Source organism: Cavia porcellus, unplaced genomic scaffold, assembly GCF_034190915.1.
Source record: "Cavia porcellus strain 051 isolate PalLab524CR breed Dunkin Hartley unplaced genomic scaffold, mCavPor4.1 scaffold_1, whole genome shotgun sequence".
Lineage (NCBI taxonomy): Eukaryota > Metazoa > Chordata > Mammalia > Rodentia > Caviidae > Cavia > Cavia porcellus.
The window spans coordinates 137180886-137302900 of NW_026947484.1; the positions used below are offsets into that span (position 1 = coordinate 137180886).

The window sequence follows — 122015 nt, forward strand, 5'->3', positions numbered from 1 at the left end:
GAACAGGAACACTCTTGGCAGAGCCTTTTGCAATTTATACCCCAAGTTCAAATTTGAGCCAAGGCATGATTCCAGGGAAGAACAACACAGCACTTTATCTGGATGCTGCACTTTCCACTTGGTAATTTCAAAGCAGTTTTGTAAACAACTGTCATCATTGTACAGGAGAGAAAAATGGAAGGAAACTAGTAATATTCAGGTAACCAATAATGAAGTCTTTGAGTTGATATTATATGGAAGTGATTAAGTAATTATGTGGAATCAAAAAAAGCAGGCTACAACTGCATCAAGTTAAAAAATATAATTTGGAAGAAATAAAATAAGTTCCCACATTAAAACACTGAAGTCACTTCTGGGATAGCAGGAGCTAGGAAGTAAAAATAGATTTATACCAAACTAGGTAAGAAAAAATTTTAAATAGTTGTAGGAATATTAAAAATGGATTAACTTTTAAAATAGCTTGGAAGAGGTGAGTCATTTTCCAGAGCTTCAGGACTTCGGTGCCTGCTGGGCACTTCTTCCTAAACCAACCTGGCAAATGGTCATCTAATAAGGAATTTGCAGGCAAGCACCTTGGCCAAAGCTCAGAGAAGTAAATAAACTTAGGTTTCTGATGTTTCAGTGCCTCAGAGCAAAAAAAGGATGGGCGCTCATTTCCCCTAGTGATACTGATGGTGATATATAATACAGCAGAACACAAATTCCTTGAGCTTCAGTTCTTTTCTAACTGCTATATCATACGGATAAGGTGACCTTGGTTTACTTCATTTTCTGGCTTTTCTAAGTACTATTTGTCCACAGCCCCCAAGATACTTGTTCATTTTAGGGAAATTGAGTTAACGCAGAAGTGCAACTTCTCAAGCATTCATTTAAGATTAGACTTGGCAGAGTGAGGTTAAACTATGCCAAGCCCCCCCACAAATCGATTAAATATTTATTTATTTTCATGTAAGCCTGATGAGCAGTTCACAGATTGTAAAATAATCCACAATGGCAAGGACTCAGTTTCTTTTTTTCTTGTTTTTATGCCTTATCTGCATAATTTTCATTTCATCAGTCATCTCATGGTCCAAAATGAGTGCTTTAGTTCCAATCAGCCCTTACAGTCCCCTTCTATTACAAATAAAGAAGAAAAAAGTAAGAAAATAGCTTCTCTCTTTAAGAAAACTTGCTAGAAGTTGCTTACACTACTTATAGCAAAATGACCAAAACTTGCATGAATTTATCTAACTGAGAAAGAGTCAGGAAGACCAGAAAGTTGTCTTTCTAGCAACGTGTGCCTTGATGAGCATTAAGAATTCTAATACTATAGAATGGTAAAAACAAATGTTTTGCAACAAATTAAACAGTCTTTGCCATAGTTTACTGCTTTGACCACCCCAAAATATCTGTGCGTTTATTTTCCTCATGTAGGACACATTGCTTCTCCAAAGAGACCAAAAGCCTTACCAAGGACTGCCCACAGCTCCAAGTCAAGATTTCTAAGTGGCATATAGTTTCCATCTTTGAGTTCAGAGGTGATGTTATACCATCCTGCAAACTGACTTAGCTCAAGCTGCTGTAACAAGATACCTTAGACCAGGTAATTGATCAGTAATATAAATATATTGCTCACAGTTCTGGAGGCTTGAAAGATCAGGATCAAAATGTCAGCAGATTTGGGGTCTGATGACTGCTTCAGAGATGGTACATCTTCACAAGAAAGGCAAAAAAAGACAAATCAGAGTCCCTGAAGTCCTTTTATAAAGATATTCATCTCATTTGTGAGAGTAGAGCTCATAACCTAATCATCTCCTTTGGGCCCTCCATTGACACTACTGGATTAAAGATTCAATTTCAAGGTGCATTTTGCAAAGGAAACATTCAAACCGTAACACAAGCCATAAACTAAAAGACTAGTAATCAGGACACCTCCCCTCCCACAGTATATGTGTGCTATGATGGAGTAAGAACAAGAAAAACACAAAACTTCCCCTCAGAAAATGTAAAGCCCCCAGAGGTCATACCCTATAGTAATGATCAGATCCTCCTGAACAATAATATAGAGAACTCTTGCCCCCCCCCATGGGATCAAGTGACTATTCTGGTGAGGTGCTTTTGTGTCCACCATCCTCTGTGCCTGTGTGAGACAGAAAGGGCAAGTGTAGCCTATGTAGGTCACGTGACTTTGAAATTCAGCGCTCCTTTCTTGCTGATAGAAATCCATAGGCACAAGAGCTGCTTTAGGTTTGAATCATTATAGGCTTTGTCAAGATAAGCTTATGGATTTTGGACAATGCAATTCTCTCAAAACTCTGGAGTTATCTCTTCCACTTGCCCTCTGTGGGTTCTATCCCTAGTACTAACAGTCAATGAACTCATCTAAAAAGTTTTTAACTGTCAAGACTCAAGTCTTTTATCTATAGACCTTTGTCTTTTGCCCTCCCCTTCCCTTAATTTAATGGCAGCTGAAGGAGACTATCTGAAACAATAAGTTTTGGAAGGAAAATAACAGCTTTAATTAGATAGTAACAACTAAACAACACCCACAGTCTAATAGAACTTTTCGCAGCATTTGGGTGGAATTCCTAGCTTTGGTTCCATTGCCTAGGAAGGTGTTTTTCCAGACTCAAAATGTTAAGTCTTTTTCACCTTTTGTTCCCCAGATCACTGAACTGCTAGTCAATTTACATGGCAGGCCAAAGGCAGAGATTTTATCCTGGGTCACTTCCTTAATATCTTTCATTTGTTTGGTCTGGGGAATTGAACTCACAAACTCACCCTTGCCAGGTAAGCACTGGCCCACTGAACTACGTCCCTGGCTCTTCCTTAATATCTTAAGGACTGGTTGGGCTTCGCTTTTGTTTCTTATTCTCAGGTTGTTCATTGATTTTAGGATTTTCTAATAATACCTGACTACCTCACTCCCACTACCAATTTGTGTTTTGGTTAGCATCAGTGATGATGATACCAATGGTAAACCTAGTCACTCTAAGACAACAGAAAACATGTAACTGTCCATAATTGTACCAGAGATCCAGGGATCCAGATTATCAGAATCAACAGTTTTTATAAGCAAAACACCCATGTTGGTGAGTTATCTGACCAAGGCCTCCATGCCTAAACTTATGTCTCTTATAGGTGTGGACCTATGATCTACACGACAGAGAAATATATTTTCTAGGTAGTCAAAACCTAGAGTTTGAAGTGGATAGAGCTTTTTGTATGTAACAATATGGCATTTGTATTAGAGAATGCCCATGCATGATTTCTCTCAATCCCCTAATCTAAACCACGGCCTGTGACACTACTATTAGCTTCACAAAGTCCTGGATTCAAGTTTCCTTCACTTCATTGCTTTCTACTTATGACTACTTATAGCTTTGGGTAAATTTCTCAGTCTTTAAATCTGTGTAGTACAGATTGCAAAATAAACTTATTGTGCATATTTAATACAATACATGTCAAATAATATAATATATATCAAATAGATCTATAGTGTTTGGTATTTATTGAGTGCTTGACAAATGGTAGTTACATTCATTTAAGAAGCACTTGGTTAGTACATTAGAACCTGGGTTTGTACTTTTACAGACCTATGTTTGGATCTCATTCTGCTGCGTGCTAGTTGTATGGTCACAGATACACTCTCTACTTGTCAGCTTCCTCCTCTACTAAATGGGGGATCATAACTCCTATCTCAGAGTACGGCTGTGAAATCACCCATGAAAGATTTTGTTGCATAGCACTGTATTCCATATGAGGTCTTCATTCTTGTTTTTATTTTTATTACTTTCTTTTCTGATTAAGAAGGCAATGTATGCTCAGTTAAGTTTGGAAAGCATAAAGTTTTGGGGAAAATAAAAATGTAAACATCCACTACTCGGGTGATACCGACAGTATTAATATCTTGATGATTTCATTCCATGCTTCTTTTTCAATGAGGCTATTATTTTTAAAGCTGAGGACTGCAGGATACCCTTGGGTTGTACTCACTGGGTGTTCCTTACTCTGCATCATCAAAAGAGAAGCTAGCAGTTCTCTGCCATTATGGAAATAACAGCCAAGAGACTCCAGCTAACAGGCATTGAGCTTCAAATGAGAGACTAGCCATTTCTCACCCAGTGTGGCAGCACACATCTGTAATCCCAATTACTTGTAAAGCTGAGGCAAGAAGATCACAACATCAAGGTTAGTCTGGAAGTTTAGACAGACCCTATTTCAAAAATAATAATAATAATAATAACAATAATAATAACAATTTTAAATGGTTTGAGAGCCACATCAGTGGAACAGTGCTTGTTTAACACGCATGGGGTCTTGGGTTTAATCTGTAATACTGAAATAAGTAGGTAAATAAATATATAAGATTATCCTTTTCTTATTTAGCCTAAATTTGTTATTATCTTGGAAAGAACAACTGGTCCTTGTGGGACAGGAGGCGCTGGGGAAATCCGGGGTGTGTGTGTTACTCTGGGGCTTCCAAAGCTAGACACTTGGCCAATTTACAGACTTGCCTTGGGCTAGTTCTGTCAGGGGAACATCTAGAGCTCATTCCAGTCAATGGGGTATTCTAGTCACAGAGGACTGAGATTTGACAAAGATCACACAGCAAGAAATGCAGACAGAAACACTCAAAAATTGCAATTTGAGATGGGACATGAATAAAACCCGCAATTCTAATCCCCATATTCTGACAAAGAACAAAAATTTAAATTGCATAGCTACCAGCCAGGATTTATTTCTTTTCCAATGAGATGTACAGTATTGGTGCTCAAGGAATTTTTTTTCATAATAATCAGTGATAATCTGATAACAGAAATAACAGATGAGTTTGTCGTTTTTAATTTCTCTACCTCCCCTTGCTATTATCAGGGTCTCGACATTTTGCATTAGTCTTTAAAATGTAAATTTACCTACAGCTATTCATTCTGCCTATTCTAATGCCTGTCAAACCAAGATGAAAGAAAGCTGCACCAAAGCAAGTCTGAGATCTTCATCTCAATCAGTAAAATCTTCGGTGGAACCTTCCATTACTCAAGCAAGACAGATCTGAGCTCTTGATACAGTTAGAAGATGTGACCTACTTTAAAACCCAGCAGTATGCGTGTGTGTGATGAAATGAAAGTGAATTGTTTTGCTGAAATCTGACACTAAAAATAGGGCACTATTTTTCCTTCCCCTGTTCCCCTGCGAGAGAGGAGAGAGAGAGAGAGAGAGAGAGAGAGAGAGAGAGAGAGAGAGAGACAGAGACACAGAGAGAGAGAAAGAGAGAGAGAGAGAGAAAGAGAGAGAGAGAGAGAGAGAGAGAGAGAGAGAGATTAAAATGTGTGTGTCTGTATGTCTGGGAATATGTCTCCATAGCAACCATTGTCCCACCTCCCCTATCAACAGCATTACCCCTCTCTGCAGAAAGAGGGCACATGAACGCCTTTCCCAGCACCCCTCCCAATCCCTTACTCCATGAAATCTAATTAAAGAGTGAAATGAATTTTAGTGATGGTTCTAGAGGATGGGAGAAGTCCAAGGTTGTTGGGGGTGGTAAGAAGAGCACTGGGGAGGGAGAAGGGAACCTGCCCTTCCTCGCTGGAGCAGCAGCATGCAACTCTATTCTCATTTTTAAAAAGAGCCATGGCTCCCACACTGAGGAACTGCTAGGGAGTGATAAACCTGCCACGCAATGATGTTATTACTTTAATGGATACAGGACTGGTGGAGCACTTTATTTCCACCAGGGCTTTTTACTTTACATCTTCTTCCCTTTGTACAACATCCAGCTTTTCTCAGACCCCCACCCTCCTTTATTAATGAACACTGTCCCCATTTCTCATCCTTCAGGGATGGGGGGAAAGAAGCATCATTTGAAATAATAGGTCTGTCTCTGGGGTGAGGTGAGTAACTCCATCACATTTATGAACTGCCCCAGTGCCTGACCTCAAATACTCTTTTATGTATAAACTAGAAGCCAGAAAAAAATGGGTAGGCATGAAGTACAGTGGTAGACACTCTGGGGAGGAAGAAGCTGCTTTGGGAAAACAAATTTTAGAGTTTCTTTTGTTTGTGTGTGTGTGTGCTGTTTTGTTTTGTCTTTTGCATTTGCTGGGGACCGTCCCTCTATTTTGCCAGCAGCCGCTCCCCTCCTCCCTCTTTTCTTACCTTCAATGTCCAGTCAGCAACAGCTTCTGGCATCTGCTATCCCTCCACTCTGGCCCTCCCTGCCCATGGCTGTCTGGGCATCTGCTCCCCATTCCTACATCAAAATGCTCCCTCCAGGTTGGCTGTCACGCTGGCTGTGTGCTGCATGGGGTCCCAGTGGAGCAGAATTGCCCTCACACAAGCATTCTGTCAGGTCTGGGCTTGTCCCTCTGACAAGCCTACCCAGTAGCAGGAAGCCTGTGGAGTCTCCCAGGGAAGAGGAGAGATTTAGTTATGCACAGTCTCCAAATGGGCATGTTTCAGTGGCAGAGAGGAGGGACAGTGTGAAGAGCAACTCAATGTCTCAGTGAAATGAGTGTGGTGAGCTGCATGCATACAAAAAGTCAAAGATGCTTTCTCACCCAAGATACAGTGGCAGGACCCAGAGTGGATTGGCACTGGCAGCTGGCATGTAACTTTGGGCATTCATAAGAGACTGGGCCAGCTGTGGCATCTGCAGTAGCGGCCACCTCGGCTGCCAGCCCTACAGCTGCAACAGCAGGCGCCTCTGTGTCCTTGGAAGGGATAACTATCCTCCCCGCTGTGACCAGTGGGCCTTGAGTGGGCCAGCAGAGCCTCACTTTTTGTCAGCCAGCAAAGGCAGTGAAAGTCTCTTGCTTGCCAGATAACCTTCAAGCCTCTTGGATAAAGTTACTGAAGACCCTTAAAAATGAGGTCACAGAGAGTCCTGTGACTTCAATGTTTTTGCCCAAGCTGATGTAGCTTAGGGCAGATGGCTGATCCACAACATAATCACAAGAACTAATATTTACTGAGTGTTCACTCTAGGCCAGAAGGTTTTCTAAGTACTCCAGGCATACTAACTAACTCAGACTTGCAAGAGCATAGGAAATAGATGTTACTCTTTTATTTTTGTTTTTTAGTGTGGAGAATTGACCGCATGGCTTCATGCATGCTCTACCACTGAGCTATACCCCACCGCTTGATACCACTCTTCTCTCCATTTGATCAATGGAGAAAGAATATTTGCAAGATCAAACACCTAGAAAGTGACAAGAGCAAGGTCTCAACTGAGACGGTTTAAACCTACAGCCCATATGGCAGCAGAGTGGGAGCTGACCATTCACTGGACAACAAATATCCAATCTTTATCAGAACATTTTTATAGGTGCTTAGGATTTTTTTAAATATCAAAAAAATTCATTGTATAATCATTATGTAAATAACATCGTTAAGAGTGTGTTTAAATGAAAAGTCACTGCTAAGTTCACCACCCTAAAGCAACTAACTTTTTATAGGAATGCTTTTTCTGTCTGTGGACTCACATGCTTCACATAGTAAAATATGAATTCCATATTCTAGTTTTATAACATATTACAAACACATTTTCATCAGGTTTTTTCCTTACTTATTGTAATTATTGCTGAGCATTCCTTTAAGTTGAGGTACCATAAATGACTTAGCCTTGTTTTAGACCTTTAGATTGCTTCCAGATTTTTACCATTTAAAAAATCTGAAAACAAACTCATCACTTCCATTTTTATTTCTTTATGAACTGTTGCAGACAAAGGAGAGCCATTTAATCTGTCCATTCGAGCTATTTTGATAACCTTTGGTCTACAGTCAAAGTTTACTCAAAGGTTAGAAGAATGCGAGCTGGAAGGGTTTCATTAGGTGCTGCTCATTGCTGAAGGACTTGGCAGGAGTGAAAGGGTGAATGGAATTACACTCAGAATAATGCTGCCAGTAAGTTAGAAATGGTGAATGTACCAGGCTCACAGAGGAAGCTGAGGCACTGATTCCAAGATGTGTTCAACTAGGTAACAGATGGTCCATGGCCAGAGCTCCAAGGGTTGAGGCTCCTTCAACAGAACACTGGCAAATTATTCAAATGCCCACCATGGCCAGAGGACCTGACACCGTGGTGATGTGTGAATACACAAAAGAAGTGACTTATTCCTCCGCTCCTAACCTCTGCTCTAGAGTCTTCCTAGCCTCCGACAGAGTTTAAAGCTTTGAGTTACCAACTTCATCCTCCCCCATCTGAGCTCAGCCTCTCTAGCCTAATTCGAAAACCTCAGACTTTGATATATGCTGAGATTAGATGTGATTCGGTGTGAACCCTGGTCAAAAGAACCCATCTCCTCATATCTTGGAAGCTCATCTGTGGGTACTAAGTCAGTCTGGAGGAACAAAAGGGTTCAGGCAAAGCCAGGACCAGAAAAGAAAAATAAGGTGTCTAGCAGGCAAAATTTAAGGAGGTCTCACTGCCAGGTGCTGGCACTACCCATATTCAGGTGACCCTAAGTGACAGCCTCCTTACATTTTGTCCTAGGACCTTGCCTCACCCTATTCCTGGACCTGCCTAAAGTCACAGCAAGCCATTTCCTTGATTACTGACAGCATTATCAAGTCACTGCCCCAGACCTCTGAATAGTTAGTTAAACCTGGGTTCCTGATATTAGCAGGTGAAAAAAATGCTCACATATGCTAAAAGATAGCCGTAGAGCAAGCAGATAAGCTGAGCGTCTTCCCTTGGCCAGTTGAAAATGGATGCCGACATGCCAACCCTCGCTTATTGACAAAAGGCTAAGACAACACAAACAGACTTCAGTAGGACTGGCACTTGTGTTCATAAGCCTGCTGGGCGAATTAACATTCAACAGCTGTGCGTATTCACACTGCTAAATGCATATTACACAATATTATCAGACATTCTCCTACGCAGAGCAGGAGTATTGGCCCATCCGGTGATTCATGAGACTCCAACACAAGCCGCCAGAGAAAAGGAGCTATCAAGATTTGGGTAAAGAGAGAATTATAGCACATGGTAAAAGAGGAAGACAGACCGGATATCTTTTCAGGCTGGATCAAGAAAAAGCTTTGACAGAATAAGACATGATTTTCCTTTATTTGAAGTGCTGCAGGTCTACAGATCTGCAATTTGTTCTGTGGATGGAACAATGCGATGAGTACTCCAACCCTCAACAGCTGGAAAACGAGACAGATGTGAAAAATGAGGAGGGAGCCAGGTAAATTCAAGTTTGATAATAGACCCTCTGGGTAACAAAACCACAGGCAAAAGTAAGTCCTGCCTGCATGTAGTCTCAGTCAGCTTAGATTTCCTTATATGCCACTGTGAATTCAGCCAACTCAAGAACAAGACCCTTCAAAGCTATCTTGTTGCCTGAGCCAGTGACCTCCTGTATGGGACATGTGCACATGAATCTTCTCGGGTACAATATAAAATTAAATTATCTTTAATATTTGTTCATCCTTATCTGCCTGAATTTCTGTTCTTGAATAAATTTAGTATAGTGGTAAAGAATACTCATTTTGACAGGGAATGTTCAAAAACTTGATACTGATGATCAACAATGTCAGGAAGCCAGAGGTCTAAGGAAGAAGATAAAGCCTTTAATGTGATGTTCAAAATCCTCTACAGTTTACCTGTTCAACCTCCCTCCTCTCTGACTGTTTTACTTGTTGGACTGCCTACTGCAATAAAATGGATTTGCGCTCTCAGCAATCTTCCTCCTCCACTGTCTCCTCCTCCCCCGCTTCCTCCTCCTTCTCGTCCACAGTTTCTAACTCCTTATCTTGACTAATGGAACAGTAGCAAATGAGCCCAAATTTACTGGAATTCACTGAGAAACTTGTAGAAATTCCAGTTCTGTCCAGCATAGCCATTCCTAGATAAATTCTCCAGAAGTAGCTATCATGTCTATAATTCTCAGTAAGACAAAGCCTATTGCTATCTCCTAGAGAGAAGTGGTGACTTAGATGTAACCAACTGCGAAGACAAACTTTACACCCACCCACCGCTGCCACCCCCACAGCTATCTCTCCGACTGGTAGACTAGAAAGTATAAACCTCAGTGAATTAATACTAACTGTGCATCAAGCCACACCAGCATTGTTACTAAGATATTTGTGAAGTGAATTATTCTAGAAAGTAAAGTATGGGCACCCGGAAAACACTTTGTAATGTGCGCATTCGAGGGTTTTCCCAAAGCAAAGCTCCTGGGGCGTGGCTGCTGCATATTCCTGAGGTTTGTGCACTGTCAGTGCTACTGCGGCAGACACAGCATCAAGCCCTCAATCCATTCACCTTTCCACGTGGTCACCTGAAGCAAACCATTTTCCAAAGACGGCAGTGAGAATATTTCCCATCCCTCAAGCTCTTTTGACAATGTGACACTGACATTCCTCCCATGAAATGATGAGATCAGTGTCTCCTCTTTCAACGTCAGTGGATTTGTACCATCTTCCTCGCTAAAACTTGGCAAAAATGATTTTTTTCGGTTTTTGTTTTTTACCTCTGAGGCTGTGTCGTAGGAATGCCATGAACTGAGGGATGGTGGACAGGCTGCCTAAGTTTGTGGACCCTTAGATTTCCTCATCCATAAGCTGGGGGTAGTATTAATCCTTACGTCACAAGGATTAAATAATGTAACCTAGGCAAGCATGTTTTATAATACCTAGCATACAGTAACGACTCAATGTTTGCTATTATTATTACTACCTAGAATTTGGTAGTTAGCCAATTAGTATCTGTTCATCGATTAATCAAACTGCACTATGCACAGGTTGAAAAGAAGATGGAGATCCAATCTGTATGTAACAGCCTAGCAGGCTTTTCAGGTCAAGGCTCTGTTAATGTCTCCAGCCTCAAGCCCTGTGTGTCCCAGCTGCTCTGCACAAGCCACAAGGACATGTTTTACCCTGTACCCACCCTAGGCTTTTCTGCATTTCCCTTCAAACTCCACATTGCCTCTTGACGTTTGCTTTTGCTGTTCTCTCTTGTCAGAGGATTTCCTTCAATTCTTCCTCCACCTTTCAACTAGTTTTCACTGGGAGAGACCAATTTGGAAGGCCTTTCCAGACATAACAAGTAGATATAATCCCTCTCTCCCTCTCTTCCTTCCTCTCCCCTCCCTTCCTCCCTCTCTCATTCTCTCCCTCCCTCCCTTTCTCTCTCTCTCTGTTTACCCTTTCATGGTAGTGGCTCTTACCAGGCCATAGAACAATGGCCTGCTAATATTTCTGTCTCCTCCACCATCTGGAAGCTTCTAGAGGGCAGGGTTTATGTACTTTTCAGTACTGTATTCCTAATAGGTAGAAGTCTCAAACCAACAATAATCACTCAATAAATATTATTGAACAAATTGTTCCAAACAAACATTTGTTTTAAGCCATTAAAGAAAGATAACAATGATCAGTACCATCACTTTAAAAAGAGAGAGAGCTGTGTAATACATTTTATGATTTCCATCAAAACAGATTCAAATATAGTCTTGGCGCTTAATGGAGTAAGCTTCAGCTTCCTGGAAAAATAATTCTCTTGCAGTGCTTTAGCAGGAGATGTTAAATGAATGAGAATGTTTTTCTCAAAGTTTCTCACTGGCCTCTCATATCTGCTTTTAGGAGGGCAAAGGATGGAAAGAAGAAACCATGTCTCTTCCACAGTGCTGAGGTTTGTGCCTTGAATTCTTAACCGCTTGATGACAGACTCATAAATTTAGAGCTGAAAGGAACTGTGATGACTGACTGAAGATTGACTTACAACTGAACCATTCAGACCCCGGGAAATGGACACAACGCAGCTGTCACCAGCCAGCAGAAGCGGGCATACCTTTTGCTACTCTAAGGATTTGGCCCCAGGTGTGTATACTGAAGGCTTTCCAGGACCCAAAAGTCTCTGCCAAGACTGCATTTTCTGGTTTAAATGCTAAAGTTTTCTGTATGGAACAAGAAAATATCTGCAATTCTTTTTGTCCAAATGTATGTAGCACAGTATTCTCTAATATTCTTTTCCAAGGAAAGTATATCACACATTTTTTGGAAAAACATCCCAAATTTGCACTGTGATAGGATCCACCAGAGTGAGGCTAACAGCAATTCCTAACATAACCACGGCACTTTAATTTCCCTTAGAATGGATTCTGATACCTAAGCCTCTACTTTGGTTTGTGTGTCCAGAACCTGTTGGAGTACCTCATGTTATAACCTGTTTTTCTCTGTGTGTCACTTGTTCTATAATTGAAAATCCCAAGCGTATGACATAATAGCAATAACCAGCACAGCGAAGAGTGGGTTTTCTCCCTGCCTGGCAAAGCCCTCTTCCAGACAGGACAGGACATGTGGCTTTGGAAGACAGCTTAGGTTAAATGTTCTCTGCCACACCCAGGTAATATGGAACTAGGTGTGGCCCCTCACAGACTATGCCCAACTTTTCTAAGCCTTCCTAACTTTTTTCCCAACAATAAATACAGGACTTCTAATGACTGTCTCATCCAATTTAGTGCAGGTGATTCAAGCATATAATCAAAGTTTAGCACAATACAGAGAGATACGAGGTCATGGAGGACTGAGTTTTTCACAACTTAGGGCACTGTTTTCTCATGGTTATTGTACAAATGATCTCAAGTTGTCTGTCTCTTGTTGTTTCTTAGTTATCTTGGCACAATGTAAAATCTCGAATGTCAGGTTCCCAAACATCTTTCTAATTTTAGTCTACAGCCCTTCTCTAGGCTGTGGCCTTGGGAACTGACACTTCTTTTGGCTAAAATAAAATTTCTTTACCTTCACTAATAGCAAAGCATTTTCAAGCACTTCGTATCAAATAAAACTCAGTAACCTTGTGAGGGGTAGACAGTTACTACTGCCTTGTTTCCAAAATGGGGGAACTGAGGCTGAGAGAGGGTATGGGTTTAACATGACCCACATTCGCTCAACTGGACAAGAGCAGAGGGCTTGTGCTGTTTATTCCATGAAAACAAATGAACTTCAGAATATAAACAGAATGACCATAAAGTGCTATTAATGGCTCTCCATTCAACCTTAGCCTCCCCCATTCATCTTCAAGTCCCTAGGAAGACCATTGTGCTCTCCTGAGTGACAATTTTTAGCTGCCATGTGACATCCTCCATTGTCCTCCCTCCTTTTCTGGTCCCCAGCGTTTCCTGATGTGCTTCTCCACTCCATTGTTCTAGGGCAGGAAGGGTATTCCTAGGGAACTGTTAATACTGAGACAAGTTTATGTGTCTGACTTTTTCTTTAGATTATTCCTTCTCTAAAAGTCTCTTTTACAACTTTCCTTGGCCCTTGATGTAAATAGTGTTTGGTGGCTTGCATCTTTAATCCTCCAAATATGCCTGGATGAATCTGAATTTCAGAGCTGGATTGAGAGACCCAGATATATAATAGCTCAGAATACCAGCACGCTAGTCATTGACACAATACCTATGATAGCTCAACTTAAAGGGAAAAAAGTTTATTTTGGCCCCTGATTTCAGAGGATGCAGCTCTTGGTTGGCCTTGTCTCTTGAGGGCCTAGGGTAAGACAGATTACCACTGCAAAAGGACTTGTGGCAGCTGTCTTTGCCTTCCCTCCTGACAGCCAAACATAGAAAGTGATTGGAAGGGGCCAGGGACACAATATACTTTTCAAGGGACCTAGAAAATATACCTTTAGTGATCTTCTTATTCCAGAAGGTCCTGTCTCCTAAATTTCTACCACCTCTTATTGGCCCATTAAGTTATGAATCCATAAATGGATCCATATGTTCATGAATTCAGAGCCTTTATGATTCAATCACCTCCCAAAAGTTCTATCTCAGAACGCAGCTACATTGGGGATCAAACTTTCAACACAAGAACTTTTGGGGGATATTTTGGTCCACATCATATAACCACTGATGTAAATTTACATTACACAGCTTTTCATTGCTGTGACAAAATATCTGATGTAAATCAACTTTTTAAGAGGAAGGTTTCTTCTGGCTCATGTGTCAGACATTTCAGTTCCTGATCAGCTAATTCCATAGCTTTTAAACCTGTGGTGAGGAGGCGACATCATAGCAGAGGGCACAGCAGGGTAAAGTTGCTGACCTCATGATAAATGGGAAGCAGAGAGAAAGAAAGAACCAGCGAGAAAGGAAGGAGCTGGGGATAAGATCTCCTTGCAAGGCACAGCCTCAACTACCTGCCACCTCCAACTGGCTCCCATCTCATAAGAGTCCAGTCACAAGGGGCCAGGGAGAAAGCCCAGCAGCACAGCACTTTCCTGGCAAGCGCAAGGTCAAGAGTTTGATTCCTGGTGCTCCCTCCCCTGACAAAACAGGGTCCATTTAGCTATGAACTCATCAGTGGAGTAAGCTGCTGGTCGTACACTCATGATAGTCACCTCTCTAAGTTCTGTGTCCCAACAGTAGTGCATTGAGAATCAAACTCAATATAAGAGCATAATTATACCGGAATAATTCCCATTTAATTCAGGTTTCCTTCCATTTATGTGACTATCAGTTTCTTTCTCACAGTATCCTCTAGTGGTAAAATTTGAAAGGACTCTTCACCAGGCTTGATTTATCTCTGTGGTCACATGCAGATGTGCCTCATACATTGCAAATTACTTAATGCAAAACTACACCTGAAGGTGGCGCTATGACTTATATCTAGATGTCCTCTCAAAGCCTCGCACAAGAGAAGCCATGCTGGGTCTGGGGGAGCACATCAAGAAGCCAGTTTGCCTTTCTGGTAAGCCACACGAGCCATGAGGGCCCAAGGACAGAAGCCAGATTGCCCTCCCTGTGAGCCAGCCAGTGCACAAGCTGAGAATTAAGGACTCCTAATGCCCCCACCCTTCAGCCGCAGGCAACTGGCTGGTTCCAAGGACAGGATGAGTTGATGGCAACTGAGATACAAAGACAACTAAATGCTTAGATTATTTCAGTGACTTTGCAGGCCTGGGGCTGGTTGTTTGAGCATCTAGTAGAAGGATAACAGTATGCAGTGTAGAAAATATGGGGGATTTCCTTCTGTTTTGTTTTTGAAATACAATATTGTTTGCACTGCTTTGTTTTGTTCCGATTTATTGTTTTGTTTTATTCAATGTTCTGCTTTAATAGGTTTTATTTCGTTTTGTTTTATTTGATTTTACTATGTCTGATAGAATGGACTACTATTATAAAGATAAGATGCATTATGGTAGCCATTGTTGATTTCCTATTATCCTGCTTTGAAGTTCTGTACCACTTTCAGTGATTTGTTTGGATTGGCTTTACCCATTTTGTTTTGTTGAGATTTATTCTCTTTAAAATAAAAATTTAGGGCCAGGGATTTAGCCTAGTGGCATAAATGCCTGCCTTGCAAGCACAGGGTCATGAGTTTGATCCCCAGTACCAATAAATAAATTAAGCAATTAAAAAATAAAAATTTTAAAAATGGCAAAAAAATGCCTCACACAGTCCTAGGTGGGGCTTTTTCTGAGGTGGATGAATCTAGAGTGTATGAATGATTTGTGGAGCAATGCTAGGGGTAAGGATGTCAGGATTAAGGGTGGGTGATTTTTAAATCAGTCACTGATTGGTTTGGCATCACCCTAGTTCCAATAGCCTGGATACAATGTAAGGGACAGAAAGAGGCTTGTCTTGTCTCTTGTTGCTTGCTGCCTTCTACCTGCCATGAACTCTTTCCCCTGTGATGTCACCCTGTCTTGGAGCTAGCTGGTTATGGACTGAAGCCTCTATAAACTGTGATCTAAATAAACCTTTACTCTTTTAACTTTCGGTGACAGATACTTTGTCTCAGCAATGAGAAAAGTAACTAAGATAGGTGGATATCACAATTAGAGACATTTCGAACTTGAATAGGGGCAACATAGTGCTACATACCTACTGAGATCAAGTAATCCAATTCTTTTTCTTTGTATCTAATCCCTTTCATATTCAAATCATGATGGCCCCACTTAGACAATCATGAAAGAAAATTGAATTAAGAACAATATCAGCAAAGAGGAAAGCATTTTGCCAAGTTTTATCAGTACCCAGACTCTGTTTGAGCCAGAGGAACTAAATACAATATCTTTCTAAATAGAATTTTTACTCATAGAAAATTAATTTATTCCTGGAGTCACTAAGTAGATGTTAAACAAACATTTCTAAAATATATCAGAATGAAGAAGTATCAACCTGTTAACATGCAGTATGCTCACAATTTTGGCCCATTCCTGGCCTTAGAAAACAAATCAGAGCAGGATCCCAGAACTCACTGAGCCTTTATTCACTCGAAACAAAGGAATTAAGGTGAACGGGTAAGAAATGTTTGTTGACTGAGTACTTTTAAACACTGAATATGAAACACTGAAATTCTTCTTGAAAGAAGTAGTCAGTCAGCTGGAATTTAGAAATCTTTTACTGCAAGGATTTTTGCCATGACGATGCTTCCATGGTAAAGAAGATTTGATCCGAGGAAGAAGCAAGCATTTCATTACCCTTCAAAGACTGGCATCTCTTTTCATTCCAGTTCATTTTTTTTCCACTTTTTCCATAAGCCCAGTTCAGCTACCACTGGTAACTACCATTCAAGGCCTCCTCCTGGGGGCAGTCAGACCCTCTAAAAAGTGTATGCGAGCACACACACTCAAACACACACTCACAATCCTCATGAATTAGCCTTCAACCCAGGGCTTCTCCTATCTCAATAGATGGGATCCAGTTAAAATGAAGATTTTGAGTAGATATGGCTGGGTTGGGGCCTAAGAATCTGCACTGCAAATAAAGCGATGCTGGCTATTTCTGCCGGCCTGAAATCACACTGAGCAGCAAAGCCTTATGCCATGTCCTCCATACGATACAGGAACACAGAATCCATAGTCAGATAAGGATTGGGTGAATCAGAAAGGTCAGAGTCTAGAAGAGGATATAAACTCATATGCCAGTGATTATATTACAATGCTTTAAGTGTTCATAAACAATATTGATAGAACTGTGGAGGGGAGGAAGAGGGGAAGGACCGGCGGCAGCTGAAAAGATAAGAAGTATGAAATATAAATAAGCTTTATTTTAGGATTGCGGGGAGAGACACCCCCGACTCCCTGGGGCATGGCATCTCTACCCCGGGGCCGGTGATCTCTCCGTGGAACACATGGAGTGAGGCAGATAAGTAGCCTCGGCCTGGGGTGGAGCCTAAGGGGGCATTAGGGATGCACAGGTAGTCTATTGGTCTTAATTTGGCACCAGAGGTAATTCCTAAGGGTGGGGGGAGATAGGAGCTCCTTGGCTTTACTGGCTACAGTATCCGGCCTGGGCCAAAACCCTTTCAAATATAAATGTTTACAAATCTGGGGGGAAAGGATTGAGTAGAGGAGAGCATGGTTTAAAAAAAAAAAAAGAAAAGAAATTTGGGAGAACTCAGTGGTGTCCATCTTTGGAAGAGTTTTTTGTTTTGTTTTGTTTTTGAGCTATTGCAGATTAAACCAATAGCCTTCACACTGAGCTACATCCCTACCCTCTCCCCCTTTCCTGACACAGGATCTCCCTAAATTGCGAAGTTGCCCAAACTGACCTTAAACTTGCAATCCTCTTGCCTCCTGCTCCCAGAGTACTAGGGTTTTAGGCATCCATAGCATCTAGAAAGGAAAAGAAGATTCTTGGACAAGCCTGTATTTATCATTGTAGTTACTGTGCTACTTTGCAGTTACTACTACAAAATATCTGAGCTAACCAGCCTACAGAAATAAACGTTCTGTCTTTAGCTGACAATTTGGGAGGTGACAACCCACGGTTAACTGGCTTCCCTGACTCTGGAGGCATGTGCAAAGGCAGTGTATCACAGTGGGAGGACACATACACCAAAATTGCTCACTTCATTATGAACAGCAAGCAAAGAGTGAGGAAGGGCTGGCATCTCTCTCTCCCTCCAAGAGCAGACCTCCCAATAGTTATAGGCATCTAAATTAGACAGAATATTACAGGCAGTCAGACAGGACTGGGCCCTTCAAGGAGCCAATGCAGAAGACCAGATACCTTGCAACTTGCAAACAAGCACCTCCAGCTGTGGGCTGATCTCAAGACAAAAGACAAAACAAATTCAGCCACACCCTAAGGATAAACATCAGGGACTGATGTTCTAAAAAGGTATCCACCTTGAAGGGGGCAAAAGTAACCACTAATCCCAAACCCCTACAGGCAAAGGCTGTATTCAAGCCCCCTTGCTTAGTGACCTGCTTCCCCTTTTACTCCCAATTTAGTCAATCTCACTGAACAATTACACTTGTAATCTTATTGGCTTGACCATAGTTCTGTCCCATCTCATGCCCGCCTGCCTTGCTTGAGTTCCCATTTTTCCCTACCTTGGACCCACTCACCTCGGTTTTTTACTCTATAAAAGTCCCTAGAAGATGGTCGTTGCTTCTTGTAATCCACAAATGAGCCCTCAAACTTGAGTTCAAAAAAATGGGACAAAAACATATTTTAAAAAAGCAGCGCTGATTTATTTTATCCTGGGCCCAGAGACACAGTGCAGCTGGAGATTGCAAAAGCTGTGTGTCACTCTTGCAGACTTGCAGCCTTTATGTACATATCACAGTTTACAAAGTAAGGGGTTATGGGCATGGATCAGGAAATCTGCTAATGAGGAAGATCTTTGTTTTCCTTAGCAGAGAACAGAGAAGTCTAGCAGTAATTAACAATCCTTTGTCAGCTTATTCTAGCACCATATCTGTTATTTGTAGAGGGCAACAATGGTTAACATATCAATTAGGTCACCCAGAGTGGGGAAAAACACATACAGAACAGTAGGCTGCCATTACAGGTACTTTGGCATAATACAAACATAATGAAGTTCTTTTTGCTAGGGTACAGCATTGGCTTTGGCTTTTTTTTGGACAGAGGCTTTGACTTTTTTTTGGACAGAGGCTTTCTTTCTCTCAATAAACATATTCTGCTGTTAACCTTCATGTTCCTAAAGTTCATTCTTTGAATGGATACTTATATCTAGGAGTTTCTCCTATACCACAATGACCTAAAAACTTTCCCTTGGGCCCCAACTCTTAAGTGTTTTACCACCTCCTGATAATACCACCCAGGCAATCCTTGTGGGTCTTTGGAGGACATTCAAGATCCAAACTATAGCAGATGGCAACTCCCTGTGAGCAGTACTCACTTCTGTATTCTCTGCCTAATACAGTGCTGGCATACACATCCTCCATGAATACTTGTTGATTGGATGAATGAACCAATTTCTTATTATATTTCATTTAATTCTTTATTGCAGCAAAATACACACAAATTTATCATGTGACATGAGTACTTTCGCATTGTGTAACCAACACCACTGTGTAACCAACATTGTGTATCCATCCCCAGAACTTTTTCATCACCCCTGTACCTGTACCTGTTTAACATAGTTCCATTTTTCCCCTCCCCCAGCCTCTGGTTATTATTTTATTTTTTGTCTTATGAATCTGATTATCTTTGGTACACTATATAAGTTGAATCATACAATATTTTTCCTTTTATATTTGGCACATTTCGCTTGGTATGTCTTCAAGTTTTCATCCATGATGTAGCCGCTATCAGAATTTTGTTGCCTTTTAAGACTGAATAATATTCCATTGTATGCCTGTACCACAGTTTGTTAGTTCATTTGTGTATCAGTGTGTAGATAGGTTGCTCTCTCCTTTTGACTATTGTGAATAATGCTGCTATAAACATGGGTGTACAAGTATTTATACAAAGCAGGAGTCCCTTCTTTGAAATCTTTCTATTATAGTCCTGGAAGCAGAATTACTGAATCACAAGGTAATCCTACCCTGAATTTTTAAAAGACCCTCCTTCCATTTTGCTGAATTTTAAATTTTAAACAGTTACTTAGTTAAATAGTACAGGAAGTAAGAATCTCAGCATGTAGATTCTCCCTGCTCAGAAGGCAGGGGAATGACCTTCAGATCTGGTAATTTATAACATGGATTATCCTTGCTGTACCTTTCCTCTTAGATAGAAGATAGAAGATAGAATTACCCAGAGAGAATTCAGACTTCAAAACACAGTATGTCTTTTTTAAAAAGCTATTTATTGAATTAACAGACTTTTTAAAAAGGTATATACAATATATAGAAGATAATTAGATAGAAATAACTTAGAGAGGGACTGGGCTCCCAAGGAAGTCATAAGAAAAACAGACCTCAGAATTGTGGCTGTAAGCACATCTGAAAAGACCGAGCTCCAAGATAAAGATGCAAAGGCCAGGTCTACATGCTTCTTAAGGGATAAACAATTACTTGAGTCTCTATTGTACTTAGCATCACCTGGTCCAGTAAATCCAGACAGGTATCCCTTCAGATAGGTAACAGTGGCCCAGGTTAGTGATCAGAGCATCTGGACCCATCCGTTCCCCCGAAATGCCTTTGTTCTTGGCACTATGGGATCAGTATTAGCTGAGCAGCTATACCTGCAACCCTACAAGTTAATGGCATTTTGATCCATGTGGTACTCACACTGTGACCTTGCTATATAGCTTAAGCCTACCAAAGAGCCTCAGTGGCCCTCTTGAAAATTCAGGAGCTATTCTTCTCTCCTTCCAATAAACTGTCCTAAATTCTTCCTTTGGTTCACAGCATCATTCCTTGATCTTGTGCGACCATGAACTCAGCATGTTTGACATCTAGTAGGTCAGAAATTACATTTCTCCTATATCACCATGAAATGCAAAGCCGGAAGGAGGCTATAGATCACATCACATCCTTTCACCCACAGTGAATGGACCAATGGATGGGACCAAAAGCCTTCATATTTTTAGGTGGGCTAGGCCAGGCCTGATAGCAATCTCTGCTGCTCTGGCAGCTGCAGAGGACCCTGCACCCCTGCAACCTAACCAGTGCTATGTTTCTCCCCATACAACACCAGTACAGCCAGCAAGGCTCCTGCTGCCAAAGGTGTGACATTTTCTGCAAATGGTGACACTGGCAGTAACATTTTCTTGCAGACCAATCTAAGTCAGAGGAAGCCAAACCTGGGGAAGCACAGGCTGTCCAAAGCATAGCACACTGAGGGTGAGGCTAAGGGAAGGGCTGGTCCACAGCTGGAGGTCATTAAAATGTGGCAAAGGCCCCCTTCTTTGTTCTCAGGATCATTTTAAAGTGCTACCAGGCCTGAGGGCAGGGAGTGAGATTCCAAGAACCCGGAGATTCAGGATTACCCAGACAGAATACAGACTTTAAAACACAGGATGTCTTTTTTTAAAAGCTATTTATTGAATTAACAGACTTTTTACAAAGGCATATACAAACTTCCCCTCTAGCAAATTCGCTGTTTTTATTTTCCTGGGCTCTTGTTCTTAGCTAATGCCATTTTAATTTCTGTTTTCTTTTTTCTTCTCCTTGTTTTGGCAATGCTGGTGATGCACTCCAGGGCCTTGAGCATGCTAGGCAAGCACTCTGCCCTTAAGCTACACCCATGGTCTCTATTTCTCTTTTTAGTCCCTCAGTCATGCCTAGATTTCTTGTGTCTCCTTCTTATTTCTGAAGGAGGTTCTGCCTGAATTTCCATCATTTTTTGGTTCCTGCAACTGGAGGCAAGAAGGGCTAGTTTGCTTTTTATTCTGTCTTTTGGTGCACCATCCCTTTAGATACACACACACACACACACACACACACACACACACACATGCACACCCTCTACATACTCTTGTTTTGGTTGGAAATGTGTTTTTACTCACTCCATTTTATTGTCCAACTGCTTTTGGAAAGGTAGGAGTCCAAGACGCCTTTCCTTATGTCTATGCTGGTGCTGAGTCTGACTGGAGTTGACCATTACAAAAGAAGGCATCGGTGCTGTTTACCAGGAGGAGTCCAGCACTGGGCATTTTGCTCTTCTTTTCCCGTCTCTGAGTGCTGTCTTTCCCTTTTTCTCCACTGATGACAACTTTCAGAAACATCACCTAGAGGAGTGAATAAGGGAAGATTTTACTAGATTTGTAGCATTTGTACACTATTGTAATGTTTCATTTTTCACATCTCTCAAAGTCTTAAAACTATGCCATTCTTAGTAAAAGACAGATTAAGATTTAGGGACTGTGGGTAACTTCAGGCACCTCTAGGCTTACGTCATTCAGATTTTTATCCATAGCAGGACCATAACATGGGTTTTGGGACTTTTCCCCACCAACTTTTATTTTCTGTCTCTTCCGTCACTGATTTTTATCTGAAAACCTCTTTCAGTTCAAGTGGGCCTGGTGATTCTGCCTGGCTGCTTATTTCAGGCAGATCTCCTGCTTCTGAGGACCTGACTCCCATTCCCAGTTGCTTCCTGGATTGGGTTTTCTGTTCAGGTGTGCTTCATGATTAGGCTAGCAATCTTGATTTAGCACAATGTGCATAAACATTTTCCCTGAGAAATGGGTAGGTCAGGATGCAAGTTTAGGACTCTCTGTCTTCCCCGAACTCTGGGAAAAACATTCCATTGTCCTTTATCCTCTTTCATAAGATATTTTTTTATTGATTGATTTTTTTAATGTGAAAAGAACTATGGCTTAATAAGCTCTGGGACTTGGAAAACAATATCAGGAAGACTAAATAACTTGGAATAGTGTAACTTCGAAGGTAGAGTGGCCTGGGACTAGATCTTGACAGTGCTGAGATTTAAGTTTTATAAGCTTGAAAAATGTACTGTTATCTCAGTCTCAAATCTGGCATCTATAAGAGGGTGCTGATACTTTTTTTCATCCCAGACTTACTGTGACATTAGGTAAGATAGTGTATATTAAATTCTTGTGATACTATGTGTCTAGCACACAGTGTTCTATAACTATTTTCTAAAAATTATTGAGTATTTACTATTTTTGTTTGTTCTGTTTTGTTTTTTATTGGTACTGAGAATCGAACTGAGGACCTTGCACTTGCCAGGCAGGCACTTATGCTGCTGAGCTATCTCCCCGGGCCACTTACTACTGTTATTGTGCTAATATGCTGGTTTACAGGTAGGCAGTAGGCTTCTGAGCTATAACCCTGGCAACACTGATTTACATTAATCAGGATGATTTTGACTGCAAATAACAAGAATACACCCCCTCACTGGCTTAAAAATGAAGAATTACTTTTCTCACACAGCAAAAATTTCCCAAGGTAGTATGCCTCCAAGATTAGTGCTTAAGATGCTTAAGGACCTAGGTAATTTCCATCCTATTTCCTGCCATATTTGTCAAACCAGTGTCCTCAGGCCAGCTGCCTTCATGACTATAAGGTAGTTTTCATATAACCAGGACCACAACCAGGCACAAAAGCATTGAAGCAAGAGACTGTGACTATACACATCTTTTTAAGAAAAAAGTGATTCACTCATTTCTGGCCGAAAGATAAGCACGTATCAAATTTGCCTTCCTGCCAAAAGCAACTAGAAAACAAGACAAAATTTATGAAATGACTGTTTTCCAACATTATACATAGGCCAAACAGGGTAATCCCTCACTGAAAAAGTACACACTACCTACCCCTGCGATTACCTGATGTGGTGTCTGTAAGTACTTTCTGATCCACAGAGCAGAGAGGAGACCTAAGCAGATCCCAGCAGTCTCTCTGTGTTTGGGACAGAGATCAGAATTTGGGAAGGTGGACATTGGGATCTGTGGGGCAAGGTAGTGGACAGAAGAAAGCTACACAGAGGAAAACCCTAAAAGTGAGTGAATACTAAGCTGCAGACTTAGATTAAAACTGTGCAATATCAGATTCATAGATCCAAAGATCTGTGAACTGAGCAGGTCCCAGTGTCAGCACTGGAATGGGAATTGTTTGTATTTCATTCAACCAGAGAGGAAAATTTCCATTCAACACCTGAGCTTTCAGTGGAGTGTCAGGAGGGTCAGCCCTTAAGATTAAGTTAAATTTAGATAAAGGCTGTCTGCCTCAACAAAACTTAAAACACAACCCTAGAGAAGAATCATGATCCTCTCTGAATGATTTAGCTGTTTATCCATACAAAGCTCTTCAGTTTTTAAAGGAAGACAGCAAATTCATTAATTCAATCAAGTAACAGTTACTAGCATCTGATAGTTACCCAAATGCAAAGAAACAACAACAAAAAGAAATGTGACCCATACCAGGAGAAAATCAAACAGTAACACACTTAAAAGTAAGAGCCATGCTGGAATTTTCCAAAAAGGAACTTAAATATTTATTATCAATATGTTCAAGAAGTCAAAATAAAACATAAGGATAAAGAAGACATAAATGGAACTAAAAGAATAACATGATTGAACCTCTAGCTCTGAAAATAAACATAAATATTTTTAAACAAATTCGCTTGATGGGTTTAACAGCATAAACAACATTGCAGAAAAGTGAATGAATGAACTTAAAGATGCAGCAATATAAACTACCCACACTGAAGCGCAAACAAAATACAGTCTGAAAACAATGAACAGAGCAGAGCCATAGTGACCTAGAGGATAATCTCAGCTGACTAACACACATGTAATTGTAGTCCACGGAAGAATAAAAGGCAAGGGGGGCAATAAAAATTGAAGAAAGAATTGCAAAGACTTTTCAAAAGTTGATAAGAATGATAAACCACAGATCCTAAAATATTTGTAAGCCCCATACAACATAAACCCAAAATCAATGCAAAATTTGTCAGAAACAAATACTAAAAATAAGTTATAAGGAGGAAATCTTAAAAGTACCCAGAAAATATTTTGAGATACGAATGACAGCTGATGTCTTGTCAAAAGCACTGCCAACTAGAAGACACGGAAGTAATAAAGTGGAGGAAAAAAAGAAGAAACTTTGCCAAAGGAATGAAGAAGAGAAAGAAGGAAGGAAGGTAAGAAAAAAAGGAGAAAAGGAAAAGGAAAGGAAGGAAAGAAAAAGAGAGGAGGAGAGAGGAGAGGAGAGGACAGGACAGGACAGGAAAAGAAACCCTGCAAACTAGAACCCTATGTATAGGGGAAATATTATCCCTCAAAATGAAGTCAAAATAAACACATTTTCAGGCAAATAAAGGTAGAGAATTTATTGCCAGCAAACATAACTACAAGAAATGATGAGAAGTTCTTCCAGAAGGAAACATACCACATGGAATTTGAGAACCATACAAAGAAATATACAGGTCTGGAAATGTAAACTTTAATTAACTTAAAAGGCTTCTTCTTATTTTAACCTCTGGTTTTTTAAAAGATTATCAAGTGTTTAAAGCAAAAATAATCTAGAATGAAATTTTTAAAAAGTCTGGTTCCATCCCTAATCCCTGCAGGTGTCCCTGATGGCTCTATCTGTGAGCATGCCAATTCTAAACTCATTCGCACAAATTTCATTCCTCCTCAGGGATTATCTTAAGGGAGTGTAAATAAGGAACTTCTGACCAATGAGATTTGAGAAGTTTTTGGGGTAATGATTCTTACAAAGGTCTTCTGTGTCTTATAGGATATGCCTGTTTCAGCTTTCTTTTTCCCTTTTTCTTTTTTCTTTTGGTACAGGGATCAAACTCACAACCTTGTGTTTGCTAGGCATAAATTGATGAATTTTATTATATGTAAATTATACCTTAATAAAACTTAAAAAATGAAAAAGCAAAAGAAAGCAAAAACAATACCCTGAATAAAAACAAGAGTGTGAAAGGGCAGGAGAAATGGCAGTGTTGTGAGCCTCTCATATCCTTCAGGGGTCTCCAGCCCCGACACCCATCATGGCTGGTTAGCAGCAAGGCTGCCCGCCAGGGTGTGAGCCGGCAAAGCCTCCTCTGTTTCAGCCTTTCTCCATTATGTGCACTACTGAGCTCAGATCCGCAGTGGTGTTGGAGACTCATAGGAATGCAAATGGAATTCTACTCTGGACTTTGTATGCGAAAGATCCAGGTTACATACATGCTCGTTTGAATTATCCCTAAACTATCTCCCTCTCATCCTTTTGGGGGAAAAACTTGTCTTGCACAAAACCAGTCCCTGATGCCAAAAATGTTGGGGACTTCTATACATGACCTGGTATGATGTGACATGGTGCTAGACCATGACAAGACTGCAAATACAGAAACCACTTTTTAAAGACAGGGATTCACTATACAATTCAGGCTGTCCCTGAACTCACTTGGTAGCCCAGGCTGGCCTCAAATTTGCCGTGATCCTTCTGCCTCTCAAGTGCTGGATTACAGGCCATATACCATCACAACTGGCTCAGAAACTACTTTTTAAAAGAGTAGCAAAGAGGTATAACTGACAACAAAAAGAAGAAAGAAAATGGATTACTAAGAATAAAAACAAAACTCAGGAGCTAGGGGTATAGCTCTGTGGCACAGCGCCTGACTGGCAAGAGTGAGGTCATGAATTTAATCCCTAGTACCAAACCAAAGCAAACCAAACAAAACCAAACTCAATCCGAGTAAAGGCAGAAAAAGAAGAATGTGATAAATAAGACAAATAAGAAACAAAAGTACAAATACAATCATAAATCTAAATAGTCAACCATACTGAAATTATGTGAAATGTAAATGTTTTGATCACCTTAATAATAAAGCAGAGATTGTCAGCATGGAAAAGAAAACAAAACCCAACTCTGTATTATCTACTAAAAATACATTTTAAATATAAAGTCATATGTAAAGATGAAAAAAGATATCCAATAAAGTGCAAGAAAAATATCTGCAAAATATGTATTTGATAAAGTTTTTTGTTTATTTGTTTGTTTGTTGAACTAAGAATCAAATCCAGGGCCTCACCCTGCTAAGCAGATGCTCTCTACCCCTGAGCTAGCTCTCTTATCCCCTAATAAATTGTTTGGATTCAAACTATAACATGAACTTTTGTAATTCATCAGTGAGGGCAACCCAATTAAAATGAAAAAAAAATATTGTAATAGGTATTTCACTGAAGAATATATAGAAATCACAAATAAGTGCATGAAAAAATGATATAAAAATACTCCATATGATTTATTAATAGGAAATTGCACATCAAAATCACAATGAGGTATCATATACCCACTAGAAAAGCTTAAACTAAAAATGTCTGATAAGGGCAGGGTAACCCAAAACTTTCATATATTTTATATATGATATTGTTAATTTGGAAAAGGGTTAAGCAATATCTTATAGATGTAGACATAAATGTACTGCATGGTCCAACAATTTCACTCTCAGGATATTCTTTAAGGAAGGAGACATGTCCACATAAAAACTTGTTTTTGAATATTCATAATACACTTACTTATAATATAGCTTAAGACTAGAAGAATTCCAAATATGCATCAACTAGTGAATGGACAAATAAATAAAAAATAGAAATATGAACAATGCAATACTGCTTCACACTAAGAAAGAATGATTTGTTCCCATATGCAGCAACATACACCAATCTCAAGAGCATTATAGTATGCAAAAGAAGCCATATATCCATATGAGCCAACTTATGTGAAGTAGCTGAGAAGGTAAGATGATAAGGAGAGAAATCATACCAGTGATTGCCAGAGCTTAGGTGTGGAGGGAAGGGGCTGAGTTTACACAGGCACAGGAGACTTACAGAGAAAATGGAAATATTCTCTAACACAATGTGAAAGGGGTCTAGATTTTTCAACACATCAAATTATACACATAAATTGATGAATTTTATATGTAAATTATACCTTAATAAAACTTAAAAAATGAAAAAGCAAAAGAAAGCAAAAACAGTAACCTTCAAATAAAAACAAAGCAAAACAGTAATCATAAGAAAGCTGAAACAGGCCAGGGATTTAGCTCAGCGGCATAAGCACCTGCCTAGCAAACACAAGGTTGTGAGTTTGATCCCTGTACCAAAAGAAAAAAGAAAAAGGGAAAAAGAAAGCTGAAACAGGCATATCCTATAAGACACAGAAGACCTTTGTAAGAATCATTACCCCAAAAACTTCTCAAATCTCATTGGTCTTCTTAGAAGTTCCTTATTTACACTCCCTTAAGATAATCCCTGAGGAGGAATGAAATTTGTGCGAATGAGTTTAGAATTGGCATGCTCACAGATAGAGCCATCAGGGACACCTGCAGGGACTAGGGATGGAGCCAGACTCCTTTGAAGCTTGCAGTCAGTAGAAGGGAGTAGAAACGCAGTACTGACGCTCAGTTAGAAAAAAGGGGAACTGTAGCAGTCATAACAAGTAAGACCCAAATTTGGGTTGCTCGACACCACGGAAACTCACACATCAGTAAGGCAGCAGAACAGTGCAGGCATGCCTGGTTGGAAGCAGCTTTCCTCCATGCAGATCAGGAACCCTTACTTTCTCTCTTTTTTATGGATCTGTCATTTCAGGCCCCTGCTTCCACATAACACAGGGGAAAAGAGCAGCAAGCAGCTTCACAATGACGCCTGAGCCTGACCCTCCTGGAAGTTATACATGCAGTTTCTGCTCAAACTAGCTAGCCCCTGCCAGGAGAGTGATCACCAGTGGAAACTGCACATTGAGGAAAGGGATACTCACCTCGGTGGCAGCTGGTTGTTATGGTTTATAGCTAGATGTCCCCCCTAAATCCTCATGCACTTGTAGGTGGGGCTTGGGAGGTGATTGGATCATGGGACTGTGGCCTGGAAGCATACATTTTCCTCCCAGTACCCTCATCTGTCTCTCTCTCTCCACCCCGGCTGCCGTGCCACGTGGCATTTTCCCGCCATGCACAACTGCCATGTGCCACCTTGCCTTGCAGCCAGCCAACTATGGACTGAAGCCTCTATGAACTGTGAGCTAAAATAACCAACTCCTCCTTTAAATTGCCTGTGTCAGATATTTTATTAGAAAAGTTACTAAGAAGCTGATTGTCTGTTACATCAGGTGTCAATCTGGGCACATTAAGTGCTGACTGACCAACCAACAGCTCCCGTCAGATTTGTAGCAATTTTTTCTATTTATCTCCCAAATAGTTCTTTGCTATATATGTTATTATTGCCTTTATTTCATGGATCTGGGACCTGAGGTACAGAAAAGCTAAGTAAGTTACCCAGGGTCAGATAGCCTTTGTTAAGCAGCAGAGTTCCCCCCATGCTGCATGATTCCATGTGTAACTCTCTCAACCTCTAGTCCATCGCATGATGGAAAACATCATCGTATCTTGTCATGTTTGACTTCATCATTAGGCTCAAGTGAGCATCAAAAAGGAAACTTTAGAGAACGGCTCACACAGATGAGGAACAGGTGTCGGTTTCATGCTCGCCCAGTGCTTCTTCGTCCCAGTATCGTGTGCATTGTGGAAACACTACACCAGCCTCTTTTCTAGAGTAATGTTGACCTACGTCTGGGCAAATAAGAAAAGTTTAGTATGAGTACGCCTGTTCAAATAAACCCCATATTCTCATTTGGCAAGAATGACTGGTTCCCATGACTCCTATGACAGGACACCTCTGTAGCCTAGCCCCTAAGTATCAAGTGTTTCCCTGTCTTTTTTTTTAATTAACATGCAGTGAGATGTGTTAAGTTTTTGTTTTTCATCATAGTCTTTGTTCCTGCCATTCTATATTCCATACACATGCCAAAGAATATAGCAGAAAGATGTGTAAGTGTGGGAAGGAGCCAGGAAAGGGGATGGCTGGCAAAGAGCTTTAACAACTTATTGGGATAGGGATGCAGTCTAAACTTTTCCCCCAGGGCTGAAGAACCCAAGACCTCTCATGTGCTAGGCAGGCGATAATCCCCCTCCAGATCTCATTTTTTATTAAAACAAAACACTACTGTTCCTATAGCTGTCATTGTTACCTGAGCAGGTTGAAGGAAAAGAATACTCAATCAGTTCATTCTGATAGAAACTCCTTCATGTATTAACTGAAATGTGTTCATAGTGAACGAATTTTTTTCCCCTGGAAGAGACAGCTTCACTAGAAACATCAACCTCTTTAATCGGAGATCAGAAATTTTCCAGGTTAATTTATTTTAAGCAATTTCCTGTTGGAAATCTAGCACAAAGGTGGTCATACCCTCCATTTGAAGTGTTAATAATTCACATTATAACTCCAGTCAGTTCCCTTGCTTGCAGTTGAAGTACTTTGTAGAATACTTTTACTATTCCATAATCACTTAAATATGCTGTGTAATCTTGGACTACGTCCTCAAGTTCTCTGAGCCTCATCTCTGAGCCTTATCTGTAAAATGAGGAGTGGGGCTAGATCAGTGGTTTTAGATTATTTTTTCCCCAAATAATATTTGACATACAGAAGTGACAAAAGCAGAATTACCTTTGATTGGAACTGAAACAATTGAGCTGACCTGCTGTGGATTCAGCAGTGTTCTGGATGCCTGATGTACAAAGCTGAGAGAAATAGCCTCTTCTCTCATTCTAGTGGAGAAGATGGTCTTGTCAGCTTTAGGCACCTGGGCTCAGGCAGGTGCAGACCAGAGGGTGGAAGAGGTTAATGCTCACGGGGCCAACTTCTGCTGTACAGGAGGAGAATCAGGGAGTAAATGTCTGAGCTTCTGTCCCCTGCAGAGAAAACACTAAGCTCATTATACACAGCTTGAACACAGCAGTGATCACCTCAATAACACACTTTATTGATTTCTTCTTGCTCTCTGACTTGCTCTGTTACCTCATCGCTGCTCTCTGAGACATTCTTAAAACTGTGTCTCAAACTTTGCTTTCTGGGAAACCTTACCTAACAGAGTAGCCACGAGAAGTATGAAAGGTATTTCTAAGGGGGAGACAACAGAGTACATGGGAGGGATGAGCAGCTCAAGGTTGGCTGGGCCAGTTCTGCTCTCTGCAGACAGCAGCACAGCATGGGGATGGAGCACTGTTCAGCTCTCCCTGGACATGCTTAGACTACTCCAGCCCCTCAACTGCTGTGCGCTCAGAAAGAGCAAACCACTCTCATATTTGCTCACCCAGTGCAGATGGATGAAGAGTGCACATTCCTAGGGTGAGGAGAGGAGCATCTACTGTCTGCTGCTCCTGGAAACAAGGTCCCTTGTCAGGACCTCGGGCCTCTGTGCATTGCAGCACCCTCCCTCATTTCACATTGCAACCTTGTACCGGGAGCAGAGCTCATTGTGATTATTACCTCATTGTATTTAATCTGCAAATGAGGAGTTAGAATTGAAAATGTCTTTTGAAGGGCAGGAGGTGTGGACTAGAATTTTACAGTAAGGAGAGTAGGAAACCAGTCTCTCTGTTGTCAAACCACATGAACACAGTAAAGGAAATGGAAATGAGAAAAAAAAAAACTAAATAAAGGAAAGGAAAAATAATGGCTGCAACATAAGGAGGGGGTGAATGGGAGGTTATGCAAAATTCATGCTGTGAGCCCTATTCGTGTGCTGGAGGGAAGCCACAGCTTCGGCTATAAGATTTCTAATCACTGTGTACCATGAAAAAGAACACATTTCCAGTTACAATATTTACAGAGTCCATAAGGTGAAAGGAAACCAGTCACTAAGGAAAAGCACAACTATTTGTGAAACTGAGACCAGAATAAAATCTTTCCATCGTTTTAAGCAGAGAGGCGACTGCCTGATGTAATGAAGAGCATCTATAAACCTGTCCTTACGGGAAACACAATGACAAAGCACGCAGGGCTGTTTCTTAGGACACCCTCAGTACAGGCTGATGGCATCATGACAAAGTGCAATTCAGTAAAAGCAACTTTATGGGGTGCTGATGAGATATATCCAGGTATTAAGCTCACTGATGTTCCACTTAATTCATAACTCCAGTCAGATCTTAGGGTTTCTGGAAAGATGTACAAGCTGCAGTTTTTCTAGTAATCTTCCATAAATATTGTTTTGCTCAGCAAAGCTTTTAAAAACACTGAAAGACAGTAAGTTTGAAATCATTATCTAGATGATAGCTGTTCTTGCGGGTGGTTAAGCACAAAACCACCTGCTCTGCCCATCAGTCAGCCTTGCTGGGGCGGACTTGACGTGCCCTTGAGAAGACACTGGGGCCCTCCAGGACAGCCAGCCCTCGCTCCAGCAGAACTCCTGTGTTTTCTGGGGCAGAGGACCTAGGATTCTCCTCAGAAAGTAACCTTGCACTCTAAGGTGGAGGTCAGTGGGTGGCATAGTAATTTTAGACTCACAAGAATACTGAGGCTGGTGCGGCAACATCACTTCTGCTGTGGGGATGAAAATCCATTTAGTAAAATACCAATGAAGTGACGATGCAAAATGCCACTCTTTCTACACCCTCCGAGACAGACAGAATTGCAAAAATGTATTCTATAGCTAAGTCACTAGCTGAAGGGAATTTTGAGCTACAAAGGGGATAAAAATGGGAAGAAATCCACTGACAGTGATGCTTGATTTAGAATAGCAATTGATCTGCAAGGTCCTTCAAGTAGGAAACAGGTAGGGAGCAAGGGAGTAATCCTAATTGCTCACAGTGTAACAGTGGCATCTACATAGAGGACCTTCACTGTCCTCTAACACTGCAGGGCAAACATCCAGCCCAGGCTTAAGTTAGGGGAAAAGGAAGACAGTAGAGACAAACACTGTTCCGGGGGAGAGTGACTAGAAAGAGTCCAGTTTGCCGTACTTGGATGAATCATGATCTTGAGGTTATAAAGATAACCTTTACTCTCTATCTGCTTGATTGTGGCCCCACCTCACATAGTGACCCTTGGCTGGCTCCTTTTATAGGTAGGCTTTTAACCTCTGGCTGGTGTTTGTTAGGAAGGAGGGCACATCCCTATGTAATGCAGCTCTCATCAGCATTAAGCCAACTCTGGTTATTACAAACTAGGCCAATTCTTTCTCAGCAAATTTTACCCAGCGACTCATTGGAATATCCCAAAGCAAAGTTGCTTCTCTTTTAAAACACAAAACTTCAAAACAACCTGAGGTAAGCTTACTCAGACTTCTCCAGTCTTCTAAAAGAAACTGTTTCCATATAAGGCATGGATGAGAGCTACCAGATTAAGCAAATAAAATTAAAGATGAGTATCAGTTGAATTTGAGTTTCAGATAAACAAAGAATACTCTTTTAGTATAAATGTGCTCCATGTAATGTTTGGGACATACTTAATACTAAAAATGTGTTTCTTATTTATCTGAAAGTTAAATTTTACCGGGCTTCCTGTTTCTTTGGTTTCTTTTTAAAACAGGGTCTTGCTCTGCTCACTTTGTAGCCCAGGCTGGTCTCAGACTTGCAAGGATCCTCCTTCCTCAGCCTCCCAAGTGCTGTGATTACACCACCACACCCGGCTGGCTTCAGGTTTTTAGCTGGCAGCTCTACTCTGGTTGCACTGTAGCTGATAAATACTGTTCTCAAAATGTAGTGTCTAAAACTTAGTTTTTAGTACAACCCAGAAAAACAACTCAAGTGGAGTGGGAAGGTTTTTGTGTAAAGGCTGATAAAGACCTTTCTGAGAGGAGATAAAGACCCTTTCCTCACATTCTAGTTGGGTGTCAGGGAAAGACAAGCACCTTTGAGCACCACAATATTTGGCAGCCATGGCCTTGGGTAAAGAGTCTGTTCCAACACTGAGAAGTCCTCATCAGTTATTTCTAGCCTCTGTAAATGTTGGCACTGTCTTTTTACCCTTGATTCTGCTGCCTCTATTCATTTTAGGAGATACCTTCACCCTGAAGGTACCATATTTGTGCTACTCTACATAATGGTTTATGCTTCTCTTCTCTTGATTACTTTTGTTCCATTTCCTTTGCTCTCCTGGTATCAGTCGTCCCCCATCCTCTGCAGAGTTCCAGGACTTCTGACAGAAGAAATAAGATGGCCTTTCTACGGCCAGCACCCCGGACTATTAATGCGGCCTTGTTCTCATAGAGGACCTCTGCTGCAAAAGCCTCCTCCTATTCTATTTCATTTTCTCCTCATGTTCTTCCACCCTGATGTCCCTGAAAGAGTAATGTTGTGTGGGTGGGTGTTCGCCATGGGGGCGGTGTTTGGGAGACATTTTTGACTTGGCGAAGGTGGGTGGTTCTGTGTCACCTAAGAACATTTTCTCCATCACCTCCCACTTTAGTCTTTTAGGGCTGAAGAAAGGATGAGGAGGACTAAAGCGGGGAGGTCACAGTGCAGGAGCATCCCTTAGGTACACTGTACTTAGCACGCTCCCTTGTTGACATCAGGCTCCTCCCACATTCCACAGTTTCCCCCGTAGCTCCACCAGAATGGAATGACTCACTCATCAGAAAATGCAGGCTTTCTCTACCCACTCCTTTATAATTCTAATTCTATTCTCTACAGGTTCTATGATTGAATATCAAATTTATTTTTGATTACATATCCCATGTTTAATTCACTGGGGAAATGTACACCTGGACACAGAACAAGGAATCTTTTGAATGCAAATGATTTTGGAAATGAAGTATTGTCATGGAACACACTTCTTCCTCTGAAACCCTGCTGAAGTTGAGGCCAGGTCATTTGGAGACCATGTGGATAGGCTGGTGGCTGTGGTAGGGTTCACAGAGCAATCTTGGCAAATCTTAGAAGAAACAGAAAATTCATTCATTGAGAACCTTTTAACATTTTCACCCTCCAAGTTAAATGATATTGTGTTTTCGTCTGATCTCAACAGGAAAGCCTGTTTGGTGGGGATAGAGTGTGAGGTCCCCTATAGTAATTTAAGAGAGCTAATGCCTGCTGTTACGTATGTGTAACCAAGAGATAATTAGGCTGGTATAGGCAGCACCCTGCAGCTCATTGTGATGGGGCAAAGGAAACCTAAGCTAGGATTCATTCTCCTCCTTTGAACGAGAGTGAGTTAGAATTACTGGAGAGAAAGTCTTCCTGCCCCAGGCAAGCCTATACACTACTCAAAGCGAGAACAATTAGTTAAGCAAAAGGTTACCTGTATAGGAGGTTACTCACTCGGCAAATAAGTGCCTGTCATGAGAAAAGCATCATCAGATTCCAGAGTCATGAACTAACATATTGTGCTGGTGCCCCACAGTGCTGGGTTTCTTTAGTTAGAAACATAGTTTATCTGTTGGTAGTCGAGGCCATGCAAAGGGTGTGGTGGCTATGACCAACTGAATGGAGCATTAATTTGCACTTAACTTTCTATTACAAAAATGGCCCTTTAGTTGATTCTCATGACACAGATGACTTCCCACCACCAACAGGCAACTACTGGAATCCCCATTCTACTTGCCTTACCTGGAAAGTTTTATTTATTCTTACCATTTCCATGGCTCACCACTATTATTTGCATTACTATAAGATGCACCATTAATTAATAACACCTGGTGGTGGGATGTGAGGATATGTGTCCCTGTTGCATATAATACATATTTATTATAAGTTCGTTCCCATCTGTACCTCATAGCTAACACCTACTGATCTTTCAAGACTCCTTGCAGAGTCAGGGCTACTGTGAAGCTAATTCTGTAAATATTCCCCAGCTCTACCCACTCCCTGATCGTGTCATGACTGGACCTTGAACATATTGCCACACCTACTGCTACAACTATTAAGTCACCATATGTGGACTGTGAGTACCTCAATGACAGGAACAGTCTGACTCACCCCTGTTGTCCAAGGATCTAGTCCAGTGTTGGCAATAATTCACTCTATAAATGTATGATGAGGACCTACTATGTACCAGGGGCACTACTAGGCTTGTATTTGTCTGTTAAACAAGAAGTTTGGGGATTTTTATTTTAAGCAAAAATCGACTCTGCAGTAACATGGAAGATGTGAGATTTATGCCAGACTCTCAAATCCTTGCATTATTAGGGAGAGATGGAAGCAGTATGTTGCGCTAAACCAGCTATGATCAAGTGCCACAATGTGCAGTCCAGACAGTAAGCATTCTGTGTGGTGAAGACAGGGAAAGACTGATGAGCCCACATCTGAGCTTTAGGGGGAGATAGGTCTTTCTCTATAACTCCAGCATCTTTCAACCTTTAACATCAGGATTATATCCAAGGTTGACGGAATGAAATAAAAGAAAACTGCAGAAATTCTAGGAAGGATTGGGAGAGGCAGGGAAAAGGAATCACTGGGTAGGTGAACAGCTCCGGGAAAGGCTTGACAGCAGGAATGGAATCAATGTTTTTTTTTAATTAACATAGGTGTAACAGTTACCAAGTTAACCATATTAAATGTGCCATTCAGTGCATGCATTAAGTACATTCATTACTAGAGTAAATTTTTTTGGGGGGGGGTACCGGGGATCAACCCACAATCCTGCACTTGCCAGGCTGGCACCCATGCCATCGAGCTAAACCCCCGGCCCTACCAGAATAAATTTTTAAAAATTATTTTATTTGTACATGTTCAGTTTGTGTAGCTCACCGTTGTCTTGGAGAATGATTACATCTGCATATTGCAGTATGTTTCTTTCTTTTCTTTTTTTTTTTTTGAAACCTCCTTCCCCTTCCCTTCTGCTCCTTCCCTCTGCCTTCAGTTCCCCTATCCTATTTTTCATTCTCTCTGACATTATTTGTCTTAGCTCGTTATGGCATATAATATTTATATTAATTTGGGCTACTATGCTCTTCTATATGGAATATCTTTATTATTATTTCCCCTTCATCTCTTCCACTCTGCTTACCTGTGTTTCCCTATTGCAAGAGATCCATCCCTTCGTCCTTTTCTGTCTATCCATTATCATTTTCTTTATTTGTACTTTGCATCACTCATCTGAGAAATACTACACAGTTCTGAAGCTTGTGTGCCTGGTTTATTTCACTCCACATTACATTTCCCCTGGTGCATTCCTTTTCTTACAAAAATCTCATGTATCATTCTTTATGGCCGAGTAGTATTCCAGTCAATATAGATACTACTATTTCTTTATCCAATCATCTGTTGATGGGTATACAGGCTGCTTCCAGGATTTATTTCTCTTGCAGCACAATCTTCCAATTGTGCTGCAAGAGAAATAAATTTTTTAAGTTTTTTTTTTCTAAAGGGTTTGTTTATACCTGGCTAAAAACACATTGGTTCATGGAAATAAGAAACACTTGGTGGAAATAAAAATGCACCGAACAAAAAGCAGGATTTTCCCTCAGTTTGGGCAGTTTCCCCGTGAACATCTGTGATTTGTTTTGCACATACAGTATTAAAGGCGCGGGGGGGGGGGCGCGGGGCGGGCAGTGTTCCTTGTGTGTCTGAATCATCCTTGGGAAGTTTCAAATGAGGAACTCCACATTTTTTACCCCAATACTGAGGAGACTTTTGTATTCAAATCAAAAGCACAAAACTATGGAGAGGTGGGTTTTCCACTTAAAGCAAAAAATATAGTCGTAAAGACTACATTCCATATGAAGCACCACAGCTATTAATAGTTTGAATTGTTCAGAAGGGGTGTCAGTGGGAAGCTGTTCTAATTGCTGCCACAGGCACCCTGGGGAGGAGGGCGGCGTGTGGGTAGGAAGAGGGCCCAGCTACAGGGTGCGAAGGGCGGCCGGGCAGATTCCCCTTCTCCGAGTCCTTGAGCAAACACCCAGGCCTGTGCCATAGACGGGTTTGGCCCGCGGCCCTCCAAGCCTTCCCAGCTTTTTCAGTCCTTTCTGAACAATTGCTAGCGAGGGCCCCACGGCTGCCAGTTGGGGTGCTGAGCTCGGCAGCAGGGCAGACGTGCGTGAGGGTTCCTGGGTGGGGCACAGCAGGCACGCGAGGGGGGCTGCAAAGTGCAGGCACGCGCGGCGTCCCAGGACAGGGCCAGAGCGGTGCGATTTCCAGACGTGGTCTCCAGGCCGCCTCTGGAGGCCGGAGCAAAGTTTCCAGCGGGCCCGGCCCGGAGGGGAAGGGCGGTGGGCTGGGGCGCCCCCTCCCCTTTAAGCGGGTGGCGCGGCACCTCCTCCGTTACCTGGCGGGGAGGGGCTTGGGAAAGTTTGTGTTTGTTGTTGGCGAAGCGCCGGATGGGAGGCGCGGGCGGGCGGGCGGGCGCTGCGCGTCTTCCCTTTTGCTTTCGGGAAGCGGTCGGGGCCGCACGTTGGGATCGGCGGGGCCGGCTCCGGGGCCAGCCGGCTGGCGGAGGAGGGCGGGGAGGAGCGGGCGGGCGCGAGCGGAGCCCGGGGCGCACGTACGCCCCGGCGCTGGGATTTCTCTGCTCGCGAGGAGCGCGGAGCAGGCGCGCGGCCCAGTGGAGGAGCGCGGACTCTGGAGCAGCCGGAGCTGGAGGAGGAGGAGGAGGAGAGGCGGCGGGGAAGGAGGAGGAGGAGGGGGGCAGCCGCTCCCGCCGGCGAGCATGGGGCGCCTGGCGCCGAGGCCGCTGCTCCTGGCGCTCCTGTGGCTTGGTAAGTGCACGCGCCTCGGCGGGGCGCGGGGAGCCTCGGGGTGGGGGTGCCCGGCGGGGCGCGGCCGCAGCTACAGCGCGCGGCCTGGGGCGCCAGGGGTGCCTGGCGGCTCCCGAGAGACCCGGCCCCGGGGCTCGGGCGCCCTGCGGGGAACGGCTGCGGGGCGGCCCCGAGCCCGGCGCTCATCCGCCGGGCCCCGCGCGGGGCGCGTGGAGTCACCTCGCGGGGCCGAACCTCGCCCCTCCATGTGCCGGGGGAGTGGCCCGTGGCGGCTTCCCCGCAGCCCTCCCTACCTGTTGGCCGGCCTGAGCTCGGCTCACCTTGAACTCCCGGCCCGGAAGGTGCCTGCGGTTCCTGGCCAGCGTCCCCAGCTCCAGAGCGGAAATCGGAGCCTTTGATCTGCCCTGCCGACGCCGCGACCCCCCGGATCGCTCTGCACACACGCCAGCCCACGCTGAGATACCTTGCGGGGAAGCGGGAGAATCCACCAACTTCCTTCTAGGAAGGTCATGGGTAGCCCAGAGCGTTACAATGACAATAGGCGTGCGATATTTTCAGTCATTGTAGTGGTGGCTAAATGTGCCTCAGCCTTGTCTTTCAGCTTTTCTTCAAGCAGCTGAGACATTTGTACACAAAAGACCAAGGAGCCCAGTTCTCCAACTTTTCTACCTGTTACTTTTCCACCCTTACCGTGTCCGCAGTCTTTACCCTCTAGAAACCCGTGGTGTCTCTTGATTATTTGGCCCAGAGCCCTACCCCCACCCAAAGAATCATTTATCTTTTTTTCCTCTCCATTTTCCATTCACACCACACATCCTTACCCAGATACATGCGGTGATCTTATCCAGCCACAAAAATAATGTTGACTGGGTGCCCACCATGGTACAAGAGGGCTGACCCCTAAATATTTTGATTTTCCTTGATGCCTGTGGTCAGTATCAACCCAGACATGCCCAATCCTGAGACCACAAGTTCTTTCCTAGACACCTAGAGAAGATAGATCTGAATCTTGCAGAGCATGTGATGTGATGCATGTTGTATGTCCCAGCCAGTCCCCAGCTGCACACAGGGTAAATGATTGCTGTGCTCTTAGGGCGGCAGGTCCCAGTAGAGGACTTCCACAGCCACTCCCCTCCTGCTGGCACCAGGGTTACAAAGGTCCCAGCCCCCACGACTCCTACTGCGAGTGAACCAGCCTTTCTAGCTGCTTCTGTGTTCCTTCACTACTGAGGGATTTTCTCAAACTCACTACATCAGAGAGTTCATCTAGGCACAGTGCATTAGCTACCACCCAGTGCAGAAAGCTTCTGCATCTTTTCTCAGCTTTATAGTCTCTCCTCTGTGTCCTGTGCGTCTAGGGCTTTTAATATTTCCCTCGCACTCTGGGAATCTTGTGAGCTCTGTTGTTTGTACATTGCTGATGACAGTCTGCATTGTTTGATTGGCTTATGTGTCCAAGTCAAGCAGGGCCATGGTCTCTGACTGCACAGATAGTACACTGGACAATTCTGTGGAGCTGCTGTTCACTTCACAGTTAATATGAATGACTTCCCTAGAATTTTCAGTTTACAACCCTTGCACCAGTTACCATGGTAGGGTAGAAGTTTGGGAAAAATGTCCTTCAGTATCTGATATAATAGAAAAGGGAGAGAGAGCAAAAAGACAGCAGCAAAGGAAATAAATAGTGGGAATGGTATAGCTTGGGGAAATCTTGGCTTTATACTAGTGTGTCCTGCCCTGGCTAGTTGTCACATGTTAACTATACAAGAAATTCGTGGTATCACCTGCCAATGCCTTTATACCTTCCCGTTCTGGAAACCACTCAGTTCATGTTCTACCTGACATCTTTGACCTCAGACTCTTACCTGATACAGCTTCTGTCTGACCTCTTGGAAGCCCCCCCCCCCCCTCTGGTAACTGTACTGATTCCTGAAACCTAGTATGTTGATAAGCAGATTGTATTTCCTCTGGTATTGCAGCCAGCATAGAATCTTGGTGTCATTGCTCTCTGTGACCTGTGTGTTCATACTATCTCTCTATTCTGTGGGTTTACTATTGCAAAGGTTGGAGCTTTTTCCTCTCTTTCTGGTTTCTACAGCTACTACTTAGGCTGAGGTCCTGAAGGTTCCTCCCACAGATAAATTCTCATATCTTCCCTGTTGAGCTTTTCCTCCTGCCTCCTCCAAACTGATTATTTTCCCAAAGTATCATTTGGGGCTCCCATCAGTCCCTTACGTTTTTTCTTCCAAGGAGATGATGCCTCTTGTGTCCCTTCCTTTCCAGTCTTCATTTTGGTTTAGACATTTCATTCTAAGGAAGCTGTTTGTTCTTCTCACAGAATATATTGAATCTTCCTTCTTTTTCCCTTAGAACCCACGTCCTCTGTGAAGCTTTCCTAAGTAGACCTACCTATTAGGATGACAGTAGAACCACTTAGCTTCTAAGGCAGATTTTTCACTGTTCGTCCATATGTCGGACCTTCCTTTTCCATCCATTCATTAAGATTTTTCTTGTATATGGACTGTGTCTGTAACAGTGTTTAGTCTTGGGTGTCCCGGACAAATGACCGAGACATAGTGTGTGAGTGGGATTGGTTGGTGGGGTTGAAGGGCAGGTGATAAAACAGGTAAGATGAAATACTGGGATGGATACCAAATGCTGGTAGGAAGCAAGGAAGAGGATGATTAATTTTGACATAGGGGCTGGAGTTGCTCTTGCTGAAGTGGTGACATTTGAGCTGAGCCTTGAGGATAATTAGAATTTTCAAAGAAAGGATAGAAGAGCATCTGGGCTCTGGGGAAAAGCATAAAGTGTAGATGAATGAGAGAGTGTGGCTCACTCAGAAATGGCACCTGAGTGAGCTGGGAGGAGGTAGAGTCTGGAGCTTTGTGTGTGTACTGTGCTGAGCCGTCTGAAGGTGAGCGGTGGATCCTTTGGCTTCTGCAGGCTGCCAGGTAGCCTGTGTTTTCTCATCATGGCATCCGTTTGTCTTACTAGATGTGACATACTTTGTCTAAATCTCTACCCTGTCTGTGTGCCCTGGGGGTTACATTGGTCTCGCTAACTATTCTATGCTGTTACAAATAGGATATGTAATAGCGGATATTCCATAGATAAATGTTACCTAACTAGAGGTATAGAAATGGGTATGTCTTATCTAGGAAATGTGCGCCATTGAAAATGTGCAGAGTGTGTTAGCACAACAGGGTGACGTGGTCGAGGATGATAAATCCTCAACAGTATGCAGCGTGAATTGGGGAGTGGAAGGCCTGGAGATTGTGGGGAGAATTAATGTATTTTCTTTATGTCTGTTTTTTAATTTTTGCAAATCTGTTCAAATAGTTTTAAATGACAAGGGCATTCTGTCTATATTTTAATGTTATAAAATAATATTAATTGGTAGGATAAATGGCTGTAGCAAGTAGATTGAGAGCATAGTGGTTCAAACAATACAGGTGTGTTTTGTAACAGCCCAGGCATGTTCCTTAGGGAAACACGGGTGGGACCCTGTTCTAGTTGTTCATTCTGGTGGCAGTCATTTGGCTCCCAGGCGAGTGTCAGTCCTACTAGCTTCTGCTGGTGTTTTATTTCTGCGATCACTAGTTGTCATCATCACCACTTCAGCCCTACAAAGGAGGAAACAGTATAGCATAGACTAAATGGAGACTTCCTGTGCTAAACTTGGATTGGCACCTCCAAATCTGCACATTTGTCTTTGGAGAGAATTTAGTTTCATGTCATACTAGCTGCAAGGGAAGCTGGGAAATGTAGAGAGCCCTTCAACCATATGCCAGCCACCGTGAAGGAAAGAAAGGGACTGGGGTAACAGTTTATAGTCTGTGTCCGTTATGGAGAATGTAAGATAAAAAGAAAGATGTGTCTGCCCTCCTGCTCAGCATAGTTACTCCTACATAATGCATGTGTGGACAATGAATTTTTTTTTTTTTTTTGGCATTGCCAAGGCCTTGAGCATGCTAGGCAAGCGCTCTTAAACTGAGCCACATCCCAAGTCCTGTTCTTTTCTTATAGCTTCTGTGCAGGGTTCTGCACCTAACAGGCACAGAGTAATAATAGCTATAGCTTATAGCATCAGGCTCTCACATCTGTCATTTATTCCTCCTGCCATTATTATAGATGAGCAAAGCAATGCCCAGAAAAGTTAAATAATTTGCCCAGTCATACATCTATACTCTGTGGTGCAGCCAGGATTTGATCCCAGAACTCCATTTTGCCTCTGCCTAGGTAAGAAGCTGATAAATGTTCACTATCACCTTGGGCTGTATATTGTTTGTGATTAATTTAGGCAGAAAAAGGATGATAGTGGTTTGAAAGCAAAAGTGCAGTTAAAAATAGGAGGATCTGGGGTGAGGTTGGCTCAAGCACAATTCCTGAAGGGACTGGCTGTGCCAGCATGCACCTCTCAGATGCCGCAACCACAGTCTCTTAACTGGATCCCACAACTGCCCCGAGGAAAGAGAGCCCTGAAGGAGGAGGAAGGTCCAGCATGAGAACCCTAGTGAATCCATCCAGCTTTAACAGCCTTTGAAGTGCTGTGGCCTTCAGAGATTCCTTGGCACTCATTTTCGCCTTGTTAACAGAATTCCTGTATATGCCAAGCTGATTAATGCCAACCCTGGCTATAATTATTCTTATTAGCCTGCTGAATAGGAACTGTAGTTGTCAGTGATCATTCCTTACAAGGCAGTCGGGCTAGTCGGCATTTCTATGGCTATTTTGTTTTAGTGATGAGCTGCTGAGCTGATTTTCCCCCCATAGATTGAATGAACATTTTCATATTGCTGCTGTGTCTGGCAGTTAAATAAGGTGTGGGCTGTCTGTCAGTGTGTGTCTGCGTCTCACTTTATCAAATGAAGTTGGGGGAAGCTGTCAGGGGCAGTTCAGAGCTATTTACTTTAATTGCATTGGTTTCTTAAAGGCAGGGTAGCAAGGCCATTTGACTCTGCTTTGGGAAAATAACTTGCACTGGCAAAAATTCTTCATAATTTATCTTCTGGAAAAGGCAAAGTGCTGTAGTTGGCACAGTCAGTGGTTTTTCAGATCTTGGAATATTTCTCCCCACACCAACTGTAGTCTTTGGGAAGCAACAGAAATAGACCCAGTGGTTAATGATGTTGCCTACCGGCAGTGTGATTCCAGCAGGTTAGAGATAATGCACTGTGTATATGTTTGAGTTCTTCGAAGGGTGATTTCTCTATTATGGTTCTCAAAAAAGTGTTTGTGCTGGATTATAGAGTTGCTAAGTGGCATGATTCAAGTTTAAGTATGATATTCTGGGACTTTCACTGCATCCTGTTTCACACCTTTCTAAGCAGTTGAGACGTGAAAGCATTTACATCACTTGGATATTTTAGGGGATGGAGGACTAAGTGGTTAGGACTGCTCTGTCTGGATGGGTTTGGCTTAGAATGGTGAGGAGCTGAATTGTGCTTAAGGGTTCAGGGCACATTTCAAAATATGTGTTACCTTTGAATCCTAATGAGTCAGAGGCAGTTTGCAGGCAGATCAGTGACTTCTTAAACCTTCAAAGTGACATCAAGCCAAGAATATCCTGGAAATGGCTTTTCCATGCTTTTATTTCAACCTACAGTAGGCCAGTGCTTCCCGTTTATGGGTGATGGCAAGGGATCCCTATAAGTTTCAAGGGGGTTATAGGTGTGTCGTGGTATGGTACTGTTAGCCCCTGGAGCCCAGGGATCAGAGGCTACCCCTAAACCTGAAGATGTGTTACCAAGTAGACTATACAGGTAATTTCCCATGTGTACTGTGATTGCTGATGGATGACAGTTACATCTTTCACTCGATTAGCTACAGTTCTTTCACCCCCAACTTGGACTGAGCTATTTGAAGATGGATGCTGACAAGCTTGGGTGTGTGGCCAGCAGCTGGTTTACCTGTTCAGCAGCTAGGGGACAGGACTCAAAGAGGAAGCCATATAAGGAGTAACCAGAGGGGTAGAAAAGAAGCAGGAGAGCCAAGCAGAGATGAGTGGGAATAGATTTGTTAAAGACCAGTCAGATGCTGCCGAGAAACCAGAAAGATAAAGGTAAAGAAAAGCTGTTGAATTTGGGCACTGTGGGATCTGATCAAACATTCGAAAAGAGAAAGGGAAGTCACACAAGTTGCGGAGTTAGTGAGGTGCGTGAGGAACTGTTGAGTGAGAGACTGATGCCACCGTCTTGAGTGGTGCAGGTGGAAGACCTCTGGAAAGGTGGTAGCTTGGGGCATGGCAGGACCACACACACGAGAACAGGATCCAGAAGAGTCTGGCATTCTCCAGGGTCATACAGGAGACTTAATAGAGGAGTAGGCTGGAGACAAGAGGCAAGTGTTCCTACATATGTGCGTGGACTCCTGCAAAGGAAAGGCTCAAATAGAGGCCTGGCCTTGGAGCGTTGAGGAAGGAAGAGAAAAGTAGAGAAGAACATAAGGGAGCAGTGTGTCACGACTGCATTCTCTAGTGCTTCAGCTTCGGTAGCCCTAGAGTGGTCCATAGACATGTAATGTTGAGGTTATCTCTTTGCTTGGCACAGAGGTGAAGTTTCCCTCGTATCTCTTTGTACATCTTCTGTGTGGGTTGGTGGAATTAACTTCTTCCTTGATAGTTGCTTTCAGGTGTCTAGTTGTTGGCTAGCATCCCCAGTGCCAGGACTCCGACACTTTACAATCGCTTTTTCTCCCATGCACTTCAACAAGGGCGGGGGGGGGGGTGCATGCCTGTAATGCTAGCAGTCTGGGGAGGCTGAGACAGAAAGATTCCAAATCTGAACCCAGGCTGTGCAGCTTAGTGAGAACCTGTGTGTGTGTGTGTGTCTATATACGGATGTATATGTGATTAAAAAAGGCCTAGGGAAGTAGCTTAATATAAAGATCCTGTGTTCAGTCTCCATTATCACAAAAAAAAGAAAGAAAGAAAGAAAATCATATTATCTTTCTTACTCCCACTATATCTCCTAAATGAAAATCACTTATATTAAAAACAAAATAAGGAAAAAAATCAGGGTTCAGGTCAAGGTCTTCAACTTGAACCTTGTCTCTCAGCAGTGTGAAAGTTACACAAGTTTCTTCCCTCTTTGAACAGCACTCTGTATCTCTGAAATGGTTTTATTTATCTTTTTGAGTCAGGGTCTCACTTTGTAGTGCTGTAGGCTGGCTTTGAGCTCGTTGCGTGGCCTAGGCTGGCCTCAAACTTGCAGCGATCCTTCTGCCTCAGACTCCCAAGTGGGAGATTACAGGCGTGGGCCACAGCACCCAGCTTGAATCTGTGAAATGGGAAGAACATATCCCACTTGCAGGATCTTTGTGAAGATTACAAATAATATATGTAGAAAAATGCAAACATTAAACTTAATGTATATAAGTTTCTAGTGCAATCTGAGGACCAGAAGGATGCTCAGTATCAGTCCGACCTGCTGCGTCAGAATCTACAAGATCCCCAGGGGGTTCAAATGTGTGCTGAAGTTGAGAAGCCTTAGTCTGTGACAGTGCTTGGCACACAGAATATTTGGTGAGCACCAAGACAAAGGTCATAGTCAGAGGCAGAGCTAGATGGCAGTGTCCTGGGGCTGGGCTCCTTGGGAGGCTGTCAGCCAGCAGAACAGAAAAGGGGCTGTGTGGGTCTGCAGTGGAGGCCATGGGCCTGGTTCTGTGGCTTAATTCACAGAGTCTAGAACCTACGAGGGATAACATGGTGTCTTGCCATGAAATGATGGTAGAAGGGTGAAGGATGACGGGACTGAGAAAGCTGATGAGAACATTTCGGAAAATGGTCAAGGAGCCCACAGGCAGGTTTGTGAGGCTTCTAGGGTTCATGGATTTGTGAAGTTAGGGCATCGGAAGACCTGATGAGGACCCAGAAGCAGCTTCAGAGGTGCAAGACAGTGGGTGGTCTAGAAAGATAGGTGGTGAGGGTCAAAAGACAACTTACTAATTTAGGCTGTTGGAAGTAATGTCCAAGATGTGATAGGTGGGGCAGCATAGTTCTGAATACGCACTTACTTGGAGCCTTTGCTCCTTTTCTGGTCAATTTGAGTCTAATACCAGACTGGAATGGGCCCAGGTGGATTAGGAGACAGCAGTGTTCCTTTTCAGAAGCATTAGTCCCAGGTATTGTAGGGAAAAGCCAATAATCTGTGACTAAGACGAATTGGGGGGCTGAAGCAGGTGTGTTGGAAGGAACCAGTACCCAAATGATTACTTCACCAAGAATTTTTTCCTGTGTTTTATATACTGTTTATTTTTGTGCCAGGCAATGCACTTTCCATATATGAGTAGGCTTTACAACTCTATGAGGTAGTTGCATTCATTAGTCTTACTCTATAGACTGAGGCACAGTAAAATAACTTGCTCAAGGTCACACTTCAAATGTTCGAACTGCTTGGATTCAAATGTAGGTAGCCTCGCTCCAGTGCTTTGTCCGTTAGTCAGTCAAAATGTACTTTTGAAAATGTGAAATTGGAAAGTTGGTGCAATTAAACGTGTGCGAGTATGTGAATAATTGGAAATGGAACCCAGTATCTCTCTATCATCATCGCCCACCCTGATTGACTGATTGATTGATTGACTGATTGACTGACACAATCTTAAGTTACCCAGGCTGGCCTCAAAATCACGGTCGTCCTGCCTCATTCTCCCCAGTAGCTGCACTCACAGTTGTGGACCATCATACCTGGCTTGTTTCTGTGTCTTAAAAGACACAAAAATTGGTTGGATTCTGGCCCTAGTTCTCATACTTACTAGTTTTGTGCCCTTGAACAAGTGGCTGATAGCTCTTAGCGCCTATAAATAGGGATTAGATCCCGAAGGTCTCCCCTCCTCTCTCTGGGAGTCTTTGTTCCATGCTGACCCCTTCTGCAGGCTGTAGGGCCTCTTGGTTGATTCTGGCTGCCTGGCTCCTTGCCCATTTTCCGCTGCCCTCCTCACCCTCCTCACGCCTGCAGCATGTGGTGTCTCTCACCTACCTGACCCCTGCCCACCACAGGGTTGGCTGGGGCCTCTGCTGGCTCTGTTATTCTGTCCTTGTGTCTGCAGCAGCTTCCTCATTCCAGCCCATGTCCTGTGCTAGGAAGTTGGGGGTCTTCCCCCAAGTTCCCTAAGGTATGAGGTAACCCCATCCCCAGGCTAACTGGCCTTTCAGATAAACTTTTGGGGAGAAATTAAAGAAACAGAAAGCAGTAAAGCATTTCTGGATAACAGCATATTTTTTTAAGTTCAGATTGAGGCCATCAGCCACAAGTCAAGTGAGGCTGAATAGTCACGTTTCAGTCCTCAGAGCTGTGACTTGTGTTTTCCTCTACCTTTATTTAGTCTTTGAGTCCAGGAGAGGGCCTGATTGATGGCCCTATTCCACATTTTCCTTTCCCTAGCATACCCCAGACCATAGTGACAAGAGACATAGACACCTTTTGATGTGTCTAAATATTGACACTACTTCAGAGTTTACACCATGCAGAATTGCTCTTCAGGAGAATTGATATCCTGACATCTCTAATCAGTGTTCTTAATTGCTTGAGAAATATGACCTAGTGTTTCGAGGACCTTCTTCCTTTTCTCTTGGCCTGAGAGGGGGAAAATTCAAAATGATGCTGGATGTAATTCTGTCTGAAAGGATGCATTCTAGAAAACCTGCATGTTGTTGGCAGGAATTCGTGTCTCTGACCTCAGTCCTTGCTGTGTCCTGGGTGCTATCCAGCCCTCCCTGGCTACTTTAAGGTGCTACTGTTGGTACTGCTAAGCTCAGTACATGCAGATATTTTTATCTTGCATGCAGGTGTTTTTGAGGCTTACCAAGTACCCTCTAGGAGTGCAGTCTGGGCTCTGTGTTAAGTACAGTAGCTTGTTATTTTGTGTTATTGCGGTGGTGATGGGGTGGGTAGTGCTTTATTGCCCCGTAGGATGCAGCACCAACAGCATATTAGTCGACTTGGTGTCTCTCCAGGGAGCTGCCAGTTTGGTTATATTGCAGAGAGGAATTAAAGAGGAGAAAAAAGAAAGAAAACACTTTGGCACAGCTATTCATTTTTCCATTTTCTAAAAGCTGGCACATCCAAATGTTTTCTTATTTATTAGAAGACATTAGAGTCCATCATCTTTGGTTGAGAAATCCATACAGTACATTCCAAATTAAGACCTTAATGCTTAACCCAGAGGCTGGTGCATGGTGGAGACTTAGTTATATTAGTCAAAATAGACATGGTTGCGACCCTTGAGGGAGCAAATAATTTATGCCTATTACTCTATAACACAAGACATTCTTGCTTTTCTTTGTAGTCTTATATTTTAGTACTTCAGCAGCATTCGGGAGAATATTTATTACATTTCTGATACCATGGGAGATTACTAAAGAATTAGGAAACGGAGTCCAAAGTAGGAATGGAATCAGTCATAACTCAGTAGAAGAAAGGATCATTCATAGGTACTTTTCAAGAGTGAATGAATTACTAGATTGCTATGCCGATAGGGCTGTCAGAATTACAGGGATAAAACTGAGGCCAGGGGCTGTTATTATGGAAAAGCTCCACGGAGCAGGTGGGTTAGAGAGTAGAGAGCCAGCAGCAGAAAGGCATTTGAGGTATGAAAATGACCAGTGCAATTTCCAAAAGGCGGAAATAGATGAATGTTCTGGTCCATGCTGCATTTGGGGATTAGCTTGATTTAAGCTAGAAAAGTAAGAGACACCTCAAGGGATGTGGGTATTACATTTAGGGAGGGGAGCAGGTGGAAGGGAAGAACAGGAGCAAAGTCACCCTGAAAGGCGTTGGCAGCATTGTCGGTGCCCACAGAGCAGCTCAGAGCCGCACACACGTGGCTGGTGAGGTCTGTTGAGGCTTACAGGAAGCTAGCCTGCTAAATTAAGGTGATAAGTCAAGCCATAATCCTATTTTTCTTACAAGGAATACAGCTCACAAAACAATTACTGATGTTCCCCTTAGGTGGTTTATCAGAGCATTTCTTCAAAGCACTATCATCTGATAAGAGAGATATATTTTAGAGGAAGGATGGGGAATTTTAGTTGGTTTCTCCCGGAAACGAGGCTTATACAATTGTGTGGATTATTCATTGGAGTCCCACTATAATAACCATTTATTCCACAAATAAGTTTCATCCTCAATATCAGTATAAGTCCCAGAAAGCTTAGTACAGTACCTGGCACATAGTAACTGGGGAAGAGACTACTGTTAGCACTTTTCTGGAATGTCACAAAAGCAGTGAGGTGGTTTATACTGCTCAGTGGACCCCCAGTACACCAGCCTTACGTTAATTTACACCTCAGGTGTAATGGTAGTTAGCATTTGGATCAGACATGAGTCAGGTCCTAAGACACAACACTGGTAAGGCTAGCTCTGTGTTTGATCCAGTGTGTTCCTTTGAGACATTGGACCTTAAAACAAGTATGAAAACTAAGCATATAATAAAGTTTTAGTGACTTCTCTGGATGTTTTCTCAAGCACTATTTGCCTTTAAAAATGACTGTTAAATATATGCACATACTGCCTTTCATTAATTAGCTTATGTACTGGTTCCGCAGTTGTTTCTGGTTGTTTGATTCTTTGAGTTTCGACTGAAGCCTCTGTTCTCTAGAGAAATGAGGACATATTTGGACCCAGGAGTGCTGCTGCCTACAGCACAGGCCACCCTGGGTCAGATCTTTGTCAAGATTTCTCAGTGGGCCACGCATCTTCTGAGATCAATCACTGGTTTGTGATGACCTGTTTAATTGCATGAGTATCTTTCTCACCCCACATGACTGTAGGGACTCGGTCTGTCTTCACGTATCTTGGTATAAAGGAAATTGAATCTTTGAAAGACTGGATTAATTTGTGTTTAGGAAACATCTGTGAGAAAGATAAATATTCATAGAAGATCACTTATATACACACAGTACATACATGAAATACATATGTGAAATTGTGGAAGGACCCTAACTCTACACCTGGGGAGGAAGTCATGGGTGGGTCCTTACTATTTTTTGTATTTATGCTTATTATGTTTTTTGGTTACCAAAATCTTTTACGAAGACTTGCTTATGACATCATTTCCAAGGCAAGAGTTTATATTATAGAGTTGGAAAAAATAGAATCCACACATGAAATAGAAGGGTTGAGATCTCTAGCACCAGGAAAAAAATAAAAAGGTTTGCAGTCTTGTTGTGCCTTTTTTCAGTTTTTCCTTTGGCAGCTTGTGTGTAAGTCAGGCGACTCAGGGGTTCTCATTATTGTCTCTTTCCTCCCTCCACCCCTTCCTCCCTTTGTGGCATCTGCTGCCTTTCTGGGCTTTATCCTGACATGAGACTCATATTCCCCATGTAGAGACTCAGACTTCTTTAGCCCCAGGGCTCGCTTCAAGTGCCTTGTGGCTGGGTTGGTCCAGACCACAGACCTTCTGCTTGTCATCACTGTTGTGAAGCAGCCAGCTCTGAGCCACATCCCAGGGCAGGGCCATGGTGCTGCTCCCTGTACCGTGGGCCTCTTCCCTCTCTCTGTCTAGTTCTTAACCAGTGTTTATCCTTTGCCCTGTACCAGGCTGAATGGGACACATAAAGCCCTAGATGTAGCCCCTCAGTTCTACAGCTGCCAGCCTCAGATATGGTGGGCAAAAAGAGAGGTGGCAAAAAAAAAAAAAAAAAAAAAAAAAAAAAGCCAAGAGTTAAGGGGAGCAGTCTGAGGTACTTAAATGAGGTGCTTTTGCAGAAAGGTCATAAATTGAGAGTTTCCCTTGCACCTGTTTGTGCCCCACCCTTGTCTGCTCTTAAAGTGTGCATGCATTTTCAAAAGCCTTAGTTCCATATCCATATTGAAAAGCTTTTGTAAGATCTAGGGGACATAGTTGGCTTGTACAAGTCCCCCAAAAAAACTGTTAATAAAATTAGTGTGGTTAAATTTGGAATTTTGAGATTGTGTCATTTCCTTAGGTGCTAGGAACTGGTCGTCTAATTGTGATGTGTGTCATAAATGCTCCGAACATACATACTTCCCTTCCTGTGATGAGCTTGGCAAAGAGCTTTTTTGAAAATGTATTAATAGCAAACTGTTTCCGAAATTAATGAGATAAGTATCTCCAGTTAACCCACCTGGATGATAACCCAAAGGTCAATTCTGCTTTTAAGGTTTGAGAAGCTGATTGAGATAGGAGTGTCATCAGATTTGCAGCTGGGCTGGGGCTGTAGTGATGAGCAGGAAGAGGTCCGTGTCTCCCAAGTGCTCAGGGTCCATCCAGGGAGGAAGACACAGTCGTGGGTGAGCAGCACTCTGCAGACACCTTCTGACCTCAACCTGGGCTGGAGGCTGAGGCTGGACAAAGGCCAGAATGGCTTCATCAGTGTGAGCACATTGTCCTGAAGATCAGTAGGCTTTTGTCTGGCAGAGAAGGGGTAGGTGATTTATTTTAAGCTGAGGGCAGAGCACAGGAAAAGAGATATACCGAATTATAAGCTCATGTTAGGTTTTATTGAATGTAGAAAACTTTTTACAGCAGGAATGGAAGGTGAAGCAGTCAGGTCTTTAGGGGAAAAAGGTTGAGCTTGAGAATATTCTGTATGAGTGTAAAGAGGCTCATGTATTACTGAAGAAATTGAACCTGATTTTATAGTTGACATTACTTGTTTTTACCTGGTTATGCCTTCCTTCCCTAAAGTGCTCCAAATTCCTCATTTTCTTATGTACTGGATATTTTAAAGAATTTTCATCTTGTTGGGTGACTTTCCCACCTCTGCTAGGAGGCTGCCACTGCTCTGGGGTCATTGACACTGACACTTGGCTGAGAGTTGGCTCATCAACTTCATGTGATGATGAGTTTCTGCATACAATAGGCCTGCAGTAAAGAATTCTCTGAGGGGAGCCATTTTTGTCCCTCCAGGTTGATGTTCAGTCTTAAAGGACACAGGAACCCAGGGTCTTTTCTTGTTCAATTCCCTGCAAGCCATACTCACTCTGTTGTTTACTGAGCCTCACTGGGAAAGCTGGGCATAGTCACTGCCTCCCACAATCTGTCAGGGTCTGTCATTGTCAAGGGTAGGCTGCAGGTATTATTGAACAGAGGGACAGACAAGCAAAAGGAAGGGTAGAAAGTGGGTATAGGAATCAGCAGCAAAATAGTGGAGAGTACAAAGCAGCCCAAGGTAGAGAGGGAGAGAATTTCAGCAGCATGTATCTCAGGTGCCTTTCATGTCCATACGCATGTTTAACCTCAGTGTGAATCCCCTATTCTCGTGAAACCAGAGGCTCAAAGGAGGACCAGGTGTTCACACGGATCTTGGCAGGCGTCATTGGCTGATTTGAACATCACGAGGATTAAAAATGGCTAAGTAGTGAGGGATGTTGGGCAGTGCTTAGGCCTCCAGCAGCTGTTGATTTTATAGAATGCTCTGAAATAATCCTTGTGGATAGAGTATGGCTCATCTTTTTTGTGTCTGTGGTTTTGGACAAAGAATTGTTTAAATCATTTCGTGTTTATTGAGTTATTTTGGTTACTCATCAGTACCGTTTGCCTCGAAATGGTTTTTGCATTAGTTTTCTATTATCATTTGGTCACATAACTTCTTTGAACCTGTTTCCTTATTTAATCGTGTTAAGGTTGAGTATTAAATCATGTGAGCAGGATTTTCTTTTTTTTTTTTTTTTTTGTCTTTTTCCTTTTTATTGGTACCGGGGATTGAACTCACGACTGCCTGCTTGCAAGGCAGGTGCTTATGCCGCTGAGCTAAATCCCCAGCCCCCATGAGCAGGATTTTCAAACTGTAAAGCAGTGCTATAAATGTAAGGTGTTTTTTTTTTAATCAATTACTGAATCCTTAAAGGCATACTACTTAATACTTACTTTACTATATTAGTTAGGGTTCCATCAGGAAGCAGAGCCATTATAAATATTGTGGAATTAGACTTACATATTGATGGAAGAAACTGGAAAAAGTGAGGGCCTGGAAAGGAGAGTTGATAGATCAGGGAAAAGTCACCGGGTGGCCCTCCTGAAGTGAGGGTAAGTGACAAATTCATAGAAGAATCTGGGAACCAAGTAGAGTGGGACATCAAAGGTAGGACTGGTGTAGGGGTCTGGAGAAAGGTAATGGCCTTGTTGCATACTTCTGCATTTACAAGGAGGCATTCGATGGTCTTTGGAGGCATTTTGAGTCACAAGAATAGCATCTAGCAAGAAACAGGAGCAGAAAGAGCAAGGGCAAATTGGTGCTACCGGCCTCTGCCTCTCTGCCTCTGTCTGTTGCCGCGCTCAGTAGGAGGACACCAAAGCTGCTGCTTTACTTCCACCTCCCAAATCTCATGTGAAGCTCTATTTTATCCAACTCTAACTTGGACTTGCAAAGACAAAATGACTTTTAGAAGTGTAGCTTCAGCCAAATTGACACAGTAGAAAATTGTAGTGTAGTAGAAGTAGCTTTAGCCAAACGACTTAGTACAAAACCCTACAAGTTCATAATGTAGAATTACAGATTTAACAAGACACTGGCCTCCCAGGATCTTTCAGCGACTACAGAACCGGCAGTGGTGTATTATATGATCTGGTGCTTTACTAGGGAGAAGGTCATTTGGTTAATGATCCAGTCAGTGTGTGTGTGGTACTGGGGGTTGCATGTAGTTAGCTAGACGGATACTGTATCCTTGAGCTGCATCCCTTGCCCTTTTTGTTATGAGACAGCATCTTGCTAAGTTGCCCAGGCTGGCCTTGAATTTGGAATCTTTCTGCCTCAGTCTGTCAAGCAGTTGGGATTATAGGTGTGCACCCCAAGGCAAACCTGTGGTCTAGTCTTTAAGAAGTGACTTGCAGTTTTGCTCCACAGTTGCTCGTAGCACTGCGCCTCTGCCTTGCCACCCTTGTCTGAGATGCAGATGGGTTATCTTGGCAGCAGAAGCTAAGTGAGGTTGCATTGACTGCAAAGAGTTCACCAGTTTTGAGGGAGTGTAAAGTATCCTTCCTGTCACCTCCTTTCTCCCGTGATTTTTTGATATAAATGACTACAGTAGAGCCAGGAACTGTCATGTAAATGTTAAGAAAGAACAAGGTGTAATTCTCTAGGCCACCTGTCTTCAGCCAGACAGCTTGTCAGTCGCAGCCTGTCGGTCACACTGCCCATTTTGATATCCAGGCCCAGGCTAGGAGCGACAGAGAGTGCCTTCTGTGGTAATCGAAGCCCCAGAGAAAAAGGGCAGACTGCGAGGTGTGGTGGCCACACCGGGCCCTAGGCGTCATTCTCAGGTCTTTCACCTGTTTGATTGTCAGTTGCAGTATTTTCCTCTATGACCACAACTCCTTCAGATTCCCTTGCATTTGTCAAATCTGCTCTTTATCTTCAGGGTGACTGCTCTCTGATCCTGAACGCTCATTTTCTTTCAAGGCCATCCTTAACCTTGCCTGGCTCCTTCCTACCCCTAGCTAGACTCTGATGGTCACCATTCACTAGTGAGCTTGTGAACATCCTAGGACCCTCTGCCATGTGTCCTGCCAGTTCTCACACTGTATCTGAGTAATCACACTGCCTGTGGTCTGTAACTGTGAGTTTTACAGTACTGGTGGGGAAAATCTCAAAGCCCGCCCTCCTGAATTTCCGACACTCATGGTATCTTTTTGTTGCACGATTGTGTTCCAGTCTTCCTTTGTGTTCATTTTGTGATGGTTTCCTAACAGCTTTCCTCTGACCTTTATTCTACACCTGTTCCATGATTTTCAGCATCTACCTCTCCACTGTTACTTTGAGAGACCAATTAAGAACTCTTTGATTATATAGGTTTAGTATGAGCTGTAATATCAATTGGCTTCTTAGGCTTTATTGTATGAGCCCATCACATAGATGTGGACACAGCATACTTCACATCCACTACAGTAATCATTGCAGCCTCACTGGAGTGCAGGTCTTTAGCTGACGGGCAACATTACATGGAGGATATATTAAATGATCCCCAGCAACATTTTGAGCCTTAGGACTTAATTTCTTCTTCACTATAGGTGGACTAACAGGCATCATATTAGCTCATTCTTCACCAGATACTGTCTTACACCATATGTATTATGGAGTCGCACATTTCCACTATGTATTGTCTATCACTGACTGAGGCTGGGTGTCCATCATCATTTGCTTGGTTACCATCTTCCACACACAGCAACCAGGCTGAACTTTTTACACATACAGTAGGCTGTCTTACTTCTTCCTTTTTGTTGTTTGTTTGTTTGTTTTTTGAGACTGAATCTTGCTCTGTGGTGCAGGCTGGCCTTGAACTCACTACGTGAGTTGTAGGCTGGCTTTCAATTCACGGTGATAATCTATCTCAGCTTCCCCAGTGCTGGATTTATTTCCTGATTTGTATAATACCATTTCAAATGGAATCCAAAGCCCCTACTCAGTCATTTTAATCCTTTCTCCCTCCATACACTGAAGTCATCAAGTTTGCTTTTGATCATAGTGTTTATGAAGTATGGTGAAAAATATGGCGACTGTTTAAGTTTTCGAAAATTTATTATAGTAAAAGACATAGTGCCACCAATCTCCCTCAGAATACTCAGAATACACATTCTCACTTTGAACCCATTTATCTCATCATTCTTGTCACCCTCCTCTCCTGTTTGTTTTCCTTGAGACAGGTTTTCACTACGCAGCTCAGGCTGAACTTGAACTCACTTTGTAGCCCAAGCTGGCATTGAACATGCAGCAATCCTACCCCGTCAGCAAGCTGAGTGCTGGAATTACAGACGTGCCCCACCATGCCTGGCTCTTGCCACTTTCTGAAGCATGAATATTTTTAGTTCTGATGTTGTGGGTGCCTCAGTGTCCAGAATCAATGGCAATCGTTTGGGGGAAGTCGCACCTCCCAGTTCTGGTGAAAAGGTGGGTGAAGACACACTGTAACATTTGTACAGCCCTTTCTGTTGGACAGCACTTGGCAGCAGCATTCACCCTAGTTTCAGTCAAGCCTAATAAAGACCTTTAAAAACAAAAGGACTTCTGAACTGCTTCAGAAAGCGGCAAGAACGCGGGGTAAATGTGTTTAGGAGTAAGAGGAGTATTTTGAGGGGATTAATGGCAGTGTATCTTTTAGTGTAATTTGTTTTTCCTTATACATTCACTGTAGAGTTTGATCACCTCTTTGTATATTTGCTGATCTCTCTGGACCAATCTTGCCCTCAAGCTTCAACCACTGTGTGACTAGAACTCAAACTTTATTGAGCACATTTCTCGAACCCCGGTCACTCCCGTGCTTTCATGTTTTAAATTGATAGAATTTGCCCTTGGATTTCTCTCTCTCCATATTCAAATGCAAGCTTTCAGTAAGCAAGGACTCTTGGTTCTGTGTCCCTTGGCCTAGAAGGTGCACAGATGGACCAGTTGACTTTCCCGGGTGAACCTCTCTCCTACTTGGGTCTGCCCTCTCCCCTTTTCTGTGGTGGGGCCCTTTCTTCCCTACATTTATTTAATCTTTTTTAAAATTTTTTTGTGCGGGGATCAAACTCACGGCCTCATACTTGCTGGGCAGGCACTGTGCTGCTGAGCTATATCTCTGGCCCTTCTTACCTCCATCTTTATACTTTCTTTCCTGACTATAATCACTTATCTTTCAGCACCCTTCCACCTTGCCTTTTCCGCGTGTGATATAACTGTTCATTTTTTTCAAACAGAAGCATATAAAAGGTGTTTGCTCTTGTCTTGATATTGTGCGGGATGCAGATGAGAGTAGGACCCAGCATTGGCCTTGGTGGAGCTCACAGTCCCTAGGAGCAGGTAGATGGGCGTGTCCAGGGTAAAACTGGGTGTCACTCGCTCCCTTTCTCCTCCAAGTGCTCACATCCCTTGGTTGCTAGGATACAAGCCTTTTCTGGTTTTCTTCTTAACTGGCTGCTATCCCTTCCCTTTTTTCTTTGCTAACTCTTTTTCTTCTGTTTGTATCTTAAATATCAGAGTTTGCTCTAGCTTTGTCCCTTTCCTTCTCTGTACTTTGTATCTTCGTAACACATCATTGCTCCCACATCTTCACCTGGGGAGCATCTCTTTGAACTACCCCTCCCTTCCGTTCGCATAACTCCACATGCCTGTTAGGCTTAGATGTCTTTTGATGGCTTCCATTCCAGCTGTCTCCTGGACATTTCAGCTTGTCCTAATCTCACTGACTGTTTTTCTCCGTTGTCTTTCCCTTAGAGAACAGTTTTTCCCAGCCCTTAGCTCCCCTTTACTTCTCTCTGACCTCACAGGTCCGCCTGCTAACCCTTGGGGTGTGATTCCCAAGAGTTGCTGCCTTTCTGTCCTGATGTGGCACTAGTTTTGATCCAGGTACCTCTCCCCGTCATCTGGTAGAAGAGAGGGCTCCCAGCGGATCAGGTGCCTGTTATGCTGCATTGTTTTAGCTTCACTGCACCTCATCAGGCTTCACATGTTGCCGCCAGTCTCCATCTAAGTCTTTCCTTCGTTACTCCATTTATCTCTGCTCACCTTCCTCCTCTGTGTCCCCTGTTCATCCTCCCCTTCGTCCATCCAGTTTCAAAGGTCCAGTTCAGATAGTGACACTGCAAGAGCCCTTCACTAATCCCTCGGCACGGGACTGCCTGCACTTTCCTTTGAACTCCGGCACTTTTAGCATCTTTCTTTAGTTTCTTCTGTCCTTGTATCACAGTGTCCGTGTACATCCTGTCACTGAGGGCATCCAGTGTGCCTTCCGAGAAGGCTGTGGGGCCGGCCTGTCTTCCTTCTCACATGTCCCCCAGCACAGGGGTTTTGCTCAGTACTTGTTTACTGGATGAGTGTTACTATCTTGTGTCTGTCTGGTATATCTCAGCAAGATCTTAGCTAAGTTTTTAAAAATAAATACAAAGGCCCCTCTAGTAGAACCTTACTTGCTTTTGGATAGGATTTGAATTATGCATTCTCTGCTTGCTGTGACTTGTTTAAGGTATACGTTGTTCATTTTCATCACTTAGGTAGGGACTACCTAGATGAAATTTAATATGATCCCTTCCTGCCAGAGCTCTTGGTGGATTTTTGCAGAGACAAAGATTTTTCATTTGTTGAGTCAGGTACTCTGGTAAAGGACCCAGAACAGGTTTGTAAATTTGACTTTGTCTGTGTTCATTTCCTCACGTGGAAACTGGGAACTCCATGTGGAAATCCATAACCACCAGACACAGTCCTTGTAAGGACTCAGGAAGAGGGATTTAAATGTCCTTTTACAAAACTAACTGAAATACCATAAACTCTTTGGTTTCAGTATATCAGCCCTGCCGGTACACTGTATTCAATAATCACTGATATTTATCTCACAAATGGTTCAGACTGGGAAGTCAGATTGTTTGCTTCTTGGCAGTCCAGTGAGATGATACAATTTGAGCCATAATAGAAACAATTGCAACACTGCTTTGCAAATATACTCTGCAGGTCTTGATTTAGAATAATGTTGATGATAACCTGAGAATTAAAATTATTTCCCATGGGTTCAGGAAGAAGTGGAAGGAGTCAGATAAAAAATAAAGTTGAGTCTTTATTGGCTTGTTTCTCTTAATGATTTCCTCGTGAGGTTGATGTGTGAGTAATTGTTTACCTTGAAAAACTTGCCTGATTTTTTCTTGCCTAACCTCATCCATTTTACATGACAGAAGAAAAGTGAAGGCATTTAACTCCTTTCTTGAATATTCTAAAGGTAGAGAGGTGGTAAGCTAGAACCAGTGAACTCTTGGTTGTTAACTGTCTTCTGCTGAGAAGTTAGAGCAGTTGGGCTTCTAAAAATTATTTCTGCAGGGCTTTGGGATACATATCGCTTCACTTTTTTTTTTTAAAGTATGAACATGTGTGAAATGTCACCTCTAATAAAGATGGTAGGTACATCCGAAGAGAGTTGAACACCTGGAAATTATTTTAATCCCTTTCTCCATTTTTCTCAGCCTTCTACTTCATATTGAGAATATGTAGGATTTCTTTTCCTAGTCACTCATTGGTTACTTTGCTGCCTACCTTGTTCACATTGCGGCTGGGGAACGTGAAATATTTTATAGGGAATTTCAAGCTGTTTTTTTTCTTCCTGTTCAGAGAAAAGACAGTTAATTTTAATTGATAGAAACAGTTGATGGCAAACCAACTCAGCAACTCATGTTGCTTGATGGCAAGCAACTCATGTTGCTTGATGGTATAGTGTAGAGGACAGATAAACCTGGGTTTCAGTTCTTTGCTTAGTAGCTGTTAGGGCTCTCTGCATTTAATTTCCTTCAGTCTCTGTTTCCTCATATGCATGATACTATGGTAATACTGAAGGACTGTGTTCTTTGAATTAAGGGTGCCTGATTTGGTGCATGGCATGTAAGAGACACGTTGTATTCCTCCTTTTACTCAGTACCAGCGAAAGATTTGAAGATTTGATAATTAATCAAACTGAATACACTACTAAATAAATACCTGAAAAATATTTATATGATTTTAGCTGAAATTTTGGTTCTTTTATTAGTCAAGTACTTATACTGTTCTTCCATCTCTCATTGTTACCTGTTCTTTTGTTTTTGTGGTTGCCATAGAGACCAGAATACATATCACTGACTTACTGGTGTCTACTAATGGACCTTTTTATCACTTTCAGGGTAAGGAAAGATTATCCACATTTAAGCTCCAATTTATTCACCTTCCCCTGTTGATATATTTTAATTATGTGTATATTTTGAATCCCAAAAGACATTATATTATATAGACAATATTCATTAGAGTTACCCACATAGTTATCCTTTCTGTTACTCCTTTAGCCTTCTTACCTTTTCATGATTTCAAGTTTGGGCCATTTTCTTTCTGTTTGAAGAACTCCATTTAGTATTTCTTTTTGGTGTTATTCTTTCCCTTACTGAGAATTGGTTTAATGTGTATATATTCCTTTCAAAGAATATTTTTCTATATATAGAACTCTGGCTGGCAGTTATTTCTTTTATTTAAAAATGACAACGCATGATTTTATGAACGTTGTCTTTGTGTCAAAAGTCAGCTATCAGTTGTATTGTTGTTCTCTGCTTTTTGGGAGTTTTACTATGATGTACCTAGGGAAGGGTTTCCTTGTGCCGTATAACACATCTTGCTTCTATGGCGTGCTATCTTCTAATAAAAACCTTAGCTATTATTTACCAAGAATTAATTCCACCTAATTCTATTTTATTTCTTCTCGCTGTTTCCCATTAGGATACTATTCTTTCTCTATTTCCTACTAGGATACTATTACACATATTTTTAACCTTTTTACTGTGTCTCATTTATTTCATAGACTTTTTTGTGTTTTTTATCTTTTTTTTCATACTCTGGATTTTATTTTGGATTACTTATACTATTTTCTTTTTTGCCCCATCTAATCTGCCATCAGGTTCATTTAGTGAACTCTTAATATTATATGTGGTGGGATTTTTTTGTTCTATAATTTCAATTTGAGTATTTTTATTTATTTATTTATTTATTTATTTATATTTTGAAGGTAGTAAAATACAACAGAATAAGACACAACAAAGCCAGTTGAGACAGTGTAGTGCAATCGTACAGAACTTCACAGCAGGTTACCCAGATAACAGCAATAGGTATCACAGTATATCTCATTATTATCACAATAGTTGTTCTTTCAATACGTATAGCAAAATAAAATGAAGTACAGAACATTATAGAACTTATCAAAACAGAATATTGAATAGAGCAGTACCATTAATCAGAATAAAGCAAAACAGTAGTAAAAATATTTACCTTCAAAAAGATGGTAGAAGGAAATCTCCTTATTTTCTATGGTCAGCCTCCCAAGAGATGCTCAGATCTCTGGTTCCCATTTGCTAAAGGGGAGCAGGGGAAGTGGGATGTTTGACTCTAGGCCATGCAGCAGTAGGCTCACTATTGCTTAACAGGGAGGCAGGCTGCTTGCTTAGTTTCCCAGTGTCCTAAGTTCCAACATGGTGCGGATCTCAGGAGACACTCTCAATTTGAGTATTTTCATAGATTCCAATTTAGAAAATAAAATCCTAATTTTCTATTTCTTTAGTAAATCATAGTTAATTTTCATCTGGAGTCCGTTAACTCTATTTCTATTTTCTGCTCTTTCTCCTTGGTTTCAGTCTTCTGGTTTTGTCATCTTGAATGTCTGGCAAGTTGTGGTTGACCACTGAAAAAAGTGAGGAGGTTCTTTAGGATATTATATTCTTCCTTAGGAAGCCAGTAATGTAGAGAGCCTCGTCTTAGTCCAGTGAGGAACTGTGACGCTTTTCGAGTGGATTTGTCTTACCAAGAGATAGTTGTTTTTTTCAGCTTTGCTTTTACTGCCAAGGTCATTACCTATACAGGGTTATAACTGAAAGTCTTGATTTTTAGTACAGTCCATTAGTATTTATTTTCTGTGTAGTCTTTTAGCTGTCTCCCAGTCTTCAACACATATACTCCTCAATGCATTTTTCTTTTTCTTTTTTTTGGTACTGGGGATCCAACTCATGACCTTGCACTTACCGTGCAAGTGCTTGAGGCAGTGAGCTAAATCCCCGGCCCTCAGTGCGTTTTTCATGATACCAGCTTTTGGCTAACTTTTCTTGTGTTTTCTTGTAGGATCTTGACTTCGCAAACTCCTACTTCCTTAATGTCCCTGAACTTCATGGTTGTCTTCTTGGTTGACCCTTGAGGTGCTGGAAGCAATGAGTTAATTTCTACTTGATCGGTAGCCTGCACTGCTAAAATATTTCTCAAGAGTAAAAGCACTAGATTTTGTTGGGTCTTTCTCACTGTGTTTTGGTGATCTTGGTCCTTTCAACTTGACAACAGTAAAACCTTGTGAGTGCAATTTATTCTAGAAACGTGCTTGTAATCCAAAGCATTTGTATATCAAAGCAAATTTTGCCATAACAAATAATGGGCATTCAGATGATTTGTTCCACGCCACAAAAGCATTCATATAAAAATGATTACAATACTATTATAATACAAAATATAAAGAAAAATAAATTAACCTGTACTCACCTTTGAAAACCTTCCAGAATGCAGTGAGTGGGACAAGCGCGACTTTTACCATCACTAATGGAATCACTGTGCTTGCCTAGTGGACTATTTTTCTTTTCATGGAAGTTTAGCAAGGAACCTATTCAATGGTACTTGCTTTTGCCTCCTTTTGAGGATTTTATGAAACGTAGCATTTCATTGTTAAACAGTTTCATCCCTCATGGTGCTACCTGTTCAGGTAGTGCTTTTCTACAAAATTTTGTACTATTTCCTACATTTTACACAAACCCCTAATCACATGGGAAATGAGGGATTCCTCTGCCTTGTTTTCTTCCTTCTGTGCAGACAAGAACACCTCTTTAACCTCTTGGCATTGGGAGACACTCATCCATAATCCTGCAGAGCACGACAGAGAGAGAGAGAGAGAGAGAGAGAGAGAGAGAGAGATTGTCGCCTCATTTGTGATCATGTAATTGTCCATTCCAAGACATCACTCATTTATCAAGTTATAATGTATCAGAATTATTTGCTTGTCTTACAGAACACTCACTGAACAAATTACTCGCAATTCAAGGTTTTACCGACTGTATCTCAATTTTTCACCAATGCATCCAGTTAGCTCTTTTCTATATTTTATCTGTTTCTATAGTTGTTCTCCATGGGGGAGTTGGTTTGATACAAGCTCCTTTTATCATGGCGAAAAGCAAAAGTGTGCAAGAAGAAATCTCAGTAACTGATCTTTTAAAATTTATCCCTACTTACTCTCTTCTGGAGGCAAGATACAGTGAAATACACATGCAATGAAAACCTTAAGGTAAAAAATCCAAAGTACAAGGGCAGCAAGGCAAGGGAGAAGAAAGTATGAGAGGAAGATAATTATTGGAAATTTAAGCTCTGAATGATTTTCATCATCGAACATCATATTTAGTATTGATTTTTCTTCAAGCCAAGGCAAGAGAAACATGAATGTTATATTTATTGACAGTAGAGAGGCTTGGAAGGTGGAATGGAGTAAAAAGAGAGGGAGTTAGCAGTGAGAAGTATGTTAGACACGTGCTTTCATTTGGTTTTTGTAGGCTTAGGCAAAAAAAATTCCAGGGAATTAAAAGGGAATAGGATTTAGCTATTACGAATCATGCTGCTATAAACATGGGTGTGCCTATATTGCTGTGGTATGACGTTTTAATTCTTTTGGGAAGATATCCAGGGGGGGAATAGCTGCGTTGAATGGGACCTGCACTCCTAGTTTTTTGAGGAATCTTCACACTGATTTCCACAGTAGCTGCACCAGTTACACTCCCACTACTGATGGAGAAGGGTTCCTTTTTCACCACAGCCCCTCCAGCATTTATTAGTTGTTTCTTGATAGTAGTCATTCTTTCTGGAGTGAGATGGAATCAGCGTTGTTTTAACTTGCATTTCTCTAATGACTGATGATGCTGAACATTTTTTTCATATATTTATTTTCATTTGTACTTTTTCTGAGAAGTGTCTGTTCATCTCAGATGCCTGTTTTTGGATTAGGTCTTTGAATGGGGGGTCTGATATTTTTCATTTCTTCATGTGTTCTAGATAGTAATACTGTGACTGAAGAACAGCTGGCATACATTTTTTTCCCACACTGTGAGTTGTCTCTTCACTGTTGGTGGTTTCTTTTGCTCTGCGAAAGCTTTTTAATGAGGTGAGATCCCAGTTGTTGATTCTTTGTGAAAGTTTTTGTACAATAGGGATTTTGTTTATAAAGTCTTTGTCCTCCAGAATTCGACCTGTTCTATCTGCCAGCAGATATAGTGTTTTTGTTTTAATATTTAGGTCTTTCATTCATTTTGATTTTAGTTTAGTGCATGATGATAGATATGGGTCTAGTTTTAGTCTTTTGACATGTGGAAAACCAGTGTTTCCAATACCATTTATTAAAGAGGTTATCCTTCTTCCAGTGAAGGTTTTTGGCCCCTTTGTCAAAGATAAGGTGGCTGAGTGTATTTGGATTTGTTTCTGCATCTCTATTCTGTTCCACTGATCCTCAGGTCTGGTTTTTTTTTTTTTAATCTTATTTATTTATTTATTGCCAGTAATAGCTGAATCTTGGAAGCAACCAAAATGCCCATCAACCAATGGATACAAAAGATGTAGTTTTTTAATATAATGAAGTATTACTCAGCCACAAAGAAAAATAAAATTGAGATATTTATAGCTAATTGAATGGACCTTGAGACCATAATCGTAAGTGAAATAAGTTATACACATGTTATCTGTCAGATGTGAGAAACTGAAAGTGTAAATAAGAACAAAAATGTATAATAGATGTTGTGAAATAGGAAGAAACTGTTCAAAAAGAAAAGAGAATGGGAGGGGAGAGAGAATGGGAGGAAGAGTAATTTAAAAATGAGAAAAGAAAGATAAAATGAAAACCAAGCTTTGTGAATGGGGAGGGGAACGGGGTTTGAAAAGAGGGGACGGGAATGGTTGGGGGGAATCAGGATATACTCTGTACAGATGCAAATTCCCTATAATGAATGTGGTCATTGTATATACCTAAATTGTACCAATAAACTTCAGTTAATTAATTTTGTACCAGCAATCAAACTCGGGAACTTGCACTTGCCTATGCCACTGAACTACATCTCCAGCTAATAAACTTAAAATTTAAAAAAATTAGAAGGTAATAGGAATGGATGTTGGAAGGTTCTGAGACATGTGTAAGAGAGTCCAGTCTGATTGAGCCACTACAGCTTGAGATCAGGCCACTTAGTAATTGAGATTACTACTGATTTGACTTCTTAGTGGTGAGAGATACTCTTAAGTGTTTCTTGTTTTATGGGGTAAAGAATTGACAGTTGTTTATCAACAGGTATTTGTTTTTTAGGCAGTAAATTTTAGTGAAATTTTATGAGATAGGTTCAGTAGTACTTTTAAATCTGATAAGGAAAAAGTTTTTATATTAAGGTTTTTATGTTGACCCTTGACAAGAAATGAAGCCAGAATTTTAAATTTTAATGAAGACTTTTTTAAAAAAACTAGTATTAGGTACTAAATAGGGTACTTTGATTACAAGTATACATCATTATACCTAGATTAAAAACATTTTTATTAGGAGCCACACAGTTCAGATTCAGAAGTGTTTGGAGCTCTTAATCTAAAACACTGCTAGACCTTTTGAAAACTAAATTTTTCCTTTCTCTTTTCCTTAGTTATCAGCTGTTACAAAAGATTTTGACAAAATTGGCAGTATGTAGATCTTCTTTTTGATTTGAGAAGAGCCATATGCTTTATTTTTTACAAGTTATATTTATTTTTAAGTGTCATTTGCTGTTATTTAACAATATTAAAAGAAATTTGTACTAAATACCAGATTGCTGATGGCAAGTTGAATTTGTTACAAAATGTAAAATCCCAATTTGCATGACTGCGGGGGTATCCCAGCTCTTCATGTAAGATACTGCTCAGGTTTATGTCTTTTTCAGATTAGAATTTGATCTTTTGAGCAACTGTTCATATCTGCTTTATTTTTCTCAGGACACTTTAATGTAGCCATTGTCAAAGGCACTTTGGCAGGTTGAGTTGGAACATGAATGGAGGAAAGAGTACCTGAGTGATCTCAGGGACCTGGGGAAGGCTTCCTTGAGGAGCTGGTGTTCTTGCTAAAGGATTATTGGGAAAGCATTCCAGATGAAGGAGACAGGGAAGCAGAGACCATGATATATCAGAGAGTATGGCATTTCTAGAAAGTAAAGGTGATTTGTTATTCATCCATTCATTTAGCAAATAGTTTTTGAAAAATTACTGTGTATCAGGTCGTTCAATACTTTTAGCATTTAGTGAGGCAGGAGGATTGCTGAATTTGAGGCCAGCCTGAACTACTTAGTGAATTCAAGAATAGCTTGAATGACACAGCAAGACCCTGCCTCTAAAAAAGAAAAAAAAAAGAAATACCAACATTGAACAGTGAACAAAACACAGACTTTTAAAAGATCACTGTTCATATGGAACTTACATTTATTGGGACATGACAGATACTACTACACAATAGTAAGAAAGTGCACATAGAGTGTATTAGTGATGAGGAAATTTAAGCAAGAACAATAATGGAGTAGACAAGTGCCATTCTGGGTGGTCAGAAAATCTCCACTCTTAGACAACATCAGAATAGAGATCCGAAGGCGGGAAAGGAGCCAGCAGATATCTGAGTGCTTGGGGCTGAAGAAATGCACAAAGATCCCGTCTTAGTTAGTTTTCTCTAGTTGCTGAGGCAAAACATCTGACACCCAAAGTTAAAGGAGGAAACGTTTAATTAGCTCACATTTGTAGAGGTTTCAGTCCATAATCAGCTGGCTCCAAAAGCAGGGTGGCATTGCAGAGGAGAAACAGGTCATGGCAGGTGGAACATAGCAAAACAACAAGGGATGAGACAAGCCTCTTTCTGTCCCTTGCATTGTATTCAGTCCACTGGGATTAGGACGGTGCCATTTGAACCAGTGGACTGATGAGCAATCGCCTACCCTTAATTCCAGCATTGCAATGAATCAGTCACACATTTTAGATTCAGCCATCTCTGAAAAAGGTCCATCTAAATCTACATGAGGCTTTGAGAGGACATACAGACACAAACCATAACAGGCCCTAAGGTTCATGTATATCTGACTTATTCAAGAGAATCTTGGACGGAAAGCATAGCTACGTATAGTAAAAGGAGAGGAACAGATGTGGAGTTGGAGAAACAGAGCCAGGACTCTTGAGGCCTTGTCTTGGTTACTTTTCTCTTGTTGCAGGGACAAAGTACCCAACACCCTAAATCAAGGGAGGAAAGGTTTATTTAGCACACAGTTTGTAGAGATTTCAGTCTCAGTAGTCAGATGGCCCCAAGGCATGGTAGGATGACTGAAGGTTAACCATTCATGGTGACTGAAGTACCAAAGTACTTCAAAGTACCTTTTTGCTAAAAATGCAAAAAGGAAAAAGCATGTCTCCTTCCTTTGCTTATATTATATATGGGCTATCTACCCCTGGACAGATGCAGCATTCACACCACCAATCCCAGTGCTCGACAAGAAGCCAATCACAAACACTAGACTCAGCTGTCTTTGAAAAGCACCCCCCACCATGACCTCATGAGGCTTTGGGGGAACATCCAAACACAAACCATAACATTCCATCCTTGACCCCGCAAAGACTCATGTACATCCTTTATGCAAAAGATATTTAGTACATCTCTGAGAGTTGCCCATAAGAGGATAAAAAGGAATGGGACCAAAGGAAGTCCAGAATCCAGCAGGGCAAACATTAAGTCCTAGAGTTCCCTGCCCAGCATCTGAAGCAGTCTGGTTGTGAGCTCCAAAAGGCTTGAGTGACTCCACCCCGCGGCTTGGCTCTTGGGCTGGCTTTGCTCCCTCCTTGCAGAATTTCTTAGTCCACAATCCTGGCATTTAAATCTTCTGTGTGCTCCACTGCATCTTTGGCTTTACCCTCACAGCTTCACACACTGTCCTGTCAGAGGCACATTGTGTGGCTTCCCAGGCCTCCTGAAATCAGGGTGGAAGACTTTTAACCTCAGAACTCCTGCATTCTGTATGCACCTAAAACCAGCACCATTGGATAATGCTGAGGCCTGCGGCAGCTGCAACAATAACCAGGCTTTCATCTCTCTTGGCTGTAGGGGTCAAGTGCCTGGATTGCTGGGCACTCTGAATCTAATTCTGAGGAACAAATGTTCTATGCTGTTGCCATTCTGGAACCTGGTATGGATGGCTGCCGCCATTTTGAAACCTCATGTGGCCTCTCCTGTCATTCTGGAACATGGTGCTCTGTAGCTTCCTTCTCAAAGCAAAGTTTTTTACTTGTGTAGTTGTGAGGCAGCAAAGGTTCAAGACATGGTTTTTTTGTTTTGTTTTTGTGATGCCTTCAGTTCATCTTTTGTATTTTCCTGTTCTTTTTTAAAAATCAAGATTATTCTGAGCTCTGTCTTTGCAGTCACAGCTTTACTGGAACTTTCTTTCTAGCCATCCTCACAGTGCCTTAAATCATCCTGCTGGCTCTTTGCTCTTGATTTTGCAACATAAATCTGGCTAAAAGCCCCCAACAATAGCCATGCCACTGCCTCAACATTTGACTGCTGTGAAATTTCTTTTGCCAGATTAATTTGTCCACTGCCCTTAATCTCAGTCTCAGGCAAAATGTCTGGACATGAGCAAAATGCAGACAAACTTTCTGCCAAACCATAATACACATCATTTGGAGTCCAATAGCCAGTATAGTCATTTCCAGCAGAAATTTCCTGAGCCTGGTCTTTACCAGTAGAATTTCCATCAGCCTTGTGGTCTTCTGAGCTCTGAACAGAATCTCTCATACAGAACAGCCTAAGGCGTTCCAGCTTTACCCTTTCAGGTGACATCTCCCAACCTTTCCAAACTCTTCCCCACAAGCCATTTAGAAAGGCTGTTGAACCAGAGAGTCAGGTATAGTCATAGCAATGACCCCACTCCACCCCAAATTTTGTCTTGGATACTTTTTCCTCATGCTGGGACAAAATACCCAACAAGGAAAGCTCACAATTTGTAGAGGTTTCAGTCAGTAATCAGATGGCCCCAAGGAATGTTGGCATGACTGAGGTTAACCATTCATGGTGACTGCATTATAAGCAAAAAGGAAAGAGCATGCCTCCTTCCCTCCTTCCTTCTTTCCCTTATATTGTATGTGGGTTCCTCACCCCAGAGCATTTGCAACATTTACACCACCAGTTCTAGTGCTAGACAATGAATCAATCATAGACATTAGACTCAGTGGGCCTTTGAAAGGCCTGCCTCTCCCCATGACCTCATGAGGCTTTGGGGGACATCAAAACACAAATCATAACAGCCTTGTAAAGATTTTAGCATTTGTCTGTATAAAATTGGGGAATGATTGGAGCATTTAGGGCAAAGTAAAATATGAGTAAGTTTTTAAGATCACTTTGCTTTGAGTAGAGAGCCAGCAGACAGGGACTGCTGCAGTAATGCAAGTGAGAGGGGTGAGGATTTGGGTGAGTTTTGTCCTGTAGGTGATAAGCAGTCGTTGAAGTTAATTTGAACAGCAGAGTGACATAGAATTGCTATGTTAAAAAAGATGATTTGGGCAACCATGTAGAAGGGTAGAGAATTGAGACAAGGAGCTGAATTTGTTTCCAGAGTTCCAATCACCAGGAACACGATAGAAATCTCACAAGAGAAACAGGCTCATCCCTGAATGCCCTGCGAGCCAACTGTAACTGATAAAAATACAAAAGGTTACACATTTGGAAATTCCCCTATAAGCCTCGCCGGGGAAACAAGGTGAAAGATTAGTGCAAAGTTTATGCTAGAGGTGGCCACTTAGCAGATGATCATAAATTCTTACCACACACTGGGTCCTTTCACCATGTTGCAAATGTATTGACTGATTTAACCCTTCCCACAATTCACAAACATGATCTCCATTTTATAGATGAGGAAACCTGGGTACAATGCTGAGATGCTTCTGAGGGCAGCATGCCATGCTTTCTTTTGAAAGGACTCATTAAGAGATTCTGATTTTCTTATGATCTTTAAAATTGAATGTAAAAACACAAGCACTCATTTTCTTTGTGAGCTGTGGTGATGAGTTGGCCACTGCAGGGTGGAAATATGTATTTCAATGATCTTTGAGTTGCCACAACAGAAATCAGTTTATGAAACATAAGTAAAGGTGAGTAGAATTACAAGGAGCTGAGACGTCCAGAGAAAGGAAGACGTGTAGGCTTGAGTGCAGGGGAGATGGCCTAGAAGGCATGGTAGGATCTAGCATCTTGGCTGCTGCTCTCAGGTCACTGGAGTGTGTTCCCTTCGCCTCTGTGGTCCCATGTTGATCTGGGTCTCTTCAGATGGCTTCTTCACGTGGTCAGTAGTGCTGCCCATGTGCAGCTTCTGAGCAAACAGAATTGTGACTCACCTGGTCTTATCCCCAGAGCCTATCCCCCAGGACTAGAGGTGCAGAGTGAGCCCCTCTGAGGACAGTTAAGGAATCGTGGACCCTTGTTTTGGGTCTTCTGTGATGAAGTGGGGAGTCATGGTGGCACCCTGAAGTTACTGAGTTGTTTGCTATGATGAGATCAAACTCAAGTAAGGCATGACCATTATGACTGGTTCTGCTTAACACCAGAGCTTTTCTCCCTGGGTACCTAGAAAGTAGCATGTTCCATATTACTCCTCAACAGTATTTTGGGTTGGTTCTTCCATTCTTTGCCAGAGGATGTGTTACCCATTCTGAGTTACCAACTGTAATTTTTTTTTTTTTTAAAGAGATAGCGTCTCACCATTTTGCTCAGGCTGACTTTGAATTCCTGGGCTCAAGTGATCTTCCTGACTAAGCTTTCTGAGTAGCTGGCACTATAGGCTTGCAACACCATGCACAATAATACTTAATATAATTAATTTTTTGCAGTGATGGAGATAGAACCTAGGGCCTTGTACATGCTGGACAAACATTGTACCACTGAGTTACATCTCTAGCTGTGCCACATCTTTTAAGGAGAGTGATGTAATTTGGAGTTTAGCAGCTTCTCTTAGAACAGTTCAGTCTGAACCCACCACAGCTGAGGGGAAAACAGTTGCACCCTACTCAGAATCCGTGCTGTCCCACGTCACTATTTATCTTATATAATTACTTCCTTTTTCCCTTGTCAAAGGAAATTGTGATGGATGGGGAAAACAAGAGATAGCTTTAAAAAAGTTTCATCAATTTTTCTTTTTAACGTTGGCCCAAATTTAGATACTGTGTTTTCATCATAATGTAGTATCCATATGACTTTGTTTACTTAACAAAATACTGTGTAATAAAACAATATTTACTCCTTACTAAATGTACTATACTCTAATCATTTGTGTTCATTTAAAATTCCATTTAAAAAAAGCATAGCCACTAGAAGCTCATTTCACAACTCACTAATGGGTTCAGACTTGTGAAAAGCAGCAGTGGTGTAATCTTCGCTAGAACTGCCACAATAAAGTACATGAACCTTGTGGCTTAAGTCACAGAATTCCTCTCACAGCTAGGAAAGTTACAGTCCAAGATCAAGAAATTGGCAGAGTGGGTTCCTTCCAAGGCCCATGACGGAGAGTCTGGCACGTGTCTCTTCCTGGCATCTAGTGCCTTGCTAGCAATTGTTGCTATTGCATGGCTTGTGGATGTATCGCCCTGATCTCTGCTTTTGTTGTCACATGGTATTCTTTCAGGGTGTGTGTTTGTGTCTAGATTTATCCCTTTTTAAGGGTGTACCAGTCAACTGGGTTGGAGCCCACCCTCCTCCAGAGTGACCTCATCACAATGTCACTAATCATACCTACAATGACCCTATTCCCAGATAAGATCACATTCTGTGGTGTTAGAAGCTAGGACTTCAACACACAAATTTTGGGTGGGAGATACAATTCAACCCATAACTAACAATAAAACACAACATGGATGGTAAATAATTGAAGCTCTCAATTTATTGAGCCCTTATTATGTGGCAAAGTCAGCTGAGCATTTTGTTTCATGACCTTAATGACACCATCTTGCCCTGTTTTGTAACAGGAAGCCAGAGCTAAAAGAGTTGCAGACCTGTTCTCTTTGATTTCAGAGCCATGCTTTCCCCCTGGGTGCCATATTGTGATGCCTGTCACAGAATATCAAGGAACCACACATGGTTACTTAGCCTGCATTGCAATGTTCAACACAGGTAGTAAATGTCCTATAAAACTGGGCTGAAGTCCATGGTAAGGCAACCTTCTGAAAGGACCTGCAGGTGCCAGGTCTGCACGCATTACCTACGCCAGGAAGGGAACACCATGTAACTCAGCTTTGCCCTGGCTCTATCCCAGCAGCACACCATTCTCAGCAATGCCAGCAACCAGCCAGTCTCCCTCCCTTTGCACTTTCCATCCTCATTCTGAATTTAGATCAGGGTGAAGAGTAGAGAGAAGGAAATGAGCCAGAAAATAGAAAATTAATACTTGGTAGAATCATCATATTTTAAAATTAATTTATAGGCAATGTCAAGATAACAGGAGTTAAATCATTTTATCAGCAGGCCACTCTAGTATTTAAAAATTTGCATCCATCATTGTAAATCAGGTCTCAGGAGCCCCAAGGAATGGTCTCTAGGGATGAGGGTTGATATAGAGTGGGCAAAAATGTAAATACTTCATTAGCTATGTCCTTTTTCTTTTTTTTCACACAGAACCTAAAATATTTCTACATCACACTGAGGGATAGTGGTCTGTTAAGTAGTAATGAAATGGTCAGAGCTATTCAGGGTTGTAGTTAGCCTACTTTTAAAACTTGATCTTCCTCCCTGTCACTCTCAGGGAACTGGTTGTATGAGAGGTGTTTGTGCCAGGATAATATTCCATGCTTATTATTCTAGGGATTTCTTAGCCTGTTTCTGCAGAGGCACATTTTCTCCAGCATTCTGGAAGTCATATTTTTGCCCTGGCCCATGACCATGAGCACCCCTGGAATTGCCAGAGTTATACTGGGAGCATCCTTTGTGATTAAAGACCGGCCTTTTATCTCCTGTCGTTGCAGCTCTTTGTCGGGGACGTGTGGTAAGAGTCCCTGCAGGAACTCTTGTCCGAGTGGTAGGTACCGAGCTGGTCATCCCCTGCAATGTCAGCGACTACGATGGCCCCAGTGAACAAAACTTCGACTGGAGCTTCTCATCTTCAGGGAGCAGCTTCGTGGAGCTTGCAAGTACCTGGGAGGCGAGCTTCCCAACTCAGCTGTACCAGGAGCGGCTACAGAGAGGCGAGATCCTGTTAAGGCGAACTGCCAACGATGCTGTGGAGTTGCACATAAAGAATGTGCAACCCTCAGACCAGGGCCATTATAAGTGTTCAACCCCCAGCACAGATGCCACTGTCCAGGGCAACTATGAAGATACGGTGCAGGTTAAAGGTACTGTCCTCATATGAAGTCACTGTGCTTGGCCAGACCTTACTCTGCCATTCAGTTATGTGTCTCTTTGTCAGGAATCGTAACCCCCTTGTCTAGCGGAATAATAGTATCTTACCTGATTAAAAGAGTGGCCCAGTCTCTTCTGTGTGCCTTTTCTCTTCTCTCCATTATGCTTCTGAAGCATTCTGTGACCAGGAAGTTAGAAGCAGTACAGAGTAGTGGTAGAGAACTTCACTCTGGAGCCAAGCTTTCTGTGCCTAGTCCATTTACTATCTCTGCCGCTTGTCAGCTATTTGGCCATGAGCATGGTACATGCTTGTCTTCCTCCTCTTCCAGAGTACCTACTTTAAAGGGTAAAAGGCTGGGTGAGTTACCATGAGCTGAGACTTAGCACAGTGCTATACCAAGCTTTCAGTGGGCTATGGCCGGAAGGTGATGTTCATTATCATGATGATCAGGTTTATGGGAATGGCAGGTACTATAAAGTTCATCTGTCTTTGTGACCTTCATGATTCACGTACCTGTTTGTACCAGAAGTAACGTGTTCTATGTAGGGAAAGAATGGCATGGCCCCTGCTAGTTTATTGACCAGGTTATGTAAATAATCACATCTTACATATCTGAAATGTCTTAGACTTTTTGTTGTCGTGTGTGTGTGTGTGTGTGTGTGTGTGTGTGTGTGTGTGTGTGTGTGTTACTGGGGCTTGAGTTCAAGGCCCTTGTGCTGAGCTGCATCTCCAGCCTTTTTAAGTTTTTGTGTTTTAAAACAGGTTGTCCCTGAGTTCTTTAGACTTGGTTTGAACTTAAGATTCCTGCCTCCGTCTCGGAGAGTATTGTTTTCCCCATTGTCCTTTTAGACTAACACATATGACTGTGAACCCAGTAAAAAAGATAAGGCAGACTATTTCCCTAATTTACACATGTGGAAATGGAAGAGCATAGGTTAATTACTTGCTCAGAATCACACAGCTAATTAGTAATTGAGCAAGAATGAACCAATTTGAAGCTAACAAAATAGAAACATTATTATTGTTATTATTATTGTCCTTACTAAATTATCCATTTATTTGTGCTCTGCCTTGTTCCCAAAATGATTTATATCTGGGTAGGAATGTAATTATTAGGAAAGTAGAAAATACACAGAAAGCTATAAAAAGAGTGTTGATCCAGACATTCATTGCTGCTGCAATGTTTGGTAGAACCTACCTTATCTCAGATACTGTCCCTCACTAGCGATTCATAAGGGATAAAACATCTTTCCACCAGGTAGGTATTAAAGCATTAATGCATTACATTTACGTCTTTCATACTCCTACAAGAAATCTTGGTGTTTTTTTAAAAAAAATCCAAACAGTTATTTTTCCTATGGTTAAATTATGCAAAATAGCACACGCCGTTAATGGTCAGATGCACTGTCTGTGTAATTCTCATCTCAAAGGCTGAAAGGGAGGCTGGAGGAGAAAGGGGTTTCCTTAGCTCAAGAAAGCAGGTAGATGACATGACAGAGCTGGGCTGGCTGGTCACCTAGGGTGACCTCTGGCAGATGCTATTGTTGGTCCAGGGTTTGTCTAGTCTCAGCTTCATGGGCCTTGAAACTATTCTTCAGTGCCTTCAGAGATGAACTGACCTTGAGAAACCAAGTCATGATAGCCAGACCTACGAATGGAATCAAGTTGTCACATTCATTCCAATGAATCACAAAGGATGAATCTTTGGAGTGTAGGAGTTTGAAGATAATCCCTTCTCAAGGACACTGAATTAGTTTCTAAATGAGGAACTGCAAAAACTCCGGAGATGATGAATAGTTCTGCTGGAGAATCCTTTTTATTCCCAGCTCATAGATAAACCTGAGGGTTCATTCCCTGCCCATTGGTAGAGGCCCCTCCCTGTCTGGTTACAAGGCTACCAGAACCTATTGCTTATCATGGCTCTTCCTAAATAGCACTTGCCGACATTTCCTTGATCTCTAGTGCCCTTTTCTAGACTCTGTGAAAATGCTTCTTCCAGTAGCACCAGCAGAGTCCATAGCTAAGCTATCACCTTCTGGTGGCCAGGTCCCACCTCACGGATGCCCTCCCCTCACGCTGCTTGCTCTCAGGCAGTGCCCAGGTCAGGAGTCACAGGCAGCTCATGCCATCCTCCAGCCCTGTAAAATGGCATGCTTTGAACTCTTAGAAGGCTGCCTCAGCTGCAGGCTGGAGGCTCTGTGCTAACCCTGTGTCCCGACCAGACGCACGTTTGACAGTCATTTTCCCATAGTGTGCCTAAACTTGTTGAACTCTTACACATTGACTCCATGAGGAAGGTCAGTTGTTGTCCCCTTTTTGGGGAACTGAGGCATAGAGAGGTGAAGTAACTTGCCCTAGGGTGACAAGACACATCCTCAAAGCTCAATTCCTGCGGGGAGTTTTCATCATTCCCTACACCTTATTTTAGCAGGGAGTTTTCTTAATGCCTTTCCTCCTCCTTCTCTCCCTCCTCTTCCACACCTCTTCCGCCTCCTCCTCCTGTCTTCTCTTTTAGTTCTTTCATTCATTTATTCTTTCCTTTTCAAGTTGGAAAAACCATTTGAGATTATAGATGAGTCAAAATGGGAAGATATGCCTACAGGCAACGGAGGGAGAGAATTGTTTTAGGACATAGTTGTGGGCCCGGGTCTGGCAAGTGGCCTGCCCTGGTCACATGGGGTCCTCTGAGGGAGGCTGCAGACTGACTGTGCTCTCTGTCCCCCACAGTGCTGGCCGATGCCCTGCACGTGGGCCCCAGCGCCCGGCCGCCCCCCAGCCTGACCCTGCGCGAGGGAGAGCCCTTCGAGGTGCGCTGCGCTGCCTCCAGCAACTCGCCGCTGCACACACACCTGGCGCTCCTGTGGGAGCTGCACCGCGGGCCCTCTCGCAGGGCCGTCATCACCCTTAACCACGAGGGCAGGTTCCGCCCAGGCCCCGGCTACGAGCAGCGCTACCACAGCGGAGACGTGCGCCTGGACACGGCGGGCAGCGATGCCTACCGCCTCTCTGTGGCCCACGCACTGTCCGCCGACCAGGGCTCCTACCGGTGTGTGGTCAGTGAGTGGATCGCAGAGCAGGGTTACTGGCAAGAGATTCAAGAAAAGGCCGTGGAAGTTGCTACGGTGGTGATCCAGCCCACAGGTGAGCTTCTGGGATCGGAGTCTTACAGGTGCAGTCTTATCTGTGACCAGTGATGGTGTAAAGATCTAGGCGAGGGGGCTCCAAGTGTTCTGACAAGATTAATTTCTTTCAGAATTATGATTGTAATCTGCTCATCCCGGAGACCCCCTTGGGCTGAAAGGCAGTGGTGAGAGTTTGGGGAGGGCTACATCTGTTTGGGCTGTGTGTGTATAGTTTTACATGGCTTCTGCATTTATCTGAACTCGGATCCACGTTGCCATGCACACGTTATAGAAGGCAGTTATGTCTCCTGGAGATAGAAACAGCGGGCCTTGTCAGACTGATGTCCTGCCTAGTGCTCCAGGGGTGTTTTGGGCAGATCTGCCAACACCTGCTGCCTTAACTGTATGTATGTATGTATTTATTTTGTGGTGCTTGAGATTGAACACAGGGCCTTCATACTGAGCTACATCCCTAGTTAGTCGTTTTTATTTTTATTTTGAGACAAAGGTCTCAGTAAGGTGGGCTCAAACTTGGGATCCTCCTGCCTCTACCTCTCAGAGTGCTGGGATTATGTCATAGGTACATATCATTGTGCCTGGTTCTTTATCTTGTTGGTGTTTCCTGAGTTTCTGGATCTGACTTTGCCCAAACCTGTGGTCTAACTTACATCTTCTAGGCCTGCCTTGGACTGGGTCCCCAGGTGCACCATCTCCTCAGGAGGGGCTCTGAAGGACTGAGCCTTCTATAGCTTTTTATGGCATATATACCTGAGGAAGATGCAGCCCTGGCTCTGTACAAGAAGTCTTTTATCGTCTGTTAGTCTGCCTTTTTTTTTTTTTAACCCTTCCCTCCAACTACAAAAGTAGTTAAGAATATAAAAAACACATATTAGAAAGCACAAAAATTAGTTGCAAAACAAATGTGAAAAATTGTGACTCACTGTTCAACAAGCCTCAGTGGAGAACTCACTGGCCTGAGGGCTCTGGGGCTGGGATACTTACGGCTCCTCAGACCCTACAGCTTACAGCTTTGGCAGAAATCGAGTAGAGAGACCATTGGAGGGTAATGTCATTGCTGGGGATGGACAGATGTGCTGCTGGGTTTTCTGAGAGTAACATCTTCCCAGAGTACTTTGTTGTCGTAACTGCTGCCTCCTGTTTTCTAAATGGGGAAGACCTTGGCTGGACTCATTTCCTGAGCAGGAATATGAGTGTGTGACCACTTTGTTCCTCAGATGGAAATCAAAGCAGAAAACAGTGAGCACTAGGAAGACTTTGTCCCCACAAGCTGTATTGTCACAATTATTTACCTCTGCATTTACACCCTCACATCCGAGCTAGATTTGGTAGAAGTAAGTGTGAAAAGCAGGTCTGAGCTTTGTGAGGGACTTTGTGGAGAAGAGGAGCTGTCTGTCATGCTCAGTGTTGGCTCCACTGGCTATAAAAGTCACTTTTCAGATGCACACAAGTCACCTCCCTTAGCAGAAGAGGTCTGTCTCGAATACATATACCTGATGAACCCTCCAGGTGGTCAGCCTGCTGATCAGCAGTTTTAAAGAAGCAGGAGGCTTACGAGTTCCAATTTCGCAGCAGATTAACAATTCTATGCAGAAATTTCAATTGTGAAGGTTTTTTTTTTTTACATTTCAAACACACCACAAAACCCGTAGTAATATCTACTTATAGACTGGAACACTCTAGGCCTATTAGGCAGGTAATAGTGTCTACCTCTTGCCTGAGACTGAGGATTCAATCTTTTTTGCGCTATTGGTCTCTTTGATGTTCTTTTGAAGCCCATAGGTCTTTTTCTCAGAATTAATGTTTCAGTTCATAAAGTACAATACATGAGATGACAAAAGGAAACAATTATATCAAAGTAATTAGCAACATGTTTTAAGACAAATTTGTTTCGTTTCACAGTAACATTATACTTCTTTATTAACACATTAATAATAAGATATAATGGCAGGCCTAACAACTACTTTAATTGCTGGGTAGTAATGAACCTAAATAGTATTTTAGGGTTAAACCCCAGGAATAGGTAATACTGTGCTTTCACAATGAAAGGAGATGCTGTATTTTGGAAAGGGTCAATACAAATAAAGATGGAATATTTTTTCCCATCTGTGTTCACAGGGTCCTTAAGTTCTTTTTGGTGACTGCAGGTTAGGAACCACCGCACTCCAGTTCTGATCATTGTTTTCTTATCTACACCTGCACGCTCCATATCTGCTTATCTACTTTGGTTGCCCTGTTGTCATAAATGATAGAGAACTACTGAGATAACAAAGCAGTGTTACCTGTGGCAGTATGCCACTCTCATTCTTTACAGGAGTGTTGATACATATCTTGGTCTATTTTATGGATTCAGGTGTATAATATGGGAGAAAGTCTGCATCACCACAGGCTTTGTCTGGGTCTCTTTCTTGCATTGACAACCCTAATGCTGGTACTGTTTTTCCCCTCACACTGCTCCATTCTGTCTTCCAGTTTCAAGCTCTCCAATCCAGAATGTTTGAGGCTTGTGGTTAGTGAAGCAACAAGATACTCAGTCACTTGTACAAAGAAAATTACATAATGAGCTACACAGATGAATAGACATTCCTGCCAGAACCTAAGCTTTTTGGCTTTTGTCTAGATGTCCCTCCAAAGCCCCCTGTGATTAATCATAGGTAGGGCTTTTTCAGAGGTGGTTGGATCTAGAGTGGGCAACCCTGGAATTGATTCATGGTGCGATGTTATGCTCAAGGGCACTAGGATTTAAGAGTGTGATTGCTACCCACTCTGACTAGTGTGGGTAGTATAAAGACAGATGCCATTAAGATCCCCTGTTTCTTTGTGGTCTTCTCTCTGCCATGAACTCTGCTATATGCAACCCTGCCTTGGAACCAGCCCATTATGGACTGAAACCTCTACAAACTGTGAGCTAAATAAACCTTTCCCCCTTTAATTTTTGAATGTGAGATATTTTGTCTCAGCAACAAGAAAAGAACTAAGATACTAAGAATCCATTTTCACTATGTATGCAGTCCACAGCTGCACCTTGGATGTTTTCTCACAGACCCAGCATCCTCCTAAGCCACCTTTTGTCTCTAGTAGCTGTTGGTCTGACAGGCACAGCTGCAGCAGATTTCAGGGTCTGTGACCACAGCATTGAGGCAACATGATTCAGCCTTTAGGAGTAGGCTCGGGGTGACACAGTATCCATGAGTCCTCAAAAAATACTGTCAGATTACTTTTGGACCCTTTAAAGAGGTAGCGAGGAGAAAGCATTGGGAAGGTGGCTAGAGGGTGAAATTTGACTTTTAAATTCCTTTTTCTAATTTCAGTTTTTCTCATCTGTCAAGTTAGATATTGAACTTGGCTTAAAATACTTGATTGAAATATTGTCAGTTTATATGGAAATGACATACAGCAAAGGACATAGGCTTTGGGGTTGGATCTCAGCTTCCTGGAGATAGGAATTGATGCCGATGATTGTTGCTAGACAGGGACTGTGTCTCTTAAATCTCCAAGATTCTGGCTATTTATTATCTAAGTAATTGTTCCCAGAGCACTATCACAAGTTGTATGTTTTTGTACTCAGATTACCGATGTTCAGCTTCACTTTTAAGTAGAGTAAAATGTTTCCACATAAAAAACTTTGACAGATGATGGTGAAACTAGATTTGCCTTTAGTCTGTAACACCAACACTTCAGTGCTTTGTCTAAAAAACAAAAATCTTCTTTTTACTTATCTGCACTAATGAGAGGGAGTAGTACACAGATAACCCAAAAGTCACTGCGTTTTGGTTTTAGGATATTGTTTCATGATTGAGTTTACATAGGCATATCTAATGATAATAAATCATACTCTAAGTATACCATAATAGTTTATTTTTTATTATTTTTGTCTTTTTTTTTTTTGAGACAGGATCTCACTATGCAGTTCAGGCTGGCCTTGAGCTCACTTTGTAACCCACGCTGGCCTCGAACTCACAATGATCCTCCTACCTCAGGCTCCCGAGTGCTGGGAATATAGGTGTGCACCACCATGCCCGGCTTCTCTAAGTAGGTTATATTTTGAAGAATTGACTTACAAGGAAAATTATCTGGTTCCACTTTCCTGGCTTTCCTGTCAGCTTAGGATTGTGCATGAGTTTTTGTTTGTTTGTTTTGTTTCCATTTTTTTCTTTCTTTTTGTTTGTTGTTATGCTAGGTTTTAACCCAGGGACTCTCACACTCTAAGCAAGCAGTCTGCCACTGAGTTACATCCCAAGCCAAGAAATTTTTGCTTTTGTTCAGAAGATAATTTTATTGTTACCTCCTGCCTTTCATTCCCCAGCCCCAAAATGACATTATGTACCTGTCAGAACTAAGCTCTTTTTTTTGGATAAAATCACCATAGTTTTATCAAGCCCTTGCAAAAAGTATGTTAGGTTTGTTTATTTGTTTTAGTACTGGAAATGAAACTCAGACTTTGCACTTGCCAGGCAGGTATTGTGCTGCTGAGCTATATCCCCAGCCAGCATGTTAGTTTTGTGATATTCAGTAGACTTCTTATCAAACTATAGTGTAACAGTTACAACAGAATTCCTAGAGGCAGACAGTCTAGGTTTGTATCCTAGCTGTGTGACCTGGGTAGGTTACTTAACTTCTCTTTGCTCCAGTTTCCTCATCAGTAATACAAGAATTAATAACATTATCTTCCTAATAGAATTTTGTGTGTGTTGTTTGAGACAGGGTCTCGATATGCAGTTCAGGCCTTGAGCTCACTTTGTAACCCAGGCTAGTCTCGAACTTACAACGATCCTCCTGCCTCAGCCTCCCGAGTGCTGGGATTACAGCTAATAGAATTATATTGAGGACTAACATTTGTAAAGCACTCAGAATACTGCCTGGCACACAGAGTAAGTGTGTGTCAGTGTTTGCTACCACATTTTTTGAAATCAAAAGAAAAGCAATGTGTTTTATAAATTCATTAAAATATTTCTCAGACACCTACAAAGATATACAAGGTTTTCTCATTTTTAATACCAGAAATGAGAATTTAAAAGGAGATGATCTAATGGGAGACGGGGTTGCAGATGGAGGTGTGGAAGGGACAAACTGATCCAATGTACTTAGATGTATTTGTTTTCTGTTTTCAAGTTCTGCGAATAGCTGTGACTACAAACGTGTCTGTGGCTGAAGGAAAGGAGCTCGACCTGTCCTGCAACATCACCACAGACCGTGTGGATGACATCCGGCCCGAGCTGACGTGGTACTTCAGCAGGATGCCTGACAGCACCTTGCCTGCCCGCCATGTATTGGCACGACTGGACCGTGACTCCCTGGTACACAGCTCACCTCACATTGCTCTGAGTCATGTGGATGCACGCTCGTACCACTTACTGGTTCGAGATGTTAGCAAGGAAAATGCTGGCTACTATTTCTGCCATGTGGCACTCTGGACACCAGGATACAACCGGAGCTGGCACAAAGTGGCTGAGGCCATGTCTTCCCCAGCCAGTGTGGGTGTGACGTGGCTAGGTGAGTGGTTTGCAAAGTGGCTGTCAGCCTTCCCACTTAATCCCTCCTGGAGCTATCTGCAGCAGTCTGGGTGTTTTGTGTTCTGCATTGTTTAGACATTCTTTGTATCAGGACAAGTGTGCTTTAGCTCAGGTAGATCCCAAGCTGGAGGTGAGATGCTAAACTAGAATTTTTTAAAAAAATTTTATTTTGAAAGTAATAAAAAGCAACAGCACAAGACAGAACAAAGCCAATCGAGACAGTGCAGTGAAATTGGTACAGAATTTCACAGTAGGATACTGGGATGGTAGTAATAGGTACTATGGTATATCTTGTTAACTTCACAATAGTTGTCCAGTCAATTAGGTATAGTGAAATCGAACCAAAAACAGAACATTATAAAACCAGTTGACAGTACTGAATAGAGCAAAAGAAACATAACAAAGCAAAACAGTGAAAACAACCTTTGCCTTCAAACAGAAGATAGAAGGAAATCTCCCATATTTGCTATATTGCGTGTGGTTGTCCTCCCAAGAGATGCAGAGACATCTATCCCCAGTAGCTATGGGGTGAGGGGTGGGGGGAAGGGGGCCCAGTGGGAGCGGGGAAGGGAGTTTGATTTTCAGCCTGCATGCAGGTAGGCTCACAGGATTCTCCTCTAGGCCCACGCCAGGGCCTCTTACCAAGAGGGCGGAAGAATAAGCTGACTGAGTCCCACCATGGCCGGTCTCGGGAGCGCTGGTTCTCCTACTGGCCCTCGCCGGGGGCACTTACTAAGATAAGCTAGACTCTTGTAGGCAAAGGTAATATTTAGACAACGTAGCCTCAGGTGTCTTCATAGCCACATGTGAGAGGCTATAAGTTTCCTTTTTTTGTGGACAGTTGCAGGGTCCAATCCCTGCTTAATGGCTTTTTGAAATGATCCTTTGTTAGAGAACACTGTCCTTTTCAGTCTCCTTTCCCTAGACTCCTAGGTGCTTCCTCGCAGGAGCTGGTGCTTTTCAAAGCCCAAGGCAGAAAGAGAATTCCTTCAGCCTCGTAAGGCGGATTTTTTTTTAAACCTAATGCCGTAAAATCCCAAAAGGATTTTACTTGCAGTTGCCAGTTATATGTAGAGGCCTTCTTGTTTCCCTGATCTCTTCCTGGGCACTGTCCCAACCAGGCACAACACCAGCAGTGAGAAGCAGGCTCACTCATTTCAGAGCAGCTCTGCATCTATATGAAGCTCATTGGTAGGACCTCCTGTCACATATGTAAAGGCCATTGGCAGGAGCTCTTGTTTTCTTTATCTATTTTTTTTTCTATATGTTTGCCTACTAGGAAAAATGTACACTAGGTTTTCCAATTTTTGGTTAGTGGCTTGTAAACATAAGTAAATCTAAGAAGGCAGTGGGGGATGTAGTGTAGTGGGGTATGAGAGCCTCACTTCTTACTATGTTACCATAAAGGTGCAATTGGCTATTTAGGCTTTTCCTTGTCTTGAGCACCAACTCCCTACTAGTCCATGAGTGCTTAGGGCCCTCATAAAGCGTTTGGTGTTGTTTTGATGATTAGGTGGCAAAACAGATCAGTAAAGGCCAGGAAATGATTTCTTTCTTTGATGCTATGCTTCTTCCTGTCATGACATGCAGCTTCTGCTTAGCTCTTCCTTGTTCCTGCATGAAAACATTCTGTCTGGTTACTGGTATAGTCACTGTCTGTTTGTCCCTAATAAACCTTTATTTGGCGTAGATGGGGATTTGGCAAGTGGGGACAGAGAGGACAGGGAGAAGAGTAATAAAGAGAGTGAGCCACAAAAGCAGAAGGGACAGTCCAATTGCGGTTGAGACTAGGTGGGGTGTTGGTCGTCCCTGTTAGCAAAGTGATCTTTTGATATCTGCAAAGTAAAAGCAGCAAGGTTTGTCTGGTGAGCTTTTATTCCCGCTGTCTGAACCTTGTGCAAGAGACTCACTATGAAGTACTGAACTGGAACAATGTTGGCCCAGCTAGAACTCTCCTTAGCAACCTTCAAAATAAAACAGATGTTGTCAGCACCGAAAGATTTTTCATCTCTGGAGCTGAATTTGTCTCACAGCTCTGATCCTCAGTGCATTGTGTGGCACTGTCAAATCCCAACGCTGGCTCTCCCTGCTCCTCCCTCCTCCTCTAACTTCTGAATCCCAGCTCGAGGATTTTTTATTTTTTAGTTTTGAAAGTGCTGCTTGCACTCCAATTTGAAGACTTCTTTGAAGTAGTCATGTATTGATCCCGGCATGCCTCGGGGGAGGTTCAGGGACTGTCAGACATCAGGAGGGGAGCTCTGGGAGGGAGTGGGTTCTTTTAACTGGAAGGGATTTGTTGGTGGCTGTGTTCTCCAGAGAATGAGAAGAAATAAAGAGACTAAGTTGTGGAAAAGGCTCTGTTATTATAGTTAGGATCTTGTCATTCTTTTCTTGTGGAGTGCCAACACCACTGTCATCAAAGTCATCAGTGTGCTTTTCCCTGACTGGAGAAAGCAATGTACACACAACCTCCCAAAGCATTGCATAGACTAGGTACTCGATAAATATTGGTTGAGTGGGTAAGTATACCAGGACCATGATATTGTCAAAATATTTGCATAGGAAGACCAGGATTGCAAACATTAATGTTCAAGTTGTAGAATATTCAGAGAAACTTGCGCATGAGCAAACTACCAGGCAAGTGTTATGAAAACAACTGCATTCTTCCTCTTTCAGCCCTTCAAATCTGCTCCCTCTCCCCTGTGCCAGTGACTCACACCCTACAGCTGCTTGGACAGTTGTCAGGAGACAGATTAGGCATAAGTTCAGCAGCGGACACTTAGTCAGGACCTCCACACTGTGGTCTCTACTCAGAGGCTGAGGTGCCTGTCCTGACCATAAACAGTTGTCTCTAGAAGCGGAACATGCACCAGTGAGCATATGTAATGCCTCAACTGAGGTCTTCATGAGGTACCAGAAGTGACTAGAAAGAAAACAAGATGAAGCATAGATACAGGAAGCTTTTTTTTTTTTTTAAATTTTATTTAAAAGGAAAAAGAGAAAAAACAAAACAGTGTAAGAGTACAAGTAATACAGAACTACAAAAAAAAAAGTAAGAAATTACTAGCTAATAGATTATACATTATCATCTTAGAGATAGTTGCTCAAGTCACAGGATCAAAGCATACAAAGTGGACATTCAAACAATGAGACTGCAAACAGTTGTGTTCAATGATCCAACCAAAAACATTAATATAGTCATCTATCTTAACACACCTAAACATACTTGCAGTTGTATCCTTTAGAGTACTTTTTTTCCCTCTTTTTTACCACAAAATTTACGTATTTTGGGTTTAGGAAGCTTGCCAAGTATAAGCTCATCTTGGGTTTTATGATTCCAAAATGTCACAGGAGCATTCTTTTTTTAGGGGGGAGGTACTGGAAATTGAACTCGGGACCCTGTGCTTGCCCATAGGCGCTGTGCCACTGAGTTGTATCCCTGGCCCACAGAAGCATTCTTAAGAAAGCTGGATCCCTATATAACACAAAATTTAGTTTTGTCGTATGTCAGATCATTTATATTATAAATAATTATAATTTATTGAGAGCTTACTGAGTGCCAGGCACTGGGCTGAGCTTTATGTGTTCCAAATAGTTAATCCAGTCAGGTGCTATCTCCTAACCCTACCTGAAAACTACTATTTTGTATTTTGCTTGTAATTTTAAGGATGAGAGATTGAAGAAGGACTCAGTTGGGTTCATCTCTAATGCACATAGTGACAGCTGGAACATCTATGACTAGGGATCCCCTTCTAGATGCCTTTCTTTTAGACATCTGCATTTGAGCTTCTTTCCGAGCAGTGTTTCAGGATTGTCTCATTCTTATATGGTGGCTGCCTTCCAAGAGGCAGGAAGTAGAAGTTGCTGGACCAGTTAAAAGCAATAACCAGTACTTTGTCCTTTCTACTCTCTTCTACTAATCAGAGCCACTTGAGACCACTCCAGTTCTAAAGGATGGAAGAGACCCCCTTGCTTGTGGTGTAGCCAAAGACCCCCTTAATGGCAGCACTTGGGATAGAGAGGCATGGGGGATGGGAAATGCTGCAGCCATCCTTAGAAAATGGATTCACCCATAATGCTTAATACTTTATTTCAAAAGAAATCTTTAGAATGATTTGGAGAGAAGTATGGTCCTGTTCTCAGCATTTTTCTCTATGTGGAAACATTAGGCCTTGAGAATCAGCTTGCCTCCTCAGATGCTAAAGCAGAGTCTAAGGAACAGGACAGGCGTTTTCTTCCTTGGCTTGACCTCAGTGTGGTGAGGTGCATAGATGGCTGACGACACATGGAGTCTACTTGTGTTAACTGGGAAGACGTAAGGGCAGGATTGTGAGCAGGCCTGCAAATCAAGGAGTGATTGTAGCAAGGGGAAGATCATGATCATTCTTTTCAAAGGTGAAAAAAAAGGCTTTTTTACTTAGAATGTATGTCCTACTTTGAGAGGGAAAAAGGTTTAAGTTTGCTTGCAAAATGAAACACAAAGCAGGAGACGTAAAAATAAAATCAAGATCAAAAGGGGTAAAAAAAATTCTAAGATAGGTATTGCAAGGTGGTTGGGATAAATTAGGTACTGAATTTGCCTCTGAAGTTTTGAAGAGTTGAGACAAAAAGAGATGTGATTATACCATTCTCTGAAGAAAGAAGACATGAACTCTTTGAGAAAGACAGGCTTTATTGTTACCGGATTTATCATGTGCTTTTTCATTTCAGGGACATTGGATAACACGCATAATGGGCAGTGCTTTTGACTATTCTTTTACGAAGGCCCTAAGTGATTGTTTAAATGGGTGTTTCTTATATCCGCTCTCTGTAAAAGCCAAGGGCATAAATCTTGAGTGTGTGAAGGAGTTCCGTAAGAAGCTGAATTACTATGGGGGACAAATGTTGCATTGTGTTGATCTAATTTAGTATATGGCTAAAACTTAGCCTCATGGAATGGCTAGTTAATCTGCACATTAAGCCATTGCTCTCTGCTATCAGATGTCTTTAATGAGCCTTTGGCAAGAGTTAAATACTAATCAGCTCATGGTTGAGCTCTCTGCCCAAACTACCAGACTTCTGCGGTGTTAATTGGAGAGGGTTCCACGGGCTTCAGATGTGAGACCGGAGAGGCAGAGCTGACTTCTGCTGTTCAATCCTAAGAACTTCATTTGCATTCTTCCCCCCTGAAGGACTGTCCCCTCTTCCAGCAGTGTTCCAGCAAGGAAGGTAATTATTTCTCTTTAAAAGTAGCTGTTAATCTGCTAAGTAGTAGAAACCTCAGAGTTTTGTGCCATCCATAAGTTATAATAATAATTTAGATCTAGTATTTTTAGGGCGCTAGTAGCTGTCTGTCTGTGATTATTCCTGAAGGCAGAATAGCATGTGTCCAAGCATTAGAACTGGGGAGAGCTGTGTTGAGTCCTACTCTACCATGTTCCATGTGTGTTGTCCTGGGTGTGTTGCTTAACATTTCTAAGCTTTGGCTTTCTTGGTACGTTAGGATAGTGCATGTGAAATACTTAGCCAGCATCTAACACATCAGTGCTCAGTACATTGTTCTGGTGATTTATTAGTGTTTGGAAGCCTTTGCTACTAAATTGTTAATCAGGTAGGACATAGGACTGTGTCTTAGGACGTGGAGGTTCTAGGAATGTGTGTGTCCTGGAAGCAGCTACTCCCGAGAGAGCTAAGGAAGGAGGCTGAACTGAGCACACCCATCCTTTCACACCTTACCAGCCTATCTGGAATTTATTGTTCCTGCTGTGGAAAACTAGATGAGGATGAAGAGAGAATAACTGTGTACTTTGGGCGCAGGACATAGAGGTTCCGTTTGAGTGACAGTATTGGGCTGCTCTGAAATGGCTAGTGCTGAGGACATCCTCCTGATAACCCCTCTGCTGTGATGGGAGTCAGTGCTCCCAACAACTGTCCCTTCCTTATAGCCATCTCTGTTGGAGAATTTAATTGTTATAAAATGATTGTGGCAACTGAAGGACAATGGATCCATATATTCAGCTGCATCTAACATATCTGTCCAGTTCAAAATAATAAAACCATGTCATTGCCAGAGACAGGGCTTTCTTTCACCTACTTGCTCTAACTCATGGTGAATCTGGCTGACCTAATTAGCTGTACCAAAGTAACTGAGTTTCTGAGGGGTTGTTACATAGCCCCACAGGACGCAGTTAGAGCTGCCATAGCATCACTCCTGTCTTCTGAGAAGTCACAGACTTTGACAAAGTATTGATAACTGGGATAGGAAATGAGCGTGTACTGTGTGGTGATAGCTTGGCCTTGAGCCAAGCTTTAACTCTTTTATTTTTCACACATACTGTAGAAGTTCTTGGTATTCCAACTTGGCTCCTTCAGGCTTTATTCTAGTTTTTCTTTTTCTGTCTCTCTGTTTTTCATTTAGAAATGTATCTGAAAATAGTTCCAGTCTCATAAGGTTGTAACAAAAATTAAGCAAAAATGCAAGAAGCATATAGCATGATACCTGGCATGTAGAAAGCCCTTGATAAGCAGAGGTTATTTTCACTATTTACTGTAAAATTGCGATAATGATACATACACCCTTAGAGAATTGTAAGAGTAAAGGTAAGAAGTCTCTGTGAAAACCGCTGTGTGAGGTACTTGCACTCAGTAGGCAGAAATACTGGATTTTACAAGTAGTCAATGATTCTGAAAGTTTTTCAGAGCTTTAAAAGTTGTAACAAAGAACTTTGATGACTTTTTTTTTTTTTTTTTTAGAAGATTGTCTTCTTGGAGTCCATAGTTTTGGAGAGGGTGTATACATACCTGAGCAGATACCATCCTGGGTCCACGTCCACTCTGAATGTTGGTGACATAATAGCTTGACTGACCTCAAGAAGAAACTAAGGGCTAAAGAAATAGCCCTTTCTATGAAAGGCCTTATAGTTTGGGTTGTTGTTTATTTTCAGTCTTTAGAAACAAATTTGTAAATGTTCACAGAACAAATAACTACCAGCTTCAACAACTATCAATATTTTGCTGATTTTATTTCATCTCTCTAGCCTTCCCTGGTCATACAAATGTGTGTGTATACACACATACACATACACTTTCTTAATCCATAAGAGCGCGAAAGATATCACAAACATACCGTTTTACTGTTAAATACTTCAGTATGCATCTTAACTGATAAGCATTTTTTAAACATAACCACCAATTGCATTCTTAGCAGATTTCTTGATGAAATCAAGCAGAATGTAGCTGTAATCAGTGGTGAAATGCTTGTGACAAAAACGAGCATTTTTATGCAAAACATTAAATTTAGTTCAATTCAGCAAGTATGTTAATATTTTTGATGTACATAGCACATACAGATGAATAAGGTAGGTGGGTAGTCCCTGAGTGTATGATGAGTCCTGTAGAGGGTCCGTGAGACATACATACAAACAACTCAAATTCAAGGCAGTGTTCAAGTAAAATCAGAGAGCAGGGAGCCTGGAAGGTGGTAGGATCTCTGTGAACACTTGCTGAATAAGAAGCAGAGTTACTGGGTGACTTCAAAGCAGGTGTCCTGTTTTGGAGAGCGGCTGCACAGAGGAGCCTTGCACTGAGGGACCTTGAGAAAGGCATGATCTCAGCAAAGCATTTCTAAAATTGCAAAACAACATGGAAAGACAGTTTCTTCACATGCACTAAAATCTTAAAAAGGGCTAAGAATTGAGCAGTGGGAAGCATCCTGTTTTCTTTAGAGGTGGTAATCTAAAGGTAACCTGCGAGAAGAGTTCAAACAAGCTTGCACTTTGTGAGTTCGCGAACCAAGAATCCACCCTTTTCTGTCTTTGCATTCAAGCCAAGTCTGTTTGGGGGACCCAAGGGTTAGTTTTAGTGGAGAACGAGGAGACTAACAATAGAAGACAATGATGAGCTTTTTCAGTGCTGCCAAGCTGAAATTCCTGTCACCAGATGCACACTTTCCTCAGTTCTTGTTTTGTTCTGCTTAGATTTGTAGCTTGTGAATAGATGGAATTCAGAATAGAGGCTAGAGTAGGATGGGAGAATTTGTTCATGTCTTCAACAACTGATACAGCATGTGTCTCAGGTCCTGAGACACAGGGAGGCGCAGGGAGGCAGGGGGAGAGATGAGGGCCACCGAAGTGGTGACAGGAGCTGTCTGAAGTGAGTGGAGAGGCTAGCTGAGAGGCTCGTGGAAACTCCTTAGGCAAGAGGAAGAGCCACAGGAGGGTTAGCAACAGGTGATAGTGGCCCGGAGGTGGTGCTGGGAGCCTGTTAGAATCTTGGCTGGAGGCAGGCAGGACTGCAGTGAGGGTGTGGCACACCAGCCTTTCTTTGTTATTCACAAACGTCTAGAAAGAGTCTACCTCCATGGCAGGTGTGAGAATAGGAGAAATGGAAGGGAACCTGTGAGACGGTACAGAGTCAGAAAGGAAGAGGGGAGGTCGTGAGGAGCATGTGTTTCAAGCCGAGACAACCAAGAGATGTATTAAGAGTAGTCACTGGAGAGCTGGGAGAAGGAGCTGGTGGTGGTGTTTGCGGGGCAGGGCTTTGGCTGTGTGTGATGTGTTGACAGAGGAGGATGTGGCAGGAGAAGGACTGGACTATCAGTGTGCCTCATTTGAGATGCCACAGGGATACCCCTAGTCGAGTGCTTGGGTCTGGAGCCCAAGGAAGAGTAGGGCAGAGGAGAGGACCCCTGAGTTCTCATATCCCAGAAGGTAAACTTTGGTGTGTGTCCAGAGAAATGCTCAGGGAAGGGACGAGAACTGCTCAGGTGAGACCTTCCAGAGTTCTGTGGTCTGACCATTAATTGATCAGTCACTGCTTTGCTACCATTTTTTTAATTGACAAATTAAATATATTTATGGTACTCATGATATTTTGATACATGTATACATTGTAAAAGGGCTAAATTCAGCTAATTAAATTTATTACCCAATACTCGTATCCTTTTTTTTTTTTTTGTAGTAAGAACATTTATGATGTATTATGATAGCAATTTTCAAGTTCCTTTGTCACCCCACTGTGTGATAATCTCCTGGACCTAATCCTCCTGTCTGGCAGAAATTATGTTATTTAACCAATGTCTACTCCTCCCCTGCCCCAACCTCTAGTAACCACTATTTTACTCTGCTTCTATGAGTTTGACTTCTTTTCATCTCACACACAAAGTCATACAGTATTTGTCTCTATTTGTCTAGCTTATTTTATTTGACATGTCTTCTAGCTTCATTCATGTTATTGCGAATGTCATGATTTTCCTTCTTTTTCAAAGCTGAGTAATTTCCACTCCCTCTCCTCTTGCCCGCTTTGATACTGTGTATTAAACCCCAGGCCCTACACATAATAAAACACTGTGGTACCACTGAGCTACACCTCCAGCCCTTTTTACTATATTTTGAGGCAGTCTTGCTAAGTTCCTCATTTCTCCTGCTTCAGCCTCCTCACAGCTGGGCTTACAAGTATGCACCACCATGCCTCGCTGGCTGAATAGTATTCCCATGTGTGTAACGGTGCCACATTTTCTTTATCCATTGAGGGACCCATAATTTGAGTGTTGTGCATAGTGGTGTAAGGAATATCTTCCATCTTTTCATCATAATTTTAACAGCCTTTGAAAAGGTACCACTATGGTGGAATAGGTGTAGGGGTTGGAAGTGAACCGTAAAAGATGGACGGGTTTATTACTGAGGAGTACATCAGCTGTTAGGGGACAGAAGCGCAGTCCCCACAGGTAGCACCGTGGCATTTTTCCGTTGCTCTGGTTGGATGGGCTGAGGCGAGGGGCTGTAGGAAGCTGTCCTGTGGGTCACCTTTCTGGGGCAGTTGCTTTGCAGCGTCATTGACAGCACAGCATTTTCCTAAAAACTGTTATATCTCTTGGTGGAACTTAGAAATACAGTTTAGAAGATAGTTAAGTTTGTTTCATCTAAATGCGAGAATTTTTCTTGAAACGTGATAGAAAGAGTGCCTCCCTGGTGGTAAGGCTTCCACCTTTCAGCCTTGCAGACATATCTTTAACCTTTTTTAAAGCTCCGTTTTCTCATCTATGAAATGACCAGAATAGTAATTTACAAGTATGTGTATGTATATGTGTGTTTGTAAGGGCAGATATATGCGTTGTTGTATGTATATCCCACACACATACCAGCATTTTATGCATATTTTAACTTTTAATCTTCAGAATAATATGAGATATAGTACAGTTATTATCCCAATTTTTAGGTACTATACCAGAGAGGGTACTAATCTGCCCTAAGTCGCACAGTGTTAGAGCCAGGATTTGAACACTACCTGCTCCAGATCTCTGCCCTCACCACCACTCTATAGTGAGCTGACACATGGAAAGCCTTAAGTGAAGGGTCTTTTGTGTTGCACTTGAAATGGACTTGTGGCTTCAGGAGTGGCAGCTGCGACTGCAGCTGCCTATGGGCACTTGACATTGCAGTGTTCCAGGTCAGTCTGGACAGCACTGAGGGGCTGATCTTGCTGCATGCACAGCCAGTCCAAATCTGTCCTTTTCACACTAGTCATACTTAGCTGTGCTGATCTGCGTCATCTACCGTTCACCAGAAGGAAGGCTCTGGGGTGACTCAAGCCTTCCTTGCCCTACACATACAGAGGTATAGATGTGTGCTAGTGGTGTGTGTTCCACAGTCAGTTGTTGCCAGGGAGGCCAGTGGCCTAATAGCCCCCTGCCGGGGGGCAGCATACCTCAGCCAAGAGATGGCACACTTGCCTGTGAAATGAGGAAGCTGGAAGCTGCTCGGGTCCCACCACTCCAGCAGCTTGTGGTATATCTCCAGTGTCTGTGTTGTGACAGAAGGATGTGCTCCGTGGCCAGCAGGAGTCATGGGAGTTTAACATTCTGTGTCAGAGTCCTGCTCCACTCAGAGTTAAACACTTGTAAAGGTGACATTTGAGGGAATTAGAATTTTGAGTCCTTTCCATTTCCTGGCCCAGTGAATCATTCCTGGAGAAGTCCTAGTATTGTAAATTTCACGGAGAGTATAAATCACAAATGAACAGTTCCTTGACCTCAGCAGTTTATAATTTGTATGAGTCATAAATAAAAGCAATATCAAAACTAAACTGAGGAAAGTGATACAAATAATGATGTTGATAGTGTTGCAAATGGAAGGTTCTGTTGAGGTAGAATATTTTTCTCCTAGAAGGCAAAGCGCTACAGAAGGGTAATGCAGCCTTCTTTATAAAGACCTTAGCATTGAAGTACCAAACATAAATGGAGTTCTACTATATACAAAGTGCTATATTTGGAGCATGATGATGCGGCTTGCAAGGAAAGAGCAATGGAAGGGATGTTATAGAAGACTACATGTGGGAACACAAAGGAAGGTTTCGCCCTGGCAACCAGAACCCAGATGACACTGAAGAGTGAGCAGAAGTTACAGGACATCCCAAACAGGGCGTGAGTGGTGTGAGACTGCGCAGCAGTGGGAAACCCTAAGTAATTAGTGGTCATGGGGAAAAGGGGGAGAGGAAAGGAGGCTACCAGGAGTTCTGGTACCAGGTCTTTGGGCGACTGTGGGAGAGACTTCAGGGCAAAGAAGACAGAATTATGGGGAAATGGAATAAATTCATGCATGCAATAAGTGCCAAGGAAAAATGAATTCTTTGTGTACAAGACAACAGCAGGATCATGACAGAGGCGGAGGACATGCTGGGAATACTAGGTTTAGTGGTGGCAGTGTGGGCCAAGGAGAGAAGAGAGTGGTCACAAGTTCCTGAGAAAATGGTGTCCAGTTCAGCAGAGCTTTAGGTTGAGTTACTTGTGGGCAGAGAAAAGAACACCCTTTGGGGAGTTTGAGAGTAGGGATATTTTGTTTGTGTTTTTGAGACCGGATTTCGCTATGTAGTTGAGGCTGGCCCTGAACTCACAGCAGTCCTGCCTTAGCCTCCTAAGTGCCATGATTATAGGTACACCTTAGTTGGGGTATCTGTTGACTGAATTCATATTGGGCAAACGAGTTAGAGAAACAGCAAAGTGCGGATAGGTAGGTAGTAGGGAAATGATCCGAGGGTCAGCATTTTGGGTATAACAAAAAGTAGTGGGAACCTGAGTCATGGTAGATTGGGGGGTCTTGAGTTCTAGAATGTTCTCTGGAACACACTTTTCTGGTACTGTTCAAGTGGGTGCGTTGGAGGCCTATGATCTTGGTAGTACGTAGGCACTGAACTTCTTATAAGATCTCAGACTCAGTTTCCTGCAGAAAATGACGACTGACATGAGTCCTGTGGAAGGATCAGAGTTCTGATTAAGGACATTTAACTTGCAGCCTTGTGAGTTTTCTTGGGCAGTGGGGGAGATAGATACATCTTACGATGCTTTGTAGAAATAACTTCCCATCAACTCCAGAGACTGATTTCTATCCCAGTGGTTGGTAGGATCAGATATTTAATTGCCAGAGCAGGAGCAGTTCTTGTCTTATTCTTTTGGCTAATCTCTCTGTGTTGCTCCGATTATTTTTTTAACCTGATCTCTCTGCTCTTCAGAACCGGACTATCAGGTGTACCTGAATGCTTCTAAGACCCCTGGGTTTTCAGACGACCCCACTGAACTGGAATGCCGGGTAGTGGACATGAAGAACACGCAGGCAAGTGTCCGTTTTACCGTGTCGTGGTACTACAGAGTGAACCGGCGCAATGACGGTGTGGTGATCAGTGAGCTTCTCGCAGTCATGGACGGGGACTGGACACTGAGATACGGAGAGAGGAGCAAGCAACGGGCCCAAGATGGAGAGTTTATTTTTTCTAAGGAGCGCACAGACACATTCAATTTTCGGATCCAAAGGACTACAGAGGAGGACAGAGGCAATTACTACTGTGTGGTATCTGCATGGACCAAACAGCGGAACAATAGCTGGGTGAAAAGCAAAGATGTTGTCTCCAAACCTGTCAGTATATTTTGGGCATCAGAAGGTAAGGGCTTTATTCTTCTCATTATCCATTTTGGGGTTTTTAAAATTTCGCTTGTCATTCTGTTGTATATTTCCAGGTGCACAGTCACTAAGAATCATGCCCATACACTAAGGGCGCGTCATCACCACATGACTGTATGCCCTCTTTTGGCTTAGTAACTACCACCTGTCCAAAACTCCCAGTGCCAGAAAGGTATCCTACAACTCACTGTCGCTAAGCAAAACATCCTGTTTCCTGAACCCTATGTCTGAATATTTCTTTCCTTTCTTCCATTAAATAGTACCATTTGGCAGTTTTCTGTCACTGAAAAAATGATGGGAAAAACGGTTTAGAGGAGAAATGTTTATTTTGGCTCATGGTTTCAGAGATTTCAATCTGTGATCTGCTGGCTTCATCACTCTTAGACTCGTGGTGAAGCAGAGTCCTATGGTGGAAAGGTGTGGCAGAGGAAAGCACTCGCCTCACGGCAGCCAGAAAGCAGAGAGAGAGGGCAAGAGCTAGGGACAAGAGGCAGTCTTCCAGATCACGGTCCCAGTGACCTCACTACCTCCTAAGAGTCCATTTAGCTATAAACTCATCAATTGTTAATTAATGCATCGCTAAGTTCAGCACCCTCAGGATCCAGTCACCCCTCGAAGCCCCACATCTAAACATTGCCACTGCACATGAGTCTTTGGGGGTCACATCATATTTAATGCATAACAGCTACCAGCCTTACTCTCTGAAGACATTGTTTCCACTGGAGCCCTTCTGAGTGGTGGCATTTTCTTCCCACAATCCTCATATAACTGGGCCTGCCAGAGGGACTGTTACCCTCTGCTTCCCTGCTGCAGCTCCCAGACCATTTTCTCTCAGCCCCAAGAATACCTTGCTGTGTCTCTCCTGTCTTCAGACCGTACCGCCTGCTTTCCTCACTGGCTGTTGGCACCTCGGCCTCCTCCCAATCATTTGTTGGCAGTGTTCACTTTGGCTGCATAGCTGTTGTTTCTGTTAGTGCTCCTGTCTTGCTAACTTTGTCAGAATCACTGTAGGAGCTTTAAAGACAACCCCCCAAATCTGCTGGGCATTCTCATTGCTGTAAGGTAAATGCAATCTGGGCCCCATAATTTGATTCTCATGCATATCCAAGGTTGAGAACCTAATGGAAATAACCCTTTCACGCTCAGTCCTTATGTTCCCTTCTCTGAGCACCGAGTCTTCTATCCTGTTTTGGTGGTGTTCTCTCTGTATGCTACATTAGACAGCTCACTTCTGGCAACTGAAAATCCTCCATAATCTCAGTCCTCTGCATCTTGTTCTGTAAATATGTCTTCTTTCTGGATTCTTCTTCAACCCATCAGTCCTGCTGGAACCAAAAAGCCATTGATTTCTCCACCTTCCATTGTCCCTCATTCCTACACTGTCTTCACTTCTCTTTACCCGAGGTGATCCTGGGCTCAGGACACTGCAGCCTACACCTGGTGTCCTTATATAATTATTATTATAGCACCTCTTTCAGCCTTAGGTGAATGGAGGAAGTGGTGTAAATTATGTGGTCAGACACTGTTACCAACTCTGAATTCCCAATCATGTTGCTCTCTTGCATATCCTTATACACTGGCTAAACCACAACTTTATTTAAAGCCAACTTTCTGCCACCTCCCTATCTGCATATGCAGCATTAAATGCAATTGAAGGAAATCATTTCAACTATGTTAATGGTCTCACTACATATCTGTGATCACTTGTGTCAAGTGAGTTCTCAACATTGCCTGGCAGTCATTCTGCATTTCTTTATTGGCTTCTCCATGCTCCTAAGTGATTTTTGCATATCACCTTCTGCAGACTTCCTTCCCCATCAGCTGTTACTCCTATTTCTTCTTTCCTAAAAAGAAAAAGTCAGAGAATTTCCCCATTCTGTACCCCATGGCTGAGCCTGTGTTACTCAGCCTTATGTCCTAGCAAAGGCCAGACTCTCTTATTACTCTTGCATGTGGTCCTTACTTTGTGTCTTCAATATCTCTCTTACCTCTAGATCTTTCCCACTGACCTGTTACCCTGTGGTTCAGTCTCTTTACTTTTTTTTTTTTTGGGTACTAGGACTCAAACTCAGGACTTTGTGCTTGCCAGGCCTGCTGCTGAGCTGTATCCCCAGCCCTACCTTTTTCTAAATGTAAAACTAATCTTGAACTTTTTCTTCATCTTTCTGTTCCCCTTAACTCTTGCTCTCTCTTCTCTCTTTCCTTTCATAACCATCGTATTTGACTTACCTATATTTGATGTATTCAGTTTCTCTCCTCCCATTCTCTTTGGTACTTCCTCCAACTTGGCTTTCCCCCTTTCTGGACATGACAAAATGGCCAGGGACTGACACCTTGCAAGTTAGTTATCTTACTTGATTTGTCAGAATTTAACGTAGGTAGTCACTCCCGCCCTCTGGAAAGACTTTGTCTTTTCCCGCCTCATTGGGATACCACCTTTTTCAGGCTTTCTCTGAACTACACTGGCTACTACTTCTCAGCCTACTTTGTAGATTCATGTTCGTTTCTCTAACCCCAAAGATTACACAACTTCAAGACATAATCATTGGACTTCGAGTCTGCTTAACAGCTCCCTTGATGATCTCTTCTAATTTCAGGAATTCAAATACCTTTTATACATCAGCAACTCCCAATTTTACAGTTCTACCCTAGGGCCTTTTCAGAACTCCACTCTCAATGTTATATTGCTGTCTTGACACTTAGATTTGTGTAATGGGCATTTCAAACTTCTCTTCAAAATGGCACATCTGGTCTCTGCCAGCTTGCTTCTCTCACCTTCTCTAGTACAATTTTTTTAGTAGTTCTAATCAAAACATTCGTCCCGGACACCTTATTCTTTTTTTTATGTGAGGTGTGTGGTACTTAGGATGGAACCGAGGACTTCACTCATGCTAGCTAGGTAAGGGAACAACCCTTAAATGCAAATCAGGTCATGAAACTCATCTTCAAATTTCAGAGGCCCCTGATGTCAGTGAAGAACCCAGCGTCCCCTCAGTGGCCTTGATTGCCTGTAGCACCTGACCACCCCATTGTCCTCTGGCCTTATCCACAACTCTCCCCAGTGCCTGCCCTGGACCACTCTCCTGCAGATCCTCAAGCCTCTAGGCATGTACTTGCCTTCCAGCTCTGCACTTCTGTTCCTTCTGCCTGGAATGCTTTTTCTCAGGAGGAAGCGAGGCCCATGCTTTCTTCTTCTCCAGGTCCTTTGTCAGATGGCTTCTTCTCTGCGGGAATGTCTTCGTTACTCTACCTATAATTATAGCCCCTCCCCATATGTGTCTCTTGCTTATCTGCATTTTTTTTCCTTAAATGACTGCCAGCTAACCTTACCACAGATTTTACTTATTTGTTTTGGTTGTCTTCCTCCACTAACATGTAAAAGGAAGGATTTTCTCTCTTTGGTTTATTGTCGTCTTCCCAGGTTCTACAATATGGTGGGCTTTCAGTAAGCGCTTGTTTAATGAGTCAGTGGGTGACAAAACGCAAAAGAGTGACCCTAGAGAGACGGCATGGTGTTCATGTTCTGTTAATCAGTTTGATGGAGTGAATGTTCTAAAAAAACCCAACAGAAAACTCTTGTCTTATGACCGAGCAGATTATACAACTAATCGTTATAATGAAAGACAAAAAAGACTGGATCTAATGCATTTATTTATTTCTTCATTTAAAAATGTTAAGTAATTTCTAAGTGCCGGACATTACACCATAATAATAATGTCATCTTAGTACTAAATCTGTGCTGTAACGTTACCCTCACAGGAGTCCTGCTTGCTCTACTCCTCCGAGCAGCCAGCTCTCCAGAATGCTGTCCATGAACTCCGCAGATGCTCAGGGCAGGAGAGGCGGGTGGTGTGGCTGGCACACTGGGCCGTGTTTTGGGTTCAGCTATGCTCTCCCAGGCTCCCTCAGAGTGAACTCTATATCTCATCTTTGGGGGTGCTGTTAGTGCCTCAAATTCTTTCTCCTAGTGAAATATCTCAAGGACTTGAAATTCCTTCCGACCAACATCTCAATGTCACAAAGTCTCATCACGAGTTCCTTTTTTCCTTGCATCCTGTAAATCTTTTCACACTGGTTCTTCCTGTGTGGTAGTGTTCAGCACACTTAAAGATGCATGAGTTTCCTTCTGAGTTTCCAGATTTTCATAAGTAATGGTAATTTGCAAATGAATTCCTGTTTCCTTGACATTTTGCTTTTAGATACTTATCATTTTAACTGATCCTATTGAAAATCACCTCCTTCTGGTCCTTCATTCCAGATTCCATGCTTGTGGTGAAGGCAAGGCAGCCGAAGCCTGTCTTTGCTGCAGGGAATACATTTGAGATGACTTGCAAAATATCTTCCAAGAATATTAAGTCACCACGCTACTCTGTTCTCATCATGGCTGAGAAACCTGTTGGGGACTTCTCCAGTCCCAATGAAACGAAGTCCATCATCTCCCTGGACCAGGATGCTATCGTGAAGCTGGAGAATTGGACAGATGCTTCACGGGTAGATGGTGTTGTGTTAGAGAAAGTCCAGGAAGATGAATTTCGCTATCGAATGTACCAAACTCAGGTGTCAGATGCAGGGCTGTACCGTTGCATGGTAACAGCTTGGTCACCTGTCAGGGGCAACCTGTGGCGGGAAGCAGCAACCAGTCTCTCCAATCCTATTGAGATCGATTTCCAGACCTCGGGTAAGCAGCAACTCTGTTGAATCATAGATTGAGCTAGAAGTGACTCTAGGGTTCTGATCAGTTATCCTCATTAAAAAAAAACAAACTGCAACCCCCCCCCCAGCTTTATTGAAATAGAATTCATAAGCCCATTTAAAGTATATAAAGTACGTGATTTGGTGGCTTTTCATATATTCAGAACATTGCACAACCATCACTACAGTGAATTTTAGAACATTTTCAGAACACCAAAAGAAAACCTGAACTCTTAAGTGATGACCCCCAATTCTACCTCCCCGCTCTTCCCCCACCCTCCAGCAATCTTTCTGTCTGTTAGATTTGTTTATTGTAGACAGTTCCACAAGCGGGACGTGATTTGTGGCCTTCTTGTCTGTTACTACCTTTTAGCATAGTTTTCAAGAGGCATCCCTGTTGTAGGAAATGCAGTACTTCATTTTTATGGCTGTATAAACTCTACTGCATGGATAATCCTGAATTTGCTTTATCATTTCATTAGCCAATGGACATTTGATATCTCCATTTCCTGACTAGTTTTTCAGTAAATATGGTTTCATTTCTGTATCATTTTTTAAAAAATAGACTGAAACTCAGTACTTCAGATTCTTTAGAGATCATGGTGGACTATAAAGAAAGAAAGCAGGGAACTGAACTTCTAGAGAGGCTAAATGGTTTGCCAAAATTGGGAGGTTGAGAGCTGAGATCCCAGTGTTACCCATTTGTGTGACTTTCTGCACTTAGGGTTCTGCAGGACTGAAGGTGGTGACTTCTGTTTTTGGTCCAAATAATCGGAGCAGTGTTTCATTCCCAACTGTTTCTTGCCTTGCTGTTAGACTGCCAGAAAAAAATTCCTACAGTTAGTCACCAGAGCTACTGTGGTATAACTTAATGTATCTATCTACTTTATTGGTTAAGAATGATTATTAATGCTGTTATCTATGGGAAAGTTGAGGACATTTTTATGTCTGTTCTGAAATTATTTTGGGGGCAATTAGAATGTGTTATCTCATAATGCATAAAGGTCCACTTTTGCTGATGGCATAGGTATCAGTGTACAAGGTATGTACATTGCTCTCAAACACAAATATAGCTTACTGGCTGAGTATCCACCAGTATCACCAAAACTCTGGGAGACTGACATGCAGATTATAAATTTGAGGCCAGCTTGGGCGATTAGGAAGACCGTGTTTCAAAATAAAAAATAAAAAGGGCTGGAGTTATAACTCGGTGCAGAGAGTCAGGGTTCAATTTTCAGTACCTCATCTATATAATTCATTAAGATCCTCTTAAAAATCTGTGTATGTAGTTATATTTCAGTAGGAAGATTAAATAAGTTTTAAATCCCTAATCTTGTTCAGAATATTACTGTGAAGGATTATCATTTGTGACTTTAATACTAACAGTTTTCACCGACGCTGCCCTAAGATCCAGTAAGGAATTTCTGAATATACATCTGCATACTCACCTATAAAAATTTTAACATTAATTGAATCAGTATAACAAATGTATTTGTTGAATTATTTGCATTTGTTTTACATTTAACTAGGCTATAATAAAGTGAGTATTCTATAAGATTTTTAACCTTTTATGATGAAATAATTCTTTAGCATCTCTTAATCTAAATGAATAAAGTCTGAATATTGATGAAAGCCCTTAGATTTAGAGTAGATAATGCATAGACATCTTTGATGTATATATTTGATTGTTTTTAATAGCTTTATTGAGATATGATTTGCATACCTTTTTTTTTTTTTTTTTTTTTTTTGGTCTTTTTCAGACAAGGTCTCCCTATGCAGTTCAGGCTGGCCTTGGGCTCACTTTATAGCCCAAAGCTGGTCTCAAACTCATCTGCTTATTTCTTGACCCTGGCAATTACTGATCTACTTTGTATTACTGCAGATTTCTCTCCTCTGACCATCTCATATGAATTGAGTCATATGAAGTATGTGGACTTCATAGCTGGTTTTTTTTTTCCTTAGGCACAATGTTTTCAAGGTTGATCTATGTTGCAGCATGTATCAGCACTTTGTTGCTTTTTATGGCTAAATAATTTTCCATCATATGGAGATAACTCTATTTTGCTACTTGTTTTTTAATGAACATTTAGATTATTTCACTTTTTGACTGTTTTGAATGCTGCCATAAACATTAGTATTTGAAAATAATTTCTCCCATTCTATAGGTTGTTTTTGTATTTTCTTAATGGTATTCCTTGAAATAGCAAAGTTGATGAAATCTAATTTATCTGATTTTTCTTTTTGTTGATTATGTCTTTGGTGTCATATTTAAGAAGTCATTCATTCCTTATTCATGGATAAGAAGAACAAACATTGTGAAAATGGCCATTCTCCCAAAATTGTTATACAAATTTAATGTAATTCCAATCAAAATACCATTAGCATATTTCACAGATCTAGAGAAATTGTTCCTAAAATTCATTTGTAACCAGAAGAGACCTAGTATAGCAAAGGCAATTTGGGGCAACAAAGGCAAGGCAGGAAGCATCACCATCCCCAACTTGAAATTATACTGCAAAGCTACAGTGATAAAATCAGCATGGTCCTGGAATAAAAACAGACCTGAGGATCAAAGGATAGATTAGAAGATACAACCACAGCTACCAACACACTCAGCCACCTTATTTTCAACAAAGGGGCCAAACATATGCACTGGAAAAAATGATGGTCTCTGTAATAAGTGGTGCTGGAAAAACTGACTTTGCATATGCCAAAAACTAAAACTAGACCCATGCCTATCACCATGCACTAAAAAGAAACACTAAATCTGTTAGAAGACAGAGTAGGTAGAAATCTTGAATACATAGGGGTAGGCAGACAATTCATGAACAAAAATCAAACTGCGTGGAAAATACTTCCCAGAGTCAAAAACTGGAGTTTTGTTTTACTAAAAAGTTTTTGCATGTCAAAAGAAATTTCCAACAGAGTGAAAAGAAAACCCGCAAATGGTGAAAATGGTTAGCCAATTAAAGCTGCTTCTTGTATCACCTTTGCTAATGTCCCAGTAGACCAGCCCAGAGTCAATGAAGGTAGGAATTATACAAAGGCATTGGTAGAGGGGAGCATGATTGGGGGGGGGGGGGGGCTCAATGAAAGAATCCTCTGCAGCTTGCTTTTCTGAGAACTTTTGTATCATGTCCTATAATGTCAAAGTACAGATGAGCTAGAAATGGTTCCTTTAAAATTAGGTTCAAAATCCATGAATTAGGAAAATATCTTAGCCAACTGTCCCTCAGACAAAGGACTTCTATCTAGAACATATAAAGAATTTTTTTTTAAAAAAACCAGCCCCCAAAATTCAAGGTCCCAGTTCAAAAATGGGTATCTGAGATGAATACACACTTCTCAGGTAAAGAAATACAAATGCCAAATAAATACATGAAAACATTCATCATCATTAGTCATTAGAGACATGCAAATTAAAACAATAGTGAGATTCCTTCTTATTCCAGAAAGAATGGCCCAGATCAAGAAATCAACCAAAAACAAATGCTAGAGGGGCTACGGGGAAAGAAAAGAACTCTTCTCCATTGTTGGTAGGAGTATAAACTGGTGCAACCACTGTGGAAATCAGTGTGGAGTTTCCTCAAAAAGCTAGGATTAGATGTTCCATTTGACCCAGCTATCCTTTTTCTGGGCATTTCCTAGAAGAATTGAAAACATCATTCCACAGTGATATATGTGTACCCAGGTTTATAGCAGCAGAATCTGGAAGAGCCAAATCTTGGAAACAACCCAGATGCCTTCAAATGAGAAATGGATAAAAAAAGATGTGGTATTTTTATACCACTATTCAGCTATAAAGAAAGATTGCATCAAGGCTTTTATAGGTAAATGGGCATGACTTGAAACCATACTCATAAGTGAAATAAACTCACATGTGTAAATACTGTATTGTCTCCCTAGTGTAAGAAACTGAAAGAGTAAATAAGATGCAAAACCTACAATAAATATGTGGAAGAGTAAGAAACTGTTCAAAGAGGAAAAGTAACTGGGATAAGACAAAGGAGGAAAGAATGAAGGGAAAAGAAAAAAGATATAAATTTGTATATACCTCTATATAGATAGATTAAATATATCTATAAATAGCTGTATATATCTATCGATAAGTCTATATATAGATGTCTGTCTATATAGAGATTTATATACAGATATATTCATATATATACACACATACACAAGATAGCTAAGATGATACTACTAATTCTATTAGTTCTTGGAAAAGAACAGTTAATACTCATATGATTAGACCAATTTTGCATGTCTGTATCTGGTAACCTAAGAACCCTTTTGAAGATAGCAATATGCCGTAATACAACCATTGTTAAATTCCTATTATCTTGTTTTGAAAGCCTGTATTGTTGTTGTTACTTGTCCCTTTTGCTTTTTTTCTCTTAAATAAATAAAAAATATGTCATTGCACAGTTCAAGATAGTGAAGATTTATGCCTATCTTTTCTCTAGTTTTATAGTTTGAGCTCTTATCTTTACATCAGTGGATCTATTTTGAGTTAATTTTTGTATGTGAAACAAAGAAGAGAGCCAACTTTGTTTATTTATCTATCTATTTATTTAGTTTTTCAGGAAGATACCCAGTTGTCCTAGTACCATTTGTTGAAAAGTCAGTGTTTTCCCTGTTGGCTTATCAACTGTGTCAAAAATCCTGTAATCCTAAATGTAAGGTCTTATTTCTAGTTTCTCAATTCTATTCCAGCAATCTATCTATATTTCTGCCTTACACCAGTATCACAGTCTTTGAATATTGTAGCTTTGTAGTTCAGTTTCTTTTTTTATCTTTTGGTCAGTGTTTTATTTTAAATATTATTTAGTTTACTGGTACAGTTAGATATTCATAACCATCACATTTGCCTTAGGAAATTTGTACCTGTGTATTTTTTTCCCATTCCCCTGCCCTCCCTTCAACCCCTCTTCCTTTCCATATTTACAAAACTTTGTCTCCATTTTGTCCTTTTTTTCTCATTTTTTTGTTTTCTCTTCTGCCTTTTCCCTTTCCGTCTCCCTTGTTCCTTTATCCTTTTGAACAGTTTTTCCAATTTCATAATATCTATTATATATGTTTGTTCTTATTTACACTTTCAGTTTCTCACACGAGAAACAGCGCGATATTTATACATTTGTCTGGTTTATTTCACTTAAGAATATAGTCCTAAGGCCCATCAGTAGACCTTGAACTGTAAATGTCTGAAGTGTACCCATTCATGATGAAATCCCTACAGAAAATTGGAGTAGATGGTCTTTATCTCAATCTGATAAAAGCTGTCTTTGACAAATGGACAGCTAACATCATACTAAACAGCCCAAAACTGAAAAGTTTCATTCTAAAATCGGGAGTAAGAGAAAGATGGTCCCCACTGCTGTTCAGTATAGTTCTGAAAACATTAGCTAAAGCAATTAGACAAGAGAAAGAAATAAGAGGAATTTTAAAAAACAAGAGGAAGAAGTTAAATTATCATTATTTGCAGATGATACAATGCTGTACACAGAAGATCCACTAAAAGACTTCTAGATTTAATAACTAAATTCAGTCCCATAACTGAATACAAAGTCAGCATTCAAAAATCAATAGCATTCCTGTACACAGATAACAAACTCACTGAGAGAGAAACTAAGGAAAGAATCCCTGTGGTGGATTAACCGATGGTGAACTTGCAACACCAGGTAAGCTGAGCAAACTTGGCTCTGGGTGTTGAAGGCCCACCAGAGGATTGTTGCCCACAGCGTAAAAGGAGGACTGGAGGGGAGGATGTCGTGCTGTTGCTGGAGAAGCTTGTTGAGCTGTCTTTCTTGATACGAATTCAGCTGTTCCCATCACTGTAGGAGCTCAGGTCCTCACTGTTGCTGAGGATGGCTGCGGTTCTCTTTTGGGGACCTCTGGTGTTTACCTTGAGCATTGCTTCCTGGCTCCAGTGCAGATCCCTTAGCCTAGTGGCACAGACCCTTCACCCCACTGCGGTAAACTTTCTAGCTTCGACCACTGACTTTTGGGCCTTCCTAGTGCAGATCCTTGATACAGACTTTCATGAGACATTGTTATGGGTTCTAGGCCTCCAGCTGGACTTGTGGAGGACATGGCCATGGGCTCTAGATCTTCATCTGGACTCAAGCAGGACATTGCCATGGGATCTGGGGCCTCAACTGGATTCTTTGAGTCTCTAGCGCATGGGCAGATCTCTTGCCTGGCTTTGCATTTGACTTATTGTGTGAATATTATAAGATCCTATAAATTATGTGTCATATATTAAGTATATTCTATATATTCTCTTGCAAACTAGAACAACATCTTTCACAATCACACAGAAAAAAATGAAATAAATCTAACAATGTTAGGAGTAAATCTAACAAAGGAAGTAAAAGATCCCAACATTGAAAACTACAGTACCCTGAAAAAGGAGATTGAAGAGGATAATAGAAAATGGAAAGATATCCATTGATCTTGGAAAGAACCAACATAGTGAAATGGTCATACTTCTCAAATTGTTATACAGATTTAATGCAAGCTCAAATCAAAATATAATGAGTATACCTAACATATGAACTAGAGAAAACACTCCCAAAATTCATTTGGAACCAGAAGAGATCTAGGATAGTAAAAACGATTTTAGGCAGCAAAGAAAAGGCAGGGGGCCTTCACAACACCTGAATTGAAATTATACTACAGAACGACAGTAATAAAAACAGCATGGTAATAGCAGAAAAAAAAAAAGACTTGAGGATCAGTAGAACAGATAGAAGGTACAGAAACAAATCCAAACACACTTGACCACCATAATCTTTAGCAAAGGGGCCAAAATGTTCACTGGAAGAAAAATAGCTTCTTTAATAAATGGTGCTGGGAAAATGGTTTTCCACATGCTGAAGACTAAAACTGGATTTATGTCTGTCACCATGCACTAAACTGGAATCAGAATGATTCAGAGATCTAAATGTTAAACAGAAACAGTAAATCTACTGGAAGGTAAAATAGGTAGAACTCTTGTAGTTAATTTTCAAATCAGTGATGGTGAGTCTTCTGTGTTATTTTCATGATTGCTTTGGATATTCTGGATCTCTTGCATTTTCATGTGACTTTTAGGACCAGTTTGTTAGTTTTGTAATAAAAATAGCTGGCCCTTTTGATAGAGGTCGTATTGAGTCTGTAGAACACTTGGGTAGTGTTGCCGTTAACAGCATTGTCTTCTCCATAAACACAGAATACCTTTCCATCAATTTAAGTCTTCTTTAATGTCTTTCCGTGTTATCTGTTTTCAGTGTACAAATACTGAACTTCTTTTGTTAGGTTTATCCTATTTTTTATTGTTTTGATGTTGTTGTAAATGTACTTTCTCTTTTACATGAACCCAAAGTATTGTATATGCAAGAAAAGTTCTGTACCACTAAGGTACCTCCCCAGCTTCTTTTGTTTTGTTATCTTTTCTGTTCTTTTCTTTTCTTACCTATCTTTCTGTCCTGACAATCTCGCTAAGTTGCTCAGGCAGGCCTTGAACCTACAATCCTTTTGTCTCACTCCACTGACTACTGAGATTACAAGTGTGAGCCATGACTTTTGGCTCACTTTCTTAACTGACTTCCCAGCTTTTTTTTTTTTTTTTTTTTTTTTGCAATTGTATGGAAACACAATATGTGTATTTTTAAATTTCTAATATCCCCAAACCTTGCTCAACTCATTTGTTCTAATAGTTTTTTGGGGAAGGGTACTGGAAATCAAACTCGGGACCTTGCACTTGCCAGATAAGTGCTTTGCTGCCGAGCTATATATCTAGTGCTCTTAATAGTTTTTTTTATGAGTTCCTACCAACTTTTCTCATTATACTTTTTAAAATACAGTATCATACAGTTTGTGAACAGAAATAGTTTCACTTCTTGCTCTCAAAGCTGAATACCTTTTATTTTCTTGCCAAATTTTCCTGGCTAGAGCCCCAATGCAGTGTTGTATAGAAGTAACAAAAGTGGACATATTTCTGATCTTAGGGAAAACGCATTCAGGTTTTCACCATTACATATCATGCTGACTGGAGATTTTTCATAAATGCTTATTATCAGACTGAGAAGGTTTCCTTCCATTCCTAGTCTGTTGAGTATTTTTGTCATGGAGAGATGTTGAGTGTTATCATATGTTTGCTTTTGTGTTTGCTGAGAAGAGATGATTATATTGTTTTTATTTTGTATTTGTGTATCTATTTTGCTCTGTGGGAGTCAATTACATCTTGTTTTACATTTTTTATTTGATCTTTTAAACTGTTATATGGGAGAGGGGAGATATAAAATCTTTTGTATCTATTTCAGGGTGAGGAACAGATATTAAATCTATTTCTCAATTCTTTAAATCGCAGCATAACAGATAAAATCACCATAGCTTCCAAGCTGAAGAGACTGCCCAGTGTTCTTAGTTTATTTAATTTATGGAATTTGTCTTGACAAGTTCACATTTCAGTTAGAAAAAACTGTCATCAAATTCAGCACCCAATATAATGCTGTCTCCCTGACTGGCCCCCAGCAAACACTGATTTGAACTGAAGAGTCTTCTCTTCCTAAAATTCTGTGGTACTCACTGAATCACAAACAAAGAGGTCTTTCAGCATCTACCTCCCTGTCCTCTGATCCAGGTACTCCCCTCTTGAAGACTGGTTTTCCCAAGGGGGCTTGCCAAATCATAGCTCTTACTGACTCAAGTGTTAAGAGGGGAAATCGGATTTAAATTCAGTGGTGTGGCTTTGTTCTTTTAAGAGAATTAGCTGGGCATGGTGGTACATTCCTGTAATATCAGCACTCAGGAGGCTGAGGCAGGAGGATCATTGTGAGTTTGAGATCAGCCTGTGTTACAAAGTGCCTGAACTGCATAGCGAGACCCTATCTCAAAAAAGACTAATATAAAATAAAATAATGAAAATAAAATTTGTCTCCTTAAGATGGAAAATTTGAAAGTAGAGTTAAATAGTAGAAAGAAGGAGAATAGAACCACCCATAATTCTACCAAATGGATATTAATCTGTGTTGGTCATTGATTATGGAGTTTTCCCCTTACATATTTTCTTTGTGACTTTGAGATCAGGCTGTATATATGATTTTATGAACTGCTTTTGTTCTCCTTTTAACTTTATAAGATAAACATATTTATTAGTACAATAAATTTTAGGTAAATATTAGATTTAATGACAATATGTAGTAAAATTTCCTTAACCATTACTCTTTTTATTTTAAAGAGAATAAAGCAAAACAAAACAACAGAACAAAACAGCAAAATAAAGCAATGCATATAACACCAGGGTTTTAGAAAAAGATAGAAGGAAATCAACAATGGCTACCATGATGTCTCTTGTTTTCTTTGAAATAGTTGTCCATACCTTCACACACAATAAGTCAATACAAATCAGAATAGTATAAAAGCAATCAAAACAAAAGAATGAGAGCCTTAAGAGCTTTGAAGACCAGACACTAGGAAATTAATAATGGCTACTATAATGTCTCTTGTTTTCTTTAAAATAGCTGTCCATATCTTCATACATATTGCGATCAAATGATTGAAAAGACTCAAACCAATCAAAACCAAGAATAAATGCATTATTAGCTTTTGAATCAAAATGATAGAAAATCATCAATGGCTACCGTGGTATCTCGTGTAACCATTACTCTTTTGATGGGCATGCAAATGGTTTGTAATTTTTGCTTTCAAAAAAATTCTGTTATTAACATCTTTTTCTAGGACTGAGGCTAAAACATAATCTGTGTCAGTATTTGTATTAAAAACTATACTATGTGGACTAGGAATCAGGGGACCCGTAGTGATTCTTGTTGTTAGCTTAAAATGTGTATGCCTTAGTCTGTCATCCGTGAAGCTAACCAGACAAATCCCCTCACAAAACAGCATTACCACAGAAATCGACCATAATGAAAATATTTCTAAGCCTGGGATAATGACACGTATTAACAGTGAGCTATTGATTTCTTTAGAAGGAATCCGGTGCTGTGAATGCCTCACTACAATGAAGGCCTTCTTCCCCAGCCTGGTACACTTTGGGAGCCGTAGCACAAACTGCCTCTTGATTCCCACAGCCATGACCAGTAGGAGCAATGAGAACTGTAACTTCTGACCTCAGGCATCGGAGGTTTTCTTTGGAAATACAAAAAAATGACATTTGTTCAAGCTAGATAAGTCTTTCTTTGCATTTTCAAATTCAAAACAATAGAAGCAGAAATCATTATGAGAACTTTTTTTTTTTTTTTTTTTTTTCATTTCGTTTTGAGACAGAGCCTCGCTGTGCAGTTCAGGCTGGTCTTGAGCTCACTTTGTCATCCAGGCTGGTCTCAAACTCGGAACAACCCTTCTGCCTTAGCCATTCACTTGGAATTACAGGCATGCACCACCACACTTGGCTACCAAAAAATTTCTAATCTGAGGAAAAAATGTAATCCTCTTTGTTCATTCACCCTGGTGGGCACTGCTTTGACTTTACTGATGGCCACTATGTCCCCAGCTGTCATCACAGAGCCAGCTCAGAGCATTAGCCTAATCTTGTGCCTCCTCACTAATACAGGAAGAGCTGGTCCAGGCCAATAGGGAGCTGAGAGCCTACTGACGGAGGAGATGATGTCCAGAAGGAGACCCAGGTTCCTGGGATGGCCATTTTGTTACCATCTCTGTCCCTCTGCTGTTAAATCCTCTGCTGCTCTCTAGTCAGTCAAAACCCTTGGCAGTCCCTACCACGGCTGTCTGCCCCGTGGTGCTCCGTATTCCATACCCATCCTTTACCTTTTGCCCAGAAAAACACAAATTAATTCTGTGCTTAGTGTTACAAAACAATCAGGTAAATGTGTCTTACTAGTCATCAAGGTGAAGTGAAAATTTAGCCATTTTAACTAATTGCTTCATTGGATAATTCGACTATTATAGTCTCATGGTCATTTCTTCTGGTTGTTTTTTAAAAAAAGTACTTTGAAGTATTTTTTCCTTTCTGAACAAGAAAATAGTAACACCTGTATCCTTAATTTCTAATGAGTTTTTGATTCAGCAACCATGGCTGTATTTTCTTCTCTGGAACTCATTGGGAATCCCATAGGGTTCGGGAACCTTCTTTAAGGTTTACCTGTTCCTAGATTTTAGGAGTTGGGATGATAAGATAAACATTGAACTCTTAGTATTCACTTGGCTTAAGGCTGTGAAATGCTCTCATAGATTGGTTAAAAGTAATAAATACACCTACAGTATTTTTAGGGAGGTAGGCAAGACATATCCCTTCTGGATAGAGGCTTTATGTTTGTTATACTAGACTTATAGAGCAGTTTTCACTTTACTGCAAAATTGAATAAAAAGTAGAGTTCCTATATATTCCCTGCATCTTCAACTTGTGCAGACTTTTGGAAGGAATATCTAGGCTGCCTCAGTTTCCCCTGGCAAACTGGAGGGAGACATCAAGTGCTTCTGCCACTCTTTATAGAAACTTGGTGATTGTCAGCATTTTTCCCTCAGTCCTAGATTTCAGCCTTTAAACAGAGAAACCCCTGGCCTCAAGCACCCCGCATAATACAATGAGGCCACTAACTCGCTGAGCTCAGAACCATCTGTAATTTAGACCCTGTCCTTCTGGTTTCCAATCTACCTGGCCTACAGGAAACCACACAGGACCAAAACCAAACCAGGCTGTAACTGGGACAGGATAAGGGGGTCGCCTTCAAATGAGACATGATGGTAACTCTTTAGGAAGAGTTCTGTTTTGGTTTAATCTTAATCTGAAGTTTATTTGGGTAAAGCCTGAAGCGTGTGTCCCTCTGAAAAGATGAAAACCAATCATAGAATGCCAATCTATGAGTTTCTAGAAAAGTTCCCAGGAAAGAAAACCAAATTTACATCCATGATAAGGATAGAAATGGCGCTGGACATTGAGCAAGTGAATAACAACCGTGTTTCTTTTTTCCAGGTCCCATATTTAACGCCTCTGTGCATTCAGACACACCATCGGTCACCCGGGGAGATCTAATCAAATTGGTCTGCAATATCACTGTCGAAGGAGCACTGGATCCAGGTAGCTCCCTCCACTCTTTTCCCTCCCCCATATTTTTGAAAATGTTTCTCATATCATTCCTCCTGTGTTGCTCTGCAGCAGGAAGCCAAGGATTCGATTGTTTATTCCCATAGTCCAAGCTTGATACTGCCATGGTTGAATGGTAACGTGTATCTGTTAGATGATTTAGAAACATGTCCAGATATTTAAATTTCAGTTGGTCCTCTCTAGCACTGATGTGAAACCCGCTAGTAGGACTTAATTCCTCTCTGTGTCTTTCATTCATCTGTTCACTCAGATATTACTAAGATCCTTCGATGTGTAAGTGCTGCTGTAAATGCTGGAATCCAGGAGTAAACAAAATTCTAACTGTCCTCATGGAGTTTGCAGCCTCGTTAAGGACATAACAAGACAGCAATTAACATTATGAGGAAGTGCAGTACAAAATAAGAGAGTTTCAGCAAGTTACCAGGGGGTGCAATTATAGAATTTTTAGGAAATCATTTCTTTACAGAAAATATTAATGTTACCAACAGCATACTTAAGAGTTGTAGGACCATCTCACACCTTTTCTGCTTGGCTCCATTCAATGATGAGATGGTGCCTCTTTCTTGCCTTTGATCCTTAAGGTGTGAAAGAACATTTACTATTCTTAGGGTCCTCTGTTGGTTAGCAGGACTGTACCCACCTCTGTTTTTTCCTGAAGAGCCCATGAAGAACCTGACTCACAAAAGGCTGCCTTTTCTCCTCTGCTCATTTTAGCCCTGGGCACTGTGCTGGCCCACACCAATGCAAGCAAAGTCATGGCCTCATTCAGATTTGCATCTTCAAAAGGACCGACTGTGCAGGTTCTCCTTGTTTCTGTATGGAGACTGCTGGAAGTGTGGCCGGGGGGTGTGTGTGGTGTGGTGAGGGCACAAGAAACAGGTCTCATTTGGGAAGAAGGGACAGGTACCAGTGCAAAAGGAAGTGGCTTAAAGTAGTCAGAATGGGCATCCAGTGTTGCAAGGCCTGGGTGTACTAGCAAGCCACTGACCAAGTGCATATCTGGCTTCTGTAGGACTTCTGATAGTGCTGGTTTGGTGTTTTCTGAAAAGGACCCAGTAGGAAATATTTTTAGTGCTATGAGCCAGATGGTCTCTACAGCAGCTCCTCAATTCAGTCACGATAACAGGAAAGCAGCTATAGATAACAATGTAAACATGTAAATGGGCCTGGCTGTGTTCAATGGAGTTCAGTTTACCCAAACAGGTGTGGGCTGGCTTTGACCTGTAGCAGGTAGTTTACTGATTGATTCCAACATTAGGTGTCTTAGGGAAGCTGCATGTGAATGAGCTTTAGAGGTAGGGGAAAAAAAGAATGTGGGAGATGTAAGAAAAGAAAAAGAAAGAAACCCATCAAACTGATGGGTTTGATGGGGTCATGGGGCTATGGAATGAGGAAACAGGTCTTAGGTGAGTAGCCACTACTGCGCTGAGACGTGAAAGATGGAAGATACAAAGGTGCCATACAGAAGTGGAAATGAAAATAAAAGCAGAAGAGATTGCCAGAGAAAGGGCAGAGAAATCCTTCTGAAAAGTTATATGCCATTTTCATCCTTATATCTCATTTGTAATGTATACAAAACAAATCATTTAAATGTTCTTCCTCAGTAAATTAATGGGTCACCAGTTTTGCCCTTAGTGTAAAAATATTTTTCCCCAGTGTAATTGCTAAAGCTATAGGTAGCTGATAATCTTGCAGATCGTAATTTTCCAGAACTTTGCACTCTTGGACTGCGTGGGTGGAAGATTTTGAATAATTAAATACACATTATAATTTAGTTTTTCTCACACATCCTGCAGACTGTGAGGGAATTCTCTTTTGGAGAGTTGCATAAGTGGGCTGAGGGGTAAGGTGCCCCTGTGCCAAGGTAGGTGGCAGAGCACAGGTCATGCCGTGAGTCAGCTTCTCTAGAAGCAGAGCCCATAGCGACCCACTGGTGAGGTTCTCTCTGGAGAGCCCCATGAAGGAGTAGAGTAGAGCTGAGGAAGAAGTCAGGCAGAGGTTAAAAACACAGAACAAATCTGTGTCTGCAAGGGGCTATGAGGGTATGAGTGCTTCCAGAGCATGGCTCAGCTTGAGCGAGAGGACCAAGCTCTTCTCTCCTCCTGAAGTCAGTTATTACCAAAGAGCATGAGGGGTCAGGGAGTATGTTTCCTAACTTCTGCAAGGCATGTCCAGGATGTGGCTTCTGTCAGGTAAGCCCAGTCCTCTGGAGAAGGTAACGGTGTGAGAGCCTTAGCAGCCAGCACCTGCAGCAGGGAATGGGGACTCAGGGTTCCAACAGCATCTGCTGCTGGAGTGGTGCCCTTCCCATGAGCAGTGTCTATTTTTGGGACCAAGTATTGGAAGTGTGCAGGGGGATGAGTTCATGGTGACCAGCTTTTTATTGAGCACTGATACTGTTCTAAGAATTTTTATTAAGGTAGTTCATTTAGGCATGTGTGCTGTGATTTTCAGGTGATAGAGAAGAAAACTAAGTTTTCTAGAGATGAAAACAAAGAAAACTTAAGTGACTCACCCATGTCACATGGCTAGTGATTGCTGGTGCTGGGACTTAGCCCATGTAGCCAACCCCAGAAGGCACAGGGAATCCAGAGTTTAGAGTCTGGAGTTAAAGTTTTCACTGAGGAGATGGGCATGGTCAAGATATCCTTCTGCCCCCAAAACCTGCAGGTATGGGGAACTTGATGGCAATCTTGTGACCCCCTCAGAGCTGGCCTTTTTGAATAGAGATGACTTATATTCAGGGATCAAGAAATCTTATGCTCAGGTTCCACAGTGTGGTGATAGGGAGAAAAAGGAGATGCTGTGTTAGATTTTCAGAGTGAGCAGAAAAGGAATTGTCATTGGGATAATTTTGTAGAAATTTCTGCTTTTAGTTAAGCTTGAATTCTTTTTTAATATATAACATTCTGAACATTATAATGCTTTTTGAAGTTACTAGTATACTTTTATTAAATGAAGATACGTTACTTCTTGTATAAGCTGCATTATATATACAGGTACATATGACATGCATACATCCGTACATACTGTCAAGTGGATTTCACTTGCTTGTCTGATAAACCTCAAAGCAGACAGCTGATGTTAGTTGGTACCAATGAAGAGATGAGGTCCGAGTGCTTGTCTTCCATCTTCTTTGAGAATTACCACTTTGTGCCAGTGTCTTTTTTCTCTTATGCCCATATTAATTTATTTGAGGCTGTTAGAACCTTAATTTTGCAGACTACTTTACGATCCACAGCAGTACTCACTGGGACTGTTAAACTATGTTCAATTTTCTCAGCTTGATGTTTTTTTCTCTCTTGTTTTGAACTTAACCACTTCTGCAAGGAAAAAAAAATGCAGTGAACAATAAAATCTAGATTGTTTACAGTTCTAAATTTTGTGCAGTTAATGTTATGTCCATGTTGTTTTTTATGACTTCAATCTCTCTAGTCTTGGGTTCTTCTGCCTTCCATGTTGAAGGACCTGCTTTCTTTGGGAGACAGTGTACAGTGTCACCACCCATCAGCTTTACATTCGTTGCTGTCCATGGAGGCACTTTAGTTAGTCCTGACCCTTCTCACTGTGACTGCTCAGGCTGGGTGGTGACAGTAGGGTGTTTAAGACCCTAAAGCTGGATTTTCTGGAGTGAGTTGTATAACCTTGAATAAGTGGCATTGTCACAGAGGCAAATATAGTAGTCCCTTCATCATAGGCCTGCTATGCAAATGCACGTGGAGCAAAGCAGGCTGGCAGTACACATGTTAAATGCACGGCAGCTGTGTGTCTCTCTGGTTCATTGCATTGACCTCAGGCCTCGGTTTGGTAATTCACAGATAATATGGCCTTTGATGTGAGTTGGTTTGCGGTGCACTCCTTTGGTTTGGATAAGGATCCTGTCCTCCTGTCCTCCTTGGATCGGAAGGGGATTGTGACCACTAGCCGGAGGGACTGGAAGAGTGACCTTAGCCTGGAACGTGTGAGTGGGCTGGAGTTTCTGTTGCAAGTACATGGCTCCGAGGAACAGGACTTTGGAAACTACTATTGTGCCGTGACTCCGTGGGTGAAGTCCCCAACAGGCTCCTGGCAGAAGGAGACAGAGATCCTCTCCAAGCCCATCTTTATAACTGTGAAGATGGATGGTAAGCACAACGCACAGATCCTCTTGGCATTATGTCTTTCGTGCTGTGTCAGCTGCCGTATCAAGGCTTCCATGGTTTGAGATTTGTGGTTCCACACATCTGACTTGCTTTCTCTATAGGCTGGGCCTGGAGTGGACTCAGGGACAGCAGCCAGCCCTTGATCATTCCCAGCTCTATTGTCCTATGCTGGGAGCGCAAAATGATTTTCAAGACTTATGGGAAAGAATTTCAAGGTTTTGTCTTTTCAATAAATTCTGTAGAAACCTACTTTACAGTGTCCTAAGTTTGGCAAGTATTCTGCCAGGGGACAGCAGAGAGTAGCATTGAAAGTGATCATTCAGGTCTCCAGAAGCCACATTAAGTACTGGCTGCCATTGCTTCCCTGTTCACAGCATACAGTGGGGACTTCACAGAACCCCCAAATGGGAAGATGATTTCCAGTTCCTTTGGTCCTAATGGCCATCAAGGTCAACCTAACTGAATGGTCAGAACTCTGTTCCTTGGACATCAAAGGTGGGAACTTGTTTCTTGGTTCATAAAAAACACTTCATCTACAGAAGAGTACAGAAAATAAGTGTTAATTGGGATAACCCCACAGAGAGAATAAAATTTTTTGGTGCCTTCCAGGTTTAGTAGAAGCCTGAGGAGTATTTCCCTAGTGATATGCCAGTTTGGGGAGATGGCCCTGAGAACTCTGGACTCTTCCACAGATTGTTTGGCCTTTCCAATTGTCTCCTTTCTTTTAAAAATGAGACAGTAATGTTTCACAGGGCTGTTGTGAAAATCTAAAGGGACCTGGCTCAGCAATACCCACCCAAGAAGTGAAATACTCAGAGGAAAGGGAAGACAGTGCTTCAAGAGTAGCATCTGAACCGTGGTGGCACATATTTGAAACTTCTGTCATCTATAGTGTGTTTGTGTCTTGGAAATTCCTTGCTTGAAGTTACTGTATATGAAAACCCACATTTACCAAACAAGTAGAGTAGTGATTATTCAATTTGCTAGACAATTTACTATAGTGTTACTTAAAATAACTCTCTTAGTACACTTCAGTTATTTGATGCATAGAATTGATTTATGCAGTGTTTTTTAAAGGATGCATCTGCTACTGAATGTGCAGTGCCCTTATACTGACTTTTAAAAATCAATCTTCTGCCAAAACCCAAAAAGCAAGTTGACATTCAAAGACAGCAAGCAAAATCTTTTTTGTGCTCCCCACTCTACAGAACTGTATGGGGAGATATTTGCTCATTTTGTCAGTGGCCGAGGTCGTCTTCTTTGCAGCACTGTGCTAGGCAGTGCTGGGTGCACGGTTTATGAGGTCTGATCCCCTGGGAGATCCTGTTGCAGAAGTTAGGCAGGCCACAGTCCCCAGCCACCTCCTGGCAGCACTGACGCTCACCCTTGTTTTCTCCCTCCCAGTGCTGAATGCCTTCAAGTACCCGCTGCTGATCGGTGTGGGTCTTTCCACGGTCATCGGGCTCCTGTCCTGCCTCATTGGATACTGCAGCTCACACTGGTGCTGTAAGAAGGAGGTGCAGGAGACACGGCGGGAGCGCCGGCGGCTCATGTCGATGGAGATGGACTAGGCGGCGGCCACAGGGAGGGACAGAGGATGTTCTGGGACGGTGGGGGTGAGAAGAGGACAGTGATACTTTAAAAGGAAGTGTGTTACACTAAACCAGTCCTCTCTAATCTCAGGTGGGACTTGGCGCTCACTCTTTTCTGCATGTCAAGTTCTGAGCGCGGACATGTTTACCAGCACACAGCTCTTCTACCCACAGCACTTTGATGTATAACAATTGAGTGTGTGTTTTCCCAGCTGCAGCTTTTTAACGCTTAACCTTCGTCTGATTTTTTCCCCTACTGGCTTATAGATCCTCTGACTTGAGTGTGTTGATCACTTTTGTTGCGCGGGCTTGTGGTGAGGAAGGGGTAATGGCGTTCAGAGTTCTTTATCCTGGGTGAGATTGTGCCGGCCCATGGTAGGGGCTCACCTGGGGAGAGCTGCTGTGACTCTCCCCCAGGTGAGAGGTGACACAGACTGTGCCAAAGGCTGGTTTGTGATCTTAACTACCCTACTCCATCCCCTATTTCCAGGCGTTTAGACTACATTTGAAATCTAAACTTGGAGTATGTAACTTCTCATTGAGCCCAGATGCATTTTTTTCTTCTCTGCCCCTCTTCCATTTCTTTTGCATCGTTTTCTGTAAGCGTGCTGATAGGGCAGCCCTGGAATCTGGAATCTGGCTTTCCACCAAGCACCTTATCTTGCCACCTTCGCCTTAAGAGTGAATATGAAGACTATAAATACACGGCCACCTCTGTCCAGGGCAGTTAGAAGTTCTATGAAGAAGAGGAAGTAGGGGACCAGAAGGGAACAGACATTCTCTCAAAGGATCTGCAACTGCGGAGCCTCAGGGCCCCCAATGAGAGAGGGGAGGTTAGGGTTATGCAGCCCGAGCCAGGAGGTCAGTGGATTCCGGGCGATGCTAGGCTGAAGAAGCCCCTCCATCCCCTCTTCTGCCCTTCATGAGGCAAAGGTGTTGGCCACTAAGGAACTTGCAGGGGACCCTCAGAAACGCCATGTCCTTCACACGTCACTTGACTTCCTTCACGTGAAGGCAAATTGCTGCTTGCAAGATTGACTGACTTCAAGGGCTCTGAAATTGCCTGGAGGAGTCGTGTATTTTCTGTGACCTTTTCAGTCCTTCAAGTCTTTTTAAGATCCTCTGCAGGGGGCTAGTGAGAGAGGGTATATTTGTGGTGTGTTTGCTTTCCTGTTAGGAAACCCAGCAATTTACTGTCACGTGAAAGGCTTGTAAAGTAGGGTTGCGAGCAGTCCCTTTGCCTGACTGCTCCCATCAGGAGGAGACAGAAGAGATTTTCTAGGTCCCCAGTTTCTTCCGCACTAGCAGCGTGCCCCTCTATGCCCCAGCTCCCTGAAGTGTCTCACGTCCCACACTGCACTGGCCTTGCAGAAACATCCCAGTAGGGTTTCCTGAGGCTCCCCGTAACTCCTGCCCTAATTGCAATCCCTCTGTGCTTTTATCCTGGCTCTAAAGGATCTAATACTGCTCTGTCTTCCAAAGGAGAAAAAGATTCGTTTGTTTTGAGCAATAAAGTAATACAAAATGATAGCCATTCATGTGCGGCTCTTTGTCACTGTGGGCTGATGAGCCAAGCTCCTCCCTGTTCTCCATCTCCTTTCCTTCCCCTCTCTCTGCTGCCTATGACTGGGTCTCTGCTTATCACTGAGTCAATCCCAGAGGCAGACTTCTAACTAGTTTTCCCATTTTTTTTCTTTTTTTGCCCACAATGGGGACCATTGCTGTAATAGAAATACTAGATTCTGTGCTGATGGTCGCAGTATAGTTGGGTTCCAGAACTCAAGTGTGGTGGGAAAACAGGCAGCAGGTATGCCCAACCCCAGTGAGAGACTGGAGGAAACAGACTTCGGTGGCAGTAGACTTGGGTATTTTCTATGTGTTATTGGCTATGTGTGCTATTTCAGAGAGGGTGGGACACAGATGATTGTTCAAACAGGAGTTAGAGCAGCAGGTGTTGTATTAGCAGCAGCCGGTGCCCTAGAACTCTTACAGTTACCAAATGAAGATCGGAAATTGTTATACCCCAGGTCCTTTTTAGTAAGAGGAAGAAGTACTTAGCTTTGGACAGGATCGGGTGCATCACACGAGACACATGGTGGTGGTCAAAGGGCCATGTGGTCACATGTTGTACCTTTTCCTTTCAAATGGATGGTGCAGTTCAAGGCTGAATTGTTATAGCACTGACTCCCACATATCCCTGCTCCATCCTCAAGTCATCTGGGGGCAGGGAGAGGGGGTGTAAATCCCAGGACATCGCACCAAGGACTTAGTTCCTTCCAGGGACATAAACTTGCTTGGGATGTGTGTCTGTTTTAAATGTGAGGTGCGCTCTTGTACCAAATAGGGCTTCCCACAAAGTGCTCTTCTGGGAGAGGCTGCTGCCAGCAGCACGGGCGTGTGTGAAGGAGTGACTGAGCCTGGTCTCACATGGATGAAATTGCACTTCTTGACAAAAAGAAACTATGGAAGGTTGGGTTTTTTCCTAATCAAAAGGTGTATCCAGAAAGAGCCGAAGCTATATTCAGATAGAAGCCTCAAAATTACTTTAGATTGTTTACTTTATGATGTTTACATACATGTTTCACTTTTTAAAAATAAAAGAAAGATGCAAACTCTGGCTTTTTAAGAACTTTTCAGATTTTTCATGGGACAATGGAACTCTGACTCACCAGCTGAACTAATTCTTCATTTAGAGGTGTATTTATGTGTGTGTTTCCCTCCTTCCAGCTGTGCGGCTCCCTCCTGCCCAGATCTGTGTTTCTTTCCCTGGTGGCTCTTGCCTCTCGCTTTGCAGACTCCCTGTAGCCATGATTTTGTCACTGACATCTGTGAGCCAAAGACTGAGCCTTTCTGGCAGGAACAATAAGCAATACTACACAACTTGCCACATTCAGAAAATTTTTTTTCGCTTCCCTGATGACAGCAGAGGAAAAAGGGAACTGGGATTTGGGTAAGTTCTCCTCCGCTGTTGGACCACATTCTCAGTGATAGATACATGTGCAGATCACTAGGAGAACAGGTTGGCTTTCTTTCTTTTTAGTGTGGCACATAAGGATCTGCAAGATTTTCAGTAGACAAAGAAAAGGTCCTATGTATTTTTGTCCATATCCAATGTTATATGAACTAATTGTATTGTTTTATACTGTGACCACAAATATTATGCAATGCACCATTTGTTTTTTATTTCATTAAAGGATGTTTAATTTAAATTGTAGTTGTGTGAGGAACTTGATATTAGCCTATTTCCCTTCCAGTTCTCCATCGTGAGGGATTGTGGGTGAATCTCAGTTGCAACCTTAGCACTTTATCATCTTATTGAACTCTGTAAAAGCACTGTAACCTTTCACTAATGCTAAAAGAAAAACTGGATTTGGTGGGTCCATGTTGAGGTCCCACCAGTGGAAAGGTGAGGGCTAGGAACCTGTGGCTGTGAATGGTCTCTTTATCTCTTGCTGAATTTCTGTGACCTTCAGGCCTCTTTTTCAGGAAAGAGAAGTTAAGTATTATTCCTCTCTGCAGATGAGGAAACGAACACCAGTGTTTCATGACTGTATTATGACTGGGACAGAATGGTTTTTCTGACTCATGGTGTGGGGTGGAGCCAAGCTGGAGCAGAAGGTACTGGCCTCTGCAGTGTGAGAACAAACAGTCCTCTTCCCCAGAATACTGTCTTTAGTACACCTGGGCGGGAGAGACTGCCGAAAGCCTAGCCATCTGCCCTTGGCTGGCCTCCTCAGCTCACTATCCTGTTGGGCTCATTTGTGTTTCCTCTGTCCGGGGACCACCTCACATTGTGAGTTATTCAGGGCTGAGTTGTGTCCTCGTCACTCACAATGCCCAGTGATTGGCATTGTTCCAGGCATATAGGAGGCACTTGGACATCCTAAATGCATAGCTAACTTGTCTGCTGCCGAAAATTACATGGTTCTCAGTGAACCAGGAGGATCTGCTCATGTCAAAATACTTACTGATGCAGCAAGTATTTTTATTGGTGTCATATGCAAATCCCCTACCTATTAGAGAACCCATTCCTTCCTGAAAAGCAAAACAAAAATTTACTTACACACCTACCATGCACATAATAAAAAGAGGCTCAGCATCTTGAAAGCATGAACAGTACAAATCAGAACCACAATGAGATATTACCTGGCCTAGATCTCAAGAGAAGGAAGCATGCCATGCTGTAGAGGGCCACCTGGGGAAGCGCCAGGGCTAGGGGGAGAAAGAACAAGGAGAAACAGCTGAGAGCCTTTGTTGTATTTTTCAGAGGAGGAAATGAGCAAGGTGGAGTAAACAGGGTTGGGACTGGCTAGGTTGACTAATTCCCACATGTTCTGGGGCTAGGGACTGTCCCTAGCTGTCTGGCCTTGAGGGGATGAAGATAAAAGGGTAGTGGGCCTGAGTGTGATAGAGGAGTGTGGGCTCCGGACTGGTTGGTTTGCCTAGGAAAAACATGCTCCCTGTTGAGTTCTTTACTGTCTGTAGGAGTTGGCCAGCTCAAAGAGGGGCAGTGTCTTCAAGATCAGTGAAATACCAAATATGAAAGCATCAAAAATAAAATAAGATGACATAATTAATACATCCTCACTGTTAGGGGCATGCAGCCTGCTAAGGTACATACCGAGCGAGGGGCTGCTCCTGCGTCTTGCTGTGCGTTCTCCAAGCCGTGTGGCAGCAGTGCTGCTTACTGCCACTACAGAGTTTGTAGGGAAAAAATGGATATACGTGTAAGGAGAAGAAAAATAGTATGATACTTTTTCAACAGATTGGTATTAGCCCATAGAAGGGATAATAGAGAATATCGTTTTATCACAGGAAACCCATTATCTGCTGACCCATAGAGAAGAAACTGAAAATGCCTGTGTAGCAATCTCAATAACCAAGGCTACCCCAACAACAGTTCACCGTACTGATGAGTGTTCGGAAGCTAACAGCCTCCACTTTGAGCACCCCTTGTAGTTGTAGAGGCCAAAGGTAATTTGTACTAATGTGATGTATCAATATGCACATTTTTCCTGAAG

The 122015-nt window shown here is 42.0% G+C and overlaps 1 protein-coding gene and 1 long non-coding RNA gene across 3 annotated transcripts; one reads left to right on the forward strand and one right to left on the reverse strand.

Moving 5' to 3' along the window:
• Window positions 1-21147: 21147 nt before the first annotated feature.
• LOC134477662 (uncharacterized) lies at window positions 21148-38775 on the reverse strand. 2 transcript variants are annotated; one of them, XR_010049766.1, is made up of 5 exons: window positions 38380-38775; window positions 30091-30286; window positions 29833-29997; window positions 29042-29156; window positions 21148-21855 (listed from the first exon to the last, which is right to left on the reverse strand). It is a non-coding gene; the product is annotated as an uncharacterized LOC134477662 (long non-coding RNA). The 2 variants fall into 2 exon arrangements; XR_010049767.1 differs by lacking the exon at window positions 29833-29997.
• Window positions 37206-120203, forward strand: Ptgfrn (prostaglandin F2 receptor inhibitor). Its single transcript, XM_063256159.1, has 9 exons — window positions 37206-38059; window positions 72546-72914; window positions 75650-76063; window positions 81175-81555; window positions 94059-94484; window positions 98763-99182; window positions 111129-111233; window positions 115079-115384; window positions 116807-120203. Exons 1-9 carry the CDS (start codon window positions 38011-38013, stop codon window positions 116971-116973), a joined length of 2637 nt encoding a protein of 878 aa, XP_063112229.1. The 5' UTR covers window positions 37206-38010; the 3' UTR covers window positions 116974-120203.
• Window positions 120204-122015: the final 1812 nt, after the last annotated feature.

Bases quoted from the DNA above. Each gene is read 5' to 3' on its own strand.
- Ptgfrn (XM_063256159.1), top strand. From the start codon at position 38,011: ATGGGGCGCCTGGCGCCGAGGCCGCTGCTCCTGGCGCTCCTGTGGCTT. The intron at 81,556-94,058 runs GTGAGTGGTTTG...TCTGCTCTTCAG, and splicing joins TGTGGGTGTGACGTGGCTAG to AACCGGACTATCAGGTGTAC. The intron at 111,234-115,078 runs GTAGCTCCCTCC...GGTAATTCACAG, and splicing joins CGAAGGAGCACTGGATCCAG to ATAATATGGCCTTTGATGTG.